This window comes from Phoenix dactylifera, chromosome 17 (assembly GCF_051530095.1).
Source record: "Phoenix dactylifera cultivar Ajwa chromosome 17, Ajwa_hap1_PhDact_Kaust_v1.1, whole genome shotgun sequence".
Taxonomy (NCBI): domain Eukaryota; kingdom Viridiplantae; phylum Streptophyta; class Magnoliopsida; order Arecales; family Arecaceae; genus Phoenix; species Phoenix dactylifera.
This window is the reverse complement of record NC_143206.1, coordinates 14,947,080-15,062,214: the sequence shown is the minus strand read 5'-3', so window position 1 is coordinate 15,062,214 and position 115,135 is coordinate 14,947,080. Positions and strand designations below refer to the sequence as shown.

Here is a 115,135-nt window from a genome sequence, read left to right as displayed (position 1 = left end):
AAGAGAGCTCGTGGGGCCCAGTCGTGATGGGCGACCAAAAGCGGCAAAAGAAAACGTACTCTTGGTGCACATTAGCCCTTTAGCTTTCGCACACCGTCGGAAGACACGTACGATGTGGCGGCAAGCACGAATGGGAAGTGAGCACGTAGACAAAAAAGAACCTGCGTGTCGTGTTTCTTACTGGATGATGTCAGGCCGGTGATCTTTTCCACGTGCCACTCGACTGTCTGTTAGACCTCGCAAAGACTAGTTGGTTTGGACGCGTGTCACTAGCCTGAGTCAATCACAATCTGTTGACCATAGCTAAAATTTCTTGCCAACCTCTAATCCACAAAAAAAATTTCTTTAGAGATACGTATATACTCTTATTGATTAATTTGGTGGTCATTGGTGCACAAATATTACTCATGCCATGAATCATAGATGAACATATAGTGGACAGTAAAAAATTTACACTTCTCGTCAATTTAGATTGCACCGATTGCAACCTTGCATGCATCTAACCCTTGCTTTTTTGGTTTTTCCTTTGGTGAAACTAACAATTGTTGGTTATATTATCATATAGACGATCTTTAGCAAACAGGATTAGCACCTAAACAAATAGCAGTTTGGGGCAAAGCCAGTTGGTAGAATCATTGTTTTGGCACTGTTCTCCAAAACTATTTGTGACAACTTCAAAACTAAAATTCCGGGGTTTTTAGTTAGTCAGTTACCAACTGTGATGGAAGGTTTGTTTCTAATGTTTTGTGGCGAGAACTAAGAAGGATCCCTGGCGAAGGAAAAGATAAGAATGGATTAAAATATACATCAGGGATGATCACATCCCAGATGGGAATCATAGAATCCACAGTCCCCCTAAGTTCTAGTAAACCTCATAATAATCACTCCTTACTACTTATAATCACTCATACTGTACATGGCTTCAGGCCAAAGGATCCGTGCAAATCATTAATATTCATTGAGAGCAGCGCTTCCGCATAAATTTTAAATCAGAGAAGGGAGATCATAACATACACCATGAATTCCAAATTGTTAACAAAGCTCATTCATTACCCAGTCTGCCCAAAAGAAAAGAAGATCATTGATTGCACCATCAAAGAAAATTAGTTGTACAATTTTTTTTTTTCTTTTCTTTTGTCAATCCATTACATACAAACATATGTTATGTATCAATCTATTACATACAAACATATGTTATGTATCAATTACACATGTTCACAGTGACTCTGAGCTTCACTGCACAATGCACAAAACATATTCTATACAAAAAACATCCTATTTTTCCAAAAGAGATATAAAATGGAAACTGCGGCTCAACCCTGCACCTACATCCACTTCCACCATTTTCCACGTCATGCGGCCGAGGGCGCAGTGACGTAATGCACTACCCCAGCCTCCGACAGCACCGCCAGGAGCGGCTGCTTCAACTCATCCTGCGCCACCTCCACCGCCGCCGGCCCCTTGTAGTCCAGCGACTCGTCGTTATAAATATTCCACCACTTCTTCACCAGCATCTTGATGTCCTCCCGGTCCATGTTTGCCTCCTTCCCGGTGTACCTCCACGGCTTCGAACCCTGCATCCAAAATTAAAAAATAAAATTCACCCATCATCATCAGCGCGAAGCTCAAAGCAACAACCATTAGATTTATCAGACGGTCAGGAATTCATCAAACGTACCGCAGCGCAGTAGTGGACCACCTTGAGCTTTTCCAGCTCCACGTTCTCCGGGTGCCTCCACAGCATCGCGAGGACCAAATTGTAAACCCCAGCGATCGGCTTGTAAATATCCTTAAAGAACATGTTCAAAAAGTCCTGCACCCAGAAAATATATAAAAATTCGTACCAATTCACACAAAAGCCCTTGCGATTTGCGTAATAGACGAAAAAGGAGTCCGGGATTACCTGTTCCGCAAAAGAGGTGGGGGTAGTGGACTTGAGGGTCTTGAGAAGAGACTCGGCGGTGGCGAGGCTGGGCTCGTGGACGAACATTCCGGCGTTGAAGTAGAGCGCCGGCGGCGGACCCAGCTTGTCCTCCGGCCAGGATACCTTATCCGGGCACTGCTGGCAGTACCCGATCTGGTACTGCGGCGTGTGACTCCACGTCTTCTCGCAGAAGCAATCCATCACCGCATAGAAGTTTCCATCCGGGAGGTCGAAGAGGTGGTCGATGTTATCATATACCTGGATATCCGCGTCCAGGTATATCATCTTCTGGTACTCCACGAACTGCACACCATATACCAATACCATATTCAGAATAAGACAGTCGTCGTAGGCTACAAGATTTTGTTTTTATTACGAAAATGCCACGAGGGACGCATGCAACGCGGCAGCCCATATCACGTGCCAAAAGGACGGAGAAGAGGCGGTGAGATTACCTCCCAGATACGGAGCTTGGAGTAGTTGATTACGTAGTAAGCCATGGCGAACTGGGTCTGGTTCTCGGGAGGGTAGACGGGCTCGATCTCGCGGACGAGGCAGCCCTGGGAGCGGAGGATCCGGCGGTGGTCCTCCGGCACGTCCGGCAGGACCGCCACCACCAGCTGGTACGCCGACCTCACCTTCCTCAAACCCTTGGCCAGCCCCACCACGCCCTTCCAATAATCGCCGTCTCCGGCGAGGAACGTCACGTACGCCCTCCTGGCCTGCGTCTTCGCCGCCGGCTTTCCATATCGGCCGGCCATCGCCGCCAGCTTCCTGACGATCTCTGGCGCCATCGCAGAAAACGAACGAAGAGAACTAAAGAAAAGAGGAGGAGGGGGAGGCTCGGGAAGACCGAACAAAAGAGGGAAAGCTTGACAGCTTTAGTAGATCAGAGAAGCAATAGTAAGAACTCGAAGGGATCGGGGAACTTGTGAGTTGTGAGTCCTTTCAAAGTGGGGGATTGGGGGGTCTTAAATAACCGCGGGGGGGGGGAGGAGCGGGAGGGCCCACTGTATAGTTGAAAATGCGGAAAGATGGATTATTTTGTCTGTAGCTTTTCACGGTGGTTTGGGATGTGTACCGTACACGTGTTGGATGCGTTGGATCGAGCGGTTGCAGGAGGGTTCCGGGAATGTTCGTGAAAGGGATATTTTTGGAAAGTAAAGAAAACGCTACAACTTTGGAGCCCTCCCGCCTGGACCTCCAATACCGGTTAACGGACCGTTCGAGATTAAAGGCTTGTTTGGTATTATTATTATTATTATTTATAAAATAAAATTATAGAAACCGGCATAAAATATTCTAATTTTTATTATTTAAAAATATTTTAAATAATATAAATTAATATTAATTTTACTAAGTTTAAAATAGAAAACTTATATCACACTAATACATTTTTTCTCGACCACCATTCCTATTATTTTGAAAAAAACCATAGTTAGTCATCATTATCTATACCATAACCACTACAATATTGCTATGACAACCGTTATAGTCGTTGCCACCACCATCTGCGCATATTGTCACCCCCACTAAAGCTTAGAGGTGGCAATTGGACCGAGTCGGGTAAGATATAATCGAGTTAATTGTAGATTAGGCCAAAATTTTATCAACTCAAAACGATCGATTTATTATATAGATCAAAATTTTAAATCTAAATCCGACCTATCTATTAAACAGATAATCCGATCTAATCCACATAACTCATTTATTAAAATAAATCAAATCAAGTTAAATGGATTAGATAGGATTTTAACAGATTAAATAGATTTAAATAAATTAAACATGTTAAGCGGGTTGAGTTAAACAGGTCATAAACAGATTGAGCAGGTTTTAAACTGGTTAAACATATTTTAAACAGGTTAGATGGATCGGATTATGACCCGATCCAATTATTAAATAAGTTAAATAGGTCAAAAGTTTAAACATGAACCCAACCCATTTAATAAATAAGTTTAAACGAATTAGTCTATCTACAATTTAAACCCATTTATATCAAACCCAAACTTGCTTAAAACAGATTGTTCACGAATCAAGTTGATGGGTCAAATCATATATTGTCATCTCTACTAGAGCCTCCACTGTATTACCACCATCATCGTTGCCATCATACCCACATTATTGATGCCATCATCAATAATGTGGATATGAAAATACATAAGTTGGTATGCCTCCTCTAGACTGAAGATATGCGTCGTCATTAGCTCCTTTTTGATATCGTCCCTCAGCTCGAATCGGTACTTAGTTAGGGACTGTCGCTTCGTCTCCATAAGGTTGCTGCGAAGCATCAACTCATGGAATCGGAAGATGTACTTTTCTACGGAAAAGCTTCTTTGTCGATGCTTCAATAGTTTTTCGAAAAGGGTCTCCTTATAATCAAGAGAAAAAAACTTCTCCTTCCATATCACCGCGTCACCAATATTCATCATCATTATTGTCACCATCACTATAGCATCGATTATCTTTACCATCACTATCATCATGTAGACCATGATGATCATATTTATACATTCAAAATAATTGATTACATCAAATCTATTTTATATTTAAAAATGAAAAAATAAAAAAAATAGATATTTTTTGAAAAATAAAAAAAATAAAGTAAGACAAGACATAACTGAAAAATTATATTTGTTTTGAACAGATTGGATTTGTCAGTATCGCTGGTCTAGGTTAGTCGACTTGAACCTGCGGTCGCAAAGTTTTATGTCCCTCTCTACGTTCCTGCCGTTAGCTTGCAAATGACGTGCAAGGTCTACCGACATGGGTGGTTCGAATACGTGCCAGCCGCAAGATTCCGAATATACCGTTACTCGACGAGTCGGCGGTCGCCAGGCTCGCAAGACCGCAAAATTCAGACTCCGAATATCATTACAAAATCCGACCGACCAAGAGAGCTCGTGGGGCCCAGTCGTGATGGGCGACCAAAAGCGGCAAAAGAAAACGTACTCTTGGTGCACTTTACCCCTTTAGCTTTCGCACACCGTCGGATGACACGTACGATGTGGCGGCAAGCACGAACGGGAAGTGGGCACGTAGACAAAAAAGAGCCTGCGTGTCGTGCTTCTTACTGAATGATGTCAGGTCGGTGATCTTTTCCACGTGCCACTCGACTGTCTGTTAGACCTCGCAAAGACTAGTTGGTTTGGACGCGTGTCACTAGCTTGAGTCAATCACAATCTGTTGACCATAGCAAAAAATTCTTGCCAACCTCTAATCCACAAAATTTTTTTCTTTAGAAATATATATATACTCTTATTGATTAATTTGGTCGTCAATGGTGCACAAATATTGCTCATGCCATGTGTTGTGGTTCGAATTTGGCCCGAGGGTGACCACGCCGGTGGAGTCGAAGGACCATCGATGATTGGAGGAAAAAGATAGAAGCCACCTCCTGCGCGGCGGCAACGGCGGACGTGCACAAAGTCTCACGGGTGTTTCCAGCAATGGCCCTTCGACGGTCAAGTTAGAGTGGGGTAAATTTGGTCCAGCCAAAAAGTCCTTTAGAAGTACCTGACTAGGCTATTTATAGCTCCGGTTGAGAGGCCCAGGTGGCAGAGGCATTGTCCGCCCTCATCATAAGAGGGGGCGTGGCTTTGAGCCGAATGGCGCGCAGCTAAGGCTGGCCGGTGGCATGTGGTGCTGTCCGTTCTCAAGAACGGTAAGATGTTGACAGTCGTAGCAAGGTATGGCCGAAGTAGTCGTGGTGTTGTCCTTTGACTATCGAGGGCCAGCTATCGAAGCGTGGCGTAGAGGCGATGTAATGTACGGCCACGTAGGAGGGCGTGGGTACACACATGGGCGCAGTTGTTGGCGAGGCCGAACCCATTGAGAGGTCGCATCATGCGTTTGGCGAGGTCGGCTGGACGGATGCTGAGGATAGCTCGGCTCCCAGGGTTCCGAGATGTACTCGATGGAGCGCCCCGAGCTCGAGGGTCAGGGCGTGCTACTGAAGTGAGCGCCCCAAGTTTGGTCGGGGCGGGTCAGCGAACATTGGAGACGCCCCGAACTTGGTCGGGCGAGTCGGTAAATATCCGAGGCCTATGGAGCTTTTGGCGGAGTCCGAGGTCGAGCAGATTCTAGGCCGGGCCGAGGATTCAACCGGTCGGTACTGGCGTTTATTGGGCCAAAACTGGGTGGCCTTTTAGCTGTGGGCTGGACGATCTAATTTATCATCAATGAAGTCTGCATTTCTTTCAGCATATTGCGCCTTTGATCAAGTATTTGAGCTCGTCCCGCTTCAAGCTTGGATATCGAAATCCGAACTACGTAACTTAGGTCCCAGCCTATCCCGCATAGCGGGAGCCGTGTTTGGCATTTGCCGAAGTCCTTGAGCACAGCATATACCTCCAATTCGGAGATAACCCTCCCATAGGACGAGCTTGTAGCTCTTTGTCCAACATCGTGGGCCACTTTAAGCCCTGCCCAGGAGGGCGAAGTCGGAGGAAAAAGAAACCGACTGGAGACTAGCTTAAGGATAGAAGCTTGTCCGAGGGTCGACGCCAGCTGGGGAATAGGGGTGAGCTCGGAGATGAGCGTTCACCAGAGAGTAGGAATCCCCCCGAAGGTAGAGCAAACCATGCAGTTGCGGGGTTCTTTAGCTCCCGGGCGTCCCGAGTCGAGCTCGAAGGAGGCGCTCTTATGGGCAAGTACCGCGATTGTCGAGCTTTTCAAGCTGAGCTCGCGCGATTCGCTCCTATCGCAATAGTAATCAGGGGAGATGCCTTCGGTGTGCGATCGATATAAGGTCGGACGTCTCGAATTTAATTCAAGGGACGTTGTGGTAGATTCCTGCAGTACCGGAAGCTCTGAGGCTCGTGATCGATATCGAGTTTATCAGTTTCTTGGAGAGGGGGATTTCGAGTGAAAATACCTCATTCAATAGCTGGCCCCGAGGCGGACGCACAATAACGGCGATAACCCGCACCTCTCAGACGTAATGAAGTCTGCAAGTGCCCGACGACTTTCCGAGCCGAGCCGAGCTCAAGAGACAACTTTGTAGATGCCCCCCACTCAGATTAGGGACGTACTTGCAGAATCCTATGGACGAGGGTGCTCTTCCTTGGCTCCCCATTGATGCCGCAGGGCATCTCGAGCCGAATTCGAGGGATGACTTTGTAGTGCCCCCCACTTAGATCGAGGCGTATTTGTAGGATCCTGCGAACGGGGGTGCTCTTCTTTGGCTCCCCGTTGATGCTGTAGGGCATCTTGAGCCGAGCTCGAGGGATGACTTTGTAGATGCCCCCCACTCAGATTAGGGGCGTATTTGTAGGATCCTGCCGATGGAGGTGCTCTTCCTTGGCTCTCCATTGATGCCGCAGGGCATCTCGAGCCGAGCTCGAGGGATGACTTTGTAGATACCCTCCACTCAGATCAGGGGCGTATTTGTAGGATCCTTTGGACGGGGGTGCTCTTCCTTGACTCCCCGTTGATGCTGCAGGGCATCCCGAGCCGAGCTCGAGAGATGACTTTGTAGATGCCCCCCACTCAGATCAGGGGCGTACTTGTAGGATCCTGCGGACGGGGGTGCTCTTTCTTGGCTCCCCATTGATGTCGTAGGACATACCGAGCCGAGCTTGAGGGATGACTTGTAGATGCCCCCCACTCAAATCATGGGCGTATTTGCAGGATTCTGCGGATGGGGGTGCTCTTTCTTGGCTCCCCGTTGATGCCGCAGGGCATTCCGAGCTGAGTTCGAGGGATGACTTTGTAAATAGAACCTGCAGTTGTGAGGCCCTTGGACTCTCGCTAAGTCCCCGAGGCGAGCTCAAATGGGTGACTTTATAGATTTATCGGTATATAACTTGTGCTGCCAGGGCATACAGAGTGTGTCGAGCCCACTAGGGCGTTTCAGAGATGCCTTGGAAAAGTCCCAGAGGGTAACTTCATTAATTAACATAGTCCGGAAAAAGAAAGCCCTGACCTGGAGGGGCTAAGGTCCTTTCCAAGAGGAGTAATTTACATCTCGAGTTGCTAGTCCCGGGCCAATGAGAGTGCGGCCTCTTTCCGGCCCCTTGGAGCCAGGGCAGCATTAACGTATAGGATGTGCATGGGGCATTGATTGTGCCTTCGCTGGGGCGACTGTCGTCGGGCCCATTAGATGGCCTTGAAGTCTGTCTATCGAACTCCACCCTGTCAGTTGGTCCACCGACGAATCGGCTCAGCAGGCCTTGGCGAACGATCACTTCAATCTTATCACGGAGCTAGTAACAATCCTCCATGTTATGATCGTGGTCCCTACGGAAGCGGCAGTATTTATCCAAATGCTTCCGTGACTTGGACGGTCGCATCTTTGGTGGAGATCGGAGATAGCCGCAATCCTCAATTTTCGTGAGGATCTCGGTCCGAAAGGACATGAGAGGAGTGTACTTCTCGAAACTTCGGAGGGAGACACGCCTTCCAGACCTCCGAGGGGACCTGCTCCTCGATCGATAACGCTCATCGCGGAGTTTTGTAGCCTGATCCCAAAGCATCTGGATTTGCCGCCCTGCTTTCTCGACTTTCCTGTCGAGTTTGACAATCGATGAAGCTCCGGCCGGATGAAGGATCTGAATAACCACGGCAAGAGCTTGGACTTGCTGGGCGAGCAGATAAAACTGCTTAGGCTGGAGTCTGGACCTGAAAAATTTGGTCCGCCGGTGCATGCGGTGCAGGGGGTGGACTTTGGAGGGAGCAGTCGAGCGCTGATTTCCGGCCGCTCGACGCGTTTGGGGCTCTCCGACTCATTATCCTTGTGGTCACGACTCAGACTACAAAAGCGCCAGAAATATTGTGGTTCGAATTTGGCCCAAGGGTCACCACGCCGGTGGAGTCGAGGGAGCCGCCGATGATTGGAGGAAGAAGACGGGGGCCACCTCCCGTGCGGCGGTGATGGCGAATATGCACAAAGCCTCACCGGTGTTTCCGGTGAGGGCCCTCCTACAGTTAAGTTAAAGTTGGGTAAATTTAGTCTAGCCAAAACGTTCCTTAGAAGTTACCTGACCGGGCTATTTATAGTCCCGGTAGAGAGGCCCAGGTAGTAGAGGCATTGTTCGCCCTCATCAAGAGAGGGGGCGTGGCTCTAAGTCGAATGGCGCACAGCTAAGGCTGGCCGGTAGCATGTGGTGCTGTCCATTCTCAAGAACGATAAGGTGTTGACAGTCGTAGCAGGGTATGACCGGAGTAGTCGTGGTGTTGTCCTTTGACTGTCGAGGGCCAGCTACCAAAGCGTGGTGTAATGGCGTTGTAATGTACGGCCACGTAGGAGGGCGTGGGTGCACACATGGGCGCGGTTGTTGGCGAGGCCGAACCTTTTGAGAGGTTAGTCCCGGTATTTACTACCGTTAATAATTGGACAATAACGGAATTTCTGTCTATACCAGCACTATAATATCAGATTGGGGGGGAAGATCGGAATTAGAAATTGATAGAAAAGCAAGGATATGGGCCGATCCCGCCAGTCTTTCATTCAAAGGAAAGAGTCGTCGCATCCACGTCGCAAAGGGGCAAGGCAAGAGTTATCCTACGAACAAAAAGCAGGCGTGTTCATATGTGTTTGGCGAGGTCGGTTGGACATGTGCTGAGGGTAGCTCGGTTCCTCGGATCCCGAGGTGTACTTGGTGGAGCGCCCCGAGCTCGAGGGCCGAGGCGTGCTACTGAAGTGGGCGCCCCGAGCTCGGTCGGGGCAGGTCGGCGAACATTGGAGATGCCCCAAACTTGGTTGGGTGAGTCAGTGAATATCCGAGGCCGATGAAGCTTTTGGTGGAGTTCGAGATCGTGCTGATTCTAGGCCGGACCGAGGATTCAACCGATCGGTGCTGACATTTGTTGGGCCAAAACTGAGCGGCTTTTTAGCTGTGGGTTGGACGATCCATTTCGCCCCCCATCACCATGAATCATAGATGAACATATAGTGGACATTAGAAAAATTACACTTATCAAACGATTTCACCGGTTGCAACCTTGCATGCATCTAACCCTTGCTTTTTTGGTTTTTCCTTTGGTGAAACTAACAATTGTTGGTTATATTATCATATAGACGATCTTTAGCAAACAGGATTAGCACCTAAACAAATAGCAGTTTGGGGCAAAGCCAGTTGGTAGAATCATTGTTTTGGCACTGTTCTCCAAAACTATTTGTGACAAGTTCAAAACTAAAATTCCGGTGTTTTTAGTTATAGTCAGTTACCAACTGTGATGGAAGGTTTGTTTCTAATGTTTTGTGGCGAGAACTAAGAAGGATCCCTGGCGAAGGAAAAGAAAAGAATGGATTAAAATATACATCAGGGATGATCACCTCCCAGATGGGAATCATAGAATCCACAGTCCCCCTAAGTTCTAGTAAATCTCATAATAATCACTCCTTACGACTTATAATCACTCATACTGTACATGGCTTCAGGCCAAAGGATCCGTGCAAATCATTAACATTCATTGAGAGCAGCGCTTCCGCATAAATTTTAAATCAGAGAAGGGAGATCATAACATACACCATGAACTCCAAATTGTTAACAAAGCTCATTCATTACCCAGTCTGCCCAAAAGAAAAGAAGATCATTGATTGCACCATCAAAGAAAATTAGTTGTACCATTTTTTTTTCTTTTCTTTTGTCAATCCATTACATACGAACATATGTTATGTATCAATCTATTACATACAAACATATGTTATGTATCAATTACACATGTTCACAGTGACTCGAGCTTCACTGCACAATGCACAAAGCATATTCTATACAAAAAACATCCTATTTTTCCAAAAGAGATATAAAATGGAAAGTGCGGCTCAACCCTGCACCTACATCCACTTCCACCATTTTCCACGTCATGCGGCCGAGGGCGCAGTGACGTAATGCACTACCCCAGCCTCCGACAGCACCGCCAGGAGTGGCTGCTTCAACTCATCCTGCGCCACCTCCACCACCGCCGGCCCCTTGTAGTCCAGCGACTCGTCGTTATAAATATCCCACCACTTCTTCACCAGCATCTTGATGTCCTCCCGGTCCATGTTTGCCTCCTTCCCGGTGTACCTCCACGGCTTCGAACCCTGCATCCAAAAATAAAAAATAAAATTCACCCATCATCATCAGCGCGAAGCTCAAAGCAACAACCATTAGATTTATCAGACGGTCAGGAATTCATCAAACGTACCGCAGCGCAGTAGTGGACCACCTTGAGCTTTTCCAGCTCCACGTTCTCCGGGTGCCTCCACAGCATCGCGAGGACCAAATTGTAAACCCCAGCGATCGGCTTGTAAATATCCTTAAAGAACATGTTCAAAAAGTCCTGCACCCAGAAAATATATAAAAATTCGTACCAATTCACACAAAAGCCCTTGCGATTTGCGTAATAGACGAAAAAGGAGTCCGGGATTACCTGTTCCGCAAAAGAGGTGGGGGTAGTGGACTTGAGGGTCTTGAGAAGACACTCGGCGGTGGCGAGGCTGGGCTCGTGGACGAACATTCCGGCGTTGAAGTAGAGCGCCGGAGGGGGACCCAGCTTGTCCTCCGGCCAGGATACCTTATCCGGGCACTGCTGGCAGTACCCGATCTGGTACTGCGGCGTGTGACTCCACGTCTTCTCGCAGAAGCAATCCATCACCGCATAGAAGTTTCCATCCGGGAGGTCGAAGAGGTGGTCGATGTTATCATATACCTGGATATCCGCGTCCAGGTATATCATCTTCTGGTACTCCACGAACTGCACACCATATACCAATACCATATTCAGAATAAGACAGTCGTCGTAGGCTACAAGATTCTGTTTTTATTACGAAAATGCCACGAGGGACGCATGCAACGCGGCAGCCCATATCACGTGCCAAAAGGACGGAGAAGAGGCGGTGAGATTACCTCCCAGATACGGAGCTTGGAGTAGTTGATTACGTAGTAAGCCATGGCGAACTGGGTCTGGTTCTCAGGAGGGTAGACGGGCTCGATCTCGCGGACGAGGCAGCCCTGGGAGCGGAGGATCCGGCGGTGGTCCTCCGGCACGTCCGGCAGGACCGCCACCACCAGCTGGTACGCCGACCTCACCTTCCTCAAACCCTTGGCCAGCCCCACCACGCCCTTCCAATAATCGCCGTCTCCGGCGAGGAACGTCACGTACGCCCTCCTGGCCTGCGTCTTCGCCGCCGGCTTTCCATATCGGCCGGCCATCGCCGCCAGCTTCCTGACGATCTCTGGCGCCATCGCAGAAAACGAACGAAGAGAACTAAAGAAAAGAGGAGGAGGGGGAGGCTCGGGAAGAACGAACAAAAGAGAGAAAGCTTGACAGCTTTAGTAGATCAGAGAAGCAGTAGTAAGAACTCGAAGGGATCGGGGAACTTGTGAGCTGTGTGTCCTTTCAAAGTGGGGGATTCGGGGGTCATAAATAACCGCGGGGAGGAGGAGCGGGAGGGCCCACCGTATAATTGAAAATGCGGAAAGATGGATTATTTTGTCTGTAGCTTTTCACGGTGGTTTGGGATGTACCGTACACGTGTTGGATGTGTTGGATCGAGCGGTTGCAGGACGGTTCCGGGAATGTTCGTGAAAGGGATATTTTTGGAAAGTAAAGAAAAGGCTACAACTTTGGAGCCCTCCCGCCTGGACCTCCAATACCGGTTAACGGATCGTTCAAGATTAACGGCTGTTTGGTATCATTATTATTATTATTATTTTTATTATTTATAAAATAAATTATAAGAACTGGCATAAAATATTCTAATTTTTATTATTTAAAAATATTTTAAATAACAATAATAAATATTAATTTTGCTAAGTTTAAAATAAAAAACTTATACCTCACCAATACAATTTTTCTGGTGCTACGACTATCATTCTTATTATTTTGAAAAAGACCATAATTAGTCATCATTGTCTATACCATAACGACTACGATGTTGCTACGACAACCATTATAATCTTTGCCACCATCTGCACATATTGTCGCCCCCCCTAAAGCTTAGAGGGGACAATTGGATCGAGTCAAGTCAGATATGATCGAGTTAAATGTAGATTAGACCAAAATTTTATCAACCCAAAACGATCTATTTATTAAATAGATCAAAATTTTAAATCTAAATCCGACCTATCTATTAAAAAGATAATCCGATCCAGTCCACATAACTCATTTATTAAATAAATCAAGTCAGGTTAAACGAATTAGATAGGTTTTTAACTGATTAAATAGATTTAAATAAATTAAACATGTTAAGCGGGTTGAGTTAAACAGGTTATAAACAGATTGAGCGGGTTTTAAACTGGTTAAACATATTTTAAACAGGTTAGATGGATCGGATTATGACCTGACCCAATTATTAAATAAGTTAAATAGGTCAAAAGTTTAAACATGAACCCAACCCAATTAATAAATAAGTTTAGACGAATTAGTCCATTTATAATTTAAACCTATTTATATTAAACCCAAACTTGCTTAAAACAGATTGTTCGCAAATCAAGTTGACGGCTCAAATCATAAATTGTCGTCTCTACTAGAGCCTCCACTGTATTACCATCATCATCATTGCCATCATACCCACATTATTGATGCCATGCATCATCAATAATGTGGATATGAAAATACACAAGTTGGTATGCCTCCTCTAGACTAAAGATACGCGTCGTCATCAGCTCCTTTTTGATGTCGTCCCTCAGCCCGGATTGGTACCAAGTTAGGGACTATCGCTCCGTCTCTATGAGGTTGCTGCGAATCATCAACTCATGGAATCGGACGGTGTACTTTTCTACAGAAGAGCTTTCTTGTTGATGCTTCAGTAGTTCTTCGAAAAGGAACTTCTTGTAATCGAGGGAAAGAAACTTCTTCTTTCTACATCGCCGCGTCACCAACATTCATCTCCACTATTAACACCATCACTATAGCATTGATTATCTTTACCATCACTATCATCATGTAGGCCATGGAGATCATATTTATAAAATAATTGATTACATCAAATATATTTTATATTTAAAAATAAAAAATAAAAAAATGGATTTCTTTTGAAAAATAAAAAAATAAAGTAAGACCAGACAGAACTGAAAAATTATATTTGTTTTGAACAGATTGGATTTGTCAGTATCGCTGGTCTAGGTTAGTCGACTTGAACCTGCGGTCGTAAAGTTTTATGTCCCTCTCTACGTTCCTGCCGTTAGCTTGCAATTGACGTGCAAGGTCTACCGACATGGGTAGTTCGAATACGTGCCAGCCGTAAGATTCGGCGAGATTAGTCTCAGGTGTCCATAGATTTCCACGGACGATCATGGCCGTCTACCTTGGATCTCCAACATAAATCTGATCACAATATTCGAATCTTGATCAATAGGTGGCGCGAAGGCTACTACATGCCCAGTACGCGTGGCGCGATATCACCGCGCGAGGGTTTTTTTTAAGGCGACATAGATCGAGAGGGATGGGAGACATGGGAGGTTCGAGGACGCCGTAACTAGCGGTCCACATTAGTCGGCGAGATCCGTGGCATATGTATTCCATTCCTTAGAGGCTGTCGAGATGGCACGTGTCAGTCCCGCACCTTCGCGCGGATCTCCCGGGGTCGCGGTCGCGTGACCGACCACCGGGGCTAGCCAACCGCCACCGCCCTTCTTACCTGTTCACCATCCAGAATTACGCTGGATGGACTGAACGATGCGGTGATCGGACCAGGAGGATAGAATATTCCATCTATACCTAGTCTCTTTTGGGACCCATGATATAAAACGGCATTAAAATCCGGGCACCGGCCATGGAATTCAAAGCCAAAGAATTCAATCCCTGCTTAATATTTAAATCCGGCACACGTGAATGCCACTGTACACTCAAAATCTTGCCGTTGAATCGAAATTGGATGATGATAGAGAGGCCAGCTACTGTCACCGCCTCGCGAGAAATGCAAAAATATTTCGAGGGACGAATGACGGTGCCGACAAAGCGAAGCGACGTGGAGGCATTCCCATATTGGAAAAGAAAAGACAAGGGGGTAGGTCCATTTTTATGCAAGGAGACCAAGGGTTGCTTCATGGGGAAGAAGTTGACGATGCCACGTAATTTTTTTGTGGGACCGCCCTTATCCTTGTATCTTGAAATTTCTTAGCAACGACGATGTGGATGCAGGAGATGTGGTTTAGGTGTATTCAAGACCAGAATTGCAATTTGGGCGCCTCGTGTCACTCTAGGTTAGCTATAGATAGCTTCAAATTTACGGCAAAGCAGTAGAAGTGCCACGAGACGTCGTGGACTTAATTTTCTAATCGTAGTGTAGAGGTGACATAGGGAATGTTTTATCCATGTTAGATATGCTGATTTCGAAAATACTTTGAGGTATTTTGAGCTCCATAGTGTAGAGAGACTCATAGTTGCGTTCGCTCTTTGCTCCGAGATATCTGAGCAATGGTGAGAGATGAAGAGATCTTTCAGGCCAAACATGTATTTCATGAAGCTAATGGGGTTGCAGATTGGGTGGCTGCTTATGTAGCCAGTCACTTCAGTAGTTTCTTGTGGGTTGGTGATGGGAAGTTGCCCCTGACACTTTACGGTATTTTGTTTTTTGATTTTATTGGGTGCATCCGTAATCGTCAGGTATGATCCACCCACCTTAGGAAAAAAAAATAATAATAATTTGAGGCATTAGGTCATCACTCTAAACTAGGCCAAGGAGTCAAAAAGAAAAAAACATGATATAAGCCATAATCATTGCATAAAAAAAAATACTGGGTAATAAAAATTCATTAGGCAACTAATGAAGTCGGTTTAGCATTTACATAATGAAAGCCGTGAAAGTTTATTTGGACTAGAGCTGTTGATGTTTCTTTTTTCTTGTACCATTTTTTTTCTTTTGATTTGGTTGGCTGTATCTATTTGAGAGTTTTATGAAATGCTGATTTTATCAAAAAAAAAAAAAAACGTTTAGGTAGTAAAAGGCTATGCTTACGGGGCAGATGCACTGTACCAAGTGATAGATGATTGGAATATAGGAAGTAGTGAAAGTTTAATATTCTTGCCACCAAGGTAGTAGCCTGGTGGTAAGGGGGCGATAATTCCGCCCAAGTTGCCCGGGTTCGAAACGCACGGGCGTCGATTAAATTAGGGGACCGGATGCCCCACGCTCGGCTGGCTTGTTGGCGGTTATGCTTTCCTTCCACTTGTACCAAGGTGGCACTGGGGTGACGTACCCACACGTGAGGCGGTGAACCCAGTGGGGTGAGCCCACGGGTCGGGGAAGGCACGCGAAACCTGCGACCTGTATCGAACATTCCCTAGTGGAAGGGGGGCTCAGTAATGGGGCTGCTACGCGGGTGGGCTGGTCCCTCCCCCTCCCCTCCTATTCTTTTACCAAAAAAAAAGTTTAATATTCTTGGTCAAGCCCACGCCAAAATTTGCTTTGGTCTTTGATTGGATTGCAAGGAGTCCTATTTTTATATTTTTTGGTTACAAGGAGTGATATAACTACTACAATCAAAGGAAAGAAACACTTGCAGCATATGCACAAGGAGGATGCTCCAAACGAGGAGAAAAATTCTCGTCCAAAATGATGTGTTGTGGGAATAAAGGATCCGAATTTAGTCCCACATCGACTAAATAGCGGAGAGATCTGTTCCTTATATGGAGGGGAGCAACCCCTTTCTCTTCAGAGGGTCCTTTTAAGAAAGGACAAAGCCGTTTGTGAGGAAAATATTGCCCATTAAGAGCTACACACAACATGCATTGCGAGATACGTACGTACTTCCCAAAGCGGACAATACCTCTGAAAAGAAGCAATCACCTCTGCTGTCTGAGACCGATGGAGATGAGGTCGGAGAGCGGCATACCCCCCATAGCGCTAAACGCGCGGGCCGAAGGCCGACCTTCCTTGATCTCATCAATAGTGAGGTCGGAGGGCGGAAAATCCTCCCGTAGCGTTCGACGCGTGGGCCGGAGCCCGATCTCCCTTGACCTCAACACTATGCTTGTTGAGAAGAACTGGCAAGATAGTCTGCTATCTCGAAGAGCATAAGTACAGTCACGTACCAAAAGGCCAGTCGGGCTAATCGAATTTAATCCCCGTACAACTCGCTTGAGTTTTCAATTTTTGAACTGAGGCCCATTCCAATGGCCTGAAACTAACTTGGGCCAAATCCTTTCACCGCCAAGCCGAATTGTTGGATTTTGGGCCAACATGGTCTGTAGTCACCCATGGTTTGCCGTCGCTCTCCTATATTTTACCCTCCATGAAAACTCTTCCTATTCCTCTATCCTCTTTGAGATCAGATGCTCACCAATTTTGTGCATGGATGGGAGAGGTCCAATCCATGTAATGTGGCCATCATCAGTGATCATGCAGAAAAGACCAGCTAGAAGGTATTATTATGGATTATCAAATATTCCCTTCATTTAAGCCCTGATGTCCTCGGCAGACTAAAAATTCAAATCTATTCAAATCTACTCACAAACATTACGATCGGCTTGTGGTTAGCCCTAATGGGCTCGTGCTACAGTTTCTCTTAGCAAAAATCTACTTAGTACTTAATAGATATGGAACTAAACGTATACTCTCGTGAATCCTCGCACTTGCGTTGCCCAGAGCTATACAATAACATGCTATTTTGCATTTCATTGACAGTTGCAATATATGAGTTAGATCTCTAGTAAATAGAAATAATTTTACATTGTTTCCTTCAGTCGCAATGTATAAATTGGCTTTGCTTTTATTCCTTTTGGCAGAGTGGATTGGCTCCCAATCCTCAGGGGTTTCAGGGCCCCTTACATCAGAGTTGCTTGTCAAGGGTTTGGATTTGAGTGATGTCCCACCAGCGGAGGAAGATGAGTAGACACAAAGCCAGCATCAGGTTGTATTGAAGATGTTCATATAGTCTCTTGCAAAGGGGAACTGTGCAGGTGCAACATCTTTACGAGGAGACTATACAATTCATTTGACTTCAATTGTATACTTAATATGAATGCTTTGGGCATGAAAAGAAAATGCTCCTGTTTTCGTTTTGTTGTAAATCCTCTGCTGTTGCAGAAAAAGCTGCTTCCACTCTTTCTTGGTATCCCTTTTGGACTTGTTTGGAAGCTGAAATAGTTTTGCTTCCATGGGAGATCCAGACAGCAGCACACAGAAGGATAATTTGAAGATTTCTGGTAATATTCCAGTGGGTTTAGTGAAACTTCGAGGGAAGTAAAATTGGACTAGGACCCTATATTTTCTAGGAGTGGCAATTGTTGGTTAGATCGGATTAGATATGGGTCGGATCAGATCTAGTCGCATCAAAATATTGTCAATCCGAATCCCATATGTTGATTAAATAGGTGATCCGATCCACGTAAATCATTTATTAAATAAATCAAGTAAGGTTAAACTGATTTTTAATTGGATAGATGGATTTAAACAGGTTAAACATGCTAAGTAGATCGAGTTAAATAAGTCAGAAACAGGTTAAACAAGTTTCAAACAAGATAAACAGATTTTATATAGGTTAAATAAGTTGGATGATGACCCGGCCTACTTATTAAACGAATCAGAATGGGTTAAACGGGTCAACAGTTTAAAACTAAATCCAACCTATTTAATAAGCAAGTCTAGACGAATTGATCCCTTTATGACCGCAATATGTTTATGTCAAATCCAAACATGCAGATCATTTGTGGGTCAAATTGATGGGTTGGATCATCAGTCGCCAACCTTAATATTTTTCAGAAATTTTGAACCAGTATCATGCTTTTGTTGAACATTATCTAGCAGATGGCATCATCTTTTTTGGCTGGGTGGCACAATTGGTAGGAAAATACTTTTTTTTTTGTACTTCGGCGGCTCACACCCTTCAAGTGTGAATACAGCCGACAAAATTCGAAAACAACAAAGTAGAAAAGGAACTCGGCACTGTGTCATGCTCTCTCCAAGCAAAACCTTCAGAAGGGTACACCGCATAGGAAGCAATCCAATCAGCAGCACCATTTGCCTCCCTAAAAACATGTGTGGCCTGATGAGTACTACACGCCTGCAGTAGTCTGCGAATGTCAAGTAGTAGCGGCCTGCCCTTGCCTGCACAACCCCGACCTCGGATCCAATCAATGATTGTCGCCGAGTCGCCCTCTAGAATAAGCCGGTCCACTCCTAAACTCCGTCGGGCATAGGAGATGCTCTCCCAGGCGGCTCTGAGCTTTGCACATACCACCGAGGAATCGAAGATCTGATGACCCCCCGCCGCCACAAACCTGGAGTCATGGTCTCTGATGATAAAACCTGCACCTCCGCAATGCCTGTCCTCGACCACACTGCCATCAAAGTTCACCTTCAGAAAGCTAGAGGGTGGGGGCACCCGGAATACGGAGACATATCTGGACGCTACAATAGCAGAAAGGGGGCCTCAGATATCCCTAGCCAACCTGGTAGGTGAAATCTCAGCAGTGCTAATAAACTCCTCCGCATGCGATAATGCTCTGGCCGCCACCGCCTCGGAGGCGAGCTGCTATCGTCAAAGACTCTTGTATTCCTCTCCAGCCAAGAATGGTAAGACAGGTAGGCAATGCGAGTCCCTCTCTCCTCCGACCCAAACCCTGTCACTGAGCCCACCAGAAACTACAGGAACTCCTCAATGGATGACCACCTCTGCCCCTGATCAAACTAGAATCCCGCACACCTCCAGATCTGACAAGCCCGCGGGCACTCGACTAGCACATGGTAGATGGACTCCTCTGCCCCCTTGCATACTCCACAATCTGCAGCTATCCTCACACCCCGTCTCGCCAGGATACTCCTAGTGGGTAAGCAACCCCAGTCTACCTTACACACGAAGAGTGCGATGCAGGGGTGAACACGAAATCTCCAAGGCACCGATCCCCCTCTCATCCTCAAAATGTCACAGGAGCTCACTACCGTCCGCCCAGACTGGCTCCATACCCTCATGTCCGCTACTGCCTCCATCGAAACCAGCAAGGACAATACCCGCTCAGCAAGCTGCACATCAAACACCCGCCTGACCAGATTTGCATCCTATCTCTGCTCCCCCCGAATAAACAAATCACTAACCGTGCGACCCTCCAACCACCCATGGTCAATCAATGTGGGCTAGTCCTGCAGTGTGCTCACCGATAGCCAGTTGTCCTCCAATATACTAATGGTCCGACCATCCCTAATCTTCCATCTGATCGTCGGAAGCACCCTCGAGGCATGTGCACATATCTCTCTCCAAATGAATGAGCCCCTCGTTCAGCTCGAAAAGCAGCTGAGGTAGTGGGATCCCCATACTTCGCCCTCAGTACAGAGGCCTAGAGGCTCCCCGACTCCAGTAGAAACCTAGTTGCCAATGCCTCCCTGCGCTCAAGTAGAGAGTGGACTCCCAGCCCCCCGGCTGGTTGGTTGACAAATGACCTCCCATGCCAGTAGGTGAACAGGAAAATACTTTGGAGTATCTATTATACACATGAAAAGTTTGTTGAAAAGATTGAGGATTCTCTCAGTGTGCAGGGTGTGTGAGGTCGCGGAGACGGTGGACCATGCACTATTTCAGTGCACATGGGCAAAGGAGACATGGTACATTTAGTAGGGTTGCTGCAAGAGGGTTGGTCCTAGGGGGACTAGTTCTTAGGGACGATCTACCGGTGGTTGGCCAACTCTCTGGCATGCCAAGAGGTGGTTAGAGCAACTTGCACAGCATACTAGATCTGGCTGGCAAGAAATGCTCGTACTTTCGGTGAGCATAGAATGTCGCCAAGGCTTGTGGCGGAGAGTGCCCAGGCGCAGGCGGCAGAGATTAGTCATGCGTCTTTCTTAGACGGGCCTTTAACAGCTCGAAACATCTGGGGTTCTCACTCTGCCTCGGCAGCATCCTGCACGGTGTTTTTCACCTGGGAGCCCCCACCCTCTAGCTTCCTCAAAGTCAATTTTAATGGGTCGGTACTGAATGAAGGTATGAAGGGTGGAGCGGGTTTCGTCATCAAAAATCCGAACTCCATGGTTATGGCTGCGGAAGGCTGTCAGTTATTCGATTGCACGATTTTTGGTGCGGAGCTGAGGGCGGCCTGGGCAAGTCTTCGACATGCTCAGCGGGTCCTATCAGCCAGTTCAGTCATTTTAGAGGGCGACTCGGCCACCGTCATCAGTTGGATCCAGGAGGGTCCGAGGGTCACTGCCGGTGACCACCCTTTGCTTCGTGACATCTGCATAATGATGAGGAGGAGCATTTTCCAGGTTAAGTATGTGTTCAGAGAAGCTAATGGGGCTACAGACTGAGTGGCCGCCTACATGGCCAACCATGCCGGCAACACCGTGTGGATAAGGGATGAGGAGCTGTCTCGGGAGCTCCATGATATTTTGTTTTTTATTGGGGGTATTCGTGTATGTGTTTTCCATGGATGCTGATTTGGTAATTTGGTAATCAACTAAACCCCTTTATTTGGCATTGAAGTTTTCCAATTTGCACCAATCCTTTATGATACACAGTAAGAGAACTGTTGTTCATGCAAGAACTCCTAGCATTACTAATCGGTAATAGCAAATGAGTCAGGAGGGAAGAAAATAGAATGGAAGCAGCACCAGCGTTTATAAAAAAAAAATGGGAATATGAAAATGATAATATTTTATAAAAATCCTACATCATGAACTAACGTGTCATTTCTTCTTTCTTCTTTTCTCACCTTTATCTTCTCTTAGAGGTTGAGAATGTTCATCTCTACTACTATCATGAAAAATTTTAATTCAATAGTTAACTCCGAAATCAAATTGACAACTAATGAACGTACTTATCGAGTCATTTAAACGATGAATAAATTCTTTAATAAAATGGGAGATGAAAATCGAGTGCAAATTACTCATACAACGCAAAATCCTTCAGGAAATCACCAAATGTAAATCAGGTTAAAAATATTCTGAAAACCGGCTCGGGTCGAACCGGATAGTATCAGGGCAATTTAGTCATTTTCGGACAATTCGGGGCATTTTTATTTTTTAGGCTCCTTGGACCGCCGGTCCGGCGTGTTCCAGACGGGATAAATTAGAAGTCGCGCAGGGACGGAGCACAGAGAGCTGTTTGTGAGCACCTTCTCTTCCGTTATGAGATTGGCGACGAACTCCAAGAGATCTCGGTGAGCAACTCCGAAGTCCTCTCGTCTCCAGATGGATCGAGTCCAGGTTATCCCTCTACCAATCTCTTCAGTTACTCCTCTCCAGTTAATGGATTCCATGCACCGATTAGATCTCCAGAAGTTGGGCACAACCAATTTATGCCCACCATCTCGAATCGATTAGCTCTGCTAGGGTTTTGTCGACGTGATTTAACCGGATCTGGAATTTTGATTCGATTATCAGAAACTTTTTCTCCGAGATATGGGCGGAATTCTGGTTCTTGATTCCTGGATCTAGTATCATAGAATGATCAGGATCCAAATATCTCATTCATTGTGTAATCTTTCAGTGGTAGAATTAGATTCTTGAGTTTTTTAATGTGAACCAAGCGATTCTTGGTTAGCATTTTTTTTTTTTTTTTGTATGAGCTGTGTGCGATTTTTGTTGCAGCCTCCAGGGGAAAACTATGCCAATCCAAAGACGTGTTTTTTCCATGTTCTCTTCAAGGTTTGTTGTTTCGCCAGGATCTCCTATCTGTTTATATTGGTGTTTTTTTTTTTTAAAGTCAGTTTCTAATTTGGCGTCTTTTGATGTTGATAGGCTGCAGCATTGGCGTTCTATATACTCTCAGCTCTTTTCATTGATAGTTTTGTGATCATTTTCGTCGTTACTGTTCTTCTTGCTGCTCTTGATTTTTGGGTTGTCAAGAATGTCAGTGGACGGATATTGGTTGGGCTGAGATGGTGGAATGAGATAAATGAGCAAGGAGAGAGTGTGTGGAAGTTCGAATGCTTGGATCAAGAGGTTCATAATTTTATATTGGCACAAGTTTGGATTAGAAGTTGTTTGATAGGTATATTTTCTTCTGTGTTGACTTAAAGTTCCACGCGTCTCATGCTTTTATCTTTCCTATTTGTTCAGTCTCTTGCTCGCATGAATAAGAAGGATTCGTGGCTCTTTTGGTGGACGCTTTATCTCACGGTAAGTTATTTTGAGGAATATTGATTCATAATAAATCTTGTGTTTATTATTTCAAATGGTTTACATATGTAGTTAGAAAGAACAATGGTTACCCTGATGCATAAGCATTACTTTTATGGAGTTACTAGTTGTCATATTCCCATACGGGAATTGTCACTTCTCACAAGTTATTAAGTGGATTCATAAGAACTTGGAAATTTGGCAATTGAAATGCAGTATAAGAATGTTTGTTACCAGCATTATTAGAATTAGGCATGGATATGTTGAACATGTATATAGATGTATATGTACACATGCACATTATTTATGTATATATATGTGTATTTATGTGTGTGTGTGTGTATTAGTGTGTGTGTGTGTGTATGTAGATTATGTATATCCATGTACATATATGCATGTATATGCTTTATATGAATGCACCAATAATTTCTGTCAAGACGCGATAAGAGCTCTTAGTTATCAAATCAATCCTGGCCATCTAGACAATCATACGAGATATGTTTAAAATTCCACTGGCCATGGAAATAGTCTCCTGGTTTATCTTCATGACTCTTCACATTCTCCAATTCAAGGCTTGAGTGCAATTCTTGATGGATCCCAACCACTCAACTCAACTAAGCTTCAACTCTACCAATTCAGTTAAACAGGGACATGCTGCTTGTACCCTTTTTGAATGCTTTTAACAGGGCTTTATCCCCTCCTCTTTCACCAAAAAAACAGTGATTGGTTCAGATTGGTGCTGTCTGTTGATAAGATTTGTTGGCTGCAACGCACTGTATGCCAAAGAATTTTGTTCTGATCGATTCCTTGGCAAAAGATTGGACACTAAAAGGATGCCCTAACCCTTGGGGGCTAGAGAGTAAACGACCATGGACTCAGCCATGGATTGATGTATGTGGTCCAACTTGGACACAACCAGTAAGATCTACTGTGGGTAGAAGCCCAGAATTGAGATTTAACAGTCTGGCAAATCTCATAAAATTGAATCTGAGTTAGTAGAACCTAAATAGACCCTTTTCGAGCGAAAAATTACTAATAGAAAATGTCTGAACCTTGCTCAATAAAATTCAAATAGGAGTTCAACTAACAACAACCCACCGACCAAAATGGGAAAAAAAAACTCTTTACATAAAATAAATATGTACATAATGTTATAGTGCAGTAGTACATATTACAACATTTGGTGTCACTTGTGGACCTTTGGTCTTAAGGCTTCTCATTAACCCTAATGTTTGTATAAGAAGCCTTACTTGGGGTGTTTGTGTGTGTGCGCATGTCTGTGTCTAGTCTAATAGATATCCTTCCAAATCTTAGAGTCCACCATGTATAGATAGACCTAGCCTCAAGTACAAACATGTTTTCATTTCAAATGGGCCTAAATTGCATTCTAAATAGCTGATCTTGTTAGAAGACAAGGGAACATAATATTCACTATCCAAGTATCAACTTTGGATCTCTTAAAGTCTGTTGATGTAGTAAGCTGCTGTGGAGATCTGTGTTGGCATCATCATCATAGCTGATCTTGTTAGAAGACAACCTAAGAAAACAATTTGTATGACATGTGATGAAAAATTCAATAATACTTTTTATTGTTGTTTTATAATGAAAAGAAGTGCAACAATTTTCTATTTTTGGATAAGCCCTAGAATTCTTTTATTTTGCCTTTTTTTAGGTTTTTGTTTTACGTGCATTTGCACCTGCATTTTTTACTAGTACATATATATCTTATATATATATGTAAGTACTTATTTACACACATTTATCATTTATGATTGATTTTAAATTGTTAACTCTTTTTCAAGGTGTTAACATAAAGTGTGCAGTCCAACTATATATATATGTGTGTGTGTGTGTGTGTGTGTGTGTGTGTGTGTGTGTGTGTGTGTGTGTGTGTGTGTGTATGTATATATGTATGTATGTGGTGTGTATGTGTGTGTGTGTATGTATGTGTGTGTGTATGTATGTATGTATGTTTGTATGCATGCATGCATGCATGTTGTATGTCTTGAACAATGAATAAAGACACGTACATGCGCGCGCACACACACAGATGTATTAATGTGCATGTCTGCTAATTGATGCATACTTGCATACATGATTTTCTGCACGCGAGATTATAGAAATTTATTTAGAGAATTATATGCGCGCGCGCATGCGTGCACGTGTCTCTATTCATTGTTCAAGACATACTTGCATGTGTGATTAGACACGCAAAACACAGATGTATTAATGTAGATGTCTGCTAATTGATGCATACCTGCATACATGATTTCGTGCAAGGTATGCTGTACTGGGCGGTACGGGGAGCGTCGTACCGTGCCGGTTCCATACTAGTATCCGATATGGGTGGCGTTCGGATACTCGGCACGCTAAAAAAATTATGTATCGTACCAAAACTGTGCTAGTGTGGCACCGGTACGGGATCTGGTACCGAGATAGCGAATCTTGATTTCGTGCATGTGAGGTTATAGAAATTTTATTTAGAAAAACTTATATGAGAGGAAGGCTAAAAGCTATAGCGTTTAATAATTTATCCAGTGTCAAACACCAAAATGGCACATCATACTCTCTGTCAGTACAAAATTTATCATCTGCAATGCAATCAAATCTCGTCCTTGTCTGCTTGCATCTTGTTATATATACTATATGAAATTATGAATGTTAAGTCCATATTTGCCATATCAAGATACTCTTTTATAATATCCTCAAGCTTAAAAAGGAAAAAAGAGCCTATATCTGCTATTCATCCATCTAATACTGCTGTAGATCTATTGTGGACCTATTGAAGTGCTTATGCACCTCACTTTACACAAGTCTGATATCATATGGACCTTTTAGTCTAAATGGTGTGCACAAACACCACTCTTTATCACCAAAAGACAATCCAAACTCAAGCCATTAGTAGGATTTGTTGACCCATCTTCCATATCATCGAAATCCTTTCATCAGTTTCTAACCATGCAACCGACATGTACTGTTCTGTTGGATTTTGTTGTTATCCTGAGGCAAAAGGGATGCTTTTTACATGATTCTTTTTTCCATTCCCCTTCTGGATATTTCTTATTACAACCATCAATCGCTCAAGCAACCACAGCATGCATCTTTTATCACTTAAAGGAAGAAGATCTGCCCTTTAACCAAAAGATCGATGGTGAGTGCTGGTGTAACATGCTGCATTATCTAGTCTAATAAAGCATTGCATATTAGAATTAAACATGCAAGGAGCAAAGATATAATTCTCGCATTTTCTTCTTCTTTTTTTGATTGCTTAGGAAGCACTACTTTGACATACGTATCCTAAATTGCCTACGAACATTGGTTGTTTTGTTGTACACATTAGATGTTTCAATGAACCTATGAGACTCTACTTGCTATTATTTAGTTTAGTAATTTCTGACCCAGACCTGCCAGGCTGCTCAAACCAGCCTAAAATAATAGGATTTAAATGAGGACTTTTCATAATTGGGTGAGGTATGGGTTGGCTATGTCTAATTCATATGTAAATGGGTTGTCTTTGGATTTTGGCCCCTGATGGACGGTCTTTGGACAAACTTTCAAAGCTTAACTCTGGGCGCCTAGGACAGTGGTACTAGGGAGGTGGGCTTACGACGACTAAGAAGATCATATGCTTCATGCTTAAGAGAAAGAACAACAATATCGATCAGAAAAGTGGACCATACAGCATGTTCATGTTGGATGCCTCATCCTAGATCTCTTATTTCCCTTATTTCCATTTTCATTTTTTAAGGTTTATGACTGAAGTGAAAAGCTAGAAGGTTTGGCTGATTTGGTAGTTGTCGACATAATGTTGTGTGGCTAATTCTTTTACTTATTGTGCAAGATATCCTATTGTTATTTTTCTGTAATCTCTTGTATCAATCTAAAGCATGCATTTCCCCACTTTTTTTCATTTTTCTTTCTTACCTTCACTGTCACCCATCACAAATTCATCATTTTCCAACAACACTGCCATGGCAATGAAAAAGATGCATGTAGTATATATTCATTACGGGTAACTTAACTTTATCAGGACATTTTATGATTGGTTCTGAGAGAGGGTGCTTCTTATTGATGCAGGCTGTTGCATGGATTTTCCTTGGGATATTCTCACTTATAAGGTTTCAAGCAGATTATCTACTCGTTATTGGAGTTTGTTTGAGCCTCAGCATTGCAAACATTGTTGGCTTCACAAAATGCCGTAAAGGTTGTTGTTCAATCTAATGCTATCTCTGACTCTTTTGAACTTTTTTTACATTTGATGATCCAAACTTCTCTGCTAGCCTGTGCATCATTTTTTTTCCTTTTTTTAGGGTGGTGGGGTGGGGGAGGGACTGGGTTAGTCTGGCATAACTTTGCCTATGCTGTATAGTCAGCATTTAACATTACCCAGAGATTTAGGAGCTGAGCAAAGTGCATTGTGCTATTAGTTCTAAGCTGTAATTAGAATGATGTTAGATTGTTACTCTATTAGCTAAATATCTGATTATAGCTACATTTGTTGATGGTAGTGTATGACCCTATGGACAAGGCAAAGACTTAGACATTCGTCTCCTAGCATAAAGGAGCTCAGTCCTTCCAATCGTTGGGGAGTATATGAATAACAGTCATTCTTCAACATTTGTATCTAAGGTCTGGATGGTTCTAAGATGTTTAACATGGTTAGGTGTGTTTGGGTTCAAATGAATGCAACCTTCTAGATGTCCTTCTTCAGACCAACATCCATTAATCCAATGCATTTTCGGAAATATGGATCTCTTGTACCCCACCATGATTTTCTTCCTAGTAATGTCTATTCTCAAGAAGTATTTAGTTTTGGACATTGGATGATAATTCTGTTATGGTGACATGTGAAAATGAAGAACTTTTTATTGATGATTTTTTGTTATTTCACCGGTGGTAAGCTTTCAGTAGGGTCTGATTTTATTTTAGATGGTTCAGGTACATGCAGTGGTTAAATTTGAACTTCCTATGTTAATGGGTTTGGTCAAAGTCTTGGTCCACTGCAGACCGACCAATCCCTAGGCCTGTCATGAATAGTTTGTCTGAATTTGATCTTGGGCGACCATTGCAATGTTGAATGGAGGTTTTTTCTGATTTCAAAGTATTATGAGGTATATCAAATGGTCAAGGTGTCAATATCAGGTTAGAAGTAAGTGAAAAGATGGGTACGCACCATCACATAGGTTAACCAAGTTAGAATCAATTCTATACGTCTACAGGGATGCCCATGCCGTGGGCATGTGTGTTCCATTTCTTTTCTTCTTTTTCCTTTTTCTTGACCAAAAGGGTACATGCAGTCCTGGCTAGAAACAAAAGAATCTGGTGGGCTTTTCCTTAATGTTGTTACTGGATGAGAAAAGGTTGCTATCGTTGGATACAGTGATGACCAGATCTGAATTCGGTAGAGCAATCCAGTGTCATAGTTCGACAGTTAGACTATAGTCGAGCAACTGTTCAAGTTGGGCTGCTGCAAGTGGAAGGAATGCTAACAATACTTCCTAGATGATGCATTGAATTTTTGTTGGTGTAATGCCTTCTTGTTTATGATCAATAATCTATAATATTATAGATAAAGAATAAGAAATTACAAAACTTAAAAAAATTTACTTATCTTGGTAAGACACGATGGAAAATGTCCTAGAGAAAAGTTACTATCCAGAACTGAAACTGTGTCTGATCTTCCAGTTGTGCTTTTCCAAAAATCTGCCTCCATGTGATTTTTGTCCAATATAATTTGCAGTGATTCGAAGATCCAGCACATATGCTTTCTGGAATTCGAGTTTTCTAATTTATTCCAATTTGTTAGTGCTTTTTTTTGTTTTCTTAATGATGTATAGTTATAATTTGCAATTGTATATAATAGTGTGCTCAGTTGTCCTGAATTTTTTCACTAGTTCTTTCTGGTTGGGAATTGCACCATTTGTTTCTATGCAGCAAGTACCTTCTGTAGGACTGATATATTTAATTTTCCTTGTCGGCTGCAGATGCCAAGAAACAGATCCAACAATTTGCTTCTCAGACAATTGCATCACATTTTAGTTCGACAATACAATCAGCTTTCAGCGTTGTGTGAGATCACATAGGAGTAATAGAGGGCACGGTATAAGATCATCATATTGAGAAAATTCTTGTATTTTGGTTACCATGTATTTTGATTCATGATGTGTTCGATCTCTGTGGGATATTAGCTTAGTGCATGCAATATGAATGTAGAGGACAACTAATGGTGCGATTTTGCAAGATCCATGACAAGCCAACTAATGGTTAGATCTTTGGTTCATAACCCATGCTTGATTTATGGGTCTAACTTTGGACATGAGTTGGATTCGAGACATATTTGTGCAAGCAATCTGCTTGCATTTTTTCACTAATTAAAGATTAACTATAAGTACAGATGGGAGCATATGGCAAGTGCATTGAGCAGGAGAATTTGCACATCTAGTTTTCGAGAATTGTTAGAAGAAGGTTGAAAATGATGATATCAACAATTAAAAAATAAAAAAGTAATGCAAATGAAGGGCTTTTAATCACGAGCAGCCTCGCCAACATCCCATAATCTTTACATAATGACCATTTTAGATGTAGTAAGATTAGGTTAAATTAGTATACTAATTCGATTTCTTAAGGTTCTGGATTTGGTTTCAATCATGAATGTCATGTCATTTACTAGCGACGGCCATGTCCTTCACTCGAAAGGGCTGTGATTAGGGGGTAGAAGAAGATGAAATCATTGTTCACTTAAATTTGGTGTTTAGATTTACTCTTGTAAATTTATCTGATTTTTCTGACCAAAACAATAGCTCATGGGACTGCCACGCCTAAATTTAAATCTGCATAAGTTTGTGGTGCTTAATTTCAGCCCTTTGAAGTCTCAACTCTATCCAACTATTTTCCCCAGTCATACAACAAAAAAGAGCAGCAAATATCGTTTTCATGATGGAACCATGCTCTCCCTATGGTCCATTTCTCATACCAACTTTGTCAATCCAATCCAATGGTATACAAAGATATGAACAGATCTCAAAAGATATGAAGCGTGCAAATATTGTTCACTGCAAATATAGTGGTGAGCTTACACCACTATCCTTTTGTGCTGTCTCTGGATGATTGTTCACTTCTTTTACTTAAAACATGGAACTCTATCATTAGCCTTCACTTGGCACCCTCATACCTCATTGACGTTTAATAACATGATCCACGAGTCCCTTTTTTTCCCCTTTTTTTTTCCTTTTTAGCTCAGCTTTCTACCTACCTTAATCGAATTGGAATGCCTTTCCTCGAATTCGCTATTGACACGTCTTCTGTAAGTAAACCAGTTTAGAAAGTGAGTTCAGTTCAGACATGGATGGTATTGAAACAAAATCCTACCAATGTCACTTGGAGATGATCTTTGCAATGGTGCAAGTTGACGCAGGCCAAATCCCTACATCTCCATGGATAAGCCACAGTTGGCAACACCTGTTTTGACTCTTCATCACCTTGAGGGTCCCAAAACATTAGCTCACAATTGCACTTCATGATGACCTTCGAACTGCGTTGAAGCCATCATGGATCAGTTTGAGCGAGCATGGACATATAAGATACGAACTTTGTTGTTTAATCAATTACGGGATGCATGACCTTAGTATTGATACTGGCACTAGCAATTGACACGAGGAATTGACTGTAAAATGGATACCAGGGAAGATAAAAATGATACATGGTAGGTACTGTGGCACGACATGTCATGGCGTCACCGGAGGTTGAGTATGCCCAAAATTAATTAGATGATTCCAAAGGAAGGTCCCATTGAAAAGGTATACCTAAATCATGACAGATGCCACTGCATCTAGACAATCTAAGAACTCGAACCTCTCAAGCTTCCTGTCCTCATTTCAACTTAGCATCCTTTTTGAATTCCATCCGATACATCGCCATCTTAGCTTTTTCATCTCCACTAAGGTTAGATTTGCAGCATAGATCATCATCTCATCATCCCCCTCATCAATTGCTGAATAACGCGAATCTGAATCGTGCCCTCTTGTTATCGAGAAAAAGGGGAATACATGTATAGAACCGGCGAACGACCAACGATGGCAGGGGCGGTGGCGGCTAAGAAGACGAAAGATTGCAAAGAGATCATCCATGTGGAACCACGCAATATTTTTCTTATCCATCCACCTCTTGGACTTTGGCACACTCACAAAAGACTAGAAATTAGCTCAGGAGACCCAAAGCCACAAGGAGCAAATCTACTAGGTCCAGACAAATCATCCAATGCCAATGAACTTACTCAATTAGTTGGGGGTCACTCTCATAGGACTCCTTTCCTAGACTTGACCACCTGACCTGCTCTCGGTGCCACATGGCGGCGCCTCGAGCGAACACATGGCTGCATGTAGGGGGCCAGAACAAAATTCTCACTTATGGCGGTTGCAGCTGACTAGGACATGCATGTTATTGAGTGAGGTTGAGTGTTGGGTTGGATAAAAATGGGGGTAGTGGGGAGTGAGAGGGATGGTTGCCCTTCCTCTATATCTCTATTTTTGCTTTCCTTCTCCATTGACACTGGCTGAAGAGCGATGGAATGGGAGGAAGGAGAGGGACACGGGGGAACACCTTGTTTATCATGGTACAATCATATAATTAAACTACTAAGCTTATGATAACCCCTGCCGAGTGGTGCCACAGCATTCTCCCTTTAAAAAACCCCTCATCTTGTTCTTTTTGGTACATAACCCCCTCATTTCGCTAAAGCAGTATGAATGCCCTATACTTGTAGGGTTGGAGAATGGTGAACCGGAGACCAAAAGAGCCACGTTTGGCTTCTGTGCAGGAGCAAACAAGGACAGCAGCTAACACGAGGACACACTTGGGTGTCATCTGCACAATTTTAATTTGGCAACTTGGCAGGCCGAGGCTGCGTTACTTTTTATTAGGATTTTCTATATCTCTCCTCTCAAAGCGGCCTAATAAATTTGAGGACCTAAGTCGAACTCACTAATAATGATAATAAATATATTTAAAAATTATTTGGGGATCTCAATATATTTATAGCTAAGATTTTTTGGAGCCTCAATACATTTATAGCTAAGAGTTTTTAGACTTAGGGCTCTCAATGCTGTATTTATAGCTAAGAATTTTTAGATTTAGAAGCCTCAATGCATTTACAGCTAAGAGTCTTTTGAGGCCTCAATGCATTTATAGCTAAGAGTTTTTAGGCTGAGGCCTTAGGCACTTCTGAGTTCTGTCGCCTAACGGTTGAGTCGGCTCCTCAATTCTTCTTTTTTTTTTCCTATAATCAATTCAAAAAAAATAAAAAATTCTTTCCTTCTTCTAATGGAACCTACCCTTAATTTACTTTGCGGATTTATAGATCGGCTTATTATTGTCAAAAATATTTACATAATAATCTCTATAAAATTTATTTCTATACGTAGTTAGTCGATCACTTAGTGGAACATCTCCAAAAATTAATTTGCATCAATCTAGGATTAAGCATAGCACTACTCCATAGATAAGATTTTATCTACAATTATGTGAAATAAAAATATCAAACCATCTTTAACATAATTAAGCTTGGTCCATTGCCAAATTTTGGCGCTGATTGGAGAACCCAATCTAATTAAATGCCACCGCCTCGTTAACGAAGATTAATAAATTGAAAACTAGAGACCGGCAATGGTAGATATATCCTCTAAACACTCAGGCATGCTTTTTCTCCTAAGATTTCACTTAAGAAAGTCTACATTAAAGACCTAAAGTTAAGAGGTTGTTCACTGAGGATATAAAGTTTACGGAAAGGCTACTATGAAATTAAAAAACGGTCTGAAAATCCTAATTTGTTTTTTGAAAGGAAAATAATCTTACACTTTATATTCTTAATTTGTTTTTTTTTTTTTTTTGGTTGAAACAAGCATATCATACATCACGAGCACGGATACACTCAATAGAATCGGCAAACAAAAGGTCCTGAAATGCACCAGGCATGTCATTCTCTCCAACTCATAGGTTGCTTCCTGAGTGACTTGCTACATATGCCGCCACCCAGTCTGTCGTCCCGTTAGCCTTACGATATACATGCATAGCCTGAAATGTAATATCCTTCCTCATCATTAACTAAGTATCACGGAACAAGGGGTGAACTCTTTTATCACTGCTCGGGCTCCGAATCATCCTCTAAGAGGATGGTGTTCTAAATTTGCTCTACGGACAATTCTAACCTATAAATCCCGTGGGCGGTGATGGTGGACCTCATTTTGGCGGCCGTACACGGAATAGTCGTATCTTAAGTTGCGTGCTCTCCCTGTGCAGCTTGCACACAGAAATCGTGTCGACTCACCGTCCGATTTTGGCCACTTCAGAAGGGAAGCTTTCATTGGTCAGCGTGGGAGAGAAATCTTGCACCTGCTCTTGGTGGTCCACTAATTTGGTAGTTCAGGTGAACCAGTTCATCACTCCATAGAGATGTGCCGGCTAGATTTAGCTAACAAATGGGCACCACAACAAAAATAGTCCTTTTTGTAATTCACATCCCAATAGGAATACCATAATTTGAGACCATAAGGTATTTCATATATATATATATATATATATATATATATATATATATATAAGTAATCAATATTTCAAAATTTATAAACAGGATGCACCGCAATCCCGCCCCACAGGACATCTGATCGGGACTAAGCATGAAAATCTAGAGCATCATCAATAATACATTTATGGTAACAAAGTTCACATTATATTAGAGATAATAACTAACATAAATAAGTAGTGGATATCATTTTCTTTCTACAAGTAAGCATATGTCCTGCAAATGCACCTGTTGGCCTTTTCTTCTATGAGTATAAATTCCCTTTCAATCTAAGTTGAAGTTTTAGTGAGCAATGCCCATAAAGATGAGCCCCACCAATCAACCATGGGTAACAGAATAGATAATAAGACCCACTTGCATGATTAATGCCATGCGAATAGCTATTTCTAGAAGTATAAAGAATTCCAAATATACGAATCGTCTTACAGTTAGATTACACAAACAAATGAAAGATTCCAACTTCTAACTTCGTTCCCTATAGACCTAGGATGGCTTAATAAAACACCATAGCTCGTCCGTATGTAATTAAAGTTTGTACTCAGGCAAGAAATTCCTCAAATAGTCAAATTAGACTTGCTTTAGAATAAATTTTGGTTAAAATTGTAGCATTAGCTCTTAAAAATCTTTTATTATGTCAATGAGCATTTGCTATCACATTCCAATCTAGCTAAGGACAAATTGTGATTAGTAAGAGGGTGCAATGAAAAGGGAATATGGTGAGATTAGAGAAAAATCATAGTTGCATAACTGTAATATCATAGTTATTGCTGTCGTAGCACCGAAGTTATCACTTGCACATTGAACAGTTATGGATGTCATAGACTCTATGGAATGTTAGTCACATTTTTGAACTTAAACATGGTGACTTCAACATCTATTGACTTTTTTTTTTTTTGGGGTGGTAACATCCCTTTACTTCGAAATCTTTCAATCCCAAAGTCTTCCAAATTGGTTACTAAAACATGTAAGTTTGAATCCAAGCCCGGATATAACCAAAGAAAACTCCTATAGGTTTGAATAAGGATGCATTGTGGTCAAAAGTGGGACTCAGTGTTAGTCTAACTAGTGGAATTTGCAAGAGTAGATGCATAGGTATTAATCCAATGAATCCATGCCACGTTACTATTAGCGTTTGGAGGTCAAAAGACAGAAGGAAACGAAGAAATAAACAGCTAGCATCATCCGAACAGGAGATCGGGTCAAAGACGCTTCAGCTCGGAATAACCCACAACCTAAAAGTGGAGCAAGCCAAATAGGTTACCATCGCCCCCCAAGAAAACGAGGGGCTCAGTGTTTTTCTTTTTTTTTTGTGTGTGTAGAAACGGCTACTCATATCATATAGTTCTAACGTGTATAAATCCTGCCAAATCACGAAAAAGTAAGAAATACAGAGGAAAGGGATATCTGAAGCAGACGTCCAAAGAAAATTTCGGTGCTACCCTGTTCGTCTTCCTAAACACGTGTGCTGCCTGAAAGCCGCCCAACATCTGAGCCATCCTGTGAGTCTTCCGGATAAGGGGATGACCATCACCAAACCTATCCACCCCTCGGATCCAATCAATCACCATGGATGAGTCTCCTTTGAGGTACACCCGCTCGACACCAAGTACAAACCTCGCATAGGATATATTCTTTCAGGCTGCCCGCAGCTTGGTGTTTGGCGGAATTACCCACCACCCCGCGTGCTTCGCTTTCACACCGGCGCCCCTTCACTCGTGGTAATTTCGTCCAATACAGAATTAGTTACCTTTGGCTAAGTATAGGACTTTGTTTGTCCTCTATTTCACTAAAAAAAAAAAAAAAAGAAGCTTGGTTTGTCTTTACAACCACCAGTTCCCTCTACAGAGTACAGGAGAGGGGGGAGGGAGGGGGGATGCTTTTTCTAGAATGTTTAGACTTGGATGGAGCTGAACACTTGGTTTTAATTATTAATTTGGTGTTGCATTTTATTCGCTTTTAACACACTTTTCTACCATAACCAACTAAACCTTTGTCCCATTAGAAAAGAATGGAAAGGAGGGTCATTATTCGATCGATTTATTATAGATTAAAATAAGGGTATAATGATAGTTACTGGCGTGGCAAATCTACGATCGCTTATTTCTTTAATAACTTGATTTGGACTAACGAACTGTCGATGCGCATAAATTCTAATGAAGAATGATTGAAAGGACTTTATCCGTCATGTAACACGATTGGTCGAGCACTAAAGCATTCTTCTTCTTGCCGTATTAAGAGGTGAAAACTAGGTAAACCGATCAAGAAGAGAAAAAGTGTTTCAAAATATTGGTAAAATGGAAATCTTTTAGATTAGATTCTGTAAAACGTGTAAGCTTATAAGATTTCTTTTCTTTTCTTTTTTTATAGTATTAAGAGCAAATTAGACCAAAGTAGTCTAAGAGTAAAATAATAAATTTTAATAGAATGCATGTAAAAGTGTTTAAATGTATTGGTACAATAGGATTTAGAGTAATTTCTCCGAAATGTGTTGATAATTAACTTCAAGCAATAGTAAAGATATCTTATCCTACCGAGTAAATTTTTACTTATATACTTTTATAAAAAATATTAATAGTCAAAAATTGAATGCAGACGATAGCTATGTATATTATGCAATTGAATGATAACATAAATCGAGAAGGACAAATTAATAGGCAAGGTCCGAGAAATTTTAGATAAGGAGAAGTACTATAAATAGTATTGGTACGTACAACTCAAATATATATATATTCCACTCAAAACAATTAATCATAGAGAGGGGATGGTTCCTGTTAGGCTCTTTGCGGCGCCATATACCTCTCACGACTTTGTTATTTAAAAAGGCGCTTCCGAAGGAAAGAAGTTGTGCCCCTTCTTATAAGACACAATCTTTTCCGCTATTTAACCGATATGGGACTAAGTTTCTAGCCCCCTTTTATCTCCAAATAGTTTCCAATTGCTCTTCCATTCATTAGCACCACACATGAAACCTATCACATTGGGCGAAATTCTTGAATGAGATTTCTGAGTTCCTCAATCATTCATGGCGCTTCCTCTCTTCCCTTTATCAGACTAATAGATATTATAAAATATAAGCCTTCACTTGTTGTGCGGTCACGCACGGCTCTCTACATCCTCTATTGAGTGAACACGTGCATCTCACCATCCCACATATAGCCTTTTTTTTTTTTTTTTTTGGCTCAAGGAAGAAACCACTCTTCTATGGCCCACTGTCCTCGCATTGGACGGAATACCTACGCTTCATATGCTTTTAATCATAACGTTATTAGCCATTAACAATAGAATAGCATAGCCTTTAGCAACTTATGCCTCCTTAAGAGTTGTCCTCCACGCAGCTGATTTGTGTCGCATGCCTCCAACTGCTTCTTCTAGAGTGAAAGTGATTGTGTTCTTCCCTGCACCACCTGGAGTATTATAATCAAATTGTCGATCGATAGTAGCTAGAGAATCAAGTAAAGTAATGTAGCAAAGCACTGCTAAGTGGGTGCTTGATTTGGTGTTTAAGAAGTAATTATGAGTCGGCATCACAATAATGTTCCTTTTCAACAAAATATTTTTTGTAAAATTCTAGAAAAGTAGTTTTTGTATGTTTGGTTAACTATGAAAAACTAACACATTTCAGAGCGGCTTATATTTGGTTGAGTATTTATTTTCTGAAAAAGTTTTGTAAAATACTTGTTATATTTGTAAGCCTCTTCATCGCTTTGCTCCTCCTCACTCTCCGAAGCTTTTCAAACTTAGCAAACTGTTAAAAAAAATCTTTATCTCATTCTATCTAAAAGCTTAAGAGCATTTTTAGAAAAGAAAAATTCTCTAATTTTCAGCAAGTGAGAATTATATTTTTTCATACCTCATATGAGTTTTTCTTTCTCATGAAATATGTGGAAATTTTATTTCCATAAGAAAACTACTTTTCCATCTCTTTCATTTAAAAACTTCAACCAAATACAAGGTATTTCTTTATTTTTCTGTTGATTATACTTTCTCTCTTCTTTCTGCAATCCTGACAAGTCCTAAGAATAAGGAGGGCCTGCTTTGAGATTTATCGCTTTTTGTATATCATGAAATGATAATGTGTGGATACCTACCTTTTTTTTATGTGCAGCCAAAGAAAGAAAGAGAGAAGAAAAAAGATGGAACCTTTGTTTATGCCCTTTAAGGACAACATATTCAGTTTTTAATCCACGGTTGCAATGAGGGAGAATTCACTTGAATACTTAATAATTATGCGCAGAATATGCTCGGTCGCATGAAAATATAGCAGTCCGCCCATATTTGAAATGAGCATCACGTAGCTTAGGGTCCAGAAAGTTGGCTTTGTTCCAATGTGAGATAACTTTTCAATCAGACATGCATATCCTCATGCACTAATATTCAAGGGAATAAAGAAAGAGGAGGCCTTTGGCATACATATTGATAAGCATAATGCAATATTCTCTCTCTTATAATTATGTAGCTCTCATAAAACTAGTGAATTTTTAGCCTAATGCTTGCCCATAAGTGAACATGAATTATGTCATCATTCTTGGTTTACGCCGGATATTTTTTTCATACGAAGATGCAGAGATTATACCTTGCTAGGAGGATATTAATAAACATGTTGATATTTTTTGAGTCATTAACTAAAGCTAGCTAATATGTCCATAGTGTGGCCAATTCCTTTCCTTTCTGTTTAGTTTTTTTTCTCTTTCTCTTCAGATAATCAAGTGAAGCCACCCTGAGAATTGGATGCTGATGATCTGAATCAAGTTAGTACTTCTAAGTGTTCATATAAATTTAACAAACATATTTTAGTTGCCACAAGACTTGCTATTTTTTATATTCTTGAATGATTTTTTTTTCAAATAATTGATTATATCTATATAAAACTTAATTTAATTGGACCCATAATAAAGTTATTTTTCTAAGAATAACAACGCGAGTGCCATCAATCATGTCAATAGAATGACATAAGCTAATGTAACCTGATCAGCTACATGATTTGATATATAATGTACTAAATTATCTTAAAAAATTTACTCAAGAGTTCCTTTTGGTAATTAGCTCAACCGGACCCATAATAAAGTAATTTTTCTAAGAGTTCCGGCGAAGAGTGCCATCAATCATGTCAATAAAATCATACAAAGAATTAACTCTTTCAACCTGAACAGCTCCCTGATTTGATCTCTAATGTACTAAATTATCCTGACAAATTTACTCTCGGTGTTCTTTTGGATGCCACTACCCATTCCATCTTTGAATCTTTTGGTACGAGCGAGAGAAAAAAGAAAAGAAAAAGTCCCCTATCATGCTTATTTAGACACGCATCCATCCGTGCGTCCTCCTTTTTTTTCTTCTCTAATCTCATGTCCCCCACTTTTAATTAAACTAATGGCAAAGTGTACGAGGCCATCAAGCTCCAAGCCAAAGCAGAGAGAAAGCTCTCTCGCGCACACATCAACTCATCAATCCCATATTTTTCTAGTAGCCGACTTCTTCTTGGTGCCAACCCCACAAGAACTAATTAGCGTCTCCTTTGGTTCCTTTTTGGAAGTACATTGGTTTTGAAGCGTGGCGTTGGGCCCTCTTTATTTGACCCCAGAGGGAAGAGACCTTAGCTTGCTTGTTTGCAGAATTTTCCTTTCCGCAGCTCTCACTACTTTTTCTCCCTCATGACTCAGCTGACAGGAGTTTGGAGAGACATGGTCACACGGAGAGAAGACTTCAGGGCCAGCTTCATCATATTCCGCCACCACTAAAATATTTTCTTTTCAGAAAAGAATAGAGAGAGAGAGAGAGAGAGAGAGAGAGAGAGAGAGAGAGAGAGAGAGAGAGAGAGGGGGGGGGGGGGGGGCATCCAAGAATGTCACAATATGGATTATTAAAATCATGTTGTTAACCTAATTATGAAAAATTGTTTACATGTGAACTCAAGTTTATTATAATATTGTCGAATTCAATGAATGCGTCTCGGGGAACATTGCCTCTAATTTAATCAGAATTAGGCATCTCGAAGCAGTACTGCCGCGTTTTTGCTGACGATGTTCCTTGGTAATGCTCTAGATGCAGTTAGTTTAATGAAATAAATATGATGGGCATAGAATGAGATGTCTAAGCATTGCCCTAAAAAATGTAGTCGTTGAGTATTTATTAGAGATGAGAAGTGATTTGAAGACGCTTCATTCATCTCAGCAAGCTTGAGGCGAGAACAAGATTGTTTCTACTTGATTGGCTGAAATGAGGACATAAGCGGCTATGTTAATTAGTCTATGAGTTTCAACTAGCAATCAACAATACATGCGATGAACTCCTAGTTGCCTGAAGTGAGTTGCTTAAGTAGCATTAACTGCAGTCCACTTTAATCAAGTTTCTTTAGCCATACTAAGGAATTTACTTTTAAGAATTCCTTGCCCATTAAAGGCTTTTTTTTTTCAAGCTTTAATATGTCCACAGTGATCTCATCATTTGTGACGGATGATGTATCGTACCGGTAGCATTCATCGCGTCAGGATGGTCACAACTTGACAGTGCCATCTCCACTTATCCCAAACAATTTTATATGTTAAAAATCTTGTTTCAGCTGACACCAGCGGAAAGCAGAATTTTGAGAGAAATTGCCTAAATTGATATATAAGTATATCTTTAGAATACCCATTGTTTCATCTCTCTCTCTCTCTCTCTCTCTCTCTCTCTCTCTCTCTCTTACAGGCATACGTGCGTGCATAAGCACTTGAAAGACATCCTTTTGAGTTCTTCATGATTCACAGGCAATCTGCATGAAAGGCATGCTTCCAACGTATCCCCTAGTATTATATATTATTTTTGTATTATGGGCTCGTACTTCAAAGGTATTTAGGTTTCAAAATTTTTAAATAAATAACTGCACTTACCATGCATAAGCTAAGATAGACTATTGGTGCACCCAAGTGGCTATGATCTCCTTTGCCATTTGTTTGAAGAATTTATAGTGTATTTGGTTCGCCGCTAGAATCGAAATTGGAACAGCCATGTTCCTCAACGCATTTGCTTTGCCGCTAGAATTGAAATTGAAATAGAATTTGAATGCCAGAAAAAAGTTCAGGTTATATTTTAGAGATTAGGACATTCCCATTTTTCTCTGAAATCGGATTAGAAATAGGACTCTTCTCAAACAAACAACCGGAATGAAAGTGTGAGGATCGGTGCGGGCGTGTGTTTAGTTCCATATACAGGAGTAAAAAATTCAAAAAAGTACTTTCTAACTATTCTTTTTGGATGAGGTTATGATTCCAATTTTACTTCCCCCCCTAATACCATAGTTTACGTTACTACTTGTGGATCAAAAACTGCTCTTTTTGGTGGCTTTAGGAAGAAAGAAAGTCAAAATTAGGAGCTCTCTAAGTACAAATTATGAGTTTACACAAATCGACCAAACTCATTTATTTTCTCAGTCGAGAAAAAGATTTGGACTCTTCCTCCCTTCCCCAAGCTTTACGCCGGTCTTCAGACAGAATGAAATAAGATCAAATACCTGTACAACCTATCATCATTTGGTACTAGAAGAAGAGTCGACCAATCTCTGCTAGTGCCAAGAGAAAGTCAATATGGGAAACCATCACGTGAAAACCAAGCAAACATAGTGGTTGTGCATGCGAGGCAGAAGGAATGCCAACCAGCATTTGCTGCTGCCAAAAAAGGTAGGAGTTTAGATCCAATACGGGATCTCCAACCAAACCAAAGAGAGTCTGAAAAGCCTGAAAAATATTGGAAACTGGCATCTTCGGCCAACTTCGCCCACCAAGAGAAGTGAGCAAAGAGAGTCCCATCACCCAAAATGGGAGACTCAAACAAAGAAAGAAGTCTCGAAACCAATGTCCTTAATCCAGTCAGAAAAAAGTTTAGCCAAAATTAGATTTAAACCCAGTTAAACACGTTGATACTCTAACATCTTATCCTGTAATCAAGTCTCCAATACAAACATATAGAAGGATTATCTTGTCTCATCAAACAACTTGCACCTACACAGTAGAAAAATCTTGACGTACACCGTATATTAATATACCTGTTAAATGATTCAAAGACGGAAAACAAGTAGAATAAATTTGTGTCACACGAAGAATATCCCCTCATTAAAATCCCAAAAGAATGCAAGCCGATCACTACATATCCTAACATTGCACTGTATCCAATTTTTCCAACTCCAGCCGTGCAAACCAACCATTTCAAGCTCGGGGGCCTCCGGCGTCCGCTGCGGCCACGAAAATGGCTACAGAAGAGAAAACCAAACCGAGTCTACACTTCTACCCACTTTGAAGGCAAGGGAAGTCCAAGTAGGAGACAAAACCACCACAGAGAAGAGAACAGGACAGGGGAAGACAGGGGAAGGGGGGGGGGTGGAATAGTCAAAACTTCAAAGGGCTCGTCACGCTGCTTGATTTAATTAAAATTTTAAACCCCACCACTTTGGGCTTTAGAGAGCTTAAACTAAGCCATAATCCCATTGCGGCGTGCACCATCACACGTCTCTTTTCCTAAAACTCTCTATAAAAGCCCACCCCCTCCCTCTCCCCACCCTTTTCATCGCATCAGTCCAATCCCATCCCAATCCATCTCCCATCTCTCTCTCTATCTACCAAAACTCGTTCTCATCTAACTTTCTCCATAGTTGTCTATCTTGACACAACTAGAAGACAGAGAAGAAGCTATGCAGATGGGGAGGGGAGTAGGAGCGGAGGTCCATGGAAGGACTTGGAGCTCTGCCACCCCACCAAGTGAAGAGGACATGGATTTAAGAAGAGGGCCTTGGACCGTGGAGGAAGACCTCATACTGATGAATTATATCGCCGCCCATGGCGAGGGCCGATGGAATTCTCTCGCTCGTTGCGCAGGTGACGGATTTAATTCATTCCCTATTGATGGAGTTTTCTAAGCAGGTTTTTTAAATAACATACTAAGGAGAAAGGAAATATATTGGATGATCCTTTTACTCCCTCGGCTTTTTCAAGCTTAAACTAGTAGGAGGAAAGAGCCCCATAAACACTACTAATATTAAATTTTACAAGGTGTCGTGTAATATCTCAGAGCACAGTATGGCTATCTAAGTTCAAAGCATAATATTGAGACTACTAAGAACTCCAGTATCTATGTTTAATTTCCCCAGTTTTGTTGTTTTCTAATGTTTCTTCATCTCTAACACCTTTTACTCTTCTCCCTCTCCTATTAATTCTATCGAACAGGACTGAAAAGAACAGGCAAGAGCTGCCGGCTCCGATGGCTCAACTATCTCCGCCCGGATGTCCGGCGCGGAAACATCACCCCCGAGGAGCAGCTCCTAATCCTCGAGCTCCACTCTCGATGGGGAAACCGGTAAGGAATCTTACCAAAAACCCCTCGACCGTGGAATTATCCTTACATTCTAGTCCTTACCGGGTTGTTCTGTATCGTGCAATAGGTGGTCCAAGATTGCGCAGCACTTGCCAGGGAGGACCGACAATGAAATAAAGAACTACTGGAGGACCAGGGTGCAAAAACATGCAAAGCAGCTCCAATGCGACGTTAACAGCAAGCAGTTCAAAGACGTCATGCGATACCTATGGATGCCTCGCCTCATTGAAAGAATCCGGGCAGCCTCCGGCAGCTCACCGGCAGCCATCTACCAGAATGGTAGCGTCCCGATGGCCGGCGACCACCCGGCAGAGCCGGGCTTCGAGGCCGGGCAGGTGAAGCCAAGCCCAGAGACCTCCAGCGCCGCCGGGTCATCGTCGGACTCGGCCGGTATGCACTTCTCGTCACCTCCGATCGCCGACTGCTTCGCCGAGTGCTACGGCGGCATGCAGGGAGGTGAAAACAAGAACGGCGACGGGACTCATGATGTTCAGATCGGTGGGTGGTGGCCGGAGTTGCTGCCCAGCCCGGGCGGTAACAGCAACCTCGGGTTACCGGACTTCGAGCAGGGCGCATGGGGGGAGAATCTGTGGAGCGTGGAGGATATTTGGTTTCAGCAGCAGTTCTAAAACTGAGGAAAAGAAGGGAAAAGCATGGCTTGTAAGACTAGACGAAGATATATACAAGCACAGATTGGAGTTGTGGAAAAACAAAAAGGAGAAAGAAAAGAAGGAAGAGGAAATTAGTGGGGAATTTTTGAAGTCTTCCAATCTCTTTTCTGAAGAATAGTTGGAATTTTTTAAGTCTTCCAATATCTCTCTTCTGCGTTTCTTCTATTTTTTAAAGGATAATAGATGATCTGTAGTTCTAATCTCATTTTTTTTCATCAAGATGTCACTGTAAACTGTTGTTCCTAATTTGTAATAAATCCGCTTGTGCATTAATTGTCACCACTCTCCAATTGTTATTTGTCTACTTGATTTCATTAACAGAACAAGGATGATGGTAATATGATGGGCACCTTTGAATATTTTCCTTTCCCTCCCCTGATAAAAGGAATCACCATCATGCATCCCTTTATATAATTATATCATACTACTATTAACTTGCTAATAATATACATGCAACAACAAATATAGACAAATACATGGATTTTGAAGCAAAATTGGACCTAGATTTGCCACACAGATAAACAGCAACATGAGATTACATTATAATAGTAAATCGCTAGATCTTATAAGAAATGGGAGCTAATTAATTGTGGAAAGTGTTAAGTCTCATGCGGAGACCTTCCATCACTCAGTGGAGGTCTCCATCTAGTTCACGTGGAGACCTTCCATCTAGTCAGTGGGTGCCTTCCAATATATTTATGTTGCCACTTGGAAGGGAAGGACGTCAGATTAAGCATCCATCAAGTTTATCTATATATACTATAAAAAATTATCGGATAATTAGAAATCAATTATAAAACAAATAGACTTTCTTAGGTGAAGGAAAAAAAACTCAGAAATATATTTTTAATTTTTTCAAATATATGACTTCTGAGAATAAAACAATCTTTACTCAAAAAAAAAAAATTCTCTCTCTAACTCTACTAGTATAAATTCAAATTCTCTGACTATAAAGTAATTACACATATTAGAGGATATTTTGAAAGATTTTTTTTTATTTTTTTTAAGAATATGATGGTTATCCACCGTCACTCAAATTTATATCCGTGACCTCTCACTTGGAAAGAAAATAAATTATGAAACTCGCCTATTAGTTGTTGGTGAAAGAATATTTTCTAGTTTCATTGATGTAACTAACTTAAAGAATCAGAATGTAGGCCTCTCCAAACTTAATTTGTCATTAAGATATCAATACTATAGGTCATTGTGTTGGTCAAAACCATCTTGTCAATAAATTACATCAGGTATGGAAATTTGGCGTTCTAATGAATGATACTTACGAAAAATAACCCAGAATTTTGACCAACCTGGGCTTTCACATGATAAGACTGCTCCTATATAAATGACAAGAAACTAAACTTTTTATGTATGTATGTATATGTTTGTATGTATGACCCCCACCCCCACCCAGACCCACACCCACACCCACACCCAACGAAATAACTGTACAACCAATGATTAGATTGGCCCTCTTTCAAGCCAACAACACACGGGAAAAATAAAAGGCTAGAATTTCCCACACGTATCTAGATAGACTAAAATAATCAGAGAAAATAAAAAGAGACAGCGGCACGAGCGTAGCCACGCGGGATAGCAACCGCGGTGAGCTTACCGTCACGGCACCTACATCCAGCGGCGGAAAACCGCCTTTCTCCCGCGGTGGTCCCGGCTCGAGAAGGGTTTCTGATACCGACACGTGCATTCCGAGCCGCCGAGAAGTCCTGGGGCCACGTCAGCGTTTGTCGCGTCATGAGCTGGCGAGCACGATCCGGATGGTCCGGAGGACTCGGCTTTCCGCCACGTGCCAGTCAAAGCGGTGCGCCCCACGACCGGACTACTCTGAAATCTCGGTCTCCGTCCTCTCCCTCCCCCCGGTGTTCCGGTCAGCAGGGACCGGATGGCCCCCCGTGCGCGTTCGGTCGCAGCCACCACCCCCAGATGCATCCAACTTTTTGATTCCACACGCATTCCACGATCTTTAGTCGTCCAATTGGTAGTACTTTCTTTGAATCGCCTCATGCTTGTTTACTTGGAACGATGGATTGTGACGAATAAAACCAGGGCCCGATTGGATGTAATATTGATCGTTGCTGTCATCTCAATCCGATTAGATTTTTTTTTTCCCCTTTGAAGTTACATTGATAGATATAATAAGATGGTTGCTTCACTTCACTGATTTCTCTTTTGATCCGGAGAATATAGCATTGGATTTATATCAGAGACTGCTACGTACATGTCTTTGAGCTTCCTAATTTCCGGCGTCACCTTCATTTGTGCTATTTATATGTCTCCATGGATTTGATGCATGCCTTCCCATGACATCCTTGTCTAACATGGCGAGGGATTGAATCACTTTCTAGCCTTAGCGGGTGCAAAAATTGTAGATGCATGACTTGCATGAGTGCTTTCAATAGTTATGGTCAGAGGTTTTGTATTATTTGCACCAGTATTTAGTAGTGGATGGAGCACTGACATATTAGGCTAATTTTTGACCTTGACCATAGTAGCTTTCTCACCATACACATTCATGTACGGCGAGCTACATATCTGAATCTACTATAGATAATACAAAAGCCTCGTATCTAGTCACAAGTGACGTGAGATGTTGCTTCTAGTATAAAAAATCTGGTTGGGAAAAAAATTTATGCTTTGCCCATTCCTTTGCTTTTCCCACCTATAAAAAATCCGATTTTTTTTTAAAAGGATTACTTATAGTACATTTTGATAATTGTCTCTCATCCAGTTGTGCAAACAATTGAGAAAAGTGCCTGTCCAAATAATTCATTCGAGTCCTTTCCCTATTATTTGGTTTTGGAAAGAATTTTTTTTTATTAGAATTTTTTTTTTGAAAAACTAATGCTATATATATATATATATATTGTCTAGAAAAATAATTTTTTATATTTGGTTGGCAATGAAAAATGACACATTTCACGGTGGTTTATATTTGATTGAGCATTTATTTTTGTAGAATATTTATTATGCTCTTAATAAAAAAAACAAAGATCTTATTCCATTTCATCTAAAAGCTTAAGGATGCTTTTGAGAAAAAAATTATTCGAATTTTTACCTGATTGGAATTAGACTTTTCTGTATATTGTATGAATTTTCTTTCTCATTACATATGGAATCTTATTTCCATAGAAAAGTTATTTTTTCATCTTTTTTTAGACAACTCCAACCAAATATGAGGCATCTCTTTATTTTTTAGTCGACCTCACTTTTCTCTTTTCTTTTTCTGGCGAACCAAACGAGTTTGAAATATATCAACTATCGAAAAATCATAAAAATGAACCACATGAATGGGCACTTGTTAGGGGCAGAGGAAAGGTTTGGTTTTTTTATTTGCTTTTGGATCTCTTGCCTCCTCCATAAAAATCCTAACTCCACCCTTGTTTTAGACATTTCATGTCCATTTGTATATGTATCTAATTTTGGCTCTTGCTCGTTCCATGAACCGATGGAATGTATGTCCCCACATCTACATAAATTTTGGCTCTTGCAAGTTATCTCCCTCGTACTTTATGGCAACATGCCTGCTTACAAGCTCGCGTGGGAACAAAACTGCATGGCCCAGACCAACTCATTTGATGCCAAAACTGCCGCATTTCACGCTTTGACCCATGCACCATTGCTCTCGCCTCCCAAAAACATAGAAAACAAGACAACTTCTCTGCATCATTGAAAGTCACGTTTCAAACTTGTGCTTGCTCTCACAAAATCTCTCACAAGTAGTCACAAAGCATTTTCTTTTCAGTGATGGTATATGGTCCCCTTCTTATCCCCAAATGTGAGAGATATCGATCATAGAGATGCGGCTCCATCGAAGAGAATTTAGAGTTTCATGTCCAATCTCCTTCCCTAGAGCTAGGTCTGACCCATCTCACATTTATGTATGTATTTTAAATATGTAAAATTATTCGATGTTTTATTTATTTATTTGAAAAATATATATCATCATTCAAATATAACTGTGAGATCTCTTATTTGAAGAGGAAGCTACCTATATATCTCATGAAAACTTGACACGATGCTATGATTTATTGGGATGTTCTTCCATCAATAAAATGCCATTCACATCATGGAGCAAGATTCGTGCACTAATGCACTTTACTTGTAGCTAAGGAATGCCTGAGCACTCAATATAGCTTTTCTCCAAAGGTTTCACATTACCTTTGTTAGTAAACTATTTAGTACATTTCCCATGCATCCTAATTAATCGCTTACGTATCATTCACGTTGCCATGTCGTATAACCTGCATGGGAGTAAATAATTTTCTCGCATTTCTTGAAGCACCTAAAATAAATTAACCCCATACTAATCCATAAGGTAGCTAGATTTCCTCAAAGCACACGCAATACAAAGTAGTATATATCATGCTAAGATAACCAAAAACCATATGCATTAAGATTATAACCAGAACCAACAACAAACCTTATCCAAATTATTCATGACCTTTGACCTTTGATTGCCATTAAGAGCTATATCTTCGACGAACACAACATCTGTTTGTGGCAATAGATATCAACACAGCATTCATTGCACCATTTGTGGTTGGGCATTCTTGACACTAGCCAGAACTTTTTTTTATATATTCATAATATTAACTTCTGTTTCCTAAACTCTTGCGTGAAAGGTTGGCGGTGCTTCTCATCACCCCATCCACATATCCGACGACGGGATACCTCGAACCGTATAGCGCCTATCCACCAAGGTATTTCTAATTGTGCTTAGAAGGTATTGCCAAACCGCAACAATTTTAGCATGGATATATGTTGAAGTTGCCTCCTTTTTCCTCCACCAATGATTAGGATTCCAAGGAATCCACCAAAAGAGCACTCTTATTCCCTTCTATGCAGCAACCACTGGGAGCCACAAGTTAGTTTGGGGCCCTGGATACCTTATCCCAGCGAGGGACTAACATGGGAAGGGCGGCTTTCATGGTGAGTCCGAGATGTGAGTTCATGATGTCAAGGAAGGTATTGATTAGACTGTTGTGGTGGGTTGGTGTTAGCGTGGTCCCTCCTCCTGTGGAACCTACATTATTTAAAAATAATAAAAATAAGATAATGTGGCAGTATTTATGTTTTCGAAAACAGCTAGGTAACCATGAAAAATCGAATAATATAGATTGCAGGAAAAAAAAAAAAGACAAAAAAGGGTGTTACTTTGTTGGATGATCAGGTAGTTGATTTTATTCAAATTTGGTTGAAATTTCTATTTCTGGCATTGAGAGCTACAGATTAAACGATTTGGATCTAATTACAAAGTCTTATCCATTGATTATTTTAAACATTAACACTTTATTTTGCTGTTTATTGTCGAAATCCGCCTTATTGCTGATGAATGGTTTTATTATAAAAGTCAAGATTAAATTTTATTGATATTTGTGCAGCCTCTAGTTAAACTAAAGAGAATTTATTATAATCTTATTATTCTAAATAGTAGAAGTTTTTTGCTGGACTAGTTTCTGTGGTTTTTTCTTTCACACCGAAGGATTTTTTAAGCTAAAAAAATTGTGTTGTCTTTTTTTTTGGGATTGTTTGATTATTTTGCTTGTTAATTACTGAAATAAATGGTAGAACTTATTGTTGCTTGGTGAGTGATATTTTATTTAATTATACAAAGAGAAAAAAAAAAGTATGCGGCATTATTATTTTTGATTGAATTTTTCCAACATTTTCTTTATCATGCATTTAATTTTGGCAATGAGAAGGAAGCTGAATGTTAGGAGAAAGATACGTAAGATTCGTTTGCATTAATGTGACTACTAGTTTGCTACCTGAAATTGTCTGATGTTAGATATGGAGTTGGGTACGTGACCCTTTTGAAAGCAGGGATTGGTAGCTTTCGATATCATATTCGGTCCTGGAAATGGATCTGCTTCCACTCCTGCTCCATAGATTATCTTGACTGGAAAGCCATATTCCTCTGCTCCTTAAATGTTCTTGTTCATGACCTTGGACATTCAAGCATGCGTTGATTGTTTCCAAATTCTCTTGCCTTCTGTGGATGTTGGAGCAAGTGAAAGCAATTACGTGCATGGATGTGGCATGTGTAGTCTTGCTTGCAGTCTATGGCTCTGGCAACAAGAGCCCATACATGTTACATGATAGCCATGTCAGGCCTAAAATATCTCATAGTGTTGCTTGAATTGCATCAGATTGCAATGAATCACTCACATCTGATTTGTATCATGGTAATTTATGTTCTCAGGAGTGAACATCGGATGCCCATGGCTCTTTATAATTAATTTGAATGATCTACACCTCTCCTCTCCCACAGGCCAGGCTGTTGTTGGTTTCTCTTGATTTGCCATTGGCTGGCACACCATGAAATTGTTATCTTGGTGTTCGACTTGATTAAGATGGTCTTGAAAGCCCTAATGATCATAGGAGCTGTGCATTTGCTTATTTGCTGGCTTGGCCTTCTTCCTTATTTAGGTCATAAACATGTATTAAAACTGACCAACTGAGCTCACTTAGGTCACACATGCTCACTAACGTACTGGTAAGCGACACAATTAGGTGTTGGTAGGGTCTAGGGTTATGCGCAGGTTGGATTGGATCGATTTGGAGCTAAACCCAAAACAAATCGGTTTAAACTGGTTTTATAAAATTGAAACCAAACCATCTATCTGCAAAAATTGCTTAAAATCGACCTAAAAAAATTAGTTTGGTTTATCGGATTGATATTCTATTTTATGTATAAAAGAAAAAAATAAAACTTAAAAATTGAAACATACATATATAGACATATATAGCTCAAGTTGAGTTAGGTCAGTTTGCATATATATAGAGAGACATAGTTGAGTCGGATCGGGTCGGTTTGAATCGGTTTGCTGAAAATTTAAATCGAAACCGAGCTAAATTTTTTCAGTTCGAAACTCTCTCAAACCAAAACCAAACCATTTTTTTTTAAAAAAAAAATAGACTGAAATGTAAAGACCACTTCGGATTGGGTTTGTGGTTTAGTCTGTTTTTTGCGCACCCTTAATAGGGTCTTCTATGATGCAAACTTTAAATTCATGGAATACCTTCATCACGAACTATGTGGCACAGCAGAATTACAGACAATTAGGGTGGTGGGCTGTACATCGCCATAGATAGTGATCAAAGATGGAGCACTACATATTTTGCTTTTCTACGACTAAGGTTTAAGAACTCTGATGCAAGAGGGGTTATACACGGGTTCGTTCGCCCAAAAAAATGCACGGGCTTCGTTCGTTATGATGGCTTAAGTGCAGCTTCCTAGTCGCATTCTGGCCCAGCCCGAGAAAGCAAGCTCTTGGTTGATCCACAATAGCTCATTCTGAGCCCATCCAACAAGTTCGATGCTCCTCCTCTTAATCAACAAAATATTTCACTCTCCTTGGGAGTGTCGTTCAAATCATGACTATTTTGCCATAAAATTTAGCATGGGCCCACCAGCCAGGAGGCTCCAAACACTATAATGATAGTATGGGGCCAGCCCACACCTAAAATATATAGCCACCGGGACACCCCACGCTTTACTAAAGCCCAATGGAGGCCCAATATATTAACACACTTGGCTATAACCCACCACAGGCCCAAAACGATTGTCTCAAGGATAATAATACACACCTTACTTGGTTATCAACATACCCGGGGCGGCAATGAGTAGATTGGGTCAGGTCGAGTTAGAGTGAGGCTCTAACAACATATAGACCATGACCCATATTCAATTGACCCGATATCGGGTCATGACTCTTCAAACCATTCTCATCCACGGGTTAACCATCACAACCCAATTTTATAACATTTGACCCATAATCCTATCTAATTTACAAAGCTTGATATCTTACCAATCTATTCCAACTTCACATCTCATGACATGTTTTTCAATATGAATTAAATAAATGTTTTTTTTTTCTAAAAGGAGCACTCGTTAGATCCTTATCCAAGGTCATGCTTTAGCCGGACGTGTACTTTCTAGGTTCTAATGGGTCTCTGCCTTCATGACTTGAGTGAGGTTGAAGCACCGAATAACTAGTTATTTAAGATTCAAGTTAAAAAGTTTGAGCTATGCTTGGCTCAAACTAAAAAATGCCCCATCCAAACCAAGTTGAGTCAAGCCGAAGCTTTTGCGTCAAGTTAATTTTTGCCACCTCTAACAACAAATAATAGTCAGCAGAATAAATTATCTTATCTACAAATATATCTGTATAAGACTAAAATATGCAAATAAAATTATTATTTATTTTTAGTATTTATTCTGTTTGCCAGGGATAGTTCTATATACACCCCCTATTGCTCAGGACACCCCCCAAAAACCAAAAAAAAATACCCAAACTAACCTTTAGTGTAATTACCATATTGCCCTTGAAATTTTCTCATACACCCCCCCTTCCTCCTCCTCCGTTTCGTTTTGAAAAGAAAAAAAAAAATACCCCTCAAACCCCCCTTAAACCCCTCCTCCCCCGTTCCCCCTTCTCCCTCTCGTCGCCGGCATTCTCCCGATCTCCGACCACCTCGCCGACTTCTCCCGGAACCACCTCGCCGGCTTCTCCCGAAATGTTTTTTTTTCACGGTTCGTGCTCCGTTCGGCACTGGATCGCCGAACAAAAGGCTTCTGTTCGGCTGAACAGTGCCGAACAGAAGCCTTCTGTTCGGCAACCCTCAACCGAACAGATCTGTTCGGCTGCACAGTGCCGAACAGAAGGCTTCTGTCCGGCACTGTTCAGCCGAACAGAAGCCTTTTGTTCGGCGATCCAGTGCCGAACGGAGCACGAACCGTGAAAAAAAAAAATTTCGGGAGAAGCCGGCGAGGTGGTTTCGGGAGAAGCCGGCGAGGTGGTCGGAGATCGGGAGAATGCCGGCGACGAGAGGGAGAAGGGGGAACGGGGGGGTTTTGGGCGTTGGCGAGGTGTTTTGGAGGGGAAGAGCGGGGTAGGGGGGGTTTTGGGGGGTGTAGAGAGCAATTTAGGTGAGGGGGTGGGGAGGGTGGGGGGTAATTTAGGAATTTTTAATTTTTTAGGGGTGTCCTTAGCAAATGGGGGGGTGTAGAGAGTATTTAATTTTTTTTTAATTTTTGGGGGGTGTCCTGAGCAATAGGGGGGGTGTATATAGATTATAGAACCACCCGTTTGCCAGAGATGAAGAGTACTCATAAAAGGGCACATTTGCCCTTGTGGATCTTATGCACGGCGTGGCAAAACTCTGGCAGCGAAGTTAACGATAGGCCACAATGGCCTCTCCATATTTAGCTTTTTTTAAATAATTTTTTATCTGAATAAAATTTACATATTTTATAAAAAAAATTATGTGGAACGCACGTAAGTCTAATTTTTTTTTTCTAAATATGTTCTTAAATTTTTAAATAGGATGCGACAAAAATTTTTATTAAAAATATAATATATATATATATTATATATATATTAAAAAATAAATGATTAATTAAATATAAATCGTTCTAAAATATATTATTTTTATAATTAAATATATTTTTTTTGGACATTTTATATTGGGTATCAATTTTTCAAAAATAATATTTCAGCAAGAGAAAATATTTTTCACCGACCAAACGAGTCCTATCGCCAGGCCACACGCATTGCCGCGTTTCAAATCTATGGATTTGCGAGCCGCTGGATGTTCTCCATTTCTTCCACTTCCCGTTCTTTCCTAGATTTATTTCCATTTATACCCCCACAACGCGACCATGCTTCCTAAAAAATCCAGTCTTCCATCTCGTTTCTTCTTCTTGAATCCTTCCCTCCTGTTCCCCTCCTCCATGGCGATCTCCACCCTCAAACCCTGCCGCCGACTCTTGATCGGTTGTTCCAGAACTGTCGGATTCTTCCCGAAATGCCCCCACCGCCTGCCCTCCGCCGCCGACCACCACTCCCTCCACCGCCTCCACCGCCCCGCCGAACCCGCCCGGCCCCGCCCCTCCGCTCCCCCGAGCCACAGGGGCATTCTGGGAATCCCCGCCGCCGTCTCGGACCTCCGCCACTTCTCCACCTCCGCGGAGCCGTTCCCCGGCGGCGGAGACAAGGCCTTTGATAGGGTCTACATCCAGGGCATGGCCGTGAAGCCCCTCGTGCTCGAGAACGTCGAGGCGGAAGCCCTAAAAGAGGCGGTGAAAGAGGAAGTGGAACGCGAACCGGCGGCGATGGTGGAAAAGAAGGGATCTCTCGATGGTGGAGTTGGTAATTTGGAGGAATCGGGGGGAAATTTGGAGGTGGGGAAGGAGAGGGAGGTGTCGGAGGTGGAGAAGGAGGCGTGGAGGCTTTTGAACAAAGCGGTGGTGAGCTACTGTGGGAGCCCAGTAGGGACTGTGGCCGCCAATGACCCGACGGCGTTGAACCAGCTCAATTACGACCAGGTATTCATCAGAGACTTCGTTCCCGCCGCAATAGCGTTTCTTCTCAAGGGGGAGAGCGATGTTGTCCGCAACTTTCTCCTCCACACCTTGCAGCTTCAGGTAAAAATCGTGCCTTTTTCCATTCCCTCTTTGTTCCAGTTCTTTCTTGTTCTAGTGGTGTGAAATTATTGCATCTCGATTCACTTCTAACTGATTGTAGTTCGGTCATATTTTCTGCTTAAAATTTTATTCTTTCCACCATGCCTGTCTTTATTTTTTTTCAAAATTATGGCTAAATTAGAAATCAATGTTGTTATGGTTTCTCGTTCATTGGCTGGTATGGGCGATGCTTTGCAAACATTTAACCATGGTATCATGGATAATGGTACTGACAAAGTGTTTCCCATTTTCGCTGCATCATGCCTCTTCTATTAGCACTCGATCTGTCATATTTCCATAGATGTAGATCTTTTAATTCTGTTAATGTTGCATTAGTTGGGTTTCAGATAGAAGCTGTAAGTGAGTGGGATAAACTTGGTTCGTCTAGAAATTTCTATGTCTTGCTACTGCACTGAAGTAAAAAGAGTTGCTAGCATGTATTGCTAACATGATGCTATGATCAGGAACTTCAACCTCATTGAAGCACCTCATGCTTAAGGTTGCACACTTTAATGACCTCTTAAATGAAGATTCTAATTACACTGGTTCCTAGGCAAATTATTTCCTCAGAGCATTAATACAATAGATAACCAAATACATTCTTTTAAGAGCCACAATCAGGATTTAGCATTATCATGCTGAACTTTGAACCCATGTCAATAATTCTAGACTAAAAGCCTGCACCTGCATCCTATCTGTTTCTAGACCCTTTTGAACAATAGGCCCCTTTGACTTCATAATCATCATGAATTAACTCTCTCTCTCACTCTCTCAGTTTGTTGGTCATGTTAATGTTCTTGTATTCTATGTGAGTATCAGAGCTGGGAGAAGACTGTGGATTGCTACAGTCCTGGACAAGGTTTGATGCCTGCTAGTTTTAAGGTTAGAACTGTTCCTTTGGATGGAAGCAATGAAGCCTTTGAGGAGGTTTTGGACCCTGACTTTGGAGAGTCAGCAATTGGGCGTGTAGCACCAGTTGATTCTGGTAAGCTCAAGATGAAGCTCTCTACAGTTTTGTACAACAATATAATGAAATGCAGTTACATGACATGATGCCCTGTAAAAGGCTTCTAATTCTTATCTTTAATTTTGCAGGACTGTGGTGGATTATTTTGCTGCGAGCTTATGGAAAGATCACAGGAGATTACACATTACAAGAGAGAGTGGATGTACAAACAGGCATTAAATTGATCCTGAATTTATGTTTGTCAGATGGCTTTGACATGTTCCCTTCTCTTCTAGTCACTGATGGCTCATGTATGATAGACCGTCGGATGGGCATTCATGGGCACCCTCTTGAGATCCAAGTAAGTTGAGCTTTGATGGAATCTCTGTAAAGTATTATTTTTTCTCACTGAACCAACATTTTGTAACTCACGTTTTGCGCCATGACTATCATTTATGTACTATAAACTTTTCTTAATACTTGATTATTTAGACCTAGCATGCTGGTTGTTGGTGTACAAGTCACATGACACACTGAAAGATGTACATAGTTCCTGCATATAGCATTATTATGTCAGGTCTATGGGGCATTTTTTTGACATCTATCTAATTGATTGCCCGACCATATAACGTATCTAATGCTTTGCTCTTAAGGTTCTTTTTTTGATTCTCTCTTGTTTTTGTCTGATGTAAACATTTACTATCCTGCCAAGATGTTCTTACAATACAGCCACGAGATTTGTGATTAATTTATGTACAAGAAATGTCACCATATTTTATGCAAATTATCTCTTATCATTGTGCACTGATTGAGCTTATAACATTGTATTAGTTCTGATTATAAATGGACAAAACAAAATAAAAGTTACCTAATATAGGTGTGCTAGTGCAGGGGGTTTATAATCTTTAGGTGTCATTTTGTAAAATAGAAATCATGCCTGATACAAAAACTGCTGTGACTACAGAAATCTTTATATCTCTTATCGCTGTGCACTGATTGAGCTTATAACATTTTATTACTTCTAATTATAAATGGGCAAAACAAAATGAAAGTTACCTAGTACAAGTGTGCTAGTTCTGCTTGCTATAAAGTTGCTTGTGTATGCTCTCCTTTGTATCTGTTTCTCTCTTTATCTCTCTCTCTTCTCTCTTTTTAAAGACTCCTCTTGTAGGTGACAGCGCCTGGTGGCAATGCCCAGTGAATTTTTTTTTCCTTCTCTCTCTTTTTTTTCCAGCAATGCGGCGGTAATGTGCGACCACCAAGTTTGGACCTTGGATCTCGCTAAAGGGCCCCTTAAGAAAGGGTGCCAACTAGCTGAAGTAACAACTGTTGATGGCAATGCCCACTGATATGGATCCTGCTTAACAAAGAAAATAAATATAAGAGACAAAAATTTCCTGTTTTTCATTTCTGTCAATATGGAATTGAAGTGTCACTTTTTTGACGAATCCATATGATTGTATGAACATGCTGTACTTGTTATATTTGAAGATTAACACACTCTTTTCGACTGGATACTTGCATTAGCTTTGACACTCTTAAATTACTGTCATTTTCTTTTCATGCATTTTCCTTTTTGGTTGCTTATGATTCTGATATTTTCTTTGGTTTGCTAACACTGATACACCATTTAAAATAAATGCATGCTATGAATTTGTACCAGATTTTGTAGCGCTTAAAAGTAAAAGAAGTTATATGTTTGATAAAGAGTTAGGGATTTGTAAAGGGCAAGTGATCATAAAGGGCAGTAACAAGTTGTACAGCAATGCTGAAGAATCCTGAAATAAGTTGTTTTGCCTTAGAAGCCTGATAGGAAGTTATATACCAATGCAATGTATGGCTTGAGGCTATTGGAAAACGAAAAGTGTGAACATACATAGGTCAACTGGCATGGAGAACTGTTAAATTTGGTGCTGATACAAGCAGTAATTACCTAGACACACCAAATCTTGGGATTTCTTACATCTGAACAGTGCTGCACGGTAGGAAATTTCAGTGACATGGTGCAACATGCATGACGTGTTGCAACTACCACGCAAGTGTGTCTTGTTATTGTCTAGACGCTGACATTAGTGGCTGAAGCTAAGTAAATATGACAGTAAAAGGGCATAAGGGCCATTAGTATTAGTCTTGGCACAGTCAGACAGCTTCTTATATCATGATAGGAGATTTAATTTTAAAAGTCTGATTAAGGTTGAGGCAGAGTTACCTTATTTCACACCATAGTGATTGGACTTGTATTGAGGAAAATCTTTGTAATACAATGTTTTACCGTAACAATTGACGAGTCTGTCAGGCATCTTTGACTATGACATTATTAATATGGACCCTTGACCTTGAGAGAATTTGTATGATATGCAGAACCATCCTTATTAACGTGTTTGTAATTTTGTTTGACGACATGTGAATGTACTAGAAGAAATAAATATAGAAAAGTAGACTTGCATGTGTATGATAGTCTTATAAAAGCAAATGACCTAATTGTTAAGAGGCCAGTTGCATATTCGGGCAGTTGAGGGACCGCATAGTGCATATGCAGGATGCAATTAGCTATTTAGAAATAGATAATACATATTAAATAATTCATGAAACAACAAAAATAGATAGTAATCTTTTTTTGATAAACATTTACAATATTAATAACAATAACAACTAATAAGTAGTTCCTAACACTTAGTATTTTATGCCTAATACTAATATATATAACATAATTAATATATTAATGTTATTAATACTTATATCGGGCCCACCTCAAACCTAACCATCAGTGTGGTTTTGCTTCATCCATATGGGCTCACGTAAGAGTGAGCTGCACATGTGGCTAGAAATGCTAGTTGGGCTGTATAGGCAGTCACGTAATGTTAAATGGGCTGCATATATGGCCATATAATACAAAGTGGACCAACTTTTTGGTCCAAATGCAGTATGAACGCATGTAATAACCACATATAGGCAAATGTAGTTTGGTGAAGGGAAAGCATCCGCATATGCAACTATACAGATAGTATTTAAAACACTGATTGTGATCCTCTAACCTAACATCATGATCATGAGAATAATTATGGAATTCAATATGTGAAGCCTTATTGCTCTTGCATTGATTATTTCTGGTTGGCTTCCATTTTTCTTGAGGAGAATATATGGATTTTGGACACTAAAATAGAATGTAATGGCACTTGCTACTTCATTGGTTGAGAATTGCTGTTTTGGATTTTATTTAGATTTATTGAGAGAGTTTTGCTAGCATTTTGCTTGATTCATCCATGCATACACTTTTGTTGTTTTCCGTTTAATGTATACCTCCGCAAATACAGCTTTTTGCATATCTATCCTTCACAAATCACTATTTGCATGTATGCCCTTAAAACATCCTGTTTCTGCTAGGATATCCCCTCTATTAGATTTTTTGGTTGAGGACATTAATAAGTAATTAATTACAAAATGATACTATATCCTTTGCACTAATTTCCTTGAAAAGTTCATGCAAAATAGACCTTTACAGTGCAAGTTAAATATTTAATTTTCAGGAGTATTAATGCAAAAGGGTAATTTGTCATTTTACACTTGGAATAGTTAATTATTAATACCGCTAGCCAAAAATCTAGTGGAAGGAGTATCCTTGCAAAAACAGGATGATTTCAGGGGTATATATGCAAATGGTGACTTTTGAATGGTAAATATGCAATAAAGCATATTTACAGTTGTATATATGCAAAAGCCTCTTTTTTTTTGAGGGGAACTTACATGGGAATATCACCTTGTTGTAGCTCCAATTTATGTTACTTAAAATGCATATTTTACTTAGCATTCTCTGGAAAATGTCTTTCATTGTTAGCAATAAGCTTTAGCATCATTGGCATAAAATTCCCTTCCACAGGCTTTATTCTACTCTGCTCTGCGGTGCTCTCGTGAAATGATCACTATCAATGATACTTCTAAGAACCTGGTCCGTGCTATTAATAACAGGCTTAGTGCTCTCTCTTTCCACATAAGAGAGTACTATTGGATAGATATGAAGAAGATCAATGAGATATATCGCTACAAAACTGAAGAATATTCCCATAATGCTGTTAACAAGTTCAATATATATCCAGAGCAAATTCCTTCTTGGCTAGCTGACTGGATTCCTGAGAAAGGAGGCTACCTTATTGGCAATCTACAGCCAGCTCACATGGACTTTAGGTTCTTCTCCCTTGGCAATTTTTGGGCCATAGTCTCTTCTCTAGCTACTCCAAGACAAGCCGAGGGTATTCTCAATCTTATAGAAGATAAATGGGATGATCTTGTGGCAAATATGCCTTTTAAAATATGTTATCCTGCTTTAGAATATGAGGAATGGCGTATAATCACTGGTGGTGATCCAAAGAACACGTAAGTGTTTCTTTTACACGCTTTTAACCTTTGGTGTTCCTGTATGTGATGGATGCTTCATAATTGGCAGCTTTCTGATTGCCTCTGAGATGCTTCCGTGAGGCATCCTTCATCTTTATTTTCATGTTAGCAACCTCGAGTCATCTTAAATGGGCATTCAGTGGCTATAGAACCACTAGTGACTTTTCCCTGCTAGTGATGCAGGATTTCTAAGTATCAATTCTTAGAATAATAGGCATAAATTGTTTTTGCTAACAAGTAGTATGATACTTTTGCAGTCCTTGGTCATATCACAATGGTGGATCTTGGCCTACACTATTATGGCAGGTAAAGTTATTCTTTGTAATCTCTTTAAATTTTAGTATATTCTTTAGCATTTTAGCTTTGCAACTGTAAATCTCATTTGTTTCCTTTTGTTTTATATTTCAGTTCACCTTAGCTTGCATTAAGATGGGCAGGCCAGATCTAGCCCAAAGAGCTGTTACAGTGGCTGAGAAGCGGCTTTCGAATGACAAGTGGCCAGAATATTATGATACACGAACTGGAAGATTTATTGGAAAGCAGTCGCACCTATATCAGACATGGACCATAGCTGGATTCCTCATCTCTAAAATGTTTTTGGAAAATCCAGAGATAGCGATGATTTTGACATGCGAGGAAGATCTTGAGCTTCTTGAAGGCTGTATTTGTAGTCTAAGAAAGAGTTCTCGGGCCAAGTGCTCCCGTCTTGCAGCCAGATCGCAGATTATTGTTTAACCATGCCCAATCGACTGAATTTTTGGGATGCATTCGTCGTGTAGAGAAGAAAACATCAACATATAGCAATTAATTTGAAACTGAAAACAAGAAATACAACCTTTGCTTTATAGGTCAAGGTCAGGTTTATCCTTTCGTCTTGATTCTCGGTGTATGTGTATTCATATTTTTGTTACCGCTAACATTTGAGTTCAATTAAGAATTTGTAAAATAGATGTGAGTACTACTAATTGTTGCCAATACAATGGTTTTAGAGGTGGACAAGTTGTTTGGTTATAATTAATCTCTTGGTTTCTTTGGTTCTGCGGTGCTTAAAACATTTAATGAAACTAATATATGTCCTGTTGGGTTTGAGCTGTCTGAGTTCTCATTGACCAACAGGTATTGCTTTATGGATTAATCTGCTATTCTTGCAGCAGAAGTATATGTTTGCTGATTCATGCATGAGACCTCTAAGGCTATATGAAGCATTCAGTTGTCACCCATTGCTGATTCATGCATGAGACCTCTAAGGCTATATGAAGCATTCAGTTGTCACCCATTTCCAATCATTGTTGTTGCCGTTGCTGTGGCTGCTGTCAATGTAGCAGCTCTCTGTTGTAGGCATTTTGGTGCTCCAGTTTGCCTCTTTGTTGCATGTCGCTGAGCAGAACGATGGTTGAGCTCACTAAACCCCTCCGATGCTGCAGTGGTACCATCATTTTCTCTCTTCATCAGAGCTCTCAAGAACAAGAGGATACAAGCCATTTGCAAGAAAGACACAGGTGCATACTCTTTCCACTGTACCTATGTCCAGTAGTGCTTCACAAGTTTATTATTGATTATGAGGTAGGTGGGTGATTCTTGCAATAATTTTTCGGTAAATCATGTGGAAATGCTTTGGATTGCATGCAAGAGTCCTGTTTGCTTATTGTTTAAGTGCTGAAAAATCGGTTGGTCATAGTATGATTTTCTTTTAACAGGCCAGTGGTTGTTAATCCACTATTTAAGCAATGTTTGTTTTGGTTAGCATATGCTTCCCTGATGCCTGAATTCCATCTATATTGGCACTTTTGCTCGGTTTTTTGAGGATATTTCATTTGTGTTGTTTTAGCTTATAAATTACAAGATTGATACAGGCTTATATCCTGCATGCTGAATTTTTATGAAACGCTAGGCAATTTGTTAAAATCATATAGAGGTCACATCCAGTTTTTTTGGTAGCACATTTGGTGCATGTTACTCTCTGTATTTTCATTATCTTTCTTTTTCATCTTTCATTTAACTACATCAATATAATTCCTCAATAGTTGCTTCATTTTTGAACTCCCTTATGAGACATATACCATGTCCATCTCCTACATTTAGACTTTCTTCTGCTCAACAATTACAACTACATGCTATGCTATATCTCTGGTTACACTAACTTTTCTTTGAAATAGTGGAAAAATTGATTACATAGAGAAGGGAAAGGATGCAATCTTGGGCGAGACACCTTTTCTCCCTAACTTTTGAAATTTGACCGACACCATGATGATTCATGTACCAAATTATTCTGATTGTTGCAGAATATGGAGGAAAAAAAGTTTACCCAGTCTAGAAAACATACAACATGCTAAATCTTGATAGATAATCCTGTCAAGGCATGCTCTTCCCTCCTCGAAATAGCCCTGATGATTTAGACGAACATGAACAAAATCTGGGGGAGTACTTCAAAAAAACGGACCCCCTCCTCGTTAGAACATAGTCTCATACAAAATGTCATCCTGGAAACCTCTGCTATTATTTTACCAGCCCAGGATGTTCTTCTATTGCATCTGCACGGAAGAGATCAAGGCGATTGTGCCCGAGCCTAAGTGAGTACATGGCTTTCTTGTACTCAGCCCAAGTAAAGGATTTGTAGCAGCGAGGCATTTGGGGTGTGATCATCTCTGGGAGAGGGGAGATCCATTCATGGAGGGGAGGCGCACCAAAGTAAGCCATGGAGAGCCTTGAGCTGTAGGAGTCAACCATGGCCCTGTGTCTCACACTAACCAGTCTTCCATTTGTCATAGCCTTCAATAACATATTATAGAAAAGATAAAGCTTGGTCAATACAAAAGATAAAGCTCGAAGAATATTGGAGGTAAGTCAGAAGGTGGTTAGAGATGAACTCAGAAAAGAAAGTCTTTAGATTTAACTTAGAAAATTGATATGTTCTTATGTAACTAAACTTGGCCGATTCATTTTGAGTTAAAATTAGGTTAAGCAAATTGTTGAGTTGATTCAATGTGTCGATTAAATTCGAACATGTCTTTCAGCTTTCCACCGGGGATTGAGCTTACTCAAGGTGGAATTAAGGCGGTAGAGTTGTTAATGAAGAAATAGTTGTTGAATAATATGCTAATAGAGTAAAGCCTCTTTAGAAATTAACTAATCTGACCCCAGAATTTAAGACCAAGTGTATCTGGATTATGATTTTTCTGTTCTAGGCCTATAAATGGAGGTCTTTGGTCTTCCTAAGTGGACAATGTTATCTTCTAGGCACACGTATGACTTTATTAACAATCTCTGCGACTTTAATAAGCTTTTCCCTTGTCATGCATCCTATCTGTGGAAGCATGGTTTCAAATTTAGGCATCACTTTTCCTTTGGGTGATGGATCGAAGGCCTGCAGAGGAGCTCTTTACTCAGGCTTCAGAAGATAGCACCGTCCATACCAAATTCTTTGAATAAAGAATTTGAGGTGCTAAAACTTTTTTTCCGGGACACCAGTCCCATTTTCCAGAGACAGCCTTACCCTACAGAGGCCAACCTTAGAGACCAACCTGAAGCAGATCGCCGACCATGATATGGAACGTGTTAGGGTCAGGCGGCACCGGGACCCAAACTGCACCATCCAAGGATGAGGGAGAGAGTATCTGGAGTCCTCCCACGTCGTTGGATCGGAGGAGAGTGATGATCTGAGGGTCTGAGTGCTCGCCAAATCCAATCCTATCACTCATCATGTCCTCCTTGTTATGGCATGGCGGGTAGTGATTCAGCCTTAGCAACGAGTCATTCTCTCGCTCTCTTATCAGCCTGCTAAATACCCCACAGTCTCCAAGCCCCAGCCCTTCTGCCAGTAGCTCCAGTATCTTGCATGCCAGCTTTTGCATAGTCTCTACGTACTCATTCACCACACAGCTGTAAATGAAAGCAAAAAAAGTTGGACATTAAAAGTTTGAACGCAAGAAAAGATGATTGAATTCGTCAGTAACTGTAGTCATGGAAGAAAAGAGCTTGTGCTGTACGTTTTTCTGCCAGTGCTTTGCTTTTTCCAGATAGCATGGCAAGATATGGCATTATTCATTCGGTTGAACCATGCCCCTAGTGGGGCTTGTGGGGATTCTTATACCACCTTTTGCTGCCATTCTTTTGAAGTGATAGACTTGCTAGCCATCCTTATGTGTTTCTAAGTGCAATGGGGGCAATTGGGTTGGATTTAACCCAATATCTCCCATCAGCTCATCCGGTGGTGATCGAGCCATTTGTGCTAACTTCAGTGTGGAGGTTGAGTTCATAGTGGCTAACAACTATTTAGGGAGTGCTCTCATTTCTGTGCTCTTAAGTGATTAATTGAAAGACCTGCCTCCATAGGAGGTAAAGCATGCTTGAACTAATTAAACCGAGTCCTTCGAATTGGAAGGCCTTCTTCTCCTTGAGGGAGGTGAGTTCGAATTCTGAGTCGTGCATTCTGAATCCATGGCTAACAATGATTTAGGAAGCACTCTCATTTTGTGTTCTAACCTCCATATACTGGAGGTAAGGCATTCTTGAACTAATTAAATTGGGTGGTTCGATTCTCTGGTGGTCACACCCCTCTTCTTCTTGAGGGAGGTGGGTTCCAACTATGAATGCTGCATCCCAAATTTCTTGGACTCAGGTAATTTACCTGAGGTGAGTCTTCCTTCCTTTTTTTTTAATAAAAAAAATAATAAAATACTCTTGATTGGTGCTTGCTGGGTTATGCTGCTAAAACAAATATACAGAATCATACAGGTGATCTAGTTCATATCAAAGATTAAGATTAGTTGGTTCCAATAAAAGTAGTCATTTTCATAGTTTCAGTTGATGTGATTTCTGAACTAATTAAATAAGAATCATCTTTGGGAATGACTCAGATCCATGACAACACTTATGAAATAGAATCATTTTACTAAAGTATGTATCCATTAAGTGGATGACAGGGCCTTTTTTTTAATCAGTATCTATATATATGTATATCATAAGACTATTTGTTGTTTATTTGCTAGCAATCAAGGAGTGAGAAACATCCGATTAGGATTGATTTCATTGTTCAAATTCGTTAGTATGTTTGGGGAAACACATTGCATCACCCAAAACGATATAATATGTCGGGTCTACTCCTTCCAAGTTGCTTGGACTCGTCGCATATAATCGACGGTCATTAGATTTACACTTGACCTGTAGTCATTTAGCCCTTAGAAATAAAAAAAAAATATGCTGTTCTTCGTGAGGACCAACCCAACTAATGATTGATTGGTCTCCAATACCCTCCCTACCATTACTCATCGCATGTTTATCGTGGCCCTCCACCATAAGGTTCATTACCAGCAAATTAATAGCCTCAACTAGGACGTGATCCATCTTTGTAATCCCAAATGTCAAAGAAGAATGCGATGCTTTTTTATTTTTCTTCTTGCTTTCTTTTTTTGCCCCCTTTCATTTACCATACTCAGGAGGATTTAAAAATTGTTGATTGGTTTTCATATTACAAAGGCTCCGTTGGAAAAGTTAATGTCTAAACAAAAGCCATCCCATATATAACTTTTTTCTTTACGAGAAGGGTTAGGGGTTAAGATATATATATATATATATATATGTAAGCGATTAAACTATTCTAGGAGTAAACAGTTCATGGCATGTTATAACTAGGCGTTTGAATTGGTGGGGATAATCACAAAAAATGCACACATAGAAACATTGGTTTTTGAACTCTTCAATATAAAATGTCATGCATGCATTACAAACATGAACATACAAAAAGAACAACCTAAGGTTTCCTCCTGAGCTCTAAACAGATTATAGCAAAGCAAAACCGGTCTATATTCGCATCACTACCATAGGACAACACTCTTTGGATGCTGCTCATAATTTGTTATTCTACCATGCATCATCACACATACAATCATCAAAGAGATCAGTTCATTGAATACCTGAAATCGGTTGGACTCTTCCTTGATATCATACCAGCTTGTTGGGAGATGGAGGAAGGGTTGGTGTGGAGGAGGAGGTACTCCACCTCCCCGAAGTCTCCATTCCGTCCGATGGCCTTGCTCCCATATCCAAGAGGATTCGGAGGACCGGCTCGTTGCTTCTCGGCAACGGGTAGCGAGAAGAATTCTGATGCAGCGGCCTCCATCTGCGAGACGACGTCGTGAGGCACTCCATGGCTGATCACTCTAAAGAAACCGAACTCCTCGCAGGCCCTCACGATGAGCTCGGACACGAGGGCCCGATGACAGGAGAGGTCGATGACTGGGATGGCAAGTGACCTAAAGTGATCGCCATGCACGGAGCTTAGAGACGCCGCCACCATTGTTAATAGCTTCTTCTCTAATGTTTTTGTATCTATAAATACTACAAGAGTGAAAAAGAGTGACAGAACGGAGGGACGTTATATAGAGGTGGATGTGAGGAGGGTGGTGTCGATATCTAATGTGGTCTGTGGGGGAGGTCATGGGCTTGAAGGCGGCTGTGAAGTACAAGCAGGGGACTACTGTATCGCACACGAGACTCTTTGCCATGTTTGCTTCTTTGACTTGGCTTCTTTCTCAGAACTAGTATTGGTATCGTATATTGGAGTTAAATTTTATCATGAATGTAGTAAGGTGGAATCCGGATCCAGAAGTTTTACCAGATGGACAAAGTAGGATGCTCGTTTGGAAGCAAAATATGGAGGAATAAAAGTTATTTAACCCGCTTATTCCATCTCTTTTCGGTCAAATAATCATTTGAGCGTATAGAAAAATTTGCAAGAGCAGAATTGGCATTTCAGAAAAAACGATACATCATAAATACTTTATTTTTCTCCTCCTAACTTATTTATCCCACATAATCTAGGAATAACTTACTCCTATGAAATAGTGAAATTTCTTAACCCACTCTTGTATCCCAAAATCCATCACAACATAGACATAGGAGTTTCATTAAGACAATATGAGAACCATCAAGAGATTGATTTTCTGAAGGATTATATCCTTAGATTTGTTAAGGTTATCATGTAAGAAAAAACAAAAGATTTTATTTATGCTATAAAGTATAAAGTATAGGCTTTTTGAGGTGTTGACAACATGTCGGCTGCCATAAACATTTGGGCTACTTTCAAAACTCGTCTTTAACATTAGAGGACGACGAACCCATTTGCATTCAACATGAAGTACTCAGAGGAGGAAGAAATTTCAGCCTTCTTTGAGAAGATATTAGGACCAACTATTGATGGTCTTGTTTCGGCACATAGCTTGAGAGAAACGAAATGATCTTTTAGATTCTTAGAAAAAAAAAAACTATCCGCACCTTCAACTTTGAGAACATCTTGGGCTGGAGAGAACTAAAGAAGGACATGGCAAGATTTGTGGATGCTTGTTCTCTTTGGTGGCCAATCATTGATTGCATTTCATTCCCCTTAAGAAGGCTTCTTTGTACATTCTTTCCCTTCTTTCTTTTTGATTTAGTAAATTAGGAAAAGTGTTTCATTCCCTCCTTATTCTATCAAAAATAAATAAATAAGTAAGTAAAATGAAAGGAGCATGTGATCCCTTTCGTTTGTGTTTGTTCCTTTGTGGACATAATCGTCCGCTCGGGGGGCCCCGCTGGGCGCGCACAATTTTTTTTTTTTTTGGGTGGTCGGACCGGGCATTACTTCCGGTTCGACCACCAACTGCTACGTTTTTAGTGACCGGACCGGACCAGTCAGACCGGCTCGCGCCTCAAGTATGATACTAATTTTTATGGGGATCACTGAAATTTGTCCAAGGTAGGATAAAGGCCGGCTGAGCTGAGAGCCACTGATGCACCTCTTTTTTTTTATCTTGAATGGCCTTTTCCAAAGACTAATAATTTTAAATTTTTTATATTGTCCATACTATTTTTATAAAAATTTTGGAAGAAATTGGTCAAAAAGAATTGAATTCATTAGAATGCAAGCTAAGATAAATTGAAGTTAATTTTTCTAGATACAAGGTGTACTTGTTGAGTCTAGGTTTACGAGCATGCTAGAGCAAGAACGTATGTCATTGATGAACTTAAAACATATTATTCGTGAACGATTTTGAACACAGTATAGAGATAAGGTTATAATCCTCTTATATTGAAACTAAGTTTCTTTCTGTTCCTACATGGAAATAAGCAAAATATTATAGGGCTGATTGTTTGTATATTTGGTTTCAGAGTTTTTATAAGAGGGTGTAGCTCTATGCTGAAGTGTCCGATAAAATACTTATTTCAATTTCAATGAAAATTTAAAATTAATAATGATTGAAAGGGTGGCCACAATATAATGAAGGCGAATTGGAGATTTAAGAGCTCCCAGTTCCACTGGCCAGCAGCTGATTCCTAGGATACTTAATATTCTAATGTCTCAAGTCCACATGGAATGATGGTTTGCCAAATGAGATGGCTATCTCGGAACATGGGATGGACCCAATTAAGGTATGGCTTAATGTTTATGGTGGGCTCTAACATGCAAGGTGCCACATGCTTATCAACGTGCCATCGGGTGTGTTGCGTGCTAGGTTGGTCCGCTCAAATGGAAATTATAATTTCATGGTCGCTAACTTGTGTCTCATTTGGTCTCACTAATGATCGTGCTAGCATAATTGTTTTCGCCTGGAAGAAACTTTCGACAATTTTGGCATGCATTTGTACTTTATTGAATCGATTGTTCTATATTCATCTTGAATTTCTTAAACTACTTAATTTATTTTTGAAATATATTTTTATTAATATCTTCAGTTTTTTTGGTATATTTCTTGAGAAACTTGAATCCAACACAAAGACTAAAAAATAACTTCTATTACTAATACACATTTAGCTTCCCATTAGCATTTGGTGCAATGCTTGCATCTGCTTTATATGCTTTATGTACAAGGGATCATGATATGCCTGTTATTTGGGAGGTGTTGGTAGTACAATGACAAAACTGCAGCTAATCTTAAGCCTAAAACTTTTGTTAGATGGAGGTAGGATGATTTCTTCTACCTTTACAAATCAAATAAAGCTGAACTTAGTCCAACTTCTTTGTTAAAATCTAATATATTGATATATTTAGACAGAAAAAGTTACTAGAGCCGCGTAGAGAAGGGGCCCTTTCAGAAGTTTGCTTTCCCATGGAAGACCACAACGCCAACCATGACACTGAGGGCAGTCCATATTAGCAAGGAAAAGAAAAGAATTTGGCGACCAAAGGCACATCTAAAGTCCTCAATTCAAAGCTGTATAGTCTCATTTCCCGTGAGCTGGTGTAGAGGCCCATCCACCATCCATTTGGACCATTTCTTCTGGCACCAACTCCCTCACTTGTTGGATTTCTCCCATTCACATTTGTTGCTGCTGAGGATCGGCCTGTCCTGAGCACCAAAGGTGGCCAGTTGTAGCCGATGTCCCGGTCCACGGTCACGTTCCCACCTAAAATAGCAAAGATAAAAAAAAAAAAAAAAAAATTACCGGAGTGTATCCGATGGAAACATCCAACACCTAAGATAGGATGATATCTAGAGAACAAACGAGGTTTTCAGTGGTTTGTCAGGGCAATCGAGAACTTACTTGAAAGGTTCCTCGGATTGCATCCTGCCCGTTTGACTGGCATGATCTCAAAGGCTGTTCAAAATTTTGGTCGAGGTGTCGCCAGCTGTAGAAAGCTTTTGAAATTCGAATTTAGCCATGTACTTCTGGACATGCCATGTGGGGGGATCTAATTTGTGGTTCATAGGCTTCGTAGAGAGCTTTGGTTGGCCGCCCCTTCGTATGAGTCGTGGTCGGTTCCGAGACATATCAACATTGAAATCCAATTTGCATAGAGATGCTTTCTAAATTGAATCACTTATGAATACTTACAGCAAGATAAAATTAAGAATCATTCTATGTTTCTATATTTTCAACCACCGTTACCACAACCACCACCACCTTCTTCTTATTGTTCTAATAACATGCGACTTTTATTTTTATACAAGTTAAATACAAGAATTTGAGTTACAGGATTTGCTTTATTACGTTTAACATGGTTATTATATCCATCTTTACGTCCTATAAGTAATCCCATGCGAGGGCGAAGTTGCCCGTCCCTTTCAGTGTCTTAATCAATGATAGTATTCTTATTCCGCCAATCAAGCATCAACTTTTACAGCGATCGATACGTTCTATAGAATTAGCATATCATATTCTAATGCCAACTTGATTTGTAATTGACAACATGACCCGCTAAACAAAAATGAGTTTTTTAAAACAAATGTGGGTGGTGGTCGGCTAATGAGGGACCCCATCTGAATTGGCTTTTAAAGACCAGTGATCACCCACCCCCCTTTATTAGGTCATTAAATAAATCACCACTGCTATGAGCAGGAGAAGTGTGATTTATTTATGTTAATTGTGACTTATAAAAATCTGCACGCCCATTGAATTAGTAATATATAGTGGGATTGCAAGGTACAATGATGATAACTTTTTCCTTAGATAAGTGATGCGAAATTCGTAGATTAAGAAGGGGAGAAGTATATGCAGCTCAAATCATCAAATCTGACAAGAAATAAAGAATTATGGAAGGGATTTCTTAACGCCTGGAAGTCAAGATTAGAGACTCAGAAGCTTCTTTTGGTCTCATATAACTACAGCATGTTGCTAGAATCAGGGGGGTATTGGATTAGGTTGTTGGACCAAGTAGAACAGTAGAAAAGAGACTAAACTTAAAAAAAAAAAATCTTCGTAGGTCTTAGGACTAGGAGACAATTTTTATGTGACAGGCTGCGTTAAAGCTTCTATGAGGAAACTAGCATGTAAAGCATGGATTTTTCTTAAACCATGGCCACCATGCTAAGGTATTTCTTGAGTACACTTGCATGGAGTATACTTATCATAATTTTCTTTGATTAAGAAAACAGCATATGAAGCATCTAGTTTTTTTTAAAAAAAAAATAAATACCCTTTCTTTAAAATGTATATTTTTTATATTTATTAATAATAAAAAAATGAGGAGGTTCAATTGCAGTTAGAATGAGAGAAAATGAATATGGCACCCAGTGACTTTATCAACATAACCAGTCAGCACCCTCTTCTTCAATATTTTCACAATTTAGTTGAAATTCTTGTAATTATAGAAAATAAATTGTTTCATGTGCTCTATTCTCATGTATCTAATTATTGACATGAAATCATAGAGATCCCACTATGGCACATGAGACCATTGGATATGTTCATACATAGTATGTTGTGTGCATCAAATTCTTTAAGTAGTGCATTGTTAGCAGTTGTTGATTGTTATAATTGTAATAATAATCACTGTTTATCTCAAAATAACATTAAAATTGTTAATCTCAAAAGAATCACCGATATAATGGTTGTTGTAACTGTGTTAATAGCGGATAATAATTAAAAAAATAATGGCATTACTTTTCCTTCACTTTTCATCAAATTAAAATGATATCATTTTTAAACCGTACAACTACTTTTGGAGAAAATTTTGAAGCAAAAAAAGAGATAATTTTGGAAAATATTATTCCACTTAAAAGAAAGTATGAATAAAAATAATGACCATTATATTTATATTATAATGGCCTGCTAATGATGGAAAATAATACCTATTATACTTTTTTTCATATTGTTTACCTTAATAGCGTAATAGAGTTGGATGAAAATATTATAGCGGCCATCGTAACAGTAACAATACTATTATTTAGTTTTAAAACTACTTTTCTGGCCGGCGCTAATACTTTTTACGGACCAAATTTGGTAGGATACCTGCAGCAATTTTGCAAGCCAATCAGAAGCTCTTAATAAGAGTGCTTGAAGATATTGATGCATCAAGAGAAATTGAGAAATTTGTTTTGAAAATATGATTTAAATTGCTTGCACTGTTCATAGCACTGATGTGCTTTATTATACATATTGAGCCTCTAGATATGGTAGAATACAATAATAAAATTCTATAATTATAGAAAAAATACTAGGGATGAAACATAGTATAATACAATATCAAAATCCAATAATTTGACAATCAAATCTTATAATTTTTGGAGATTGATTTGAGCTAATATACTAAAATTGTACATGCAATATGTGGCAGCTATGATATCCAATATTATATATATATATTAAAATAAATGAGATTGTGCATGATCGAAATTTGTAATAGCAACCTCGAACGCGGGGTTGGCGGATTGCAAGCACAATCTTATCAGAGTGCTGCTTGGATTGGAAAAGGCAGGGTAGCATAAAAGGTGGTGCCAAAAATGGCTTACATCCATCCATATGGAACAGGATGATGCAACCAATGGAGCTACACCTGCATGTGGACTCTGATATGAAACAAGGAGATAAAGGCCCTTCACAAAACGATAGGTGAAATGGGAGCTTTGGATGGGATTCCACTTGAAGCTGTCGCAAGGCTAGCTCCAACCATGACAAGACAACTGCAGCCAAATACATACCTCTCTCTCTGATAATATTGGGATTGATGAAGGGGCCGACTCAGTGAATGGCCACGTTGCATCCTCCATTTTGCTTTTGAAGGGCTTTGTATCCTCCAAATTCTGGTCAAGCGCCATAGATGTTGGGCTTGGCTTATGATAGAATTTGGACAGCAGCATCCATAAATTTCTGGGATGTTTTTCAGAAGAAAAAAATTTGCAAGAAAGGTTTGTGTTATTTTTGTATTAATTTGTGCACCAATCTATGCTATTTGTGCATCCATTTCAAATAAGAATGCATTGATTGAGCTCAAGCTAAATGGAAGCCTACATTTAAGAAAAGCAGCATATATATATAATGGTCCTGCAAAACCAAGAACCAATTATTTTTGCAACTATAATAAAATTAGCAGCAACCAACAACATTAGTAATGGCAAAATGATTTATTTTTAGAAAAAAATAAAGTGGACTTTTTTTAAGACAATTTTTAAATTATATTTATTTGGACAAAAACTAGATATTTTTATTAAATGTGTTGGAATTATGTAGTATAAATATAAATCAGCAGTTGTATTAGTATGCTTAATTAATAATTTTATCCTATCATCGTGATTCTAGTGAACCCTTTGAACATATAATTTTTGGAGTTTTTCTTTTTGCTGATATTTTTGGTTGTAAAACCCAATTGTCGAAAAGATTTCAGATAGTTTTTGATTTGAGATATTTATGTAAAATTCAAGAAAATCAGAATTTGCAATCGATCTATTTTATGTTTGTTGGATGAGTAAAAGCGTGATGGGCTTACTTGCCCAATGTGGCTCAAAGCAATTGGGCGGCCAATGAGTCTCCTATTTGCACCTACCACATGCCGGATGGAGCACTTGCGACCTGATTTATATCAGGTCACTTTTTCTGTGTTTTTTTTTCCTATGAAAATTGGATCAAATGATGTCTTATATGTCTTTGTCTTACTTAGAAAAATAAGCTAATTTTTTGGTGTTCTCGAGACTATAAAATTTATGGCTCCGTGACTTGGATGATTTCCAAGTTATTTTTCAATCCAAATAAGACTTTCCAAACCAATCATATAAATTGGATGCTGAAATTAAAAGGTGGACGCAATTCAGGACAATAGAATCAGTATGTCTAATAACTATGTGATCATGTTAAACATGATTGTACTAAATAATACGAAAAAGTTATACAATGTAAGAAATATTTCAATCATGAAATCATTTCTTGAGTCTTTGTTTTTGTAAATTCTCAATGAACCGGAAAGAACCAAGGTTGGAAGCCAACTAGGATGTGGAAACACAAGAGAGGAAGAAAATACAACATATTGAGAAGAAGGGAGAAAACATAGATGATTGTAACCTGTTTCTTTCTGTGAGGACCCGTGCGGGCGTGTGTTTAGTCCCACATCGGTTATTCGCTGGGTAGATCTTGGGTACTTATACAGGATCAAGGAACCCAAATATAACTTCCGGCTAGCCATTTTGGGTGAGATCCTGGGTTGTTACAAATGGTATCAGAGCGGATCCGGCCCATAACCTATGTGGACTAGGAGACACTGCAGCACGGATCTATTGGGGCTGACCACGGGCCAATCGTGGTATTTGTGATTAGATTTGAATAGATATGAACCCTTAGCCTGACGAGGACGTTAGGGCTTGAACGGGGGAGTATGTAAGGACCCGTGCGGGCGTGTGTTTAGTCCCACATCGGTTATTCGCTGGGTAGATCTTGGGTACTTATACAGGATCAAGGAACCCAAATAATAACTTCCGGCTAGCCATTTTGGGTGAGGTCCTGGGTTGTTACATTTTCTTTCAAGGCTTCATAAATACAACAGAAGAATGCATCATCAAATTCTAGATACATTCAACTGTACAAGCAAAAAATCATGACTGGTGGCACCTATTTGGGTGCAATGTGCTTTAAGAAGGATGCAATATAACTGCAAATGAAATGGCTTCTCCTTTCTTTGTTAGGGTGAAGAGGTTTAGCTTCATATGTCCACGCTGGCATTACATGTTAGCAGTTTTTTGGGGTTTCTTAAAGACTATGGTCATAGAAAGCTTGTGTCATGGAATGCTCTATGTCTAAGTTATACCTTCCCAGTTTTTTTTTTTAAAAAAAAATAAATTAGGAAAGCATGTGAAACCCATCAAAAATCATTCAGCTCATGAACTCGGACATAAAAAAGTAATAGCTCTGCGTTACATTGGCCTGGTTCATTAACATTCAGAAATTAAAGCCTAAGTCTGGGGTTCAAAAGTATTTGGATTAATAAGAACCCACATTAATCATTGATGGAAACCTTGGTTCCGGCTTGTCTAAAGTTCCCAAAAAAAAGAAAAAAGAAAAAAAAAATCCTTAACTGGTTTTATCATAACATTGATTGCAGGATATTTTCAGGCCATTGTCATTGGCATAGACACATCCTAAGAAGAAAATGGCCTTAAGGAACCTTGCTCCGGCATGATTTATGAGCTTTTGGGTTGGGCCTACCCTGTCACGTTTTGAACCAAACTTTGTCATGTAGCATGAGGTTTGGCAAAAAGATTGCTTTCCAACTTAACATTCAGATATTTTAGCCTACTCTGAGTGGAGGCCTTTTTGTGGTGCTCTAGCTAGAGATGTTTGAGCTGAAGTACCCTGCAGGTGGGATCAAAATGTTCTGCTCTAAGATTTCAAAGTAACTTATTTTTTTCATTATGGTCACTAATTCTCAAAATATATATATGCCTGTTAATTGTTGAAAATTTAAGCTATGGATGCAGATTCTTATAACAAACATAAATAATCAAAAATATATAAATGAATAAGAGTAAATTGAGTAAGAAAAATTTAGGGTACTTGATACAAAGGGTTCCAACATATTTACCCTCCATGATTCAACTATAGTAGTACACACTCCCAACTACGAGGCTTGATTGAATTGCTTCAGGTTGTCCTTTACCTTAAGAATCAGATGTAATAATATTTTTGCAAAGATGAGAACAAAGAAATGGAAAAAAAAAAACTCTTTAAGAAAAGAAACAAAGAGTTACATGAAGCGAATTAATGAGAAGAAAAATCACGTATTTATGGATGAGTCCTTTATGGCCAGTTCGGCCAATCGATCAATGATAGCACTGTTCAGTACAATGGTAGTGACCATTCATATATCCAACAACAAAGTTTCCAACTGGCACATGCATATAATGGATAGTTTTACATGAATAGAAACAAAGGTGGTTTAGGTTTTCCTGGAACACACGGAAAAACAAGCAAGAGAACAGCCTTTCTAGCCACAATTTATCACTCAAAACTCATGAAAGCTGCTTGTGCTTGATGGATGCAAAAGAGTAGGAACAAGATCCATCTACATCAAAGAGAACCCCGGAAGATATCTCCACAGATAAGAGGTATCTTTGCAGCAAGAAAAATCCTGTCCGAAGGATATTTATAAAGCAAAGAGGATAAGCTGGGGAAAAAAATGGGAGGCCCAGCCAACCTATCTCCTTAGCCCAGGATGTGAATCGGTATGAATTTCACATGAGAGAAGGAAAATTTCCTCAGAAAAAGGGATAAGCTGTAGAAATGAAAGATGCTGATGGCTAAAACAATTTGGTCATGACTGGTACTCATAAATTGAGTCCCTGGCGGCTCATAAGGAACAAAACAGTTATTAGTTCATGGACTCGATGGCAATGCAACTATAGACACCTCTAGAGATAGGTGAGATGAATCAGACTGACCATTTTGCAACCAAATTATTTATTTTGGCTAATGCAGACATATCAAACTGTGCCTTCAAAAGGATTATGTAACCCTCACCGGAAAGAAAAAAGAAAAAGGCATATAAAGGACTTAAACCTCTGATAGGAGCTTCGCTTTCTTCAGCCCATGAACTTGTGGCAGGTTCCAGATTTATGTAACATTTCCACCATTTCTTTTTTTTCTTTTTTTTCAGAAAAACAAAGAAATTTTACCTAAAGAACACTCATACCTGACACAGTATCTACTTTTTGCTCATCAAGAAATAAAGATATAGAGAAAAAAAAAATTAAGTATTTGAGATACGATGTACAAGAGGGGTGCAACCAGTGACTCCGAATTTTTCTTGGATCTTATAAGTTGTACTAGGATACGGTGGGGGTCCTTTTTCTTCCTGATAACCACAAGCTCCCTAAAATGAACCCCTGCGCAGAACCCACAGCTCAGTGAGTCGTAATACACTTAATGATGGTGGGTTTTAAATGTGTGACATTAATGCTTTTCATGGGAAAGTTTCGAGTGGACAGAAAGCAAGCATTCAAAGCTGAGCAAACCAACGTATGAAACGATCATTTCACCCAAACTGAAGAGAGCTGTCTGCGGATAGGACAGCCACAGGTGGCGGACACCTCATAAATGCATCGCGAAGGCATTATTATGATAGAAAAGCTTTGTTGAATAAACGTTGACGTGCTGTTGGTGGTGGACAAGGTTTAGTGCCTTCCACAAGGAAAGGAGACCTAAAGGGGGGAGGAAGGTATGAAAGCCAATCATAACCATAGCTTTCAAAGCTATAGAGTCCCATGTCGACAGCATCAAGACATGCGTTAACAACAAGCTCTAGTGGAAGGACTTTTGCCACCCCTCGCTTCTTTCTTCTTCTTTTTTTTTTTAAAGCCAATTGATGACCCTACTCAGTGTCGGCTAATTGAGTACCCAATGGCATTGAATGGTAGCTTGCAAGCCTTTGTTACTATAATTCTGTGTGGAAAAGATAATGAACAGTAAGCAAGGTCAAGGAACAAGAAGAAAGTAGCATCGATCATCCAATGCATTGCTTCTTAGTGGGACCTTGTCGGTTCCTTTAGTTGATTGATTTGAATGTCCTTCACGAGAGTGGAGTTAAATCATGTTTCCTAGAGTATCAGCTCCATCATTTGGCCTCCGTAAAATCACGGATATTGTTGTCCCCTACGGATTCGTTCCATAAGATCCAAAGAAGACTAATTTACGCATGGCCACAGTTACTGTTAACAGAGAGGATCTTCCTCAAGGGAGTAGGCAAGCCGACATGGCAGTTATTGCTTTGTGTCACCTTCATATTTTTCCCAGGACTAAAGCATACATCTGATCGAAGTTTAAGCATGCCTTCTGCTGTCTTACAACTCGATCATTTCTTTTGCCGTGTTGCATTATGGCTTGGCTTTATTTTTCAAAAGGCAGCAAAAGAGAACTCCATTGATCTTGTGAGGTCACTACTTATTGCTACCGAATAACACCTGGAAGAAATATCAACCAAGCATGCAAGAAGTCAAAAATGGCACTACATCCATGTATATTGTTACCGCCATGTAGCAATATCGGTAATGAGATAATCTGTGACAAACCAACCTTATTTGTATGCATTTTAAGGGGTGTCGATGCTAGAATATGGTACCCAGGAATATTGATATATAATATTTAGTCCTAGTAGAGAAAAGATAACAAGGCCTCATCCAACAATGCTCTTTCATATCCTAATTCTTTTTTCTTTTTCTTTTTTTGCACTAAATCGGTAATTCATATAGTTCTAAGGTAAGTACATCTTGCCAAGTAAGAAGAAAGTAAAAAAATATATCCTAATTCCTAAGTCTGGTTCCTCCGCCTTAACCATATATTTTGCTATGCCATTCTTGTTTTCTGACAATATATATAGTGCCCTTTTCCATTTAACAAACATGGTAGAATTGCCACCTAGCTTTCATGGATCAGACTAGAACTCTCCCCAACGGACGGAGGAGAGGGGTTCCACCCAGCAGATCACCCAACTCTTCTTGATGATAAATTATGCTTTCAGAATAGATGGTGTTTAATTGGCTCCACATATATTAACTCTGAAATCACGCAACCCAAGATAGATTTGGTCTAAGATCTAAAGCAAATATGTAATAAAACGATTGGGCGAATTTTCTGATGCCTTGTCTTTTATGGCAGGTTAAGCATCCATCTGCTTATGCGTGAGTGAGAGGACAGGTCGAAGGACAAGGTCCATGCAATCTTATCGCCCTTCATATGGAGGTCAGAAAGCCTTTCCTCTTAACAGGTTCATTTGTGACGGGTTCCAAGACCGTAAGAAGACACACCAAAAGAACTTTACCAAAAGGCATATTCCGGGAGAAATCATAGCAAACTACCAAACAAAAAGGCTTAAATAAATCCAAAACGCTTCATACGTCGTTACAGCCTCGACTGGTCACGATAAGAATATTTTACCGTCCATTGATCACCCATCAAACCCATTAACATGTAAAACAAAAGGAACGGATGCTGCAGACAGGCATATTTCCCCTGCATACATAATATTACAGAAAAAAACAAAGAAAAGACTGACAAGAAACCAAGATTTAAACTTAAATAGAATAGAAATGAAAGGCCACCAAAAGATTGCTCTTAGAGGGGAGCTTGAAATCTTTAGGAGAGTCCTATGCAAACAAATACTAAATTAAGAGAAGACGCATCCATGCACTTCCGTGTAAATAGCTCAGAAGGGATAGACGGGGAAGGAGAGTAAGAGGTGGGCGAGAAGGGAGGGAATTGGCGATAAAGGACTTGGTCGATGAGCACAAGGAGGAAGCCCGTGGTAGAGAAGGAGACGAAGAGGACCAAAGGAGGATGGGGTCTTACAAGGTCAAGAAAAGGCCTTACAAGGTCAAGAAGACATGAACCTGCAAGACTGCGAAAGGAGAAGAGGTGACAGGTGTGTGAAGAAGGATAAGGGCTGTAGTGGAGGTCGAAGGGAAAAGCTCAGGTAGGATAGCACCGTTAAGGCATCAAGAACAAGGAACGGTTGGTTCTGGCGAAAAACGTCTGCTCCTAAATATGAAATCCCCGGGGAAGCCGAACATCCTGCTACCGTCGATCCCGATTCCCACAAAGTTTGTCACAGCAACGTCCATATCGTTGTTGAGATTGTTCATTGCAGTGAGACTGGAGCAGAAGACTTCCTGCAATGAAAATATGGATGATTCAGTTCGCAGTAAATTTTCATTATAAATTTACGGAAAGGATGAAGGAAAGATGCTTTCGTTGCAGCTTTTTTCTTACCGAGTGAGGAGTAGAGCTTGGAAAGAGGAGTTGATGGGGATTTATGCTCTCCATCCACCAAATCTTAAGGGCCTGCAAGAGGGAGGGAAAAGACAGAGGAAGGGAGCAGATAAGTGTTAAGATGATGAAATCTTTCACCATAATGAGAGATCTCACTCCTATGCATGACTCCTCGCTCATACGGGATACGGGAAAGAAAGGAGAATCAGCAAAGTTCATTTGTTGTCCAGCTTTCAAATGTAGATACTTAGGTAGCAAACAAGAAGTACATCCTCTACCCACAAAAAAAAGTACTTAATTAATCTACAAGCCTTCTCACCTCTTGTGGAAAGAGATGTGGTAGAAAGGAGTGGCAAAGAGAACGGAAGAGCAGCAGTAACAACTTGAAGATATGCAGTCAGAAAAGCAGAGAGAGAGAGAGAGAGACTCCTGGCCTTGGCGAAGGGGTGGGTTTAGAGTATTCGAGAGAGAAGCTAGGCATGAGGCTATAAAGAGAGAACGGGTTGGGGCTCAGCCGGGGGCTTTTGAAGGTCTACAAGAAGGTTTGGTGGGAAACGGAGGTTTGGGGTTAGGTTTGGGGTTAGGCTTGGGGTTCGGGCAGTCACCGAACTGCCCGGGTGTGGACCTGGAATGCCATTGGTCCAGGTTAGGAGGCCAGGGAATGTAACTGCTCATGCCTACCAAATGACGTAAGAAGCTGAGCGTTATAGGCGGCCTCGCCCTGACCGGGCTGCCCGCCAGCCCCTAGGCACGTGCTAAGGAGCTCGGGATTGGCTGACACGTGTGTCTAGGTGCACGTGCTGTGGAGCCACATGTTAGGGTCTGTGGTATTTCGTGCGTGGCGACAAAAGATTGCGCCTGTTCGTCACGGAAAACTACGGGGAGGTCCACTAAAAAGGTCGCTGGTTTTTGAGAGTTCGAAATGACCACTCTGGCCTGCTCTTCGGATGCTATTTTTGTTTGAGCACTGCCTCCCTTTGTTCCTTGTTCTAGACTTAAATCTGAAGGGTTAATTTCCCTTAACTAGAGTAACTAAATTTAACATCGAGATTTTTTTTTTGTGACGATAATTAAAATAGATAAAAGAAATTATAACTTGGAAGAAAGAACAGAATCAGTTCAAAAAAAAAAATGGAGCCAGAATGAAAATTCAGACAATTGAAAAGGAATCAAAAATATTCTTGATTTTACTCTAAATTCTCCCAAAAGCTGGTAGCTTTTTTTGATTACATAGAATAAACTATTCGTTGAAATTATGAAAGAAAAATTAATAAAAGTGAAGGAGAATTGCTTGTCAAGAAAAATCTGTGCCTTCTTCTTCCAAACAGCCCAGATCATCGCAATGAACAGAATGGGGATGGTAAACTGAAATTGTTTTAAGAAAGTTTCGAGTCTCCATTCCATGCAAAGTTTCTTAAGGGAGGTTTGAAGGTGAAGAACTCCAAGAGAGTAGCATATTCCTTTCCAAATGATAGAGAAAAGAAGGCATGAATAGAACAGGTGATCCACAAATTCTTTTTTTTTTTTTTAAAGGATATCTCGGGTATTTAATTTTTTCTTCCAACAGAGTCGGAGGAACCATTTGCATTTTTGAGGTACATCAAGAGTCTTGATTGAGGAAGCAAAAAGACATATAACTCCCCTAGTATTGAGAAATTGATAAATTGATGCAATGGTACGGTCATCTTTACTATCAAGCTTCCACACCGCCTTATCTTCATGGAGGTTCCAAGTTACCTGGTCCAAAAAATGAGAAAGCCGAATGAATTGCATTCTAATATCTTGAGATGGTTGAATTGGCAGTCCGAGCTTCCAAAAAGAATTTATAATATTAAAAAAATCGGCCTCCATTCCATTTTTCTTTATACTAAATTTGAAGAGGTTGGAAAATATAAATTAAAAAAAGGGCATCGCATATCCAATTATCCTTCCAAAAGAGTACATTTTTCTATTTCAATCTCGAAATGAAGTCTATTCCAGTCAAGATGACTTTACCATTGCATCAAGTAAATATTTGATTTGTAGTAAAGTTGTTGTGGTTGAAATCTGGCCTAAGGGTGACCACGCCGAAAGAGGACGAGAAGCCGCCAAAGGGATGGAGAAAGGGAGCCACCTCCTGCACTTCTAGGGACCTGCACAAAGCCTTCACCGGGGTCTCGACGAAGGCCCTCCGATGATTAAGTTAGCAGAGTTTTTGGAGAGTTTTTTTTGTAGGAAAGAAGAAAAACGTCCCCGAGTGTCGTTGGTGTGGCCTATTTATAGTCCTCACAAAGACGACCAGGTGGCTACCGTATAGATCATCCTCATCATAAAAGGGAACGGTCTTAGCTAGGTGTGGCAGAGTATGGCTCCTGGTAGGTGTAGCAGGGTATGGTCCTTGGCAGGTGTGACAAGGTATGGCCCTTGGCATATACTTGGCGAGGTCGGTTTGGCCTTTAGCGGCGTCCGAGGTCAGCTAGGTCCTTAGCGGGGTCTGAGGTCGACCGGGCCTCTGGCCGAGGTCGCCTCTGGCTGAGGTTGGCTCGGTCTTCAGTAGGACCCGAGGTCGCCTCTGGCTGAGGTCAGATCGGTCTTCGATAAGATCCGAGGTCGGCTCTGGCTCTGGTCGAGGTCGTCGCCTGCGGTCGAGGGAGCCCCTTCAGCCTACTCGGTTCTAAGGTTTGCTTAGCCAGAGTTGGGTGACTCCACGCCAGAATAGGATGATCCATTTTGCCTCCCATCATAACTAATGATGAAGTGATACAAATCTCGTTAGTCAAAGAATCCCGCTATATTATAAAGAGAGGTAATAATGTGATTTCTAATATCATCCCCAATCTTTGTTGATAAAAAATTGTGGATGGTTTAATACACTACCCATACTCTTAGGTGATGTTGGTAGAGTCTAAATTATGATTTGGTTACGATCAAAACTCTACAAATGCATATATAAATATATATATATATGCATATGCATATTTTAGAGCATAAAGACATTCATCCTTATAAAAAAGAAAAAGAAAATACATTGTCCCTTTCATCATGTTATGATAATGGACAAGTCAACCTCATGCTTATGTTCTAGCAATTGTCTAATCAACAGCCTCATCTTCGAGTGCACCATTGAAATTGTGTCGAGCTATGGTACGAGAAGATGCAGACCATCGACCCAAACTAGGTTTTTATCGGTCCTCCGATGCCGCCCGAGACTAGGTCTTGCCCAACCATATTAAACAAAATAAATAGGTCCCATAGAAACATGTCATTAAAATCTTAAACACTCTAGTGCATCCAAGCAAAGCATATATTGTGCCTAGTGAAAAAGGACCTAGTCAACCCTGAATCATGGCATTACATTTGGAATGTGCTAGGGTTTTTCCCTCCGGCTTTGTTGTGTTTCGAAACAAGGTTCCAAGCACAAGGCTTGCGGGCGTCGTGCACAAACATAAAATAGCCGCACACATTTTGAGCAACTCAAGGGAGACGTAGACATGCACGTGGGCTGAGACCAAAAATTAATGGGTTTATACTCGCTATGGGGAATGGAAGCGGGTGGGCGCGCTTTGAGCGCTGCGCGGAGAACGCGGTCTTCCAGGACGAGACCGGTCAAAGAAAACGCGGGCCCACCTTCCAACTCTTTTATGAGAGCCACTTGGCGAGCGCCGACGAGGCAACAGCGGCACGGTTGACCTTCTCGGCCGCCCCCGGGTCCCACCCCTTGCCCAAATCACGTAAGGTCTCTGCTCAGGGCCATGCGGTACTCTCTGTAACCATCGTTTCTGAGGAATGCGCAAAGAGGAGAGAACCTCGCTGTCGTAAGAATATGGGATTGGTGTATTGATGTCACCCTTCTCAATATTTGTCGTTTGAGAGAAAAGTTGGGAAAGAAAAGAAAGGTGAGAGTGATTTCACCAGACAAGTCATGGTATCCTCTCACCTAACTCAACACCACGCATCAGTTGCTGCACATCAGGGATGGCTGTGAATGTGGCACATTTATTGTTCAGAGATGAATGTTTTTTCCTTTACAAAAAAAAAATCCCGCTAATGCTTGGCATTTTGGTAGAACTAGTCTTTTCCTGTCCGTGTGTTTGACAATTAATTTTACTGGTCATTGAAATTTTTAGAGCGTTCCTTCTTGATGAAACGTATGTGTTGCATACTAATGGCCATGTGAGTGTAGTTGGATGCTGCTATTGCCAAAATCCGATCTGAAGATTTAAAGAGCACCAATCCGCGCGCACGCACAAGAAAGAAGAGAACATACATCACCGGAGTTGTAGGGGCTTTTTGATGCTTAAATTAGCAGAAAGGATTTTGAAAATGACAGAAAAAAATAATACCTGAATAATGAATTAGAAAAAAAAATCTGTACACATCATATGCCAAGTTTCTTTTTGTACATACGGAGTTTTTGTCCAACCAGTGTTGGGCTTTTGAGGTCTAAGTTAGATCGAAAACAACCTCTTAGTTATCTTTATTCAGTTCAACCTAGGAAGACTAGTCCAGCTAAACTATTTTTTTTTTTCTCCCTTAATATCATGTGTTAGCTCGTGCATGATTGGTGGGTTACATTTGGATCACATTAGATGCATATTGATTACATGTCAAGGTAAATAATGACAAGTATAATAGGTGCACCCTCGATGGTGTCCTAACCCGTTTGTCATATAATTTTCCAAGAGAGCATCTTTTTGATGAGAAGGAAAGTAAAAAATGTTAATAAATGATTTGATTCAATCTGAAACATTCGCCTGTTCTTTGAATATTTAACATGATTAATTGTTTTTGCTCTCAAAAATTTAAAAAAATGTGAATAAATGATTTGTTGAAGGATGATTATTTCTGCCGATCGAGATGAGATTTTTTGTTCGAAATGAGTGAGCAGTTAAAGTAGAGTCATGTTGACATACATACTTATAAAAGATCTGGAAGAAGGATTCAAAAAACCAAGGCAAAGCTGCAATAAGAAACAAGATATAATGATTTCACCAACGCTTGGCTTCATTTCAATCTTTGTCGGCACATGGATAAGTTTCCCATTGCTTTCCTACACGTCCCCTTCCAACTTTCCCACCAATTCCTCATTACAAGGAAATCGAATCAACTACTTTTCTCCAAGCACATTCGTAAAGAGATACTGAGTTATTTGAAAAATATTTTTGCTGTCATTCATGTTATAGATAGTTTCATACCTCTAATTTTAATGAATACATGCTTATTTTCCATTAGTAAGGCCCTTGAATCCTCCACATCCCAAGCTATCAGAATATCCTTCAGCTCGTTGCATGGTAAGTCTTGAGTCTCTTGACAGCAAAAATAAATAAATAAAAAAAACATTAGTGGCATCAAAAGCAGTTTGCCTCCTCTACTTACTACAACTCTGCCGAGAAGTATGCAAAGTCTTGATCAGGGCCTCCGAGTTCCCACGCTGCGAGAAAATTCCAGTGGCTACGGTTTTAGATGATTCGAACTCATAGGCAAAGACCCATACTTATGTTACAGTTGATTGGTTGCACGCAATCAATTAAACCGAAGGCACCACTTAAGATTATAAATTCCGAATGAGATATCTTTCAATCCCCTTACCTGGGTCTACTTTAGGAACAAAAACCATAAAATGACCAATTACCGTTCCCACTTCAAGTAGAAGATGTGGATGCATGGCACTTAATGGCTGCCTTTTCTTTTGAGATCAAGAGCTTTCTCTCCTAATATTTTACTCTCTCTTTCTGCTCATGGTTCAATTCTCTCTTCCCGAAGATTCTATCCCTCTTTTTGCAATTTTGCTATGCATGGCAGTTTCCTTCTCTCACGTGAAATTCATATCCGCATACTGGGCTAAGCAGACAGGTTGACAGGGACCTTTCATCACAATTAGGACCAACTCGTTTAATGTCATTGGTCCCTTTCCTTATTCCCAAATTGCGCCTCCTCGTCTTTGAACTATCGACCATACGACTGTAAAGGCCAACGTCCCCATGGACCATGGCACGAGGTTCCATGGGATGATCTGTCAAAAGTTTGCCGACCATAATCTTGCTGACGGGCATTTGATTGCTAATTCTTCATCTAGGCTTATCACCTGCCGCACTACGTTTGTTTTTATTTTTTGGATCGATATGATATCGTCATGCATGCAAGCCTCGATTAATCAAAGATAGTGGCAACACAGTGATGACTTACAATCAAATTGCGCTGATACTTTCTCTCATGGGTCTACAAACTAGTATTAAGATCCCCCAATATTTGTTAGACGTTATGCTCGTATACGTTGCAAACGTTGAATGCTACGTGCTCATGCATGCATAGAAGGCTTGTATTTATGATGTAATAGCTTTGTCCACCGAGAACAAGGTGCATTGTGTCTGTAGAAGACGTGGTTTTAAGGCATAAGCTGGTGTTTTATCGGCATGCATGCATCCATGGCTGCAGTCTGCAGCAAATCGTAAACGGAGCTCGATCTTCCACTTTGGACAAGAAGGTATTCCCGTAATTGGACGTCAATATGGATGGCAATATCGGATTCATCAGTCATGCCAGAGGGATACGTCGAAGTTGGCGTAGAGACGTGGACGTGTCGGAACAAAGTAAATTCTGCCGACGCGGACGCAAACGCGCTCGGCTTTCCAACACCCCCCTTTTCGCTCCAACTTGCATACCTTTTAACCTTTCCTGCTGCCATCCCTTCCGTTCTCCTTCCTCAGGTCAAGCTCAGCTTTTTTCCTGCACCTCCCTCTGCTCCTGCGCACCATCTCTCTCTCTCTCTCTCTCTCTCTCTCTCTCTCTCCATGCAGACTCGTATGTCTCGTTAAAAGATAATCAGACGACTCGACCTGCATCGCATAATGGTTAGAAGAATTTGAAAAGGAGGTACTAAGGACAATTATTTAAGATTTTAAACAATTCTACGGTCCATTATTCCTCGATGAAATGGTAAGTGCATTTTAGATGCCACAAATTAAGGTTATACAATGTAAGTAGTAGTAATTGAAAGGAGTTTATCATAATTTGGTGTCGTCCTTGTTGCTGAAACCTTGCTTCTGGCCTTTATTTTGATTGCCATTCCACATATATCCCCAGTTCATTGAAAGGTTGATGACTGGCCATTTAGTCTTTACTCCCTTGTTCATGTGTTGAGTTCGCATAAAACCGGACGCATGGATGTACACAATCGGACTGGGAATTAGAAGCATGTGAAACATGGTAGAACCGAACTAGGTGGCGGTCGAAAGAGCGGTTGAGAAACAATATCTCCTGTATTTGTTCTTAGTTAGGTTCTTCAAATTAACATGTAGTGACAGCTTATTTTGGGATATCCCTGCTTCTTTTCTTTTTGTTCCACTTTTAGGGAACAAGAATGGGATGAAGCCCCGCGAACGTTTAGATATCCTTGTTTACAAGTGTTTTCTTTCAAAAAAAAAAAAGAGAGAAAATTAGAGGAGGAAAAGGGGATGGAAAAATAAAGAAAGAGTAGGAGATGATTGAAGGATGTGGGGATGTAAAACAGATTACAATCTAGCTTTTGTGTAAGCAGCTTGAGTTAGGTTTAGGTCCAACATCACTCATGTTTGGGTTCGAATGGCTTCGACTCCAAAGATAAAGTGAAATGCAGCCCAACACTTGGTGGAACTAGGTGACACCTTCATCCAAGTCGAAATGTAATCAGTTTTAAATTTTTGGAGCTAGATCTACGACTTTTAAATAATTGTTGTAATGCTAAATGTTTTTCGTCACGTCCAGTTTGGTTAGGACTGACTCCTGAAGATCCATTTCAAATCCAATTTGGAGCTGGGTTCTAACTTGGTAAGCAGGGCCCATTACTTGGTTTTATTTCAAGTCTAGGTTTGAATCAGATGAACTTAGGTGGTGACCTCATTGTCGCACAACTAGCATCCTTGCTCAAGTACTGCTAGACTAAATTCTCACACGTAAAGCTATTTTTTAAGATTTTTTTTATTGAAAATGAATGATTTAGTAAATTTCGGAAGGTAGCACCCCTCTTTTTCTTTCTATGATATTACGGGTTCATTTTACATGGGGCATCCACATGTATTTGGAGCAGCAGGATTACCACGTTGTGTTGGAGGGAAAGAAAGTGAAGAGGGTGAAACTTCATGCCTCCAATTCACTGTTTATTTATATTTATGATCGCAAATCACTTGATATATGCAGGAACGTACCAATGCATGATGTAGCTCCATGCATGACTCCATCCATATCTGGACATATTTAATGATTTCCTGCTGGTTTCACCCCTTCGGATTGCTTGAATGATGCAATTAAAATCATGCTGAGAGCAGCAAGCAAGAGCCCTACCGGATTTCCTGATCATCTACATGTTGATTTGGTAAATGATCAAGTTATCCATCAGGCCATGAACATAATCTCAAGCGACAAATACTATCGAGTTCTTGAGAAACATAGAACGTATATATCAGCGGTGCTGAATCAGTGAATCAGCATGCAATTATACATATATATGTATGCATATGTATATGTATATGTACACGTATATGTAAATGTGTATGTATGCATGTGTGTGTATACTCTCTTAATTTCATGGACCACAACCAAGAAATCTCCAAATTGATGTAATACTCAATGACCATTTCTCCATGCATCCACATTGGTCATTGGTGACAGGCGACGGCCAGGGGCAAGAGAAACCCCCAAGGTCATGGGTCTTAAGTTCTGTCCTGGAACCCCTCGGGCAGTAGCCCATTGGGCTAGCCAGTATACTAATTTCATGCGCTCTCTCTCTCCATCTATCTATCTATCTACTCGCTGGCTCGCTTCCGAAAGCTACATGAGCCACTGAACCAACTTTTCCCCTCAAAAGCTTCCATCCACTTGGCAGCACTACTAGCTTTCGGTGGAGTTCCTGCAGGCTTCGCTGCGCAGTCATATGCTCTATCACATGAAGGTGCAGAGCATGGGTTTAAATGCTTAAGATGCCGTAACTTAGCTAGGAAAAAAGAAATGCCTCTCTGTGCATTAGAGTGACAACTTGCATTGAAATATCCTTGTTTAGGACTATGGTTTCCTTCCTTGGATGCAAATGCGAATGGAGTTATCCAGCATGATCTGCATCCGATTCAAACTAACTTCATATCTGTAAGAAAATATAAAACATATAAATAAATCTACCTCATCTTATAAATTTAAGTTTTTGGAACAAATGGTAATTTCAATATGGTATCAGAGCAGAGGTCCTGAGTTCTAACTCTGTCTCCGTACTTTTTAACTCCATTATTAAAAAATTTCACATGTTGAGCTCACCCATTAAAGAAAAGTCCAGCCCACATGTGAGAAAGAGTATAAGAAAATATAAAATATATAAATAAATCTGCCTCATCCTATAAGCTTAAGCTTTTGGGACAAGTAGTGATTTTAATAATATTTTAACATATAAATCCATCCGGTTCTAGCCTCATGGATCTCGATGAGGCACTAGAATTTGGTAGTAGTCTGTGTAAAACATCCAAGTATAGGCAATGCATTTGGTACTACTATCAAGTAGCTTCGAGCAACCTAGATTACACCAATCCTCATCACCTGAGTTATTTCCGAGGGGCATTGGGGAGGGGGAGAGACCACTTTATTGGGCCAGCTTGTAGACATTCCTGCTCTACCTGAATCATCATTTTTCTCTCGCACATGATTGCTTCCTTCAGAGGATTGGGAAACCATTAATGATGTGTAGCTTTTTTTTTCGCTGGTAAAATAATGATCTGTAGCTTTGAAGGACTTCAAAGTGGTTCCGGCCTTCAGTTTGGGCCCAACCCTATTTTAGACTTCAGTGGCTAAAGAAACTGGGACTATTTGGACACCGACAACCCAGGACCAAATTATACTTCGGCCGGGCAAAATCTCCACGATACTTGTTAATGACTTGTTTGAACGCCAGGGGATCTTATTGGTCCGATAACATCTCCCATTAGGAATCTGAAATGAAATTATTATGAAAGCTAGAGTTTTCAAAGAGTCGCGTTTTATTAGGACACGATTAATCTCCCACTTTTAGGAACAAGATAGGCCATCTTGGAAAAAAGAATTTGCTGTCCCTAAAAGCCAGTGATTAGTTATGTTGCCAAGGATTCTCATCTCTCTGGACTTTAAATCTCACTCCTTCCATGGTATTAAGATCGTATCAGACTAAAAGATCTCAAAACCCATTAAGATGCCGTACACACTATTAAGCTCTTCAAGCAACTTAGGGTGCATTTGGTTTACATCCGGATTCGGAATCGAAAGGGGATTTAAACACTGAGGGAGAGTCGAGGTTAGATTTTACAGGATTGGGGCATTTTCATTGTCCTTTATGTTAAAAAAAAAAATGCAGCAATAGCAAGAGATGGGGGAGTGGAGCTTAAAATCCTTCTCAAGCTAGTTTTGTATATATATATATATATATATGTTTTTGATTAAAAAAATTATAGATAACAGACTTTATAAAAGGATGTTGTCCTTTTTTTTTTTTTAGTACAACGGCAGCTTACACACGACGGGTATGAGTACAGGTAACAAAATCAGAAAAGAAAAAATAATGCAGAGAATGAGGCACCGACACGTGGTCTATCCAGATGAATTTCTCTAGAATGGTGAGTCGCAAATGAGGCCATCCAGTCAGTTGTGCAATTCGCCTTCCTTTAAACATGTATAGCTCGAGAGAGCCCACACTCCTTTAATAGCTTATGAATATTGTGGAGCAACGGTCTAGAGCCAACGCCGAGTCCCCGACTCCAGATCTACTCGATCACAGTGACCGAGTCTCTCTCGAAAAGGATGCAGTCCACCTTCAGCATCCGTCTTACATAGATGATGCCCTCTCATGCAGCTTTGAGCTCAACATCGACTATAGACGTATCAAAGATCCGCCAATCTCCGGCCGTTGGCAGTTTGACATCGTGGCCTTTGATGACGAATTCCACGCCTCTAGTGCACCCTTCCTCGCCAACACAATCGTCAAAGTTCGCCTTAAGAAAGCTAGAGGGTAGGGGCTCCTAGAAAACTAGCACAATCCTAGGCCCTATAAAAGGGATGGTCATCCGCACCACTATGCCGTCATTCTTTGGGGCAGCCGGAGAAATTAAGATCCTTCCAAAATATCTCCAACCCTTCAAATTTCAATGAATGCAGGATTCGATCACAAATCATTTAATTTAACCGCTAAAGACTTTACGGGCTTAGCACGTTGGAAAGGATAACATACAAACAAACAAAATAAATTATATATAAATTCTTGTAGTTACTTTTAAAATTTTACTTTCAAGAGTATACTTTTATATATCAATTTAACAAAGATAATTAATACAAATTATTTCCTATGGCATAGTAATTTTTTAAGAAAAAGATTACCGCCACCATTGATTCATATTCCCACGTCTCAACTCCGGACCACGACGTCAAGGTACCCACAACTACGCATGATAACAGCGGAATGCGGTCTCGGACCTCATAATCGCTAGTTTAACCAGTACGAAAGAAAGACAATACTTATTTCTGAATAATAAGAAATTTAAGGACTAAGACAATACTTTATTCTGAATAATAAGAATTTTAAGCACCAAGAACGCTTCTTTCACAAATCTCTTCACGACACTGTTCATCAGGCTTCGGTTGGCGGCTTTGCCCCGCGTCTATTGTCTTTGAGGTACTCGACAAAATTCCTCACATGCCGATGATGCACCTCTTTGTTCCCCAGCACAGCACGAAGCCCCCTAGCTGAAGCCCTGATCTCCTCCCCTTCTTGGTCCACCATGACCAGCCTCAAGACCTTTGCAATGTCCGCCCCGTTGAAGGAGCCATCCTCCTCGTCCCTCGGAACCTCCATCCCGACCTTCTTCTCCGCCAGAAGTCTGGAGTAAAACCATTGATCATGGAACCAGGGGAGTTGCACGAAGGGGATCCCAAACTGGAAAGCCTCGAGCAGCGAATTCCAGCCACAGTGGGTCAGGAACCCTCCGATGGATGGGTGCCCCAGTATCTTGATCTGGGGAACCCATCCCTTGCATACGAGCCCGCGGCCCGCGGTTTGGTCCTCAAAGCCCTCGGGCAATAGCCCGTCAGGCTCGCCTTGCGGGCTCCGGAGAGCCCATAGAAATGGCAGCCCCGAGAGCAGCAGCCCACGGGCTATCTCGTGCACCTGCTCTCTGGTCAATGCGGCCTCGCTTCCGAAGGCGGCATACACCACCGTACCGGCTTCCCTCCTGTTGAGCCACTCGAAGACATGGTCGCAGTTGCTGCCGCCGGCATCGGAGTTATTATCCGCGGCGCAGGCGGCGAAATGGCCGAGTGGGAGCACCGGCTTCCCGAGGAGATCTGGGAGGGCGGCGATCCATTCGGGCTCGAACTCGGTGCAGCTCTCCACCGCGACCAGGTCGGACCCTCGGACCGCCGACCCGACGCGGAAGCCGTTGGTCAAGCCGGACATGCTCGGGTGGAAAAAGAAGCTCGAGAGTTGGCCGGCCTCGTGGCGGTGGAGCTTCATCGACGTCGGGAACGGGATCCAGTCGGGCGGCGCGGTGAGCCGCTCGACCGTCACCCGGGCGGCCTCGCCGTCGGCCGCGAGAGCGAAGAACGGCCACATGAAGACGTTGGCGGCCGCGCCGACGAGGTTCACGTAGCAGCACCGCACGCCGAGGCCTGCAGCGATGCGGGGGACCCAGTAGTAGCCGGAGTCGAAGAGGATCCAGTCCGGAGGAGGAGACAGGCTTTGAAGGAAGCTGGCGAAGGGGTCTCGGAGGGTATCCAAATTGTCGCTGTCGGCGCCGGCTGCCGGGTTGCATAGGGGCACGAGGTGGATGAGTGGGGACAAGGTGGAGGGGGCGGCGGCGATGGTCTGGATGTTGGCCGGGATGGAGAGGAAGGAGACGCGGTGGCCGAGTCCGGCGAGGTGCTTCGAGAGGTGGAGGAAGGGGTTGAGGTGGCTGAATTTTATGAACGGGAGCACGACAACGTGGAGAGCGTCGCTGTTGTCCATGGCTGGGTGGTGGAATTGGCTGTGGATGCTGTGGAAGGCGATTCTTTCGTGCTCAACGAGGCCTGGAGAAGAGAAGAAAGTAGAAGAAATAAAAAGAGGGTTGGGGGAGCACAACGCGACCGGTGCGCTGCAAAAGGTTTCAAGTCTTAAAAGTGCAATTAATAGAATTTTATCTGAAGACCGTTCTACCTATCATTTTTTTTATTTTTTTGTTTATCCATTCTCCCCCTTCTATTTTCTCTCCTCTTAGGGAGAACATAATTAATTCATTAGCCTCATCGCGGCAGAGCCTAAAATGCATGGTATATCATACCGGCCCAAATTAAAAATTATATTTAAAATTTATTTTTTACTATAAGACTGTGCAGATAAAAAAAATACTTTGGAAATTGCATTTAGTCCATTTTATAGGTAACTCAATGGTGCATTGGAAGCGATATCTAGATCTCACAAAGTAATTGGCTGATAAAAATGTTCTCTCGCACCAAGATATCACAATGAAGAAGAGCTGTAAAACTAAACTCAAATGCTCAAAGAGAAGGGTAGAATACTTGCATCAAGGTGCCGATCCTTGTTGCTCTTCCATGTAAAGTTTCTACCATATTACAATAAAAGCCTAATGTAAAAAAAATAATTTTCTGATTAGTGCAATGTTTCAAAAAGTTTGGTGTCCTTAAAAATAGTCAACTTCGTGGCCCTTTCATGGATTGCACAATCTTTTTACGATCATATTCTATAAGTTCGACAAAGATAAGGAATATTAGATTGACTGTTTTATGGGAAATTTGTAAAAGATAATTAAATGTCTTAGCATGATATCAACCGGATCACAAAATTTTATATTTTTGATTTAATTATTGACTCCAACCACTATTAGACTTGCAAATAGGTTGGGTTATGACGAAGGCATGCTTGACCCAAACACAACCTGATTTCATATTCGGGTCTTGGTTTTGGGCCCAAACTCAATATATTAGCGGATTAGGTAAAGTTGGGTTAGATTCATAGAAAAGATTTTAAACCCAACATGTCATTTCAGATTAAGGTTGGAAATGGGCTCTGACCGGCCCGAAGCCCGTCGGGTTGGGCCAACTTCAACTTAGGCTACAGGCTAAGCCCAAAAAATTTCGAGCTGGGTTCGTATTTAATTATAGAGTCCATTTATTTTTCAGGCAGGGCTCGGTAGATCATTGGCCCGGCCCGGGTCCGAACCTGAATTCAGGCCCAAGCCTAGCCCGGTTCAATCATTTAGGCTCATTCCAAAATGGGTCTGGTTAATACTCCAAGTCTCCAATGGGTTCATTAGGCTAGTGGGCTGTAGAGTATATTTGATTGGTTGAATGTTTTTTTTTTGTTGGTAAGCATTGGTTGAATATTTCATTTGTTTTATATTATCCTTAATTTTACAACCGGATATTGAATTATAACTACTTTATTTTGGGCGTCATTGAAAGATTTTTTTGGGGGGTTCAGGCCAGGCCAGTTTTTGGCCCAAAAACGTAATTTGGGCTGGCCCAATTAGGTTTGGGCCAGAGTTTTACAATTGGGTTTTGGCCCAATTTGGTTCATGAGGCCGGAGGCCTAAGCCTCTACTGAGGCCCAAAAAAAATTCGGGTCGAGCTCAAGTAGAGGTGTGGCCTGGCCTGGCACAACCCGTTTCCAATCCTATTTTGGATGGGTCGAGGTCAAGTATAACATAGAATCCAAAATATTTGTGTTTGTGTCAGGATCAAGTCGAATCAGGTTTGCAATTTTATAGCTGAAATATAATAATTGATAATTATGTATAAAATCATTAAAATCTTTAAAAGAGCTCAAAACAACCAATTTAATTTTTTTCATTCAAAAATCTTTAATTTCATTCAAGTGATGGATCATTTTTAAATTTACAAATTATGTTTTTAAAATATATATTCATATAGTTAAAGATATTATAAATAATAATATACCAAAACAAACAATAAAATATGAATTTTTAAATATAATTAAGTGAAAATAGATAAGAGGAGATGTAGATGTTGAGATAGAAATGGAGGAATTTGTATGAGAGTCCATTCAATAAACTGAGAAGGATATTTAGAGCGAAGAAAAAAGAGGTTTATATGTTTTGGAATTTTGGGTTTGGGTCGGGTCGGGCCCCTTTTTGTTAAATTAGAGTTGGATTGGAGCGAGGAATAAGGTATGCAGCTTCATTGCCGGTGACAGAAGGAATCCCAATGCTGATTTAGTTTATGAGGCATTACAAAAGCTGGTTCAGCGCATGGCAGAAGTTGGATATGACTCCGGCCTAGATGAGTCGCTGCCTGACTTGGAAGAAGTGGCATAGTAATATGTATGTTGTCTTGTCATCACCAAGGATATTGTGGTTTCAGAACAGAAATATTTTTATGATCAGCAAGAGAAAAAGGCCACACGAATCGTGAGATCGTACTCTTTCATGAAATAGAGGAAGTTGGGATGCCACTGATGAAAAGATTGATGGAGAAAAACACATTCTTTCTGCAATAATTGTTTAGCACATTCTCAAGCTTAATTACATGAAAATAAGTGAAATTTGTTTATTATTTTTTAGCATGCTGTAATTTCTTTGATCCATAGGAGAAAATGATGATGATTTTGTTAAGAATACGAGTGTCTAAAGTGGCTTGTTGTGCCACACCATGTTCAAATTTATTTACACGAAAGCTATTGCGTAAGAATACTCCCATCCAATGGCTGCCATTTTTCAATGTAATTGTTGAGATATATCATTATCAGTTTAATCTGATGATCTATTGAGCTGACATAATGGCTCTTATGCAACAGACAGCACAAGGAAGAAAATATGAAGTGAAACTGAATGTTCAAAAAAAAAAACAGTGATCCATATAAAGAGTTCTACTAAATTACAGGACTCTGTTTCAATCCCATGTATAATTTCAGCTTTATTTGGGCTTAAGCTTAATGTATTTCCTGAACAGTGCATTGTAAGAAACTTATTAAATGATGCATAAAATTTTGCCAAGAACAATGAGAACTTGAGGTTTATTGTTCATGGATTCCTCAACTATATCTCTACAAGTTCAAGAAACGGTCATTGAGAACCCACTGGCTCATACAGTCTGCTCTGTGAGCTGCATATGGAGCTAAATCCCGGCATCTTCCTGATAACCATCTCTCTCATCACTTTCCTCACACCAACTACATCATCCCATCGCCTATCCGATGCATACGCATCAGAGAGAAGTAGATACCCACATGAATCATGAGGTGCAATCTTCATAATTTGAGCTGCCAATAGTTCTCCCAACTCTTTATGGCCATGAGTCCTGCATGCACCAAGCAATGCCCCCCATATACCGATATCAGGCTTCATGGGCATTATCCTTATAAATTCTACGGCGTCCTCCACTCTCCCCGCCCGACCATAAAGATCAACCATGCACCCATAATGCTTTATGTTCGGCACCATGCCGTAGGCCTTGCTCATGAGCGAAAAATACTCGACGCCATCTTCTATCAGCCCTGCATGGCTGCACGCAATCAGAATGGCAAGAAAAGTCACTTCATTCGGGCAGACATCTCCTTCCAGCAGCATCTCTTCAAACAAGCATTTGGCTCCAGCTGCATGGCCATTGATAGCCATCCCATGGATGAGGCAATTCCATGAAGCCACAGTCCTCACCGGCATCGCCGAGAACACCTCCATGGCTGTCTCAATCGCCCCGTTCTTGGAGTACATATCAGCAAGGCTCGTCCCGAGAGTGACATTGAGCTCCAATCCACTCGCCGCGATATGGCCATGCACGGCTCGACCGCTGACCAAGTCCCCTTGCTCCGCACAGCCACTCAGGATGCTAACCAACGTGGCATTGCTAGGGTCAACACCCAAGCTCCGCATCTCCCGGAACAACTTCAAACCATCAAACACCTTCCCATGTTCGATGCATGCATCAACCATCGCTCCCCACGACGCATTGCTTCTCAGCTGCATTTGTTCGAATGCTCGAAGTGCATCCGGAAGGGCTCCACAGTCTCCATACATGTGGACGAGCGAAGTGGCAGAGAAGGTGGCGGCGGCTAGCCCATGCTTGTTAAGGTGGACATGCAGCTGCCTGCCCTCCCACAAAGCCATCCCATGGGAGCAAGAGTCGAGCAGAAAGCAGAAGGTATACTCATTGGGGCAAAGGCCTTGGAGCAGCAGCTGACGATATAAGGAGAGCGAGTTGAGAGGATAGGAAGTAAAAGAGAGGGCCTTTATGACGAGGTTATAGCAAAAGACATCCGGGTGCTGGATTTGGGAGAAGAGGAGATTAGTGAGGTGGAGGTCTGGGGGGCTCAGGGAGGCAGTGCAGAATCTAAGCAGGCGGCTTGCAGCGAAGACATTGTGGAACAGGCCGGAGGTGATGGCATGGGCATGGATTTGGCTGAACTGGTGCAGGTTTGGGCAGGCCTCTAGTTTGGACAGGACGGGGTGGCTGAGAGTTAGAGGTGGTGGTGGTGGTGCTGCTGCTACTTCTGGAGGGGCTGGGAAGTGGTCTTCTGTGGGTATGCTGAGATTTTGAAGAAGGGGTGTGGTGTGGATTAGGGAGTGATATATGCTGGCTTGGGAGAGGGGCTTGTATCTTTTTACGATCATAGCTTAAAAGCCATTACAGAGAAACTGGCAACTCAAGGCTTCTGCCATGTAAATAAAGGAGTGATGAGAAAGAAGAGCCTGCGACTGGTTAGATCTGCCGAAGAACTTGGGCCACCCCACCTCAGGTAGACTTTCGCAATGCCTTGAGATGCCTGAGCTTTTTTTGAGCGGAGGAGAATAATGCAATCCCATGCAGCCTTGGCCTCCCCCTCCTCGTTAACCCACTCACTCAGTCATTTCCCTCCACTATTTCAAGTCCTTCTCTCTCCCAAAGACCCTCCGCAGTCGGAGGCAGGTGAGCAAGAAGGGCATTTGAAAAGAGGAACAGACCAGCACACTGGCTCACCTCTTTTGTCGGTCTGCATAAGATATTTCTCTTTCTTTGTATTCCTTACTTTCCTGTAATTTATCAGAATGTACTCACATTAGAGTTATATGAATATGAGTAGTTGTTTTACCCAAAAGAAAAAATTATTGTCTCTGCATGCAGCCAATTATTAGGGCCGTTGGTTTCTATAATGATGCATTGAGATGCGTGCTTAATAGACCGAAGCAAAACAAGAGTGCAGCTTCAACCGATCCCCGATCTAGCGACATCTTTGGCGGCCGATTAAGGGCGTCTCAGCTATCTCACCTGGAGAGTGAGGAGAAGGGTGCGCGTCAACATGGAAAATCTGTCCGGCTTTCAAGCAAGCCTTCATTTCTTGCTTCCGATGCATCAGGAATCCCAGCTGATAGAGATGCGTCAGATGAGAGAGATGCCACAGCTGTCAAATGGTGTTGAGTAGCGTCTTTCTTGGTTTCTTTGATTGACCTTGACTTGCTTGCGAGGAAGATGACTATTCTGATGAAATAGACAGGGTTCAGATTTGACTGTTTGCAGCATGGGAGCTGGGTGGAGTCCATAAAATCAGTGGTTGTTGTTGGCCGGCGAGAAATTATACATATACCACATTCGCCATGTGAGTCTCACTCGTCATCTTGGTATGTTTCTATGGTGCATCTCTTATGTAGTATAGAAGGTGCAGGATATAATTTCTCCTTAAAGGCATCTTGCCTTCTTTTTTTTTCTTTAGAGAAATAATATCCTGCACGATGTGCACCACGCCAATCATGCATGATGGTTTCTACGAGCCTCATGCATCGTGTGGTTGTCTCGAACTGCTGCTCCATGCAACTTGTCTCAGTTTGCTCCTCTTTGAGATGGTGCACATGGCCATAATTTCTTTCTTTTCTACTGCCATATATGGATCAGGTCTCATCTTAGGTCCTCTTATTGATGAATTCCATTCAAGAGTGAAGCTTCCAATATACTAAAAGGGAGCAATTGATATTGGCTTTCTCCATGCCAACATCTCGGTAAGAAATTCTTCTCCACTGTTCTCGCATTAATTCTATTCTATTAATCCACTCATCTATTTGACTAGGTTCCTCGTTTGCTTGGAGCCTCTTACCGCAACTGTTGGCCTGCTGCAACTCTTTCTGGAAGAAATTTCCCTTCCAAACCAGAGGCTCCAGCGGGGAGCCTGGAAAGAGCTGCAATTTTCTGATGTGTTTTTTTCTCTTCTCAGCATTTTCTGAAAAGCCAAAAAAGTTGAGCATAGTCTATGAAATTCGCTGCTCTTTGCTGATCATAACACTTGTGGAATTCATTGAATTAAGTGCTGAAACGTAGAAAACTGATCATAACACTTGTGGTATTTCATAGAAAGCATGCCCAACTCCTGTTTGCTTTTTCTCAAATTCTTAATGGAAGACTGCTGCAGGTCATGCTGGCATTGACTGATGTTTCCAAATCTATGAATTTATAGGTTGTTTGACCTCTGGAATTTCCCCAGTGCTGACATCCAAATCCTCAGAGAGAAGATGGCATCGACTCAATAGACAAGCCATTATTGTGCGAATGAAGTGCTAATTATCATTTGTTGTTCTCAGAGTTTGGAGCTGCACGGCTATTCAATTTTATGCTACATAGTTAGCCCTATAAGTTCAGCATTTGTCAAATTTAAAGCTGCATTTTGATTGCTAAAGAAATGCCCTATTTGAACAACAGTATCAAGTACTCTAATTGTCGTAATGAGTTAACCATATCGATTCGGAGATGGACTAAAGCTTGAAGGTATTCTCTGGGATCTGTTTTTCCTCACAAAAAGAGGTTGCATCCCTGAATCTTTAGGAGGTCAGTTTAGATCATGCTTTCCCTTTTTCGGTCTTGGAATTTGATTACGAAGCGAAGTCTTATCTCATACCAAACTTCTCCGTAGATGTAAGAGCCTTGTGATGAGCTTGCAAACTTGTCTGTTATGAGCTGGTTGCTGCATGTCGTGTTTATTTTCCTGTTGGGATCTGTAACCTACAACTGTCTCCTCTTCTTTATCATCAAATTTTTTTTATTTTTAAATTTATTTTTGAAGGAAAAGGAGGCTTGAGCCACCCTGATTTCATTAAGCATATACTATTGCACTAACCATTTAAAATCAAAAAGAGAAGGTATGAAAGCCTTCTCATATAAATTGTGTACACCTGTGCGCTTGTCAGGACTCGGGACAGGGAGGGGGTCTCCCCCACCCCAATCCACTTGAGAAAATGTAAGCAATGCATTCCAGATTATCGCAAAAGATCTTTGCCGCCCAAAGTGAAGATTAATGCAGAGTATGTGCATGCAGACGTGTGCATGCAGGCACGCATGCGGGTGTCTCTGCATGTGTGTGTGCGCATGCGCGTGTGTGTGAGAGTGTGAGAGAGAGAAGCTTTGATTTAGATTTACTATATGGGTACAAATAGGGTAATGCAAAATTAATAATTTCATCTTGTTCTTTTAATTTAATCCACAGCTCACATTTTTGACTTTGCAGACTTTCCACCTCTATCCATGCATGAAATAAAAATTACCTACAGTTCCAGTTTCAGTCCATAATTTATGCATAATGTCTCTGATTACATGGAAAAGGAGAAATTATTAACTCTCTCCAAGCCCCAGTTTAGTTGAATTTATACAGGTCTATTTGGTCAGCAGCCAGAATTCTTGAAATGAAGAGCTGTATTTACTTGGACCGACCATCCCTTGGTTAAAAAGCAAGGGGGAGTTGGTCTGAGGCTGTAGAGGAATGTGTTAAACACATCTAGATTCTAATGGACCAATAAAACAATGTAAAGCAGGTATCCTTCTATCAAGCTTTTCAAAGTTGAAAATATTTTGGATTGCAACCTATTGTGATTGCTATAGGTTGCTTTGAAAAACAGATAGAAATTGATGTATGATCCAATACCCCTGGTGTATTGTGTTAGTTCCAAGAATTGCATCCACAAAATTTGGAGAGTGTTAGCCGTTAAGGCAATCTGTCATGACGGCAGAAGATTGCAATCAAAACCAATTTCTTCACCAAAACTAGTCAGTTTGATGTTGGAAAAAGTGCACCCATGAAGTCCAGTGGGATCAAACCATAAAAATTAACAAAAGACATGCTTTAGACTTTTTTCGAGGCTGTCTAATCATTTTAGATGTTTTTTTTTTGGATATTAGAAGGGAAGCCCTATCCATAAGAGACCTGGGCCAGTCTGAGACATAAATACAGGATTTGCACCCAGGAGATCCTGGAAGGCAATTACTCTGGTCGAAATCTTGCGAGATAACACTACTCAAGACTCACACCTCCAACCCCCTGCTCGAAAGTGCGGTGGGAGAGAAGGGGGGAGGTATTATTTATATATTTGTTTCATGTTCAGTTTGCTGTTTTCTTTTATTGTTTGCACATTCATTTTGATCAAAACATAAAATATTTATAGTAAATAATCTAATCAAGTAGCACCTTATTTTAAATATCATTAATTTTATCATATGTAAATTACATGTGCCAGTTTGCAAGAAGACCATACATGCATATCTATATGATTTTGTTACATTTGACTTTATCAATTCAAAGCAACAAGAAGCAACCTTATAAACCACTGCTGTGGTTTTCTAAAAATTTTCCAAGCTTTAGAAGCTTCCAGTGATTGAGAACTAGCCGCTAAATACTACATTAACAATGTCTGGAAATTTTTCCTTGATAGCTGCTTTGATCCCAGTTCCAATGGAATCAGGGCCTACATACCTGACATTGCAATCTCCACCTTCCACAGAAATCACTTCCACACTCCCACCATAGTTTTTTATAGCTGGTCTTAGTATCTCCAAATGGTTATTTACAGCCTGCAATTATACAGTGTTTGCAATCAGCATTGACACAAGGAACTATTAGTAGTAGTATATTAGTTTGAATGCCTACCTCAACTGTAGTTTCATTTTGCAAGTCATCAGAAACTTGTCGTATATCTTTAATTGCTCCCCCAAATTTCTCCTTCAACACCCGCTCAATCCCCATCTTCATGGTTGTTGTTGAGCTAGGACAGCTTCCACAGGCTCCTGCATCACCAAACAAAGGGAAAAAAACTTATTTTAAAAAATGAAGAGAATTTGATTGTTGAAATAAAAGCAGAACCAATATTAATATAGTCTACAAGACAAACGAGTCTACAAGCATCCCATAGAAATTGTCGGCTCAACCAAACTTAAAAGAACTTTTCCACTATCTATATACAAATTACTGATATCATAGGTTGCTTAAAAATGCCAATCTCGTATAGCCAAATACTTTGTGATAACTTGATATGCTTCATAGAATTTTTTTTTTCCCTAAAAGAAATTACTTGCATGAAAAAATCTGGACACACAATAACCATATAACCTAACATGAATGATAAAATACAGATGCATTTTGCATAGAGTAAATCCTCTAAACATGTAAGGTGTAATTTAGTTTCTGCTTTCCCTATATAAGAGCTAACTGGCATATGAATCAAATCATGTGAAGACCTTATCAAATTCCCAAATCAAAAGGCCTATCCAAGAGCAAGAAGTCTGATAAATGCATAACAAGGCCGCTGGACCTACTCTCATTTCATTTCGTAGAAACGTGGCACTAGTTTTGCATAGTTTGATAGTTTCATGATTAACAGTTAAATGCAATTAGAAACAAGATTATTCAAATATCATCTCTAATCTTTAACATTTTTTAAGTGCATTCAAATGCTTTCCTAATAAACTTATGAAAGTATGGAAGTAGAAACTAATAATGGCGATGATTTTTTCCATTAACATCAGAAATAAGATTTTTGTGGAGCTAGGAGGAACATTTAAGGGCATAAGCCCTATAGACTATAGAGTCACCTTTTGAGGAATTTTGTGCTAGATGTTATATGTCAACCTATGAAGTTGCACATACGATCGAAAGAGTAGCTGACTCTCCTCCAGAGTAATAATTGGTATAAGTAATAATTGTTGAGCTTTTCAGTTGAAGTGGTATAAGTAATAATTGGTGTAGCGAACTCTATGTCCAAGAGTGTGAGCGTGTGACAGTCTCTTCCCATCTCTGCATTGGTTTTTCATACATAAAGTTTTAAACTTGGTAATCAATTAATTTGATCAAATCAGAAACTCATACCCATCCAATTGAACCAAAAGATCTTGCAAGATGATGAAAATCCATTTCCCTCAGAATTACAACACCTACCCATACCTAAACCGCCAAAAATAAACGCCCCGGAAGCTCTGACTCTAACTTTATTGGTTGATCTTTCTTAAAAGATCAAACTTTATTGGTGAATCCAAAGAAAATTAGGAGAAATCACTTGTAAAAAAACCCTAATTACCAGAATAACCGATCAAATTAAGAGGCAGAATTCAGATTTAAAGGAGAGGAAAGACGTGAAATCCAAGACCTTGGAGCTCGAGAGAGATGACTCCATCTTCGACGGAGACCACGTCCACGTTCCCTCCATCGGCGATGAGGTAGGGGCGGACGTCCTCCAGGACCAAGTTCACGTTCTCCGCCGACAGCTCGAACACCTTGGCCGAGTAGAGCCCCGGAGACGAAGGCCCAGCGGCGGTGGACGCCACCGGAGGATTGGAGGAGGAGGCAGCGATGGGCCCATCGGAGGAAGAGGCGGAGAGCCGTCTCCGGGAAATAGCCCCGCGGCGCTCTCCACCAAAGTCGTGGGTTCGGAAGAGGGGATGAGGAGGAGGTGGAGAAATGAGACATGGAGGCGATTTGGGGATTTGGGGACGGAAAGGGGAGGCGTTCGCTCCTCCGGGCAAACCGGCGGCGGCCAAAGACTTCATGGTTTTGCTCTTCCCCAGAAATCCAGGAGGGGAAAACTAAAAAAAAAAAAAGACAAGCCATGGCACCGTGTCACGTGTGAAAGCTCGCTCTTTGTCAAGTGCTAGGATTTTTTTTTTTTTGCGCGCGTGCGTGTGTGATTACTTTTCCTTTACTGGTATACTGGTAAAATACCCCAAAAATGAAGAGGAAAATAAAAATACAAAGAATTTAAAATAATTAAATGTTTTTTAGTGTAGTTATTATTTGATATTAATTAAACGATGGAATAATTATAAAATTCTCTGATAATTTATATAATTTATCAATGAATATTTTATAGAATAAGAAAGTATATAAATATATTGTCAAATAAAAGATATACAAAATGAGAAAACATACAATATATCAATAAATAAAAAATATGGATCGAAGAAAAAAGATGAAAAAAAATTACTATCTACTATTATTGTGAGCACTACATGGTAAACCTCAAGAAGCAATTTTAGGATCTCACTCATTCAACCATAATGTTTTATAGTCAGCACATTTTACCAAATGTCGAGGATGGAGTTATGATACTACGATAAGAATGTCTGGCTCTACGTTTGCTTTGATCAGGTGATGGGCTCATATAGATCAAATGATGGCCACCCCATCCCCCTCCTCTTTGACCCTTGCACCACCACCATTGCTCTTTTCTTTAATGCCTTCTTCTTCTTTGCTGCCCTTTTCTTTTCTAGCTCCACAGTATGCTAGAAACCTGCTACACCATCTCTAAGTGCAGGTTTCAGCACAGCTACAACAAAAAAGAGAAAAAGAAAACAAAAAATAAACAAAAAGGGATAAATATTTTCTTCCTCGATATTTTTATAAGCAAAATTCCAACAATGTATCTAAAATCAATTCCCCTTAGCTATTGCGAAGAAATCTATGTGCATATGAAATTAAATAATCCACATCAGACACATAAATCAATAAGAGATCAAACAAAAAAATAATCCACGCTCAATACATAATACAAACGAAAACACTTAACCTATCTTTTGTTTCCTCCATCACCATGGCCCTTCTTGAAAGTATTCCAATTAAAGTCAAGTTCTCCATAGGAACTTATTTGCCAGCTACTATAAAAAATTGCATATTCACATTTAATCACTCATATATTATATATATTAATATTTGCTAACTTTCATTTGCATTCAGCCCAGTGTAATATGACATCGATTTAATTTTGGCTAAGATGCACAATTTGGCTAATTTTGAATTGGATCTTGCTGACATTATTTTTTTATGCTAAACTAAATTCGGAAAATCATTTACCAAATTCTAATTAAAATTATATTTACACATACACATACTATTTGCTGAATTGAGATTAGTTTTCAATTTCCGTTACCTAAGGGGTTGGTGTAAATACATAATTCTCAACATGAAGTCGATAAATGATTTACTAAATTAAGTTTAATAAGCCAAAATTCAACATTTTTGCCGATTTTTACTTTAAAGTTACACATTTGCCTATATATCCTCAGATAATATAAATATTACAACTAAATCGAAATCTGAAATAGGTGATCCAGCTGAATTCAGGTTATACAAAACCTCTCGATTGTACAAATATTACAATTAAAGTAATTTTGCAATGAATATTTATTTGTCGGCTATCTATATATTAACACTTAACTCCTCAAATAATATAAATATTAATTTTTGCAAACCTTTTAAGCTTGAGCCTAACATAACTTTACACTGATTTAATTTTGGTTAAGCCTCAGGTGGATATCATTTTACCTTAAACTAAATCCAGCAATTGCCGACATCCAGTTAAAATTATATATTTATATATAGACCCTCACATAGTGTGAACAGGGCAATTGAACTGATTCAGCAACTTTCGGCAATTCATTTGCCGAATTTCTGCGAAGCGCTGCCCATTTACACATAATCCCTTGAATTTGCAAATGTTGCAGTTTAACTAAAATTGGAGTAGGCATTTTTTTTTGCCGACGGTCTATAACATATTACATATTCACATATAACCCCTCATATAGCATAAATATTACAATCAAATTAAAGTCGGCGACTTACGAACAAATTTACATGTAACCGCTCATCGAATGTGAATATTACACAGTTAAATTATTAGTAATGCTCCACTGAGAGGTCCCGAGATTGAAGTACCGTTAAGATATCGAAACGTGTCATACTAGATTAGCTCTTCTTTACGTCATTTATTGAAGATCCAACGGCCAATAAATTCTGAAATCAAAATGGTTGGAATTTCACATTCATTCCTCCACTTCAAACATTTATTGCCATTTGTACCCAAAAAAATAATATTGCCATGGAAGTCTTGTCCTTCTCTGCCCTCTATGCAGCTACGCTCACCGCCACAAGCCCTAAATGGAGCGCGTTCAGGTGTTCAGGCAAATAAGAAACCACACCGGCGATTAGTTAAACCCACCCTATGGTGAGCAGACCAACTCGCTTTCCGTTAATACTTAATACGCTACCTAATTACACCTCTACCCCCTATCTCTCATAAAATTACGAAATTGCCCTGCATCTAGCTTCGTGCCTGCGGCCATGCCGCTCTTCCCGGCCGGCATTCACTTCGTCTTCCTTCTTTAGCCTTCGCCCTCTACCCCCTCACCCTTGGAAGCCCTAACCCTAACCCTAAATCTGGAAGAGGAGAAGAAACCTTAACCCTAGTGTAGGAGGAGAAGCGGCGGAGATGGCACCGGGGGTCTTCACGACGGGGGACGCGGTGGAGGTGAGCTCGGATGAGGACGGATTCCGGGACGCGTGGTTCGAGGCGAAGGTGGCGCGGTACATGCCCAAGCTCCACCGCTGCACCGTCGTCTACGACGCCATCATGGATGACGCCGACGACTCCCGGTCGCTCCGGGAGACCGTCGACGGCCGCCTTGTCCGCCCCCGACCCCCGTTCCGGCCCCCCGCCGGCGGCCGCTTTGCGCTCCACCAGCCCGTAGACGCCTTCTACAACGACGGGTGGTGGGTTGGGGTGGTGTCGCGGGTGGCGGGGAAGGGGCGGCAGCGGAGGTACTCCGTCGCCTTCCCTTCCACGCGGGAAGAGATGGAGTTCGCGGCGTCGGAGCTTCGGACTCATCTCGAGTGGGTCGATGGGGAGTGGGTCCTACCAGAATGGAAGGTATATTTGGCGGCTTCTTTCCCCTTCTTTTCTTGCAATGGTGTCTCATTGGGGTGATTTTAAGATGGCATTCTCTCATTTTCTTGTGAGTTTTCTTGAAATGTTGAATTATCGTTTTTTTTGGTTTCTTTCCTTCCTATTTTACTCAACATTGGACTTAAAATCCGCTTCTTGATGTGATGTATATGCTAAGTTTTCATCAATTCAAATAAAGGTAAATGCATATATTGGGGTATGCTTGCTTGAAAAATTTTTGCCTCTTGGGTGTCAATTTAGTGTATTGATGCATGTCGGCTTGGCCAAAGTATTAGTTTAGTACCCAAATAGTATATAAAATTTCAGTGTAGGTTATCTTGAAATGTCTAATTTGCATATGTTTCTTTTCCTTTTTATCTTCCAGATTTTACAGGCTTTGTTAATTTTTTCTACAATCATGAAACACCACATTAGATATTTGCTTTTATCATGTTTTAGAATTTATAATGAAGCATCAACTTCCCAACCTATTTTAAAATAGTGACAAGTTTTGCATTTGTGGATCACTTTCTAATTTACAATTGTTGCAGAAGGTTAATTGTTTTTGAGGCAATGTAGAGTTTTAAGATTTATTACTGTAATTTGTAATCTGGGCATCGTTTATCATGATTGTATGTTTGCATTAAAGATACACCTTTTGAATGGTATCAAGAAGGAAACAGAGATACAGATATTCTTTTATTCTTTTAAAAGAGAAATTTCTGGATGTATTTCTTGAGGCATTTTTAGGTTGTTTTTAAGTGCTAATTCAGATGTTCTTGCTTTACAGGGAACACCAGAGAAGGTATATGAGACCGGAACACAAGTAGAAATTGCCCGTGTGAAAGGAAATACCCCTATTGCTTGGCTATCTGCAGTTGTTGTTCAGGCAATCTGGAAGAGCAGTTTCTTGGTGGAGTATAAACACTTTAGGAATCTTGATGACACAGAGTTGCTGAGAGAAATTGTTGATGTGAAACACATCAGGCCTTGCCCTCCCCATGCATCAAAGGCCAAATTCGATTTGCTTGATGAGGTTGAAGCATTCTATGGCAATGGATGGTTGCCAGGGGTGGTGGCTAAGATTCATACAAGTTCAAAATACAGAGTTAAGATTGCTCATTGGGGCGAGGAAAGAGAATTTAGTCATGCAGAGCTGAGGCTTCGTTATGACCTAGTTAATGGACAATGGGTCAAAGCTTCACAGGTAGTAAAGATGCCTTATATCCTGGTCCTGTTTTTTTTCATGTTGTGCTCATTTTCATGTTTATGCCAGTGGTATTTTAACCCAAAATTGTGTTTTCCCACTTTGTTCCTAATATTTCTTAAACTGTCTGGCTTTGGCACATCTGAAATATAATTTGTGGAACACCTAAGGCTTGGAGTTTTTCTGTCATTTTGGTTTCCAATGGGTTCAGAAACTCCGGCAAATGAAGGAAACCCGAACGGAAATACAGAGTAGGGATTTTGTTTTCTTTCACAGCATAATCCTTTCATGTGCATCATATGTGCCTGGCACTACTAAAATATAATGTTAGATTTTGTGTCAATTTCCTACCTCTAGTTCTGCAATACTCTATGTATTATTACCTGATTCAAAATGTATTAAGCTCTGTTACTGTTTACATCAGTTGATAATGCGACTCATGTAGTTATTTTAAACCTTAATTTGTTGCTTAATGCTAAAGAATTTCTCAGCAATTTTAGTAAATTGACAAATTGCATGCCATTTTAGACCGTGTGCCCTTTACTTTGGGAAAGTTAGGCATGTCATGATATTTTTCCCGTGAGAAACCTAAAGATTCTTTCATGAACATCGATACATTAACAGAACTAGTTTGATAGTTGTTGATGATATACTGTTGAACTTTATTAAATTCTTTGTTGCTTTATCTTCATGGTGGCGATGTGTTTCAAGAAAAGCTCACTGTATCTCAAAAGTTATGTGGATCGAGATCAGTTACTAGTAGGCCATGGCCACATGCAATTAATGTTGCTTGCAATTCAAAGTTTCCTCTTTTGCTATTTTGTGTATATCAAATGGAATGGCCAAATGTATGATTTCATTTGGTGCTATTTTATGTATATCAAATGCAATGGCCAAATGTATGATTTCATTATCATTATCATCTGTTTATATATACAGTTAGATGCATATCAAATGGAAAATGCAGTTCAGATTCTGTTTATCATCATGAATTTCCCTATATTTCTTTGTGCAATAGACCACAATGCACATTTGAGGCAAAAAAAAGGGGAAAAGGAAAGAAAAGAAAAGAAAGTTAAAGGCACAGAAGATGTATTTGAATTTATAAGTGCAAGCACATTTGGCACATATGCATTTGGAAACCCTGTACTTTCTTTTATGTCTGGAGATTTTTAGACCTTGATCATGATGCAGGCATTCACTGATTTGTAATATTACTCTATTTTATTTGAATAAAAGGTGGCATATCCTTCTCATGAGAGAAATCTATTTTTTTTTTTAATCTCCTCCTTTGTTTGATTATTTATCTGAGATTTCAGAACAAATCGGACATGGAGATGAGAGAAGGTACCATGGTGGAGGTTAGCAGTGATGATGAAGGCTTTCGTGGAGCTTGGTACACTGCAACAATCGTCAAGTTAATTAGGAAGAAGAAGTTCCTTGTAGAGTACCAAAACCTTAGAACAGATGATGAAACTAAGCCTTTGACAGAAATTGTGGATTTTCAGCATATCAGACCCAGTCCTCCTGAAACTCCAGTGGTAGAACAGTTCAAATTGCTTGAAGAAGTTGATGCCTTCTACAATGATGGATGGTGGGTAGGGGTGATCTCAAAGGTTCTGAAAAGTCAGAGATACATGGTTTACTTCAAGCCATGGAGTGAAGAAATGGAATTTGGGCACAAAGAGTTGAGGCTTCACCATGACTGGATTGGTGGAAGATGGCTACGGTCTTCTGAGGTATGGATGCTTTTGGCTCAGTTGTTGATTGTCATAGATGCCTTGCATCATACAGTCTATTTAAGTTAGAAAATGTAAGAAACCAGTAATAGTTGGCCTTTATATACAAATTAAATATGTGATATCTGGTTTTCCACTTCTTTTCTTTCTGAGCCATCCCAATTATAAATAATTGCTAGGCATAAAGACTCATGGCATCTTTTGTTGATCAATAACCATGCAATATGGATATGGGATATGCAATCCTTCTATCATTCTTTTCTTAAAGAGATGCTGTTTCTGTGGCTTAAGTATGGAGGATCCTGTGTGATCTCTGCCCAGAAGAGTTTGATGGTTGTTGAGGCCCTTAAGCACTGTTTTTGGTACCTTATAGAGCCCTCTATATTCTCATCGATCTGAGTTGAATACATCTCAATTGACAGTGTTAGCCACTCTTGTGTTTATTGTAATTCTTGATTTTACAATGGTAAATGCAAGGCAGCTAACTTATATGTGGCCCGACATTTTAACACCCGCTCATTGCACTTTTTAATAAATTAGGGATCTTTAAAAAAGAATTTGTTGCTTAAACTTTTATGTATTCTGTCCATTTTTTTTTATTTATTACTTTGTTAGTTAACTTTAAAGCTATCACTGAAATCTTTTGGCCTAGAGATCAGTATATGTCATTGGTATTATTATGTAAGTAAAAAGAGCAAAATACGGCTTCAACTATAAAGCATACTGATCTATACATTTTGTTACTGATCATCTGTCAAAATGATAAATTTCTCAATTTGTAACCTTGAATTTGCTATTGCTGCCATTGTTTCTTTTTTCTTTTCTTTGATTATCTAAATTCAACTTATTAGGTAAATAATATTTATTTATGTGGAACAATTCTTGACAGCATGTGTTGTCCAAGAAGCTTCGACCTTCTCCTCAACTATGTGCCCAATGGCCCAAACAAAGTTATATGGATTCCATGCGCTAGTTGTATGTCAAGCAATCACTGATTCAACTATGGTCATTTCAAGGAGTCTCCTTTTTGAATATATGTTTTTGTCATTTATGTTTACCATAATATTGTACAACAATTGTTTATCTGTTTATCCATTCTTATGACAATCATAAAGGGAAGAGACTCGTTTACATTGAGAGTAATTACCCTGGTGCTCAAAAACCAGTCTAGATTTTTGAAATATATAAGGTTTTTTATGTGGCTCAATTTATAAATGGGGATATGGGAAGGTGTTATACGTAGTTTCAACGAAATCTTGGGTGCCCCTCCCCCCCCCCCCAACCCAAAACAAAAAAAAAGAGACAACTTATCCAATCCATTTATAATTGTTTTGGAAAGAATAAACCTGTAGTTGACCAATTTTTTGATATGTACACATACCCAACTCATGAACCCAATTAGGGCTTCAGTTGTCTGTCCTATACGTTATGGGGAGAAGGGGCAATTTAGGGTTGGGCATCCAACTAAAGCGAGAAAGCAGAGATGAAATTGAAGTAGTGAAATAAAGGTAATAAATCCTAAAAAACATTGTTTGTTCTACTTTCCTCTTCAATATCTTTTTGTTATTTCTTATAATCTGAACTGCATGACCTTGCTGAAGACTGCAAGCCTAGATTGGCCCATGATCCACTGCGCTAGTCCATTATTTAAGGGGCCTAGACTGGGTTCTAACTTCTAAGCGCTTGTTCGTCCCATGGTGACCCATAGTGTCCCAGACCCAAACTAAACCTGAACTACTAATAATTGGGTTGGCCTAAAGCAAAGTTTGTATCGGCGCTGGTACCTATACTTCATCAAACCAGTATGGATATACTGAATGTTGGTATGCTAGACCAGTCAGCGTACCTAGTACTGGTTTCCTATTGGTCCTATATTTATAGTGGGCATACCAAGTACTGGTTTGCTACCAGTCTAGTATGGTACCGCTCTGTATGGACTATATATTCAGCACTTGAAATCTTGGCCTCAAGTCTCCCAACTTGATTACATAAACTCCTTACCCAAACCCATTTATTTTTGGGGAGGTTAAGGCGGGTTGGCAGTTTGAGGTTAAAAATTGCCGAACTTGAATACAACAGGTTCTAGTGGATATGGATTATTATTGTGCGCTTTGTCTACTAGTGATAAAGCTCAAGCATGTAGTTTTAATTGCAGAGACTGTCAAATGAACGTCAATGTTAATTGATTATTGCATCCTCACAACTATTGATGAGGAGTCCAGGTTATCTGTATATTCGATGGCACATTTGTTTCCACTTCCTTGAGGATCTATCTCAGTTAGTCTTTGTGATGTTTCTTTGAAGATTCCAAACTTGGGTGCTGCAGATTGCAAGTAAATGCGAGCAACATGTCATGGTTCTAGCTTGGATAGATTGGATGCGGATGCATATGACATAGGCTGATGTGTTCAATCCAAGCATGAGTTGACGTATGAGTCTCAACCATTGGCCCTTGTGATACAAAAATGAAAAAAAACGAAGGCTAAAACATGATGGAGAATAGTAACTCACCCTTTCTGGTGAGTTTTGAAAAGAGATTGTCTTGGGATTTTTTTCCAAAAAAGAATAGATCGGAAGGGGAAATTAATAGAGGAGGAAAGACTCGAAAATAGTAAAATTAGAATAATATTACTCCTAGGAATGACCATGTTCAGGGATTGTGATCCTGATGCTAGATTGAGCTATGTGGTTTGGATCGCATTAAGGATGAGATCATGGTATGGGAAGAATTTTTTGTCCATAGTTTTCTAAATGTTGTCACGTTTCCAGTTACTCCACGGCCTTTATACAATAGTTGTCTTGCTGCTGCTTCTAGGCTGGCACTAGTACCTTTTCTGAAAGCAACTTCTGTGAAACCATTTTTGATTTTTTTTTGTATTTTGATTTTTTAACTTTTCCTCTTTTTAGGGTATTCTTATCCTTAATCATAAGTTGAGGTATGACCTTCGAAATTTTGTGGTCTTGATTATAACTGAATGAATTTAGTGCCTTAAAGAAAGTTAAAGCATTTCTGCCCTGCTGCATGTTATCTTCAGCCATGTTGACACTGCCTTTTTCATGCGTGCTTTTGTGAGCTTTTCACATTTTAATTTGATTTGCCTGCTAACTATGACTTTTATGGTTTCATGTGTTTGTTCATTATTCGAGGGAAAGTTATCTTTTAGTCTCTGAAGGGAACATCGATTATTCTTTCAGTCTACTGACCTTATAAACTTTTAAGTTTAGAAATTTCAAAGCATAAAATTAAATATTTTTTCTCAGGAAGTATCTTAAATGGGGAAAAAACAATTTGGATATTAAATCCCTAGCAACAGAAGGAATTCTGTAGGTATGCATCTACATCCCTCAACTTATACACATAACTTGCAGCACCTATTTCGATATGTAAACAACTTGCAATCAGAATGGGTTATTGTTATAACCGTAAACTGTTGTTTAAATATTATAACTAGAGAAAACATTGTGTAATGTTGCTGTAGATGTTGTAAGATGTATACAACTTGTCATTATTATTATTATTATTATCCTTTTTTTTTGTGGAGAAAAGGGAGTGGGTGACCCTCCTACCTAGGCTGGATTCAAAGGAGGTCATTTGATACTACCCCCAACGACTTGACCAACCTGATTAGCACCCATTATTGTCATTTCTTTTATGAGAAGAACTTATTATGATATACAATTAACTGCTAACATATTCTTGACATACATGTATTGCTTGTTTCATTGGGGATTAAGTAAAGTGTAACTTCGTGATTCAAAAAAAAAAAATCAAGCAAGAGAAGGAATTTAGATTAAATTATTTAGTATCTAAAGGATAGAATAAGTTTAAAAGGTCAAAAGACCTCAAAATTATTTATAGTCCATGTAGGAACCTCTAGATTATTTTCCCAAATTTTTGGTCTAATATAATTAACAAGAAATGCAACATGTGAATCTTGTACTACTTCCGTATTACATTTGAATTTTTTCCATATCTTCAAACTGATGTTTATGAGAATCTTGTAACTTTTGGCAGGCACTGAAGTTGTAAATTTAGAAGGTTATGCCGAAGGACGCCAACATTTTGCAACTCCTGGAGTAACTTTGAGATTATAAGGCAAAAGAAATTGCCCCAGATGAAGTAAAGTTGTATAGGAGTTTATTCTGTGTGAATTACAGGTTTCAAAGAGGTTGGGTGTACAACAGTTGCGGCATGCAGGCTGTGAAGCCACAGCTGATTGGCCACAATCCTAAACACAAGTACAAAATAGATATCCCAGAGATTTTTCTTATGCCATCTAGCGGTCCTTAAGCGGGCTGGGTTTTAATTATCCTCCTCTTGCTTCCCCAAAATGTGTATTCATATAATTTTAAGTTCCTCCACATGATCTTTTTCTCTTCATAGGATTAACTGCTATAGTTTCAGTGGTTGTATGACTCTGCTTGGTAGTTTGTTCATAGGACGCGCTAAAAATGCTCGTCTGTGTACAGAATGGAAATATGCTGAACAGGTGCAATTTGTCTCTACTGAACTTCTATGTTGTTATTTGGTCGTGATATTTATGCTCTTTGCATGTCGTCATTATCTGTTCTAGGGTGACAGAATGCTTCCACTTGGGCTTCGATATCTATTCAGCAAAGCGGGGACCTTAATTTCGTAGACCTTGCTCTACTTCAGAGACATGATATTTGGATGCTAGCATTATGACAAAATGATTTATAAGTAATGCTGGTTCCTTTCTGGAAAAGTTCCAGTGATTTGGGGCTCTGGTTTCATGACAGGCACCACTTCCAATCTCCCTTTGGTTCCAGTAATTTAAGCACCAATTCATGGGAAGCTGATATCAGGTTAAGATGGGATTGTCTGACTTTGATGGATTCCCCATGTAACATGAACAAATCCAGATTCCCCGTGTAACATGTACAAATCCAGGTGTGAGCCGCAGAGTTTGTTCCTTTACAGAGCATACTTCCTGTTTGTAATTATTACCAGCCATGGCCTGTGGCTGCAAAAAAAAGTGAAGACAAATAATAGCACGTGATATTTCTGACGGAGAAGCCAAATTTGGGAAAGAGGATCATATTTGGAACCATCCTCAGACGCCCACAGAACAGGGTAAGATCAGTAGTCTTTTGTTAATATTAATCATTATTTAGTTCTTTTAGTATTTTGTAGTCTTTAAAGCAAATATCTGATGTTTGATACGTCTCCAAAACTAAACCTCGGTAAAGGAACAGAATTAGGCCTAGGCCTTGCATGGAAGACTGACATTAGTGAACCACGTCGATAGGCTCATACACTATATTCCATGCATGATTTCCATCTAACTCATGCCTTGGGAAAAGAAGCCCTGCATTAAGAGCAAGGAAGAGTCCTGCGGGACTGAGAAGGGAAAGGTTGTGGAGAGAGGCTTACCAGGTATTTCCCAAGCATCCATTTAGTCTGAAACAATGACAAATTATAGGTAATAAAATTCTAGGAATCACTAACAAAAATATAAATTACAAAATTATTAGATGGAGGATCCAATGACCTTTCTGAAAAAATGGGATGGCTGAAGTCCTACAGAAGTTGGGTAAGGGAAGGATAAAGCCTTAGTTTATTTGGCATCAATACCCAATGGCTTTAGCAACCGAGCCAGTAGGCACCCTCAGTATCCAGTGAGCTTTGTTCACATTTCTCCTAAACTTGTCTAGAGAAATGGAGTATCAAATAATAATACTATTAAACTCATCTCAAGAAACATAACCACACACAAAAATTCTCCTAGACTTGCCTATGGAAATATAGTAGCAAACGACAATTTCTCTTAAACTAGTGAGAAATACGGCAATAGATAAAAATGGAGGGTATTGAATAAAAGGTGGTTCCAGCATCCCCAGGAAAGGCCTTATCAGAGCATTTGATTCACCAAGTCTAAAATGAATAACTACTGCTGCTGAAAGGCCTTATCCCCAGGAAAGAACTGCTGCTGTTATTAATTAAGACAATTTATGGCCTATCAAATTTACAACAGGGAAATCAGCCTAGGATATTGATTTAGGTATTCATTCATATTCTATGGATAGGAACCTGTTCATGTACCAATCTCAATGCATTAACTGTTTACAAACAAAAAGGGATTGTGGTGGATCCTCTAGCCTCTGACATTGAAAGAGATCTGGTGACCCCTGCAATGAAGAGAAGAGGACAGATGCGCACATATTATCAGGTAAACAAGATAACGGAGCAAACAGAGGTGTTTCCTCTGCTTGAATGACTACAAGACCCAGCCTACAAATAAAAGGAGTCAGATAGAATCTCTGACAGCCTGTTACCACCCGTAAAAATAAAAATAATAAAAGGAGCCAGATATCATTTCACCAGCCCATAGCAAAACTGGGGCATTATTACCTGAAAATAATTCATTTTACTAATATTCCATGACCAAGAAGGGCTGATAATTCCATTAGTGCTAACCTCCAAAAAAAGAATAGTAAACAAAGACCGTTCTTTTAAGCACAGCACAACCTTCACACATTAACAAATTTTACTCATCAGTTGCTCCCC

The 115,135-nt window shown here is 40.5% G+C and overlaps 9 protein-coding genes, 1 long non-coding RNA gene and 1 pseudogene across 13 annotated transcripts; 4 read left to right on the top strand and 7 right to left on the bottom strand.

Moving 5' to 3' along the window:
• Nucleotides 1-1,107: 1,107 nt before the first annotated feature.
• Nucleotides 1,108-2,872, bottom strand: LOC120112890 (galactinol synthase 2-like). The gene is made up of 4 exons (XM_039132909.3): nt 2,380-2,872; nt 1,904-2,227; nt 1,679-1,813; nt 1,108-1,574 (listed from the first exon to the last, which is right to left on the bottom strand). Exons 1-4 carry the CDS (start codon nt 2,716-2,718, stop codon nt 1,353-1,355), a joined length of 1,020 nt encoding a protein of 339 aa, XP_038988837.3. The 5' UTR covers nt 2,719-2,872; the 3' UTR covers nt 1,108-1,352.
• Nucleotides 2,873-10,463: 7,591 nt separating this feature from the next.
• Nucleotides 10,464-12,245, bottom strand: LOC103700282 (galactinol synthase 2-like). The gene is made up of 4 exons (XM_039132908.3): nt 11,755-12,245; nt 11,279-11,602; nt 11,054-11,188; nt 10,464-10,949 (listed from the first exon to the last, which is right to left on the bottom strand). Exons 1-4 carry the CDS (start codon nt 12,091-12,093, stop codon nt 10,728-10,730), a joined length of 1,020 nt encoding a protein of 339 aa, XP_038988836.3. The 5' UTR covers nt 12,094-12,245; the 3' UTR covers nt 10,464-10,727.
• Nucleotides 12,246-21,836: 9,591 nt separating this feature from the next.
• Nucleotides 21,837-29,168, top strand: LOC103696337 (Golgi apparatus membrane protein-like protein ECHIDNA). Its single transcript, XM_039132907.3, has 6 exons — nt 21,837-21,986; nt 22,371-22,427; nt 22,521-22,724; nt 22,842-22,901; nt 26,979-27,105; nt 28,886-29,168. Exons 1-6 carry the CDS (start codon nt 21,972-21,974, stop codon nt 28,972-28,974), a joined length of 552 nt encoding a protein of 183 aa, XP_038988835.1. The 5' UTR covers nt 21,837-21,971; the 3' UTR covers nt 28,975-29,168.
• Nucleotides 29,169-42,012: 12,844 nt separating this feature from the next.
• On the top strand, nt 42,013-43,769 carry LOC103709681 (transcription factor JAMYB-like). Its single transcript, XM_008795140.6, has 3 exons — nt 42,013-42,323; nt 42,672-42,801; nt 42,887-43,769. Exons 1-3 carry the CDS (start codon nt 42,140-42,142, stop codon nt 43,446-43,448), a joined length of 876 nt encoding a protein of 291 aa, XP_008793362.3. The 5' UTR covers nt 42,013-42,139; the 3' UTR covers nt 43,449-43,769.
• A 9,267-nt stretch (nt 43,770-53,036) lies between these two features.
• On the top strand, nt 53,037-60,326 carry LOC103709680 (neutral/alkaline invertase 1, mitochondrial). Its single transcript, XM_008795139.6, has 6 exons — nt 53,037-53,934; nt 54,793-54,958; nt 55,069-55,280; nt 58,797-59,290; nt 59,569-59,617; nt 59,720-60,326. Exons 1-6 carry the CDS (start codon nt 53,170-53,172, stop codon nt 60,044-60,046), a joined length of 2,013 nt encoding a protein of 670 aa, XP_008793361.3. The 5' UTR covers nt 53,037-53,169; the 3' UTR covers nt 60,047-60,326.
• Nucleotides 60,327-61,534: 1,208 nt separating this feature from the next.
• LOC103709678 (gibberellin 2-beta-dioxygenase 2-like) lies at nt 61,535-65,756 on the bottom strand. The gene is made up of 3 exons (XM_008795138.5): nt 65,224-65,756; nt 62,833-63,190; nt 61,535-62,080 (listed from the first exon to the last, which is right to left on the bottom strand). Exons 1-3 carry the CDS (start codon nt 65,604-65,606, stop codon nt 61,808-61,810), a joined length of 1,014 nt encoding a protein of 337 aa, XP_008793360.1. The 5' UTR covers nt 65,607-65,756; the 3' UTR covers nt 61,535-61,807.
• Nucleotides 65,757-77,854: 12,098 nt separating this feature from the next.
• On the bottom strand, nt 77,855-79,256 carry LOC103709677 (uncharacterized). Its single transcript, XR_604487.6, has 3 exons — nt 79,071-79,256; nt 78,752-78,823; nt 77,855-78,651 (listed from the first exon to the last, which is right to left on the bottom strand). It is a non-coding gene; the product is annotated as an uncharacterized LOC103709677 (long non-coding RNA).
• A 10,961-nt stretch (nt 79,257-90,217) lies between these two features.
• LOC103709676 (putative UDP-rhamnose:rhamnosyltransferase 1 pseudogene) lies at nt 90,218-91,967 on the bottom strand (annotated as a pseudogene). The gene has a single exon (XR_015974499.2). The product of XR_015974499.2 is annotated as a putative UDP-rhamnose:rhamnosyltransferase 1 pseudogene (transcript).
• Nucleotides 91,968-94,788: 2,821 nt separating this feature from the next.
• LOC103709715 (pentatricopeptide repeat-containing protein At1g09190-like) lies at nt 94,789-96,333 on the bottom strand. The gene has a single exon (XM_008795200.3). It carries the CDS (start codon nt 96,331-96,333, stop codon nt 94,789-94,791), a length of 1,545 nt encoding a protein of 514 aa, XP_008793422.3.
• Nucleotides 96,334-100,128: 3,795 nt separating this feature from the next.
• On the bottom strand, nt 100,129-102,557 carry NFU1 (NFU domain protein 1). Its single transcript, XM_008795135.5, has 3 exons — nt 102,094-102,557; nt 100,602-100,738; nt 100,129-100,525 (listed from the first exon to the last, which is right to left on the bottom strand). The coding sequence occupies exons 1-3, from the start codon at nt 102,491-102,493 to the stop codon at nt 100,337-100,339; spliced, it is 726 nt and encodes a 241-aa protein (XP_008793357.1). The 5' UTR covers nt 102,494-102,557; the 3' UTR covers nt 100,129-100,336.
• Nucleotides 102,558-104,811: 2,254 nt separating this feature from the next.
• LOC103709675 (protein AGENET DOMAIN (AGD)-CONTAINING P1) lies at nt 104,812-113,112 on the top strand. Of its 3 annotated transcripts, XR_005514532.3 has the most exons (5): nt 105,008-105,645; nt 106,451-106,867; nt 108,187-108,606; nt 111,868-111,934; nt 112,622-113,112. XR_005514532.3 is itself a non-coding variant. In XM_008795136.6 (4 exons), exons 1-4 carry the CDS (start codon nt 105,208-105,210, stop codon nt 112,634-112,636), a joined length of 1,290 nt encoding a protein of 429 aa, XP_008793358.1. In that variant the 5' UTR covers nt 104,812-105,207; the 3' UTR covers nt 112,637-113,112. The 3 variants fall into 3 exon arrangements, 2 of the variants coding, with proteins under 2 accessions (XP_008793358.1, XP_038988833.1); XM_008795136.6 differs by lacking the exon at nt 111,868-111,934 and having other exon boundaries at nt 104,812-105,645; XM_039132905.3 differs by lacking the exons at nt 111,868-111,934; nt 112,622-113,112 and adding an exon at nt 109,496-109,803.
• Nucleotides 113,113-115,135: the final 2,023 nt, after the last annotated feature.

Bases quoted from the DNA above. Each gene is read 5' to 3' on its own strand.
- NFU1 (XM_008795135.5), bottom strand. From the start codon at position 102,493: ATGAAGTCTTTGGCCGCCGCCGGTTTGCCCGGAGGAGCGAACGCCTCC. The intron at 100,739-102,093 runs GTCTTGGATTTC...TTGGTGATGCAG, and splicing joins CATCTCTCTCGAGCTCCAAG to GAGCCTGTGGAAGCTGTCCT. The intron at 100,526-100,601 runs GTAGGCATTCAA...GTATAATTGCAG, and splicing joins AAAATGAAACTACAGTTGAG to GCTGTAAATAACCATTTGGA.
- LOC103709675 (XM_039132905.3), top strand. From the start codon at position 105,208: ATGGCACCGGGGGTCTTCACGACGGGGGACGCGGTGGAGGTGAGCTCG. The intron at 106,868-108,186 runs GTAGTAAAGATG...CTGAGATTTCAG, and splicing joins AATGGGTCAAAGCTTCACAG to AACAAATCGGACATGGAGAT. The intron at 108,607-109,495 runs GTATGGATGCTT...AATTCTTGACAG, and splicing joins GATGGCTACGGTCTTCTGAG to CATGTGTTGTCCAAGAAGCT.
- LOC103709680 (XM_008795139.6), top strand. From the start codon at position 53,170: ATGCTTCCTAAAAAATCCAGTCTTCCATCTCGTTTCTTCTTCTTGAAT. The intron at 55,281-58,796 runs GTAAGTTGAGCT...TCCCTTCCACAG, and splicing joins GGCACCCTCTTGAGATCCAA to GCTTTATTCTACTCTGCTCT. The intron at 59,618-59,719 runs GTAAAGTTATTC...TTTATATTTCAG, and splicing joins GGCCTACACTATTATGGCAG to TTCACCTTAGCTTGCATTAA.
- LOC103709681 (XM_008795140.6), top strand. From the start codon at position 42,140: ATGCAGATGGGGAGGGGAGTAGGAGCGGAGGTCCATGGAAGGACTTGG. The intron at 42,324-42,671 runs GTGACGGATTTA...TCTATCGAACAG, and splicing joins TTCTCTCGCTCGTTGCGCAG to GACTGAAAAGAACAGGCAAG. The intron at 42,802-42,886 runs GTAAGGAATCTT...ATCGTGCAATAG, and splicing joins CACTCTCGATGGGGAAACCG to GTGGTCCAAGATTGCGCAGC.
- LOC120112890 (XM_039132909.3), bottom strand. From the start codon at position 2,718: ATGGCGCCAGAGATCGTCAGGAAGCTGGCGGCGATGGCCGGCCGATAT. The intron at 1,814-1,903 runs GTAATCCCGGAC...TTCTGGGTGCAG, and splicing joins CCACCTCTTTTGCGGAACAG to GACTTTTTGAACATGTTCTT. The intron at 1,575-1,678 runs GTACGTTTGATG...TTTTGGATGCAG, and splicing joins TGGTCCACTACTGCGCTGCG to GGTTCGAAGCCGTGGAGGTA.
- LOC103700282 (XM_039132908.3), bottom strand. From the start codon at position 12,093: ATGGCGCCAGAGATCGTCAGGAAGCTGGCGGCGATGGCCGGCCGATAT. The intron at 11,189-11,278 runs GTAATCCCGGAC...TTCTGGGTGCAG, and splicing joins CCACCTCTTTTGCGGAACAG to GACTTTTTGAACATGTTCTT. The intron at 10,950-11,053 runs GTACGTTTGATG...TTTTGGATGCAG, and splicing joins TGGTCCACTACTGCGCTGCG to GGTTCGAAGCCGTGGAGGTA.
- LOC103696337 (XM_039132907.3), top strand. The intron at 22,725-22,841 runs GTTCATAATTTT...CTATTTGTTCAG, and splicing joins TCGAATGCTTGGATCAAGAG to TCTCTTGCTCGCATGAATAA. The intron at 22,902-26,978 runs GTAAGTTATTTT...TTATTGATGCAG, and splicing joins GGTGGACGCTTTATCTCACG to GCTGTTGCATGGATTTTCCT.
- LOC103709678 (XM_008795138.5), bottom strand. From the start codon at position 65,606: ATGGTGGCGGCGTCTCTAAGCTCCGTGCATGGCGATCACTTTAGGTCA. The intron at 63,191-65,223 runs GTATTCAATGAA...TTTCATTTACAG, and splicing joins AAGAGTCCAACCGATTTCAG to CTGTGTGGTGAATGAGTACG. The intron at 62,081-62,832 runs GTTGGTCTCTAA...ATGTTATTGAAG, and splicing joins TGGTCGGCGATCTGCTTCAG to GCTATGACAAATGGAAGACT.
- LOC103709715 (XM_008795200.3), bottom strand. From the start codon at position 96,333: ATGATCGTAAAAAGATACAAGCCCCTCTCCCAAGCCAGCATATATCAC.